The sequence below is a fragment of the Serinus canaria genome, chromosome 3, assembly GCF_022539315.1.
Source record: "Serinus canaria isolate serCan28SL12 chromosome 3, serCan2020, whole genome shotgun sequence".
In the NCBI taxonomy this organism is placed as follows: domain Eukaryota; kingdom Metazoa; phylum Chordata; class Aves; order Passeriformes; family Fringillidae; genus Serinus; species Serinus canaria.
This window is the reverse complement of record NC_066316.1, coordinates 52571953-52700033: the sequence shown is the minus strand read 5'-3', so window position 1 is coordinate 52700033 and position 128081 is coordinate 52571953. Positions and strand designations below refer to the sequence as shown.

At 40.5% G+C, this 128081-nt stretch overlaps 4 protein-coding genes across 9 annotated transcripts; 2 read left to right on the top strand and 2 right to left on the bottom strand.

Annotated features, from left to right (window-relative positions):
• The first annotated feature begins 7229 nt into the window (after nucleotides 1-7229).
• On the top strand, nucleotides 7230-34115 carry TMEM181 (transmembrane protein 181). 2 transcript variants are annotated; one of them, XM_050972928.1, is made up of 18 exons: nucleotides 7252-7288; nucleotides 7829-7926; nucleotides 11969-12072; nucleotides 15985-16040; nucleotides 17291-17381; nucleotides 17928-18046; nucleotides 19115-19234; nucleotides 21166-21246; nucleotides 22202-22301; nucleotides 23040-23170; nucleotides 23755-23846; nucleotides 24900-24957; nucleotides 25600-25702; nucleotides 25799-25850; nucleotides 26440-26522; nucleotides 27603-27692; nucleotides 29295-29361; nucleotides 30255-34115. In XM_050972928.1, the coding sequence occupies exons 2-18, from the start codon at nucleotides 7913-7915 to the stop codon at nucleotides 30331-30333; spliced, it is 1440 nt and encodes a 479-aa protein (XP_050828885.1). In that variant the 5' UTR covers nucleotides 7252-7288; nucleotides 7829-7912; the 3' UTR covers nucleotides 30334-34115. The 2 variants fall into 2 exon arrangements, with proteins under 2 accessions (XP_050828886.1, XP_050828885.1); XM_050972929.1 differs by lacking the exon at nucleotides 7829-7926 and having other exon boundaries at nucleotides 7230-7288.
• A 2829-nt stretch (nucleotides 34116-36944) lies between these two features.
• Nucleotides 36945-42113, bottom strand: DYNLT1 (dynein light chain Tctex-type 1). Its single transcript, XM_009095300.3, has 5 exons — nucleotides 41966-42113; nucleotides 39238-39279; nucleotides 37950-38073; nucleotides 37652-37729; nucleotides 36945-37354 (listed from the first exon to the last, which is right to left on the bottom strand). Exons 1-5 carry the CDS (start codon nucleotides 41990-41992, stop codon nucleotides 37284-37286), a joined length of 342 nt encoding a protein of 113 aa, XP_009093548.1. The 5' UTR covers nucleotides 41993-42113; the 3' UTR covers nucleotides 36945-37283.
• Nucleotides 42114-44389: 2276 nt separating this feature from the next.
• On the top strand, nucleotides 44390-79861 carry SYTL3 (synaptotagmin like 3). 4 transcript variants are annotated; one of them, XR_007777108.1, is made up of 17 exons: nucleotides 44390-44717; nucleotides 47985-48530; nucleotides 49979-50194; nucleotides 53245-53309; nucleotides 55872-55923; nucleotides 57320-57392; nucleotides 58262-58334; nucleotides 61669-61793; nucleotides 65258-65401; nucleotides 68131-68309; nucleotides 70457-70559; nucleotides 72741-72908; nucleotides 73126-73222; nucleotides 74486-74594; nucleotides 75426-75631; nucleotides 76826-77038; nucleotides 79719-79861. XR_007777108.1 is itself a non-coding variant. In XM_009095302.4 (16 exons), the coding sequence occupies exons 2-16, from the start codon at nucleotides 48421-48423 to the stop codon at nucleotides 76954-76956; spliced, it is 1851 nt and encodes a 616-aa protein (XP_009093550.3). In that variant the 5' UTR covers nucleotides 44390-44717; nucleotides 48290-48420; the 3' UTR covers nucleotides 76957-78467. The 4 variants fall into 4 exon arrangements, 3 of the variants coding, with proteins under 3 accessions (XP_009093550.3, XP_050828276.1, XP_050828277.1); XM_009095302.4 differs by lacking the exon at nucleotides 79719-79861 and having other exon boundaries at nucleotides 48290-48530; nucleotides 76826-78467; XM_050972319.1 differs by lacking the exon at nucleotides 79719-79861 and having other exon boundaries at nucleotides 76826-78467.
• EZR (ezrin) lies at nucleotides 77989-114877 on the bottom strand. Of its 2 annotated transcripts, XM_009095305.4 has the most exons (13): nucleotides 114708-114877; nucleotides 97258-97341; nucleotides 92569-92664; nucleotides 91513-91787; nucleotides 90654-90737; nucleotides 89870-90016; nucleotides 86419-86515; nucleotides 83256-83419; nucleotides 82205-82335; nucleotides 81369-81529; nucleotides 81004-81096; nucleotides 79841-80092; nucleotides 77989-79506 (listed from the first exon to the last, which is right to left on the bottom strand). In XM_009095305.4, the coding sequence occupies exons 1-13, from the start codon at nucleotides 114717-114719 to the stop codon at nucleotides 79342-79344; spliced, it is 1761 nt and encodes a 586-aa protein (XP_009093553.1). In that variant the 5' UTR covers nucleotides 114720-114877; the 3' UTR covers nucleotides 77989-79341. The 2 variants fall into 2 exon arrangements, with proteins under 2 accessions (XP_009093553.1, XP_009093554.2); XM_009095306.4 differs by lacking the exons at nucleotides 91513-91787; nucleotides 92569-92664; nucleotides 114708-114877 and having other exon boundaries at nucleotides 97258-97316.
• Between the last annotated feature and the right edge of the window lie 13204 nt (nucleotides 114878-128081).

The window sequence follows — 128081 nt, the reverse complement described above, 5'->3', positions numbered from 1 at the left end:
CATTCCTGCATCCTTCGTCCCTCTATCTCCCGACCCTGCATCGGTAGCTCCTGCATTCGGCCCCTTCCCTGCATCCCTCTTCCCTGCATCCCCCGCTTCTGCATCCGCTCCCCCCCGCATCCGCCGCCGCCGCTGCGGCTCCTGTGCCGCCCCCGCCCCGCGGCCGCGCAGCGCCGGGCGGGCTCCGGCGGGGCTCCATGGCGGAGCCCGGGGCCTGAGGCAGCGGCGTGGGCGGCATGGAGGCGGATTTCGCCGCCTTCGGGAGCCCGCTGTGCGGCGAGGTCAAGCGCTTCTGCCGGCGGGTGCGGGAGACGTACCGGGAGATCCAGGAGGACCTCACGCCCTACAAGGATGATCGCTACTACCGGTACTGCCGGGCGCGGCTCCGGCCGGCATCGGGGGCCGAGCGGGGGGCGAGCGGGGGGTTGGGTGCCGGGCATCACACGAGGAGCCCCCGGCTGAGCGTCCGGGAGCGGCCGCCCGGCCCCGGGGCTGCTCCAGGCGAGCTCCCGGATCCCTCAGCCCGGCGGCGGAGGGGCCGCTGCTCCGCCCGGGAGATGTGCTCTGGCAGCGCCCCCCGATCTGACAGCCCCACGCCTCTCTTCCTACCCTCACCTGTTAACAGCCATATACAGGCAATTTCCATCTGCGTCCCTCCGTGCTATGACTTTTCCACTGTCGTAGCAAGCATGGATGTGTTGTTGAGGCAGCCGCGAAACAATCCTGGAACGGGGTAAGAACAGATTAGGAAAATGAGAGTGGTTGGCAAAGGTTGAGGTCAGAAGGGACAGGTACACTGCGTGGGCTACACCCACATTTCTTCAGAGCCTTGCCTTGTCTGCTGTTTCCGTGACTGACCAGTGATGGCTGGAGATTATGGGTGGTTTGAGATTACACAAGGGTAGGAAGGGCTCCAAGGGTTGGATGCCTTGGTTATAAATGAAATGAATTTTTGAATTGGAGGAAGTTTCCAAAAAGTAGAATGAACATCAGGAGAAACAGGTGCCAATAACTATGCAGAGAATTGATGCTGTTCAGCTACACAAATACAAGTTGGGGAACAGTTATATGACATTATTGTCTTAAAAGGGTATAGAAATTGTAATCTTTTATAAAATAGTCACTTTCAACAATGACATTGTCTTATACACATGAGGAAAGTAAATGTACAGCAGAAGCATAAGATGTGAGAGTTACACCACCTACTTTAGTCAACACTCCAGACCCTATTGCAGCCTGTGTCCAATTCTGAACACCACATTTCAAGGGCCTGTCAGTGGAAGAGAAGATAAGACAGGGATCTGGATAATCAAAAGTCTTGAAAGCATAGCTTTGAGGAAAATTTGAGATTACTCCCCCAAAAGAACAAACATTGAAGTTGGAGGGATAGGAATTTCTGTAAAGAGAAGCTTCATATTCATCTTGGACAAAACAGTACAGAGTAATATTAACTGAAGCAATAAAAGTTCTTGTTAGACATCAAGAAAAAAAATCTGAATGGGAAGGATGGCAAAACACTACAAGAAAGGATTATCCAGAGAGACTCCAGCATCTCCATCATTGTAGGGTTTTAAAAACTTTTGATAAACACAACCCAGGAAAGTCTTAGATCTGGCAGATGCTGTCCTAAGACAGAGGGAAAGATGAGGTACCTTGTAAGGTCTCTTTCAGGTCTATTTTACTGTGCATCTGGGCAGTCTGCTTCTGCACAGTACCCCAGCTGTTCTGCTTAAGTCATTTGACTTCAGAATGTGGTTTTTCCCAGTGAAGGTGGTCCATTAGATTGAGTTTGTCTAATTATTCACAACATCAAAGACTACAGAGTCACAGAGCTTGGAAACACTGACAGCTTAGCAGAGTCTAATAAAACCATGGTCCTTCCTGGCAAAACAGTGTCTCCTTACTTGAGCATGGTGTGAGAAGCCATGGGAGGTGATAAAGAGTGATGCGATGTACCTGTGTGCATTTGGCAGCGCAATGAGGTATATTGGCACTAGAATGGAGAAAGAGGGGAGGCATTAACTTGCTGAATTAACAAATAAGAGGTCTTGGGAGAGGCATTTGTTCAGCTTTATTTCTAGAAGAATCCTGAGCTCTCCAAGATAAACTATTATTAATTCATTTTTATGATCTTAAGAGTGTATGGAGGGACTTTCTGCATTGAAAAGAAAAGTTGCTACCTCAGTGAATCAAATGAGCTTGCAGAGTTAGTGCTAGATTGCCCTTTCTGCAGTGACAATACCCCCAAGAGGTATCAGCTGCTGGTCATCTAGAATGAAATGGAGTAATACTGGATCTTAACATGGAAATAATTCCTGACTTACAAGTCATGCTCATAATTCTCTGCATTCCCAAGATCTTAACCTAAGTGACCTGGTGTAAAGTGAGTTTCTGTTACTGCCACTGCCTTCCTGCTGTTCTGGTGAGTGCTTCCCTTCAGCACTGTGGGTGGATGTAGCAATGGCACCTTGCTTTTTAGATTCCTGTTGTGGAGGTGGGTTCCTTGATGCTACTGTGCATTCTTCTTACAGGCAACTCTCACTTACGGGAAGGAGAATTCAATTTTTGATCCTCTTGTCCCTCTGTTTTACTCAGGATGTTTGGCCAGGTTATAAATGAACACACTCTGGGAGGTAATGTAGAGACTTCTGCTCTGACAGCAGATAACAACTCCTCTGCTTCTCTAAACCATTTTGAGTACACTATTGGTATGAAAAGAGCTTAGTACCAATTTTACTAAAACATATTTTTATCTGTTTGACATGCTAGCAGTGAGATACCAAAGCTTACCAGAAGACACCAGGCTTCCCAATCAGCTGACAGGTATTTTTCAGTGGGAATTTCATAACTCTATCACCTAGCTGGTGTTGAAGAGTTCATCTTGCTGGAAACATTTTGATAGAAATTGAAGTGTCTCTCTGATAGACAGGAGAGAGCAGGAGGATGGCCAAATTGTGGTCTGACATCAGAGTTGCATAACTGCAACATGGCATTCCTAAAAAATCAATTTCTAGGTTAATGAACATGTCCCACTGGCCAATCAGCTTATAAAGGGAAGCACAGTGTTGATGCTGAATTTAGTAATAAAACCCAGAGACTGAGATAAATGTCCTTCAATCTGCCCTGCTTTTCACAAGGAATAAACTTTAAACTCCTATCATGTAATAATACGAAATTTTGTACATCAAAAGGAAAAGACTGTATATAGGACATCACAAAAAAAAATTAACTTGCAGCTTTAATTAATGTTGGATGTTACATAGACAATCTTCAAATCATGTGGGAAAATTTCATTGACTGTGGTTCTGCTCCTCTGGCAAAAAGACCTGAGAATACTACATCATTTGACTCAGAAATAAAGAGAAGATGTTCATTTTTCCTTAGAGAACTGGTACCTGTGTGCTTCTGAGGAGAAACCTGAAGTTGCTAGAGAAGGCAGTTATGATAAAATATACATTTCTTCACACCAATATGCATCTTCTACCCAGGTCAAAGTGCAAGTCTGTGAGAGCCGTGGGGTCAACAAGACCTTGCTGGACATCTGCAGTCAAATTCCTGGAAGGTTCATGCTGCCTTCAGCCTTGACCCAGGCAGGATCTTCAGGCTGCTTTGATCATAGCTGGTACCCTTCTCTTGTTATTTCAGGGTCCTGGCAATTGGAAGAACCTGAATGCCCCCAATGGGAAGTATATAGCTAGGGCCAGAAGGCTTGAAACAGAGAGAGGAGGATGAGACTAATACTGTAGCTTCGTGATTGCTTTAAGCTACCATAAGCTGGCTCTGTGGCTGGAAAAAACCATCCTAGCTCTCATTTCCCTGGTCACACATTTCTGCTCTTTCCTGATCTGCCCACAATTAATCCTTTTTGTGCACACTGACTGAGCAACTAGTTCCTAAGTGACCTTTAACTCAGATGATCTCCATTATTCCATTCACCAGTCCACTGCACTAACATGAGTGCTGGCAAAATTGGAAGAGCTCCAGCTAGAGAGAGGCTGGATTTCACCTGTTGTCACTGAAGCTGACTCTGTAGCTGTGAGCCGTGAAAGTGTAAACTGGCCATGAAAGTACAGCTTTAGTGCTAAGGTGTTCAGTTTAAGTAGTATCCCAGCTGAGTGAGCATTCAGCCTCCTATTGATAGCTCAGTCTGCCTTCTCTTGCAAGCCTTATTCATCACACACTGCCCAGCTCCTACAACCAATGAGGCAGACAGCAGCTTCTTGCACTATTTCATCCCAGAGCAGGTCGGACAAGGCACTCAGTAGCATCTTCTTGGAAGAAGCAGAGTGAGACTGACTGACTCTGTGAAGAGAGAGGAGTTTCACAGTGTCTTCCCTCCAAGTGTTTAGTTTGTGAACTCAGTGCCAAAATTTTCACAAAAAATAGCACAAAATGTACATGTTTGCAGTGTATTCACAACCCTTTGTAAGTTGGTAGATAGCAAAGAGAAATGTGGCCCCATGGCTTATTGAAGTGAGCTGTATTTCAAGCTCTGCCACCCACACAGTTCTCCAAGTGACTTTTGGCAAGGTTCAGTCTCTCTGTGCTTCAAGTTTCCGACCTACTCAATGAGAAGAACACAGTTTTGGTTTGAGGATAATAAATTCACATCAGTGAGACACCTGAGTGCCAGAGGGATTGGAGCAGTCCTTGGAACAGCTCAGTTGTGTGCACATAAATACAGAGAGTCATAACTACACAACCACACTTGCCAGAACACTGGGAATGGTCACAGATGCTATAAGCACCATTCCATCATTTTCTGGCCAGGGAGAACTTGGAGAAGCCAGAAGTGTGCTGGAAGCAACACAACTCATGTCATAGTCATCCATGACCTAATAGCCAATTGTGGCTTGGCAGTGATAACTTGTTCTGAGCAGATACACTTTGTTAAGTTGTCCTGATTACTCAAAGCTTTATTTTCTTTCCCCCAATTGGTTCTTGTCTACAGTTTAAACTCTCATTGATTTAAAAGGTGTGGACACCTTTTCTTCATCAATTGGTACTTTGTATTTCCCAAGGCAACTATTTTTATGAGATTACCAAGTGATCATCAGTGCTGTAAATCACTGATGGGATAAATACCAGTATCAATTACTAAATTAATTCCCGGCATGTTTTTAGGTTCAGTGGTGTTATACAAGACTGGTATACTGGGTCCCACAGGTCACAAGTAATGACATAACTGCCCCCAGAGTAATAGAATAAAATAAATAATATTATTAATCCTAAGTACTTTTAAAAAGGAAATGCAATAAGACCATTGTATCATTGAAGTAAGCTCTTAATGAAATTATTTAACTGTTGAAGAGATAATTTTTAAATTATTTGTTGACTGATCTATCCAAGCATTTCTTTGGGGGTCATCCCAAACTGGCTCCACCTTCTGTATATGACAAACAACAAAGCCAGCCAGTTACTCTGAATTTCCTTCAAGACTACACATCAGGTATTCCCACGTTTTAGTAACTGCAGTGCTGACTTTCTATGAGCAGGTGTTAGAGCTATCAAAAATGAGTACAAAACATAGTTTGGCTAACCCCTATACCTTCCTACTCTTTACCATCACTACCCAGGTTGACAATCTTTGTTGCCCAGTCTTAGGACATTTAACAGAAATTCAGAACAGAAACCCAACTTTATCTTAACATTGTGCAAGAACAGAACACTGTTGGGTGTGAACTAGACATTTTTATTACATAGTGTGTTTAAAGTAGTCGCTTACTCCTAGGATTTAATTTCTGTTACTCGTGAGCTGACTGAATTCTCTGCAAACATGATACATCAATCACATCCCTTGAATACCACAAAGCTTCGTGCAGATGACTGCAGTGACAGCATCTTAATTCCACTGAAAGAGGTGGTAAACAAATCGTTTACCACTCAGGTGGCGCTAAACACGTACGTGTTCAGCATGGATACGTCACACTGGACCTTTTGCCTAAAATGGATGGGTTTCGATTGGATTCAGAACCACTTTTCTGTCCTAAGTATTTTCTGTTTATACCATTAAATTTCCCTCTGCTACCTGTGGTTGCTACTACTACAGCACAAGCTGGTAAAACACACTAGAAATGTGGAAAATACTGCTGTTATCCTGGCACAATGACACTTTTGGCCTCATAACCAACAGTATGAGGTTCAACTAGACCAAACGCTGGGCTCTACACTTTGGTCACAACCCCATGCACGGCTACAGGCTGGGGAAGGGCAGCTGGAAAGTGGCCTGGCAGAAAAGGACCTGGGGGTGCTGGTCAACAGCAGCTGAGCATGACCCAGCTGTGCCCAGGTGGCCAAGAAGGCCGATGGCATCCTGGCCTGGATCAGCAATGGTGTGGCCAGCAGGAGCAGGGCCGGGATTGTCCCCCTGCTCTCAGCACAGGTGAGGCTGCACCTCAAATCCTGTGATGAGTTCTGGGTCCCTCACTGCAGGGAGGACACTGAGGGGCTGGAGCGTGTCCAGAGAAGGGCAACAGAGCTGGGGAAGGGTCTGGAGCACAAGTCCTGTGAGAAGCAGCTGAGGGAGCTGGGAGTGTTTAGTGTGGAGAAAAGGAGGCTCGGGGAGACCTCATAACTCTCGACAGCCACCAGAAAGGAGGCTGGAGCCAGTGGGGGCTGGTCTCTCCTCCCAAGAAACCAGACACAGGACAAGAGGAAAGGCTTCACGCTGCACCCTGCACCTCACGCTGAGGTTCAGGTTGGACATTAGGAGGAATATTGTCAAAGAAAGGGTGATTAGGCATTGGAACGGGCTGTCCAGGTGGTGAAGTCACCATCTTTAAGGGTGTTTAAGGAAAGACTGAGTGTCATTGACGTGGCACTCCGTGCTATGGCGTAAGCAGACACGGTGGTGCTAGGTCATAGGTTGGACTCGGTGATCTTTGGGATCTTTTCAGCTTGTTCCCTGATTCTGTGTTACGGGGATTTTGAACCCGCAGCGCTAGACAGGCCAGGACCAGCCGTGTGCTGGCGCTGCAAGCCGCCTCACCAAAGATAAGCTGTACCGCACTCCCTCCCGAGGGGTCTCTCCCGCTCCTCCTCCCGGCGCTGGCGCGTGTCCCCTCGGGCTCGCCGTAGCTCCCCCGCCCCCCCTCCCTCGCAGCTCCCCCGCCCCCCCTCCCTCGCAGCTCCCCCGCGGCCGGGGCGCGGCGGGGCCCGTGACGTGTGTGGGGCCGCGTGGCGGCCGCGCGGTGACGCACGCGGAAGGCGCCGCGCGGCGCCGGCTGTGCCACGGCGGCGGCGCGCGGAGGAGGTGCCGGCAGCGCGCGCGCGGCGCGGCGATGGAGCCGTGAGTGGGGGCGGGGGGCGCGGGGGGTGCGCGAGCCTGAGGGGCTCCCGGTTCGCTCGGGTCCGGGAGAACAAACCCCTCTTTGTGAGGGAGGAGCTGGGTGTTGTCATTGACAGAATCACAGAACGGGCAAGCGATGAAGTGGACCGCGGTCACTGGGCGCCTGGTCCAGGCTGCGTGCTCCGGCAGGATCAATCCTAGAGCGCGTGGCACGGGATTGTGTCCTGACGGGTCTGGAGTGTCTCCAGGGAGGGAGACCCCTCAATCTTTCTGGGTCTAATCTCTGAGTCTAATTCAGTTTGTACGCGTTTATCCTCGTTAAGGAAATCAGCTCGCCGAGGGTTAAATGAATGTTTCTGAGGTTGTGGTTCGCCACTCAGAGCCCCGAGGGTGACTGTCCTTTTATTTAGGTGAACGCTATGAGTTTGCCTTTTATATGGCCAATAAAACCTCCCCCCACCCCCGGTATCTTTATTCTCAGATTGTTTGTTAAAGGAAAAAATAAAACTTGTTTTCCCGGATATTTCTTGGCATGCACAGAGCCATAGTCGTGTTTAATTATTCAGACTTAAACGAATACAACGAACAACAACTAAAAAACCGAAAAAGCCAAGCCCATCCCGTATGCACATACAAAGGTAAAGCATAGCCATGTTTATCTGTCAGTTGTCATGTAGAAGTTCTATATAGTAATAACAATGTTAGCTTTATGCCTCTTTTTATGTAGTCATGTGCTTCCTCATTAGCTATTAACCCTTGTGGAATACATTTGCAAGAAAAAATTCAAGGTCTTCTGAGGGACACGAAGCACACAATGTATTTAAACCATGAGCAAGTGCAGGGTGTATGGATAGCCCCAGTACTTTCAGCATAGGTAGAATATATAATTATTCAAATCAAAGTGGGTTTGATGGTTCTATTTGGGAGTGAGCCTAAAATAGAGAAGAGCAGTTGGAGGCAGAGATGTTGAGGCTAGGATTTCAGAAAAGCTGCTGTGCATAAAAGTGAGCTATTTCTTTAGTATCGACTCTGTGCCTACATACTGCTTAGTCTCAGTTTCACCAGAGCTTTCCCTTCTTTAAAGTCAGTCTTTAGTGAAAACTGCTATATAATAGGCTCTGTTTTTTGTGATGGTCTTCCTTTAAGACTTGGTTGTGCAGTCATGAGAAGTGATTTGAAGATGAGGAATATCCTGAGGAACATTTTGCTGACCCTTTGGAGACAAAATTTTACGCCAAAAGCAAAACGTAACCCACCTTTACATCTCACGTATGAATGGCTACTGAAAAATTGCAGTAGTTATGAGTGTGTGTTTCCAAAGTTAACTCTGTCACAGGCTGCACTAGAGCAGTTTAGTTTTACTGACTGCTATTTGAGATGTGTAAGTATACTATTTCTCTGTTTGTATCTCAGGATTTTTCTCCTCTGCTGTCAGTTTCAGACATAAGTTAATTATAAACCACTCTGAATTAGGGTAAAGCTGAGTGTAGGTGGTAAAAGCTGCCTGAAAGATCTGCAGACAGCTGGATGCATAGTCTTGAGCTTTGGACTACTGTGGTTGGGCTGATGAAAGTATCTTCCACTTTGTTTGGTAGAGGAAAGCACAGTTCTTGACTTGTTTGAACAGGTGCATCCAGAGGGAGTAATCTTTTTTGCTTTTCCTATAAATGTGCTTCCAACATTTCATTCTTTCTTGGGCCTTTCAAATGTAAGATAGAGGCTGTCAGTGGGGCATCACCAACTTGCACTTACGTGTATTTATAAACTTTATGTATTCCAAAAGGCAGGTGTTAAACAATGAACTCAGGGGAAGGTGATTTTACCTGCTTTGTATGTCAGCTGGTGGTAGGTGCAACAAGACACTTAAATCTACACAAGGAAGTTCTGCAGCTGTGGCGAGGGGCAGTGGAGCATGCATCACCTGATAGGAATGCTGTAAATTGTGGTTTGCCCTCATGAGAAATGTAGTTAAGATTTGGCTGAGTTCTTAGATTTGCTGTGAGTAAAAATGTCCATGTTGCCTTACTGACCTCTACAGCAGCACGTTCAGTCAGTGGCTTAAATGAGACTTGAGGAGTACAGCTGTGAATGAAGGGAAAACACCAAGTGTGTCCCTGCTCTCTGTGTCTCCACTCTTGGATGGGTACAGCATCCCTGTTGGTAGGTAGTTGTACACCTACCCATTCCAACTACTAGGTGTTGCACCATCTGGAGAGCAGCTGGAATAAAGAATGAGCCAATGTCTGGAATGTGTTCTTCAAAAGCTCACAAGCACATCTACTCTGGCTTATGTGTAAACCAAGGTGCTAATTGCCAGTGGTTGTAACATTCTTGGCTGGGTGAGGAGCCGGTGGCTTTCCTGTAAGGAGTGTGGGGAAGGAGCCGCTTTTTGTGTCCACATCATGCATTTTGCAATGTTTGCAAAAACTTTGAAATTAGGAAACTTATCAAAAGAACCAAGAACATGCACAGCAAGTCAGAATTATCCTGCATGAGCCTGTAGCTGTGAAGTGGATGCCCAGATGTGAGCTGTTCAGACAGCACAAGTATATGTTATGCTTTACTGCAAGCATGATACCCTTCCAGTTGTCAGCTCTGCTCAAGCCATGGACTTTCCTGTTTTGAGACATCCTCAGTATGTGCTCTGCCATGAAGTATTTGGTATCCACTTGAAATCTTACAGTTAATTTAGGCATCTCCACATTTTATGTACTGTTTTTATATGTCAAGGATTTTCTTGTTATGATTAATACTTTGGTATCTCAGGATAATATCCTATTCTTGGTGTACTCAGGTAGACGTGGAATACCAGGTCATCTCTGGAGCTGATGTAAAAATGCACCTTAGTTAGTTGTTTTAGAACTAGTACAGATTTAATAGCTTTAACATGGTTTAAGTGCATGAATGCTGAGGTTTTAAAACATTGATATAAGAAAAATACTGCAGTTAACATCCCTGAAAAAGTTGAGCAGACAAGTTCTGGTTTGAAATGCTTCTATTAATTGGCATTTTTAAAAGTCAGCTTAAACCCTCTTTGTCTGTGAGGCTTCTGTGTGATGGTCTGATTATTATATGGTAATGACTTGGTCATTTCATGTATGGCTTGCCTTTTTTGGCTGTGCAGTCAGCTGTTCTGACCTCTAGACTGATGCAGAGTTTCTGCTGTGTGTAAAGGTGTGTGGCAAGTGTTTTGCAGGTCCTGTGCCTGGAGTCCTGCACAGCCAGTTTGTGCAGGCTCATAACATTTGCAGCTACTTGCTTGAAGTTCTCATTACTTCTGTGGGGTTTTCCTCCCTTCCCCACCTCCTTTCCATGTTAATAAATTAAGATTTGGATCTCTCAAACTTTGCAGTAAAGAAATAATTCAAATTTGTTTTGGTAGTGCTTCACTTGGCAAAAATGCAGTGATTCTCAAAGAAAATAGAGGTTGTTATTATTAAATCGTTGTACTGGTTTAAAGTGAATTGTTTGCCTTGCTTTAAGGGCTGCCATGCATGCAGCACATGGTACCTGGTCCCAAAGTTCAGGCAGGGCTTATGGGGAGGATTTCACCACCTCTTCTGCAATCCTGTGTTAATGTGGTGAACCAGTGAGAGCACCATTCAGCTGGTGAAAAGAAGAAAGAAGTTTTATTCCAAGCTAAAAGGGAGTGCTGTAATTAAAGTCTTAAAGTTTCATTTCTTTCCGTGATGATGCTCCTACAAATTTATTGAAAAACACCGCCACCAGCCCATCAGCCCCCCAGTCCTGCAGCTTTCCCATATAAACTGTACAGATTCCTATGATCATACCCCCTGGAACAGCAGTAGAAAGTCAGGTGTGTGGTGGCTCAGTTCTGGTGTATCTCAAGAGGAAATGTTTGCTGTATTTTGAAACGTGGTGGATTTGTCCACCTTATGTAAGATTAGTTATTTGCTCATATTTCCCTTAGGCTAACAGAACTGGAAGTTACCTGTTTTCCAGGGAATGCAGTTGGTATTTTCAATGCACACCCACACCCCTGCCTCTGTTTTGTTTTTAACCTAATGGTAACCGCCAGTGCATAGTGCAGGAGATGTCATTGCTTATATGTGTATTTTTATTTAGGAGTCCAATAGCAAACTTGAGTTCAGGTTTTTATTTCCCAAGCTTTGGTGGAGCTCAGACAAGAGTTCAAAGCCTGAGCATGTGCATCTAGCAGATCTGGAGTTCTGCCCTACTCCTTGTTAGGGATGATCCTGCTAGGTTGAAATATACTTTTGGTGTACAGACAACTCATCAAGATCCTGTGCGGGTAACTGAGTTGTTAGTGATGTCTGTCCCTTTTGATGAAGCTCTCATTGCAGGAGACATAAGATCTTGGATGTTTAAGTTATTAATGTATGAAATAACACAAACAACCTTTTCTCCCTTTAAGAAATTCTTTCTGTTGCACAAGTTTTAGGGCAATAGAAAACCCTAACATTAAAAAATGGGCAAAATTCGTACATTTTGGAGCACAAATGTGTGTGTACATAGATGTGTTTAATAATTCCTGTTATCTTTGCTCTATGAAGCAGCATTAATATCTTTTTTCTTAGTGTTACATGTTACCTCAGCGTTTGGTTTAATTTTCTTTGTTGAAGAATGAATGGGGTTTATTTTCTGCCCCTTTAGAAATATGACAGACACTAATTCTGCGGTTTCTTTTGCTTCCTGTAGGCTGGCCCCAATGCGATTGTATACACTGTCCAAAAGGCATTTTGTTCTGGTCTTTGTAGTATTCTTTATTTGTTTTGGGCTGACAGTCTTCATAGGAATAGCAGGTAAGGATGTTCTCTTTTTAAAAGATTACAGTTCTCATATACTTTGTCTAAACCTGTTGATATTTACAGATGTATTTAAATGCTAATGAGCTTACTGCTCCTGAGATGTCTGAAGAAGCCTTTGTCTTGACAGGAACAGGGAAGTTTTTCTTCCATCTCACTTTTTCATAGAAGTACTACCTACAAAGACTTGGTATTTGCAACTGCTTTGCAGGGAAGAGTTGATAAAATGAAACAAGCAGCTTCATTGCAACATAATTTTTCAGCAGACTGCTGCATTTTTTAATTTTTTTTTTTTTTTATTTCTATATGCATAATGGTAGTGCTAATACTTGATTTCCTGTGAGGAAACTCATAGCTGTGTGCAAAGCCTTCTAAATGTTTGGGTGATAGATGCCACATAAATACAAAATATTTTAGTGTAAAAATATGAACTTCAAAGTCAAACGCATATGAGCTTACATCTCTGGTTTCAGAGATCTTTGTGAGAGTCCTGACATGACCTGGGAGGCTAAGCACATAAAGCCTGTGTACTCATCCTGGAGATCAGAGAGATTTGTGGTCGTCTGGTCAACAAAGATGCAGTGTCCCTAGGGAGTTAAAAAGCATGGGATCCTTCTTTATTTCATGCCAGAGGACTTTTCCAGGGCTAAAACATACTTGAAAAATAAGTCGGTGTGCTCTCCTAGCAGTGTGAAATATACTGATACTCTGCTGTCAGAAGAGCTTTATCAATACAGAAGTCAAGTGACAGGGAGAAGGAAAGTGGCTGGTACTCATTAAGCAACCCACCCCCTATGTAATTACTTAGGTTGTTACCATCTTCCTCTGCTTTACTGCTGACTTCCACATCACTCAGCACGTCCAGTGTGTTCTCCTGTGTCCCTCTCTGACACTTTTTGACATGTTGGGTTGTCTCTAACCCTGCCCTGTCTTTCACCTCCTCTACAGTGAAAAGGGCTCCCAGACCTCAGAGCCATCCAGTCCTGCCTGACTTGGAAAGAAGGGTGGGTTAATTGGAGGCAGCTGTTCTGGCTTTTTATGCCCATCTGTGCCTTGTAGGCAGTACATTTTTCATAATAGCCTTCAATAATAAAATTTGTCTGTGAAATAAAACCTTCTTTCCTGCCGTTTGATTTATTATAGCAGCCAAAGGTCTAAACTGGCTTTGAGTTCATAAAGGTTAACCACTGATATTCCTGTGACTTGGTGAAGGATGCTGAAGGGCATTATTTGGCCACTAAAATACTGCATCAACAAAAATGCATTTTGTGATAAAGGGGGAAAAAATGAATTATTTAATTTAGTGTAATTGGGCTATTTGGCTTTAAAATTGAACTATATTTGTAGTTGTGTACTTATACTGCCAGGCTGCAAGAACTGAAAGAAAGTTGTTTTATGTAAGACTAGGCAAAGCTCCTGGAAGAGAAAACTGAGTGTATTGTTTCTAATCAGTATCAGAACCTGAGAGGGAGCTGTGGCGGTATATTGTGTCTGCATACAGAATAATTTGGTGGTATGGTTGCCTTTGGCCCATGGGACTTGGCTGCTGTAAGTAGCGCTTGGTCATCTGTACCATGCTGTGGTCCCAGGCCATGCCTGTGATCCCCTTCAGGAACTGGCATGGCTGTGGGATTCTTGTCCTTGTAAGACTAGTTTGCTGGATAGTTTGGCTGACAGTGTTCATTATTATAACTGAAATGTTTTTAAAAGAATGCTGTTTACCTTGGGAGGAGATCCACTGAACAATTACTGTGATATTCCTCACTTTTGTTGACAGCTGCTTGCTTCCTGTGAATAGAAGGAGGGGCCCTAACAACAGAATGCTCTCTCGTTAAAGGGTGCAGTCTGAGAAAAGCTCACCAAACCCACTAAGTAAATGAAAGTGTGGGAGATGCATCCGTATTTTCTGTGCTACTTAAATGTGCTATTGCCCACACTCAACATCTATACCTGCAGTTTGGGAAGCCTGGCAGAACTCTTGATTTTCATCTGAAAAATCAATACAGTTTGATCAGAGATGGATGCTGCTCTTACAGTTCCTGTAACCCAAACAGACACAGACTTTTTTGGACGTTTTTCCAAGTTGCACTCACTTTCTCTTTTCACAATGGGTCTGTTATCTTTGGTGTGAGACACTTTCAAAGAAAATCCAAGGTGCAGAACTCAATTTCAGTAGCTGTGCAGTTCATCAACTCAGGGTAGTTCTCTGCCTTTATCTGTTATTATGTTCAGTGAGCAAGACTAGAAGAAAAACAATAACTATTTAAATTAGTCTCCATTTGTTATTAATGCAGCCACAGCATCATTTTCTTTCAAAAGCTTTTATATATCACTTGCTAGAGAACAAGCAGTTATAGCACTAGAGATTCATTATTTGGTTGATTGCTGTTCTTAAAAACTTTGACTGTGATTTCTCTGTCCCAATATTGGTTCATATCTTCCAATTAAAAAAATAAAAACCCTTTAAAAAGGCTAATTCTATTTGTTTTGTCAAGACTTAATTACTGATATATGATGACTTACCAACTTTGAACACCTACTGAAACTCAATTTTGCTTTTTAAAACAAAAAATGTCTTTAAAAATCTGGTTTATATGTACTTGAGAGCTGAAAAGTTCAGTGATGCAGAACTGACTTTATAGTGGGTGGCTGTTAGTGATGTTGCACTGCAATTCTGATATGAAATTCTGGCTGTGATGGCTGAAATTCTTAATTTTTCCTTGTAAGTTTAGGTGGGATGGATAGGGTAGGTGTAGGAGCCCAAGCAGTGCTGCATGTTTAGAGCTGTCATGACAGCTAACCTATCTTGGACAGAGTGATCCCTTGCTGCCCATTTATAAACTTCTTTTCCATTCTTCCTTTGTAGTAACTTTGGAATGTTCGGTCTGTGTGAGAAACTGCTTTTCTTGCATAATTTTTATAGTACTGTGTTTGCGATTGAAAGAGCATATTTTGAGGGTTAAAAAATTCCATTAAATTGCCAGACCAAATACATACAAGGAGGGACCATTTGGACAGAGGGATCTTCCTGGTCCAAATACAGATGTATATGTCTTGCTCATATTCCTACCTGCTATACATCTTCTCTGTGTGTGTTCACAACCTGCTGTGTAGACACAGATGTTTTCCTACTCTTCCCTGTCACTTTCCTGGTTTAGTCCTTTTGTGTTTCGTGTGCATAAAAACACAAACACATGTGCATTCCTCTTGTCCTCAGTACCCTGTGCTCTTGCCTGTCTCAAGGGAAATTGTACTGCTGTCTGGAACCACCTTATCAAGGGTTATACAGAAGATGGGGCTTTTCTCAGAGGTGCAACACAAGCTGGAGGAGAAGAAATTCCTGTTAGATATTAGGAATTTTTTCTTACTGTAATGGTGGTTAAATACTGGAACAGGTTTCCCAGACAGGTTGTGGGAGTCTCTGTCCTTAAAGATGTTAGACTTAACTGGACATGCCCCTCAGCAGACTCATCGAATTAAACAAGGGGGTTCTGTAGCCGAGTGCTTTCATGACTGCATTCCCATAAAATCCTGGGAGATATATATACATATATAGATAGATAAAGATAGAGATATAGATGAATAAAAAACTACTACTAAAATTGTAATAGTTTAGAGTACACATTCAGGGCTTTTGATGTGGAGTTCTTGATTTATAATTTACTTTATTTAATGATGCGTAGAAATACCATGGCAGAGATGCTTAAAGGAACATGCAGGTCAGATTTGTTAATTATATTGAGATATCCGAGTGCTTTATCCTTTATCTGAAACATCTGAAAAGTGGAATACTATTTACCTGCTTTGCAGAGGGTATTTTGTACAATATTTTGAAAACCTATATTTGCATCATCACTTATATGTATACTTCAATATTATTTTCTTTCTTCCTTTGTATTTATTGTGTAGGTCCTAATGTAATTGAAACTTCTGTAGCAAGAACTGACTTAAATAACAGCCTAAAGGTAGGAGTTAATAAATATTGTTGGATTATGTGAATGGTTTTATTTGAAATTAGTAATGTTAAACATTTCTCTCCTTCCCCCCAGTTATTTTAAATATTTAAACTTTTATTGCAGAATGTCTTAGTGGTGCTTTCCAATTTGAAGCTGAATGTGCAGTATTGTACTACCACTTCATGAATAGCCAGCAGCAATTTCTGGTCTCTTGCTGTTGTGAGCAGGTCAGGTGGAGATTTCTAGGGTGTTTCTGCACAGTGGTTTCTGATAAAGAAGCACTTGAGTTTTTCCCTGGTGAATTAATGTTGGAGATTCTTGTAGGGGGTTCAGAAATAGAAATTGAGAACATGCATTGAAAAACAATGCACTCAGTGGGAACTAATGCTATCCCTCTTCTGATTTCCCTTTCTATCATCTCTAAAGAAATATTTCTTGTGAATTGTTCACTATCATGTGACCAAGACATGGGATCTGGCTTCCTAAGAGGAACATTCACATATTCTCAAGTGCTTTCATATTTTGGTTCTTGGTTCTTGCATTTTTGTTTGTCTAGCTCTTCATTGTCAACCTAATATCCAAAGTATTTTTTGTGAAAGGGCTAAAAAGGTTTTGTTGCGGTTTTTTTCTTAGAGTGCATTTCCTTTAAATACACTGGGACTTTTTTTTTTTTTTCCTACCAGTCACCTATATATGTTTGGATTGATACAGTACTGTGGGTGGGTTTTATTGTTTTTCAAGCACATCTTGATTTCAAATTAGAGAAGTCTTTCCTGCATGTAGGTTTTATCTGTTAATGATACCTTTCATTCTTTTGAACTAAATGTGGAATTTTTAGAAAAAAGTGGAAAATAGGGCTTTTTTTGTAATTATAGTTTAACAAGCTTTAAACAGTTTAGCAGATGAAGGCCTACAAATCTGACTTTTGGTGTAAAGTGCTAAAAGTTATTTCTTATATTCACACCTTGCCTCAGGATTTTGTTTTTCACGTCTGAACTTCTCTGTTTTATTGCTGGTGCTTTTATAAGGTTTAGGTAATTGTACCTTTCCTTACTTCAGTGCTTTGCAAAACACACGTGCTGTTTAGGCTACTTCTGTGGAAGACTTCTATGTGAGCTGCTGTCCACAGAGTAGCACATACAAATCTCTTCTCAAAAACATTGTCCCAAATATAATTATCATGCCTTTCATCGTTGTAACTACAGATATGTCATGTAACTGTGTAAAGGCTGGTGCTAACCTTGTGGGGTTTTTTACAGCTGAAGCCATTTAATTTAAGTTCGCCACCACTGTCAACTTATAACCAGCAGCTGTGGCTGACCTGTGTGGTTGAGTTGGATCAGCACGATGGTGAGAATCTGACCTAATTCTCAGGAAACTGCTATAGCAACCTGTCTATTGTACCTTTAATTCCATCTGTCACACACACGATCCTGTTGCTTTCTGGCTGTGGGTTTTATCTCTGATGAGCTTTTTTTCCACCTCACTCCCCTCCCTTGGTAAAGACATGGACAGCACTTATTGAATTGTAAGCAACAGGAGTAGGGGACAAGTTGTTTGTTATTCTGTGAAAACAATAGTATCTAGATAATCTGTGTATTCCCTTCTTCATTTGGGGGGGAATTAGATGTGTAGGTTGTAATGATATTGATTTATCAATACAGCTTCCCTGCATATGTGAGAAATACTATATTAGTAATTATTAATCTGTCAAGATTCAGTACAGGGCTTGTGACTTACTACCTATGTATAAAAATACTGTACCCTACTCCAGTAATGTATACCTGGGTAAGTCTGAGTAGTATTTGGATAGCATATGTGTTTTAAATGATTTTGGAACTCTATTTGAGATTTCTGCATGTAGCACTAGATTAACGCTTTCTGTTTTAATTTCAGTATCCCTCAAGAAGAATGTGACTATGACAGTCAAAGTGCTGGGAGTGGTGAAGGATGGAAGCACACCATACGTTAACAATCAAGTTCACAATCGGACGAGGTTACTCAGTTGTGCACAAGTATGCACTTGCTTAAACAAAACTCTGATGTAGTGCATATTCTTTAAATCTGTGTGCATGCTACTTTACATTGCAAATAAGAATGTACCTGTTAAACATGCCTCAGGAAAGACTGTACAGGATAGTTTTATTTATAATGGCAATGTAGGCAGCAATGCTGACAAGACACCTTCCTGTCCATCATTTTTCTGTTTAGTTCTGTGACTTGTGTCTCTTGCCTGTTAAAGACCCCTCTTGTTCGAGTTGCTCTTTGTCAGGAAAGCTGTGGGTCCTGTTCAGTCACCTAAACAGGTTTAGCAGTACTGAAGAAAGGGATGTTGTAGTAGAAGATTTGATATGGGGTTCCAAAGGAGATAAAAATTCTTCTCCAACACCTTGCAGAATCTGCTTGAAATCAGCTGGCAACTGTTGTGAAAAAGCCACATTTTTTTCCAGTGTGAAGAAACGTTTGGAGATTCTAATTTAATTTTCACTGAAATTTTTAAGCTTGAAGACATTCAAGACATTCATTCTCCAGATGCAAATCCTTTAGGAAGGACATAGCTGAAGTTTTTTATGATAAGCATATATAATAAATCAAGTGTTTTCTTTTTATATAGATATATGTACATATCTATGAAATTTGCAGAAATTAATTAATACTGCTCCATTAGATTTAATTACACAGCCAAGAGAGAAGAGAGCAATATACTTGGCTTTTCTCTTTTCTCCTGTTAACTTTTTAAATGAGTTAGTATAAGGAAGCCCCATCTCACCAGCTTGAGTTAGTGACAGAGTTATTTGACTCCATCCTGGTGCTGCAAGCAGTTGCTGTCACTGGCTTAAGTGAAAAGCTGGCACTGTTTATTGTTCAGCCACTGATACACCTGACTGACTTTATCAGTTTCTTCTGCTCTCTCTGGTACCTTTCAAGAAAGTCTTGATTAGACTGACTGGGATTGGTGAGATATATAATAAATATAATCAATATTGGGCCATTTAGGAGCAAATTATCCAACCTATACTAGCAGTGCATATTCTGGAATAATTTGAAGACTTCTATGTTCTGTTCTCTGTGTGTGTTCACAGAAATGCAGTGAAATCATTGTTGCTCACCTGGGCTACCTGAACTACACTCAGTACAACATATTTGTTAGCTTTGAAAATCTGAACAAGTTAACATATACCATCCAGAATATTACTTTCACAGTAAGTATAAAGGTTTAGTTTCTTAAAAGAAGTCTCTTTAAGGCTGTATTAAAGTGTGCTTTAACCGTATCAAAAAAGTATCAGATTTTTGAAGATAAATTTAAAAATGCATCATAATTATTTTGTCTGTCACTGCTGATGTCAGAGCTATTATAGCATTTACTGTTGATAAGGGTCAAGACTAATTTTTTTAACTCTAAAAGGAAAAAAAAATCTCTTAGAAGTACTGCTTCTGTATTCTGTAATAGATAAATTTAGTCTGAGTGCTGGGAGGTATTTTTTACAATAGGCAAGCTAGATTAGAACATCCAGTTTTCTGCATTTTCGTATAGAGATGCTGCCTGTCTGCAGGATGGTATTTTTTTTTTTAACTTCTCCAGGAGGTGTATTTGAATTAGCAAAATTTTCCAGACTGCATAAAAGTGTGAACTGGAAAGGTTTAACTAACTGAAAGGAAAATTAAGAGATTTTTTTTTGAGGGGCACTGTGCTTATGAGGAAGAGAATTAGTTTTTTTCAGCTAACACAAGCAGGTTACTTAAATAATTCACTCAAATGATCTCCAGTGGAATAACTATCTCAGTTAATAGTGCTAAAGATTGCTTATAAAGCAATTATATAATGTGTATTGACTCCAGAAAGAAATTTAGAAACATTTGCATTGGGAGAAAAGGGAACTAAACCAAGTTTATAATACAGGTTACTCTGGTATATTTACCTGTATACATCATTCACTGTGTCAGAGCAGGTAGCAACCAAAAATCTTACTGTAAATGAAAAATATATTTAATATACCAAATTAGCTTTATAAATATTAATATTTTTAATATTCCAGTGCCTAAAGCATATAATTAAAAATAAGCTCCAAGGAGCAAAAACCCCTAGGCTTGCAAACCCTTTATTTAGTTCCAGATTTTAATCAGAACATAGTATTGGGGCATTTATAGTTGTACAGTTTTTTATCTTCCTTTGCAGGCTGCCTTTAAGGCAGACCTGTATGCAATCCCAAAACAACTTCAACCCAAACTTTCCTGCAGCATCTGAAATTGTCACATTATTTCATTATTACAATTGTTTATGGTGATCTCAATTGAAATCAATGGATTGCCTTTTGTATAATAGGTTTCTCTACATATAATTTTCGTTCTACATTTACAGTTTAAAAAGACAAGACAGAGGTTGACAGATTTAATACATTGAAAGGTAAAGCTTGTTCAGATGAGCAGAGCATGTGTTGTGCCAGGGAGTTTACATTTCAAAAATGGCTTCAGAAGCATGCCAGGTATGAGATAAATTGTCAACAGAGCAGGTTTATGTAAATTGACATGTTATAATTAATATTTATGCCTTCTAATGATTAGAGTAGAAGAAGGAGGCTTTCCCCCTTAACCTATGTAAAGATTTCTGTGTTTCTGGTAAGGTACTTATCCTTCCTTTACATGATTTTCTTTTTTAACTTCTGAGACAAGTGAGCAAGCTTTAAGAAAAGAAAGTAGACTCCTGACAGGAAGTACCTCTGTACCTTTCTGACTTCTTCATAATCAATTTATGCATCTGATCCTGGTAGTACAGAACAACACACTGGATTTACTAATTTATTGGCATTCAAACTTTGATTGAAAGTGCAGTTGAGATCAATGAAAACTATCCTATTTGTCCTGAGAGTGCTTTAACATACGACAGCAGTATGTTAGGAAGAGGCAGGATAAAAGAGAAGCAAGGGTATTAGGCTGCTTTTCTTATCTTTTTATCAGATAGTCCTGTGATTTCAAATTTGTCTTTAGTTTTCCATCGTAACACAGTGGAATTTGGTTATACCTTTAAATTTTGAAAAGCTACAAACTTTTCAGTATCTGCAGTAAAGTGCTAATTATTGATGTCATACGTAGATTGTCAAAATATTACTCATTGGGCTCTTCTGTTTTCTTGTAGTGGAAGACCTATAATCCAACCTTTTCACAAGTGGAGATATGGTTCCGATTTGTCTTTGTAGTTCTCACTTTTATGGTCACGGTAAGGTTTTTTTGCAGCTTTTCTGGAGTTTATTATGTAGGCAGCTGATAACAGTGCTCTGTAATGCTGTGTTTAGGAATTTAACCCCAGGCACCAAAGTTGACATGTCACTGAATGGGTTTAGAAATGTTTCTGAAATACTTATGTAGTTGCTGCTTGTATGTTTTTACAAGTGGTATTGAAGGGACAGTAAGAAAATAGGATAAATGGGAAAACTTGTTTTTCTAAACTCTGGGTTTGGATTGATTAAACAGAAAAAAATTTGCTTAGACAAAGGAAATTGTGATAAGATGCTAAAGAAAAGTATTATTTTGCAGTGTAGGTAGGCTCAGGAAGAGGATGGCCAGAGTGTGGGCTGTTTGACCTTGATCTAACATTAAAGATAATCACTGCCTTGCATGTGAGCATGGGCCAGATGACCTCCAGAGTTCCCTTATAACCTAAATTATGCTATGATTTAGGTGATGTCTCCTCCCTAACCTGTATTGGCTCCTAGAAAAGAAGCGTATGGAAAAAAAGACAACATAAACTCTAAAATCCTGAATTTTCAGAGTAGGGACACCAAAGTACTACATGCTTCCATAGCATTTTTCTTGCAGATGATGTTGCTCAGGTAATTATGAATATAAAATGCAATCTGTTTTTTAAAGAAATGAGTTCAAGTGGAAGTCATTGATAGTGTGTGACCAGTAACGAGGCAACGTTGTTTTTTTCACACGTTGTTGATTTTCAGGTACTGACTGGTTTACTTCCCAGTTTGCTTGAGAAATTAAGTAATTTGCATTGGGGTCAGCAAGCAAACTTGAAATAGAAACTAGGAGATCTGGTGCCCATTTTACAGTGTCCTCAGTGGCAAAGGCCTCGTGAAGTAGCCTTGGCAGTGTGCTGTGCTCTCTCTGGTTAAACCATTGAAGGCTGTATTCCTTCCTTACAAATTGTTGTTGTTGTTTTATAGTGTCTGTTTGCACATTCCCTGCGGAAATTCTCCATGAGAGACTGGGGTATTGAACAGAAATGGATGTCCATCCTACTTCCTCTCTTGCTGCTTTACAATGGTACTTGTATCCTTGAATTTTTGGAAAGGCACCTTTTTAAAATGGAAGTAGGAAAAGACAAAAAGAGAAGTCAAATGGAATTTCTCCTTGAACTTATAAGCAGATGTTTATAAAGCTTCAGAAAACTAAATTTGAAAAAAAAAAACCCAGCCCTTTCCAAGTATAGCAAATTCAAGGGCATAATGAGTGGGTGGATTTTGTTCTTCTCAGTCACATGGATGTCAACTATTTATTTAAAGCTCTGATTGGAATAGATGCCTGCCATACTTAACCTTTCAATTTCTGTTTGTCTGTTGTCTTCATTTTTAAGATATTCACTCTTTAGTTAAAAATGGAGGCTACTTTTAGTCCAGTAAAACACAGCAAATTCTAGCACTTTCTAGCAGTACCAAAATAATATTTGCATCTTAGTCATGATAAGATAATTTTTTAGGTTGTCACCATTAACAGTGGTTTAGTAGAAAGTCCAATAAAACCTGAAATCCTCTAGAAATGTTAGCAACCATTCAAGATTATTCCTACAGCAGAGTGGATTGCTGCTGGAGGCACTGGTTACTTTGTTAATTTATTTAAAATAAAGGAAGGTCCAGTTTCATTTGCTGGGGTAATTTGAAAAAATCTAGGTTTTTTTGTTGTTGTTGTTGTTGTTGTTCTGCTAAAGTTAGATTCTGCTTTACTTTTCATACCGAAAGGTTTTTTTTCTCTGTGTAACTTTTTTTTTCCCTTGTTTTGTTACAGATCCATTTTTCCCCCTTTCTTTTCTGGTGAACAGCTGGTTTCCTGGAATGCTGGATGATCTATTCCAGTCACTGTTTCTGTGTGCATTGTTGTTGTTCTGGCTTTGTGTTTACCATGGTATAAGAGTACAGGTAAGAGATGCAACAGTATCTTCTACTTACTGAGGAGACAGGACTTGTTTTGTTCAGTTCTCTCAAAAGGTGGCAAAAATGAAATCAAATTCTTACAAAACAAACATTTATTTTATTCATAAAGTACATTGTGACATATGAAGCTTTGGAGTTAGAATAATTTATGGTGAAGTAGATTATCTTGAGTCAACCAAGCCTAAATGCAATATATGGGACATTCGTCAGAATTATGATGCCATTATGCTTCATTCTTGCTTGAAGGGTTTTGATGTGGTAGTTGATTGGTTTTTTAAACTACTTTAAAATACTACATAAGAGAAATAGGAATTCTGGAGCCTATGTCTGTATTTGCATCATCAGTGAAATATGTGGGCCCTTATAAATAGGAGGCTCCACTTCATCTTATTAACACAAAATGATGATACAATATAATGTCACTTGTGCAGGATAAAAATACAAAAGCTGAGTCTCTTAATCCGGTTCAGTTGAGTGAAACAAAGATGACAGTTATCTTAATATGTCAAGAATGAATAAAATCTCAAATGTGGGTTCACTCTTTCACCACACTATTGTTTTCTTAACAGGGGGAAAGGAAGTGCTTGACTTTCTATCTGCCCAAATTCTTTATTGTTGGACTCTTGTGGCTGGCCTCTGTTACACTGGGAATATGGCAAACGTAAGTAATTTAAAATGTATTTACAAATATGAGCTGAGAGAGTTTAAGAATGAGAATACTGTACCTGGTGGTATCTATTTCTTAATGCTCGGATTGTGATACAGGAATGGAGTTCAAATTCTTCATCTTTTTGTTCTGCAAATTGTGACTGATTTGAAAACAGTTCTCCATGGACAACCTAGTAGTAAATAATTTCATAAATCTGAGTGTGATCTAGAAATCATTCTAGTTTGTCAGTATGTTTTGGCTCCCTACAAGAATCACTCTAGTGCTGTGGCTCAATTAGCATTTAGTAGCTGAAGCCACAGTTTCTCTGTGGCTAATTATGACATAGTTTGACCAGACTTTCTTGACTATTAAACGTACACAACTGGTACTGACATGGTGTAGTCAAGCTATGTTGTTTTTACTTAGAACTCTATTATTTTGCTTGGTTTAGTGATTCTCCCTTTTTTCCAAATGATTGTGTTAACATAAAGGTGTCACTCTTCTCCACCCAGAAAACTTCATCCATTTTAGTGCATTTGTAGTTTTATACTGTTTTAGTCTCAAGTCTTTGTCCCTTATTTTATCTCTCAGAAGGAAGATACCTTCTAACCTTCTCCTTGCCGTTGTACATTTTTGAAAGCAGTGCAGTTGCAGGAAATGCTCATGCTATTAGTAAAATTGCTATGAGGGAAGGCCTCATGCCACGGTTTTCTAAGGATAAAATGTAGACACTGAATCATGAAGACTTGTAGGAATCCTGAAGGCTTGTAGGAAATTACATGATACACATTTTCTAAAAAACAAGTGGGGAGATTAGACATGATCCAAATTTAATTCCTCCATATTTCTTCAAATTTAGTTTGCTATATATGGTAAATTGTCATGACTCCATTGGAATTAATGGCATTGCACCAACTTACACAGCCAAACCCTTTTGTTATAAGCTGTACATAGTAATCCTTAAACCTTTTCTTTGTGAGTGGGTTTCTTGGTCAGCATGTCTTTATAACCTTGTCTGGAATTGTGCATTTTTAATACCACTTTTTAATTTTGAATCTTTTCTAGCGTGAATGAAGTACATGACCCTACGTATCAATACAGGGTTGACACAGGTAATTTCCAGGTAAGTCAAATATTACTTCTTGCTGTCCAGTTGTCAGGTACAGTTAGGCAATATAAGGAGATACAGGCCTGTTCTTTTATAAAAATGTGTAATACAGTTTAGAAAACGGAAAATGCTAGTCAGACATTCTGACTAGAGTACTTTTGTTTTTGCTTTAGATCATGAATAGACCATATTGATATCAGTCCCATTGTGAAAAGTAAATTGTCTTGCATATCTGGAGACTAAACAGCACGAGTTTGTTGGGATTGAAAGAAAAAATTTTTAGTCTGTTGTTCAGTTTTGTGCGTCTTAACTCTCGCCAAGGTCCCCTACCCTAGTACATTTCAGACTTTCTTGTTGTAAAGGAAGATTTGATATACATGAGTCCTTGTATTGTTCTTGGGAGCTGTGTTTTTAGAGAATTACTGAGATTCAGCCAACTCTGAACTCTGTTAACGAAATCCTGGTTTCTATTAAGCATCCTTTCTTTACATTCCCCAAAAACCTCCCTGAATGTATCACCATCCTTGTTTCATGAGCCTACTTCCCCTGCATAAATGGACCATTCTGTGTTGTACTTTTGGGAACTAATTATTTCTATTGACAGAAGAAGGAATAGATGAAATCTATTAAATAATAAAACCAACACTTTCCTTATAGGGAATGAAAATCTTCTTCCTTGTGGTGGCAACCACATACATTCTCTACCTTTTGTTCCTGATAGTGAGGGCATGCTCAGAACTTCGAAACATGCCTTATGTTGGTAAGGAATACTTCTTTTGATTCTTCCCAAACAGGCTTGCTTCTCCTAGATGTAGCTGTAAATTCACTGATAACAACTTTTCTTAATCTTTTTCAGATCTCAGGTTAAAATTCTTGACTGCATTAACCTTTGTAGTGCTTGTCATTAGGTAAGGCTTTTCAAAGTACATTTATCACTACTCCAACTTTTCTAACCTTTTTTTCAGGGCTTTGAGTACATTTTGTTGTAATAAGTTGGTCAATGAAACTGAAGAATGCCTTTTAATATTATTGTGATGGCAAGCATTTCTTAATTTTTTAACCCTTCTTGAGACTTTTTGAGATAACTTTATATTGTTTCAATTACCTGGCAATACACAAGATTTAGAAGTCCACTTGGCAGAGCTCTTCTGGAGCTTTGTAGGCTTCACTTAGTCAAAGCAGAAGTTTACTGTTAATTTCTTATATTACTATTAATATCTGTTTCCCTACACCAAGCTGTTATTTCAAAGAGCTGTTGACTATTGGATTGTCTGTAGTGGATGAAATCTGAGGATTTCTGCTTTTCTCAGCTGAGTGCTAACTTCTAATCACAAAAGAATCATTCTTAATTTAGAGCTAGCTAAGTAAATGAATCTTAAAATAAATGGTCTGCATGTTAACATAATACCCTCTCATATACTCTTTTATCAACCTACTCTTGCAATTTTGCAGCCTAAGGACACAGTACACCTATATGCTTTATTTTTTTCCCCACAGCATTGTTATACTCTACCTACGCTTTGGAGCACAAGTTCTACAGGACAACTTTGTTGCTGAGCTGTCAACTCATTATCAGAACTATATCCTTGTGTTGTGATAGGGCTCAAGTAGGAATGTTAATCTCTTTTCATGCAGAAGGTGCTTTAAAATGATGTACCTAAGACTGAGACCTTTGACTTCTAGGTGGACTCTTGTAGTTGAGTCTGTTTTGTTTGGGATTTCCTGTTAGCATTTTGCCATGGCTCTTTGTAAAAGGTGTCTCAGTCTAGTGTGTCCACATCACAGGCTTCACAACTGCTTGTGATACTCTCCAAGAGGAATGCATACCTTATGCATACCTTATGCATATCTAACTAATTTTAATGAGATATTATGGCAAAATTGGCTGTATTTGCTGCTTCAGTTGTTTGCTCTATACTTACCAGTTGTCATGGGGCATATTAAAATATGAGAAATTAATAGTTTTAATGTCAGTGAAAATGCATTTATTTATTGCTCCAAGTCTACATGTGATACAGGTCACAGCAGAGAATTCAAGTGGCTTGGGAGAGTCTGTTTCTGATGTCTGTTGCCAGAAGTACTGTGACCTGTACTCCTGGCCCTTAACCATAAGGTCCTTGCTCTGTGTGACTGCAGCTGCTCTGATTGCTGATTAGCTTAGATATGAGTTGGGAGGTAGGAGAAAACAATATGTAAAACCTTTAGTATTCACCTAAAAAAATGGCAAGAAACCATCTTCAGAGTTCTCTCCACATGTAGGCCTTTCTCCTTCCTTCTTCATCACTGTGCCAAGGAAGAACTTTTTAAAAAATAAACCAAACTAAACCCACCTGAACACCTGACTTACTCTGCTTTCTTTCAGCATTCAAGGCAGAACTATTTGATTGACCATACGCTCCACTGCTCAAGAGCAGACTGTGCCTCAGCAAATGTTATTTGTGTTAAAGCTCTGTTTCCAGTGGGAGCTTTACCTCAAAATAGGTTGAGTACATTAGTTGTCATTGAATTTAAAACATGCAGTTTTGTTTAGCCACTCATGCTCACAAACTTGAGTAAGGTAAACATTCTTTCCATTGAAACAGCCTGTGTATGGGTTGGGTCTTGTTTCCAAAGTTAATGTGTATGGAACTCTATTGAGCAATATCCTTAACACTTAGTACCAGCAGAATTCTTATCGTTCTATGGGTTATTGAACTTTTATCTCTACACATTAGCCTTTGTGTATTCCCCCTCGAAGAATGCGCTGTATGGTGAGTGTGAGCCATTGTCTGGCAACATGCATGACAGGAGCTGCCATATTAGCAGATGCTGTGCAATGTCTTTGTGTTCTGGTTGTCTCATTACTGTTCTGGTTTGCTTTGAGTTAACATAAGCAGAAGCTGCACTTTCTGCTCCTGAGCAAATTAGTGTTGGAAATATGAAGGAACACATAAAATGTTATTTGCTGATTAGCTGGGCTTGAATTCTTGTGCACTTAGATCACATTTACAGTCAGTATGATGTTTGCATGTAATGCACCAACCTTTGAAGTGACTCACAGACAGCTCTTAAGGAACAACATCACTTCATTTGTACTTCGTTCTGACAAAAGTTAATACATCAGCATGCTGTCAAACTGGACTCTGAAATCCAAGTGCTGTTGGAAAAATAGGAGTGAAACTGATCTCTAATATGGGAGAAATTTTGGAGAACTTGCTATGGGGAGGGCTGCACAGGGCCCATGTAAGGAGGGACAAAGGCTTGAGTCAGTGGCAATTCTGGTTTTGCATTGTGATATAAAGGATACAGTCTGACTTACATGATAATTATAAAGCATTGGCCTCACTAAAAGATAAATATCATGAAAATAAATATTTTTACTGAGTAAATTCTCTGCTTTAAGCATTCTGTTCAAGGTACAGAACCATAGAAGAGCCCAGGTTGGAAAAGACCTGGAAAGATGATGTGGCCCAACCTTTCATGGGAGAGGAGGCCTAGCTGAGATTATCTAGCAACCTTTCCAGTCATATTGTGTATGCTGAGAGCATGCAGGGCGAAGGCACTAAATAGTGGAGCTTGTTCTTACTCTAATTTAGAGTTGAGATGGACAAAACTGTTCCAGAAAAATGCTGGTTTTCCATCCAGAATGAAAAAAAGAACTGGCTGGATGCAGATAAAGTTGGAAGGCTTCTGCTGGGTTGCAGAAGTATTTGTTTGTAGACAGCAGAAGGTAAAATGCTGCCAGGAAAAAGTTGCTATAGCAAATTGCTAGATTGAATTTTACTTGGATATAATTATGAACTTGCAGCTAAGCAGCACAGATTATGCAAGAAATTAAGCCCTTAAAACAAGCTAGAGGGACTTGTCATAAATAGCAATTGGAAAGTATGTGTTTCTTTTCATCTCACCATAAAGGTACAAGCTGTTCCTTCATCTCTTTCAAGGATGAGAATAACTGGATAATCACAGTCAAGGGATTCCAACTTTGGTCTACTATATTTTTAGCTTAGAAATAATCAAGAAGTCTGTGCTTTTTAAATACATACGAAATTTTGATTAAGAATAATCAATTTATGTGCAGGTTGAAATACAACACAGGAAATTACACAGGGGAGGAAATGAACTCAGACAACATTGAGAATATTTATCTAAAAATGAGATAATTATGTTGTCTCCTTAACTCTTAAGAACATTATAATTATGTGGCTGAAGGGTAGTGAATTTAAAGGAGAGAATTCCTGTTTAGCTATAGTTTTGTTGAACTGTGGCTGTGACTACCTTGGAAGTTGTTATGTCTGTTGCTACAATGTTGAGTTAGCACTACAATCACATTTATTTAACACACTAATTTAACCCTTTTTTGTGTTTTTTAGAATCACAGTTGAAAGACAATCCTGCTTTTTCTATGCTGAATGATTCAGATGACGATGTGATTTATGGGTAAGATTAAAAAATACGTATGGAGAATTACTTCTGGTGTGTTATTTTTGTAATATTCTTTTACATATTAAGTGAAGGGTTTGTTAGTGAAAGTTTTGTGCCTAAAGAATAGAAGTATAGCCTTTTCTGAAACAGAAATACAATGAGAATGCATGTTTTTTTCTTTTTTTTTTTGGTTTCTAAAAGGGATTGCCATGGCACTGAAACAAACAGGTAAAGTATTATTATGCTGGTAGCTCATGGAGTGAAGGCAGTGAGAACTGTGAAGGGAAAGGGCTTCCTTTTCACATTGGGAAGGACTGCAGGAGTCAGATGGAATTAGAAAGAGCCATCTCATATGTAAATGCTTCAGGCAAGGAGAGTGGCCCATTTTAAGTCTCCAGCACTTACTGAACGAAGAATAATCAAGTCTTGCAAAACTTCCTTGACTTGGATGAATTTATGTAATATGAGAATTACAGTAGCACTTGAGACCCCATCCCAATCACACGTCCCTGTGCTGGACACTGAAATACACCTCTGATGTTTTCACCTCTTACCAAAGACGCTGAAGTGGCTGGAACAGTGAGAATGGGACCAACACTGCAGTAACCTGAACAAGTTCATGCTGGGATAGCTTGCCTTTGGTTAGTTAGATGAGTAGTGGTAGTGTCAGCTTGCTTCTTGCTATTCTGTGTGAAAAATGGCTTTCACTGGAATAACTTTTATTATGCATCATCCTCTGGAGGAAAATCATGTGCTGTTCATAGCTCCCACAAGGAAGAGAAACAGATACCAGCTTCTTACCCAAGTAACAATTTGATGCTTCAATGTAGTTTAGAACTTTCCTCTTTATTTTCAACCTCCTATCTGAACACCATGTTGAGAAGTTACAACACGTGTCTGTTTCACAGGAGTGACTATGAAGAGATGCCTCTTCAGAACGGCCAAGCTATTAGAGCCAAGTATAAAGAAGAGTCGGACAGTGATTAATTGACTGGTTTCAGTGCAGACAGACTTGTGCATCTGGAGTTCAGCCAGTTCTGAAGTTTTCCTAGTTGGACAACTTCTTTGAGTTCCTACAGTCTGCTATCATCTGAACACCAATTCCCAGGAAGGACATCCTGCTTCTGTTTCTGTTTACAAGGATAAAACTGAGAAAACAAATGATGGAAATGGTTGTGGTGAAAACTGAAGAAACCAAAATTTTTACATGTCTTTTAAAATACCTAATAGCAAGATGTCTGTGGACTAAAATCTTCATCTATTTCTGTTTTAAAGTCTCACAGATTGTATGCTGAGTTTCAAATTGCTTCCTTGCTGCTTGGCTTTGGTTTGTTTGTTTTTGGGGTTTTTTGTTGCTGTGTTTTTTGTTTGTTTGTTTGTCTGTTTTTGGTTTTTTCTCTTTAGGATGATGTACAGCCTACTGCCATTCATCTGTTGCATTTTGCATTAGCTGTTTTGTATACTGTCCACCGTGGTATGAAGTGCCTCATTTCCCTTTCAATTTTCTACCTTAGCCTTTTCAGCTGGAGGCAGTGAATTAAGTGGTTTTTTTAATCAGTGCAAGAAGACACAAGCTTCCTATTTTTCCTTCAGATAAGTGATATAGACTTAAGGCCATTTTTAAAATACATTTCAGTAAGTTTACCAGATTATAAGTGCAAGATACGGGCAAATAGGCAAGTTGTAGTGAGCCAAAATAATCTCAGTGTTGCAAAATTATTTGTATAATTATGTGTTTCCTGACATGCTTTACTGCCACAGCAGAAGTGTCTGTGTTGTTTTTTTTCTAAACAGCTCTTCCAAATGGAATTATTTCAGCCACAGCAAAGCTCAGAAGGAAGCCAGTACTGCCTTTTTACTGGTCCTCCTGTATGCTGGAGGAGATTGTTACTTGCAGAGAATAGAGTATGAAAGTTTTCTAAGGAATTACATTTTCAAATTTCCAAACATTTCATTTTTAGAGGGTTTTTTCCTACATCAATTTTCCCTTAAGTTGTATTAATAGATAGTTACTCTATATGCTAGGAACAGTTGTGGTTGCTCATGTATTGAGCGTGCCTGAGAGTCAGCTTGTGAGCATGTTCTGTGCACAGTTCAGCTTCTTTGTCATACCAGTCGCCACCTGTCTGATGGGAACTTTTACTAGCACATGTTGTGATTATCTGTATTCCAGTCTGTGCTGGAACAAAGTTATATGGGAATTAAGTATTCCTTGTACAATGCTGCTGCTTCTCTATTTAGAAGTTGGTTTTCTCCTACACCATTGTTCAGTTCTTTATTTAAGATGTTTGTTTGTAACTACTTTTGTTTTCAGATACTTGACCTGTCTATAAGTATCTCCTTTTTTCATGTACTTACAACAGAGATTTACTCTTGTAAAATTTCTCTGCCCTGCTGCTTTAGAAGATTCCCAAAAGCACTGTTAATCTACTACATAATGGTGCTGGGTTGCACTAGGGAATTGTGTTCATCATTATAGTAATTTAAGCAGAATAGTGCAATGAAGTCCTGCTAGACTTGCTGAGTCATAGTGGGGAAAAAGGAGATTTGTTCTGCTTTAATGCAACAACTGCTCTAGACCATGCCCATTGCAGTGACCTTCTGGTAGCTGTTCAGGATCATGAAGGGGAGGCTGCACAAGGCAGCAACTCGCTTAGAGAGGACCAAAGGAACTCCAGCTTCATGTGGTTGCCCCCTTGCTGTCAAAGAATAGTTCAGATTCAATCAGTGCTCTGCTAAAGATGTGTCATGAGACATTGTGTGTGATTGTGTGAGAGAGAGGGAAAACTTTCTAAAATTATATTGAGCTGTGAAATTTTTGGAGAGTACCTGAAATTAAAACCTTTTTGTGCCAGGGATCATTTCTTTGTTAGAAGCCAAAGCACTGTTGTATGGCTAAAGCAAGGAAATTGCTGGGGAGGAAGAGCAGGTTTTTTCCTTTAACTTCTTAGTCGGTATTACTTTAGAAGAACATACAGGAAAACACTAAAGAAATAATTCAAGTTAGTGCTGGTTTTCTTTCCAGAAAGTAAAATGTACTTTCAGCACTTCTTTTTAGACTATTTTGAAAGGGTATGGGAGATGCTCTGTATCCTTGTAGAGTCCATTCTCATTTTTACTATTCTGAGATAACTCTCCCTATTTGAATGTGCAGAATCAGACTTGGCAACCAATTTGGCATTGTTTACCAAATAAGCCAAATCCTTTCAGGTTCCATTGAGTAACAGTGGGTACAGGAAGTAGGTTTTCAAAAACTGATATTTACATGATTCTTACACAGTCAGATATTTTTCCTCTGATATTGTTTAATTCTCTCCTAAATTGTTATGAAAGATACAATTTGACCAATGTGCAAAGTACACCAGTGTTTCTTATCACAGTCTGAACTGGTTGTTACAGTTAACTCTCAAATAGTGTCATGGCTTGAGATTTCATGAACTAAAAACATATTTTAATCTAACTTGGAGATTATTTTTTCTAAGCTGTTTTCAACCCATTTCTCTTGCTGTTTTTGTTTGAATAAACTTCACTACATTACTGCATTCAAAGTGGAAATAGAAAAGCTAAGAATGGGAAATGTGTACTTGAAGTATCTCACTATGAAAATAGTGAGAAAATAATTTCTGTGGTCATTATTAGAGATTATATTTAAGCAATGTTTGCCATGCAAAATAGCTTTCTGTTTTGGAAGTGCTACAGTGTTATGGTAGCTATGGTTGAATCACTGTTGCATCAAATTCAATACACAGTAAGATGCCAGAAGCAGTGAAGCAGATGAGGAACTAGTTTTGCTAGCAAGACTTCTCTTATTTCCATGATTGGAGAGCAGAGACAGTATTTGAAGAATATTCCAATATGGGTTGTTAACAGCTTGGGAGTAGGTGGCATAAATTCACCTCTGAGTAAAGTATTGAAGTCTAAAGGTCAAACAGAAGAAATCTTGTTAAGAAGCTAGCCTGGCTTTCTTTTGTTACTGCTAAAGTAGTTCCTTGCATCACTACTGCAACTGTACAAAACAAGAAATGTACACAGGAAGGCCCCACAGCACACAGCAATCCTGGCTCTAAAGGAGACACCAGCCATTAATAACTGCAAGACTTCCACGTACACAGTGATTACAATGGACTTCTAAGAAATCAATAACTGAGTGCAAGCCAGTCATACCAACTACTTTCTGTATATTTGCTTTACAAATACAGTTGGTGTTGAAATTGGTGGAAACTTTCCTAGGACTGGCAGAGAGGTAGCCTAAGGCTTAACACCAGTGAGAAACAGCTTGTGCATTGGATCTGTGGTACCAATATTGGGGAGAACAGTTCCAGTTAGGAAAGACTTCGATTGGTAGTCTTTCTCTGAGCCAAACATTTCATCCATAGTCACCTAATTTCCCCATGCATTTCCTTTTGCTTAAGCCAGTAATAACTTTTGCATTACTGTAAAACATTTTTTAGGAGTTTGTAAATATGTAAAATGAAAATATGGAAAAAATGTATACCAAAATGGTATAAAAATGTGTAAGATAAATGCTCTGTTTAATGAGAAGCTGTAATTAAATGCTGCTTTGAGAAAGTGTGCATGAGGACATGTTAAATATTCTGTGTATCTGTAAGTTGTGCTAATAACAGCAAATTATCCATTTCTGTTGTAAAACTTCATGCTAATGTGGAATATGAAGGAAAACTGAATATTTTACTTCAAGGAAGTTTCTTGGAAGACTTTATGTGCATAATCATTGTTAAATATGTTCATAATAAAGTTTTATATCTTTATATTGTATCCTAGGTTTATTTTCCTTCTACTGAATTTTAGTTTCCTTCTCATAAACTGTTGTCATGACTTACACATATTTTCAGTTTACATACATTTTTATGCATATTTAAGCTTGGTTAATTGCTTAAGGATGGGATCCAAGAAGCTGTGTCATCGTGGATGTTTTGTATTCTTTTTGGGGTGGGGGGGTTTATTACCTTGCCCAGACTTGAAGATGGAAGGACCAGCTGCTAAGATTTTTAAATACGCCACCAAGTTTACATAAGGGATCTAGCATTTTCAAATGGCTTCTCAGTAGCTTTGTAAAGTCTGCTATGGCAATGGTGGCAGTGAGAATTCTCCTGGTGAATGTTAATACCAGTAATAAAAAACAGGTTTACAGAGAGTGAAGATGCTGATGTCATTCATCAACTTCTTACAACTCTTGCTGGTAGACTGCAAAAGTGATCAGCACATCACGTGCTGTTTGGGGTGATGCCAGTTCTTTTATCAACTCTAGGGGAGACTGATATCTGTGCTGTACTAAATGGCCACAAACTTCCCTGTACATATGGATATGCAGTCTACTCCTGGCTGTAGTATCAGATAGGGTGGTGCTCTTTTAGCAGCAGCAGTTAATCCTGGAGCCATTTCCTTAGGTTTTAGTTAATGCAGGTCAGACTCCTCTGTGGCAGTAAAAGGCCTCCCCGTTCCTCCTCCTCCTCCCCTGCAGACTGGTGCTGCCATGCCCCCCATTTCTGTAGCTGTAATCATATGAAGAGCCACAGCAATGAGCAAGAGACAGCAGAGACAGACTGTATAATTACCTTGAATGCTCCATCTACAGTTTGGGTTTATTTTTTTAAGGCAAATTAATTACCTAGAGCCAGCACTCTGCCAGCTCATCACCCAAATGCTTTACTTTGGCTGGAAAAAGTGCTTAAAACTAAGATAATGAAAATTTAAAAATCAGTTACTGTAGAACACTAAAACAGTAATTGCTATGCAATTTTAAAGAAGAGCACTGTTTGAATCATGGGAGTGGGAAACCAAAACCCAAAAATCCACAGCCTCTAAACGCCTTTCTGTAGTCCTAGAACTTACATTGGAAGTACTGGTTATTGCTCACATTTAAAACCATCTATAAAACTATCTGCCTTTCTGTAATGCAACTCCTGTTTTAATGCAACAGGGGTTTCTCCTCCCATGCAGCCTTTACACTGACAAGCATCTCAAACATTTGTTGGGGTTTTTTTTGCAGCTCAGCATATGCATGAACCAAAAAACACCAAAAGATCAAGGGATTTGCTATTATTAACATGAACAAAGGCCAACAGATGGCTTGACCAAGAAGCAAATAAAGACTCAAAGTGTACAAAACTATTTCTTTTAAGTGTAGAGAAATAGTTCAGTAGGTATTACACTGCCAGCATCATTCTGGCATGCTGGAAAGAAGAAAAAGTATCTAAGCATCCAGATGAAAAACTTCCTTAGCAACTCAAGAGAGAAAAATATTTATTCTTTTCATGACAAGTTTCTCTCTGACCCTGATGACTGTTTTAGGCACGTTATTCAATCTGCTTTTTATATTTTCTTTTTACAGGTGTTGTATCATTTCTGACTGAAGACTGGATCTGTACTAAAGCTCTCTTACAGCAATGTAAGTGATGTGCTTCTCAGGATAAGGCATGTACACACTGTGTATAGCCTGTAGCACTTACTAGGACATATGTGAAAAGAATGAAGTGGCTTGTCATGAAGGAGATGCATTTACATAGCTGTCAGCAGAATGAAATGTCAGCAGAAATATGGAAGCCTTACAGCTCTATTAGAAGTCTCAAATGCACCAAGCCCAAAGCTGCTGATACATACACCTGTTTTGCTCTTCTGATATGACCAATCCATATCTGCTCTTCACAGCAGATATGGATTGGTCAAAACCTTGCCTAGCACAGGGCTTTCCACAGTCTGACTATACTGAGCAGAGTTAGCATAGAGCACATAACACCATGGCAAACAAGTCCTCTCCTGCCATTTGAATCTGTAGTATTACATCTCTCCAGATTGTGGAATCATACTGTTGTATTAGCAATCATCTCTCTCTTAAACAGCTCTAGCTGAGAGCCAGATTCTGAACACATTAGACAGGGCTTCCTACAAAGAAGCAAATCACAGATTGCTCAAACTGACTCCAGCCCAGGGATGATCTCCCACATGGCTCTGTAACTCTTCCAGCTTCATTAGCAGTGAGCCACTGCTTGCAGAAGCAGCACAGCTGTTGATAGAGGTTTTCTGAAGTTCATAGTATGCTCCCATTTCCAAGACTATGCTGAAAACTTATTTACTTGTTATTCTTCTGCAACTTTAGAAGGCAGGAGACTTACTCAATGTTATTTAGTCACATTGCCTCAAGGCAGGTTTTTCCCCTTTCAGAAAGGATCACATTTCATCAGCTACCAGAACTCATCACCCTCACTATTAGCAAAATTAACAAGGCCTGTAGCAAGTTCAAGACCTACATAACACATGTAACTGACTGCAGAAGTGAATGATTACCCAGGGATAGCTTGCTGAGCGCTTCCAGAATGTGAAAAATTTCTTACCTGTCTTTGTTCATTGAGAGTAGTTACTGTTCCATGCTCTAAATACCATACAAAAAGATTAAACAGGTCCCAAAAATGCCAAGTTACTTTTTAATAAACATAATGCAACTTTGTAGTGATTTGGCAAAATTATGAAAGTGCTTTGCACTGTGGTATGTACCTTGACTTAACTTGAAGAGAACTGAAAAAACTGAAACTCTCCCCCCAATAACAAAAGATTTAAGTTTAAATGAATCACACCAATGGTTATGAATTTCAATAATTTAATGCTAACAAAAAGTACAAAGTGTGAAAGTCAGTGTCTCATTTATATTGGTCTAAGAAAAGAAATCTAGAGAAAGTGTTTACACTGCAGCAGATTTCAGTATTAGCACCTTGAAGAGAAGTTTTTAAGTGATAAAAAAGTATAGAAAACACTGGTATGGTACTAGGTACAAACATAAAACAGGTAACAGCATGTTTTCAAATTTCTACCTTTGAAGAAAAGTTACTAAAAAATGCATTAAAAACAAGTTCAGGTATTCACAGTTTGAGTGGAGATGGAATCAAGTGCTGGAATAGAAAAGAGAAGAATGACCAAGGCAATTATAATGCAAGTCCAAAGGCACTGACAATACAGTACATGGTCTTATTCTCCCATCTCACAGTGCAGGTTCCTGCAAATACAAAAACAAGGGTTTCAGAAACAGAAGGAAGTTAAAGTGATTACATGCATGCTCCTATATGCATTTTTATGCTTGTTTCCTTTAAGAATCTTAATAATGAAGCTTTCACAACTGTCAAGCATTTCATATACAGCCCAGTTAGCATCACAGCCAAATGGAAAAAATGCCTAACAGTATGCTCTTACCCCAAAACTACAGACTTGGGGTGGGGGGGAAAGTATGCTGCCTAGTCTTAAAGAGACTAGCATTAAGCTGCTAGTTGGGAAATCCAAGAGTTGTTTTTCTTACCATCACTGGAGTTGTCCCAGAAGCAAGAGCTTGCTGTATGCAGCCCAGCACCATTCTTTTGCATAATCACACAGGTCACTGTTAGTCAGTAGAGAAGCTTTGATTAATTTCTCACAACATTAATTAACATTTAGCTCCATTTCTGCTCACCTTAGCACACCCAAACACATACATAAGCAAACATGCATGCTTGTGAGCAGTTTACAGACAAGGCTCTTCCTAAGATCTTCCCCCATCCCCTGCCTACTGGTGCACTTGACTGTGCCAGCTTTCAGAGAAAAGAGGAAGCTGAGCTCACCAATGTACTTGAAGGGCTTCCCCAGCTTTGTGAGCTGGCTCAGGGTTTGTTCCACCACACTTGTTGTCCACTGGTTCACTTTGCTGTGCTGGTAGGCATTGCCACCGATAGCACCCTCTATGGCCTGCGGGGGACAAACAGGTTAAGCAGCAGCACTGCTGTCAACTGCAAGGCACACATTAACCCTTTCCAACATGGACCCCATACCCACAGAAAAATCCCAAATACTGCTGGTCCACACTGGCTGTTGGAAGTGTTTTCAATTATTAAAAAAATGCAGGTCAGAGTCCTAGCCAGGCATAGGAAAAGTCATCATAGATCCCACCCTCTGTTCATTTTGTGATATTTAAGATTATTTGTAAAGTCCCACAGCCATAGTTATGAAAACAGCCCTACATTTAAACAGTCCTCAAGAGAATTTAAAAAGGCACAGTAGTACAACAACTCATTCACATATATTCTTCTATGGAAATTAAATTCTAGTTTTAGAGCAGAATCATTTTTGGGAAACAAACTCCCAGACTAAAACAGAAGACCCAGGTAGTTTCTGATTACTAACAGAGCATAAGCCTCCAGCCAAAAAATCCATTTTACTTATAAGGATAGGTTTCCTTTTAAGATATAAATAAAAGTACACTATACCTACATGTTTTTCATTGGCACATTTTTTCATCACAGAAATTATTTTAAAAATAATCATAAAATTGAGTTCAGAAGAGACAGGAGTATGTATTAAAGAATGTGTATTCAATTTACAGAGTTTGACCAAAACAGTTATTTTGCAACAACAAAAAGACTGCACTAGCCTACAAGAGGAATTTCAAATCCTGCTAGGCATTTTCCAGAGAGAAAATTCATGTTTCTTAGCAACAAGAATGTTCAATCATTCCAAACAAACAAGAATTCACTTTGGAGAAAAGCATCTTGAAAGAACATAGTAACATGCATATGCAGACAGTCTACAAAAAACTCCTGTATTTTACTAAAACATAAAATCTATTTCTACAGTGTTTAACACAAAACATCCCCCTAGAAATTCTAACAGGGATGCACTTCAACCAGAGGAGTGTATGAAATTACTTGGATTTGTAAGATATATCACAGCTAAAGCTTGGTATCATTTCCACTGAAGCCCATACACTGGTTAAACCCACAGTTACCTGTACTTTAACAGCAACCTATCTAGGAATCTATTACATATCAGTTTTCACATTTTACTGAATGCCTTTTAGTACATCATACAACATATTAAACTTCCACACCAACAAAGTGAAAATGTTTAAATTACCTCTTTAATGATGCTGCTGACTTCATCAACAAGAAAGGAAGCCTACAAAAGCAAAAGAATTTTAAATAATGAGGGGACACATTCTTCTGTTCATGATGTTCGAGCTCTGTTAAGAACATGCACTAGAACTTGAATTTATCCTTGTCAGATTTCTGGCAAGTCAAAAGATACCAAGTCTGCCTTTATTTGCATATATATGTACTCTAGCTCCTTCAGCCCTGTCAAGTTAACCTTCTTAGAAAAACAATGAAAAGTAAGAGATGAACTAATATTGGCAGGCCTTTTGAGTCAAGACAACGTTCACGTTTTAACTTGGAAGCATTTTAAAATAACAAGTATGGCACTTGTGTTCCCATATATTCCCCTTTCCCAACAAGCACCAATGTCGCCCATCACAGTGGGCTCACGGAGATAACCTCAGCTGGCAGTTAAATGGAACGGACATCTCCAGGGCACCGATGTGGACAAGATATCAGTTCAGAGCTGAAGGAAAAACTGTCCTGACAGTCTCAGCCTAGGATAGGAAAGCTGCCCCTTGGAAACCAAAAGGGAAATGTAGCTCACTGGACCTTCAGAGAGCAGAGATGAAGCCCGTGGAATCAGAGAGTGAAGGCCCCAGCATTTTACTGATCTTAAAACTACCACCCATTTACATGTATGGTTAGTAGTTTATGTTTTCTTGGTTTATTCTCTCTGCTCCAGCTACCTCCCATGTCAGGAGGGTAGAACAAGTTGCCCTCTCTGCTGGAGCAGCCACTCTCAGGGCCAGGGAGCACTGACTGGGGGGACCCCACACTGCAGCAGCGACTCACACCCCACCCTGTCACTGCTGGTGTCTCACAGCCTCACCTCACCAACCAGGACAAAAGAAGAGCACGTAAAGACAAACTGATTGATTCCAAACACCGAGTAAGAATGTAAAGATGAACCTAACCAGCTGTTAACTGCTGACTGGATTTTCACTGGGAGGTCAGTCAGCTTCCCCAGCTGACAGAAATAAACAACAGCGTAATTGAGGTGTGCAGGCAGGACACAGCTACACCAGTCTAGCCAGCTTCAATGACATGTGACATTCAGAAAGATGAGAGAAGTTGATCATTCCCCATGACAGAAGGAACAGCACATCCTGGGAGACAAGCTGGGCAGTTCCTTTTCTTAATCTATCTAGAGGTACAATTCAACATTTTTAAAAGCTTTTATGTGCTGTGGCAAATTGCTTTTTATTTTCAGCATCTTGACTTGCCTTTAATTTTAACATGCCTCATTTATTTTCACAGTACTGCATTTTACAAGTGCTTACATTTTAAGGTGCACCAGTGTATTTAACCAAGTAAGAGCTACAATTATCGAAAAACACTCTCTCCCACAGAGCTTAATATGCATGGCAGACATGCTATGCTGGCAGACGTGAAGACTGCCGTCAATCAAGATGGTAAACCACATACAGTTTTCTTCTTCACAAAATCTGCTCAGAAATGCCAGAGTGAGTACAAACATGGTTCACACCAAAGTAAAATGACTTAAATCCAACCCAAGTTCTCAAAGGTATTTTGAAATCTAATTTGTACTGAAACAATAGAGAGATCTGAGAATTCACTTCTAGGGCTGATGCTACTTTTCAACCATCTTCCTTTTTTAAAATGACACAAATGAATATAAATTTCTGATATCCAGATTTGGGATATATGTGCTATAACTGGACTATGAAATAACACAACACTACCTGTTTTATCATTATGTCATCTTTTAATAAGATGACATAAAAACTTTTTTGTATTAAAAAATAAAGGAGGAAAGAATCGGTTACTTTGCAGTTTCCCTGCCCTACCTCTCTGGCACAAAGCAAGCAGATAATGTTTCCAACACTTTGTTTAAAAAGGGTGCTCCCAAGCAACACATGCAAACTGCAGAGCAGTACTACAGCCTTTAATAGTTCTGAAGACGTTTTTGAAAACAGCTGCAAGAATTATGTTCAAGTATGTTAATTATATATTTTTAAAAAACCCCAGTCTGTGACTTTAACACAGGCCAGCCCCTGAACGAGGCTTTTAGAAAAGGACAAACCTGACACACCTTCGCCCCCCTCGCTGCTTCGCTATTGTGTCACATCACGGCTTTTTAATAGTGTCACAGCTCAGTGACACCGTCCCTCTGCAAAAGCAGCACTGGCTGCTTCCTCCTCCTTAGCGGGGGGACATCAGGGGCTCATTTGGCACAATAACAGATTGAGACCCTTGATTTATCCCACTCAGTATCTTGTGAATGGGGTGTGACACCCCACCACCGTGCCTGTAAGACGCAGACGAGAGGCTTGGACTCCTCTTTCCGCACAGAAACAGCTTGGCCGAGTTTTGCCCTGGCCCAAACAACACCGGCCACCCTCCCACCGCAGCACTCGGCTGCTCCTGCGGGGCCAGCCCGAAGCCACCACACGCCTCACGCCTTTCCCCCGAGGGACTGCAGAGGCAGGGGAAGAAGCCAGAGTCGAGGAGCCCAGTGAACACCCAGACAGGGGCCGGCTCCCGGGGGCGGCAGAACAAAGGCTGGGCCCGTCTGCCGCCGGTGCGGGGACAAGCGGCTCCACCCCAGGGCAGGGCGACAGGGATGGCGGCAGGGGACGCCGAGGGGTGGGATCCAGGGTGGACGGGCACCGCCTGAGACCCTCCGCTGGCCCTGAAAGGAGACGCCAGGGGGGAGGCTGTGCTCCGCCTGTTCCCCATCCCGTTACCTCCTCTGCCGCCTGGAACTCCTCCATCTTCCCGCCGGAGGCCCTCACGCCGCCACCGACCCCGGCACCGCCCCCGCGCCGCTGCGCCCCTCGCCGGCCGCCGCCCGCACTGCGCCTGCGCGACAGCGCCCGCGCGGCTGGGCTCGGCCCGGCGCCCGCCAAGATGGCGCCGTTGCCACAGCGACAGCGGCCGGGAGTCAGGCGGGAGATGGCGCTCGGCGCGCTGGTGTGGTGCTGTCACACGTCCCGAAGCCTGTGGCTGAGAAAGGCTGGGGGGCCGCTTGTCACGGCTGGGCTTTTCCTCCCGATAGCTTGGCATTCGTGTTAAGCCATCCAAGAGGTCCTTCCCTGGGATGTCCTTCCCTGAGTGACCCTCATCTGCACCCCAAGGAGGGAAGGAGGATCTGCTTCTTGTTTCTGGAAACAGCTTAAAAAGAAGGCCTAGGTCACAAACTGAAAAAACTAAAAAGTAGAAAAACTCCCTATGTCTTTTCATTATATTCCATTATATTCCATTTCCCCGCCCAGCCGGAGGGAAATGACAGGGCAGCTTTGGTGGACATCTGACATCCAGACAGGGTCAGCCCACCAGAGAAGAATATCTGAATTGTTAGAGTGCTGAGCAGATCATATGATTTTTAGCAGACACAGGAAGAACCAGGAGAATGAGATTAAAGGGCACCCTTGTCACAGTTCCTGGATGTTGTGTGTGTGTGGTGTTTAGAGGTTGTCCAGATCACTGATGCTCCCAGCCCCTAAGAGCTGCTCCAGGCGGTGGGAGATGCTGGTCAGGCTCAGAGGGGCCTGGATGAACTGCAGAAAGAGTCTGCATGGAGGAAGAAATAACATACTGGGGACAAGTGCAAAGGGCTGTATGGAGGCAGGAATAACCAGCTCTACAAGCACAGCACCAGCTCACTCAGTAGCTGTTCCATAGACATGTGGAGTAGGGAGGTGTTTAGGTACAATCTATCTCAGTTTCTCATATGGTGCTGTTTTTAAAAAAATGGGAAAAAAACTTAAAAAGTGGACACAGAGCCTGGAAGCAGTTTGCCCTCTCTGCAGTGAGGCTGCACAAGGAATACCATATCCAGTTTTAGGCATTGCATTTCAAGAAGGTTGAGGAAGTTACAGCTCCTGAGTGTTCTGACTGAGCAGTTTTGGTTCTGTCTCCAGTCCTTTGTCAGGCTCTGCCTCCTGTTTTTCCTGAAAAAGGAGACCCTGACCAGCCACCTGACTCTGGGGCTCTGTGGTCCCCCTGTGGGCAGCACCAGCTCCGCTCGCTCCAGAGGGATAGAGTGGGACTGCAGCTAGGTGCTGAGCACATCCTCAGCCCCATTCCAAGTCTTGAGCTTGCTGCTTCCAAAAAACAGAGACAAAAAGTGAGGACTATGGGAAGAGTGAACAAGTGGTGCTTGTTTGAACAAAAGCATAAACGGCTGTATATTTGGTTATGTTCTTAGCATGTATAAAATACTGCAGCAGTTTTCCAGGTCCAGGAATGAGAGGCAAAAATACAATGAGTTAAATATGTGGCAATTAAGGCTTTGATTAAATATTGGGGGAAGTTGGTAGTAGGGCTAATGTTCCACAGCCTGGATTTGGGATACAATTAATCTGTCACTGTGGGTAGTTAGAATCCTCAGGTTACTTTTGTCACCTCATTCAGTTCAAGTTTTGCCTAAAATCAAAGCCCAAATTATCGAAATATGGTGCATACATGCATAGCTCTATGCCCCACTAACAGCTGCTTTCTCTTCCATGATGCAGTAGAAGAAGGTAATTAAACTTGACATACACAGGTGGAAATGTTTGAACCTATTTAGCTTGAAGAGGTTATAAAAAGGCAGGCTCTTCAACTTTGCCATGTGAGTAGAATTGCTGTGCTTTGTTTCATTTTAACTAGAAGTCATGACTCTTAAAACACCTGAAGCAGTTAAGAAGGGCTTCTGTGTCATACACACAGTTTGGTAGAGCCAGGAATAAGAAAGGAGCTTAAGCTGTAAGAATAACCTCTTTTTTTTTTCTCCAGAATTAGAAATAATTGGGTTGTAATTTTTAACTTCTTTGCCCGCACTTAATTCTGTGATAGACTTGACTTAAGCTGTCCAATCTCAATAATGTTTTAACTTTCAATTGTTACCTGAGATCAGATTTCCAGTTGTGAGGTAAAATAATTTTCTTCTTCTTGCAAATGCATAAAAACTGAATTCTCTTGAATTTTTATCTATGCTAATTGCTTTATTTCATAGACCTAAGTAGAAAACTGGTTTGTTTCCAGGAAAGAACTGTTTATGATACAAACCAAGCTTTCTGTGCAAGTCCTGGAGGCATTGAGGTTAGAAGCATTTTCACATTTACGGTGTCAGAAAAAGAGATACTTATAACTCAAAGCCACTTCTCTTCCTGTGTGTGGCTTGAACACTGAGCATATTTTGGTGTATCAGTCAGCTCTTGTAGTCTCTTGTGCTGAGTCTCCTTTCAATGTTAGAAAAACCAATATCTTTTCTTGTTGCAAACACTGGCAAAAGCTGTTGTAACACTGGAACTCTTTGTTGAGTGTGTTTGCTTTCAGCTGTTTTGGGGTGCTCCTCTGAACATCCATCAGTGGTTTCAGTGCACAAAGGAAGGAAAGGGGGTGGAGAACAGCCCCCAGTTTTCTTTAAGGAGAGATAATTAAATAGTAAGACTGCTTCTCATCTTTTATAAGCAGTTTACTTCCTGGTGTCTCTCTTTGATGGCTGCTGAAGAGGTAAGGACATCATTTTACTCTGTTCTGTATGACATAGTACAGGGGCTTCCATTTTTATTTGCTGGCATGTTTTTTTTTTCAAATTGGAAAAGGTTTAATGGAAAAACCACACCTGCAACTTAATTGTTTGTGTTGGGTTTAGTTATTTGGTTTTATTTTTACTCTGAATTCTGGGGTGGTATGTTATTAATATTACAGACTTAATTTTGGTAAAGCATTATCAAAGAACTTAATAATTTTCACATGCATGTGTAGGAATGTGGAAGCTAAACTGTTGCAGCCAGGTAGTACAAAATAACACTTGCAATTTTCTTAACTAAGAACGAATTTATGTGATTGGTGTCAGCAGAATAGAAAATAGCAACAAATTGCAGTAGCTTTTGAGATTAGTTTTACTCTAAACCTTCTTAATCTTTTCCTCACTACTGATGTGTCACCACCATTTCTGGGTTAATAGGTAAAGTAATCCAATTATCTCAAGTAAATGAAGACTGTGACTTTAGAAGATATGTTAATTTATAATTATTTAATTGCCATTGTTTTGCTAATGCTTAAGGATCGGAAAGGAGATCAAGCAATACATAACTTGTAAAATTGCTTTGAAGAAAAGCTTGCTAAGCCAGTCATTTTTAAGTTTAAAAGCTTAGGAAAGAAGCTGGTTTTGCTAACCTAATCTAGTGTAAGGTAGGTTTTTCCTTAATCTTCAGTAACAGAACTACATACTATTTTATCCTGATAGGAAAAAAACATGTTTTTTTGATGTTTTACTCTGTGCATGCATGAATTTCTCTCAAAAAGTGTAGGCACATTTGTCATCCCTTCTCCCTTACAATGGCTTTGTGATTTCTTATGGTATTTTCAGCAAGTTACTGATCCATCTGCAAGGTGCCTGACCCTGCATTAATTTAAATACAAAATGTAATAATAAATATTGATAAATAAATAATTTAAGAAATACTTGAACAGAATCTTTTTGTGAACATTGAGCTGAAAAGGAAGAAGTGCTGTGGTATTTACTAAAGAGGTTGCTGCTACTTTTGGTTTTATGTAGAAGATGCTCAGCTTTGAGGTTAGCTGACTGTGTAAAGCAGGTAGCTAGCTGGGTTCGATGGGTGAACATGAAAGGAGGGCATTTCTGAAGGTTTATGAGGTTTTTCCTGTCAAAGAGGGTCTTTACTGAAAACACTTCTTTATTGCTGCCAAAAAACTACTCTAGTGCAGCCAGCTTTGGGGTAAGAGAAACGTTCTTATTTCACAATGGTAGAGAACTTTTCAGTCGAATTTGAACACCTCAGTGAAATAATTACAAGTTCAAGTTAGTTGTGGGGCCAAGAACTATCTCTTATTTTGGGGGTTGTAATAGTTTTATAATACTATATTTATTCCTAAAGCTACCTCATAATTCAGCTTGATTTTTTTGAAGAATTTGAAGGAGATATCAGAGAGCAACTCTTTCTGTGCTTGCTTAACTGCAGGTATTGCTCTTTGTAACTGTTTTACTGTGGCACATTATTAATAGCTCTATAAGACATTAATATATTTTCTATAAGATCACCAGAGCAGTTTTATTGGATCCACTTAGTATTGTCTGTCATGCAGTCAATTGCTGCTTTACTGGGATTTTCTGGTGGTGTTCTGGATACACCCAAAATCTTACAAGTTTATGGCAAATGTAGCTTACCCTGAAATGGATATTTTGGTGTCCTGTGTAGGGCAGAGACACCAGAGTTTTACTGACTCCTCTTTAGATTATGGTGACTTAAACTGAGTTGATGGTTTTAAACATGCTCCTCAATCCCAGGAGGTATTCATAAGGTAAAAGATGAAAGCAAGTGAAGGATGCAGGGGCCTTTGAAAATGACCTATATTGTGTGGAAAAAAAAAAAATTGCTCAGGCTTTTTATGTTTCAAATGAGTAATTTCCTGTGAAATTGCAGTTGGTAAGGAAATAAAACATGATTATGCCTATCTCTGTCTCTTTTGTTTCCACAGGAAACCAATCTTTTTTTTTTCTTGAACACAAACTTCTGTGAAATGCTTTGTCCTTTTGGTGTCTGTTGAAAGATTTCATGAAAAAATCCCCATAGACAAATGGAATGCAACCTGTTTATGTATACATTTTATCACCCTCTGCTTTTTCTGGTAGAAAATTAAGTAACTTAATTGGGGCAAACTGCATGTAAAGTAATTTCCTGCACTGACAGAAATGCATTCTCACTATATATCTGAAGTTTTAGTGGGTTCTTTTGGTAGTTTAGCTGTTTATTTTCCAATACTAAGTTTTAAATTTAAAACAATGATCCAGTAATGCAGATAGTTGGTCAGATCCTCAGCTGAGGTCCATCAGTAAAGCGTCAGTAACTGCTTTGGGAAAGCTTTGCCCTTCTATCCCAGTGTCTACACCTGCCTAGAGCCTGACCTTGTGTATCCACTTCAGATTAAGTCTGAAACACTTAAACCAGTTTTTATATACACATCTTTAATACTGGTGTACCATAAGTGAACTTGCTTTACATTTCTAGTAATATGCACTAAATGTTAGACTGTAATATCAAAAATTAATGTGATGGGTAAGCTGGTTTAGGTTGAATAATCATGTTCTTTCTCAACTTTGCTGCAAAGTATGATACATTTATTTTATATTTCAGTGGAGTTTTGCAAAAGTGAAGGTCACAGAATATACACAAACTACAGTTGTGATTCTGTTTTCGACTTAATGCTTGCATATATTTATATGTTAACTTTATCAGTTTGGGACCAAAATCATTAGTGCACTGAGCTGGAAGTAGTATATATCTTTTTAGTGTCTCTTATCTATTAGCAAAGATAATAGCATTATTTGGTATCAAACTGTTTATCTAGACTTAACAGACACAGGTAATTGATGGAAGTGACTTAGAGGTCTTTTCTTTTTTACTCTTAGTCTTGTGATATCTTTTCAACAAAATGAGATTATAAAGGGACATTTTCGCTCAAAAATTTTGTCTCAAGCAGTATGCCAGTCATGGGGCCTGTAGGCCTGTATTCAAAACTAACTTAAGCTTTTTTATTGGTTGTTTTATGTTTACTGTACAAAAAATGTGAAGGTATGTGCCTGGGTGCTATGGACAATATGGTGAGCTTCTCAGAAGAACAGGACTGTCTTAAAATTTCTCCTGTGTCTGAATTACTGCATGAAAGGTTTGAGTGTAATAAATGTGTCCTTCACATTATTTGAAGTGTCTTGAAGAGGTGAGAAGAGATAATGTTTGGGGTTTTTTTCCTTAGGCCCAGAAACCCCAAATTCTGAAAAGCAAATAAAGAAACCCAAACCATTTCTGCCACTCCTTTACACCATCTCTTGACAAATTGTCCTTCCATCTGGTGCCAGTTCAAGCTGTATCTGGAACATTGCTGCAAGATCTCATCTTTTTTGGAGCTGCTTTCAGTGGAAAAAAGAAAAGAAAAGGGAGTTAAAGGACATATGAAAAAGTCAAGACTGCTGTGACCTTGATAATTCTTCATATTCCCTGTGTAGCAGAGATACTTAAATGATCTGTGTGAAGACAGACAAAGTTATTTTTCTTTTCAAGGGTATGGCACAGTGAAACTCATCAAGAAAGAGTACAGGCATTTAGGAAACACCCAGACCAGCACTCTGGATGTAGTGGAAGCCATAGGACAGGAGTCTACAAAACAAGTGAAATAGTGAACTTTGGCAAAAATGGCGTGTGAATTTAATCTGAACTTCCTTAAGGAATTAGAAAGAGAGGCTGTTCTGGAAGTCCTATACCGTGACCAGATGGTGAGAAAAACAGAGGAGGAAAGAATAAGGTAATGCTGTTCCCCTATTCCTGTTTTCTGTTGTTTTTTGTTTTGTTTTCTTCCTTCTAAATTACTCTTCTTCTACTTGTTGTCCTAAATGCACTCCTCTTATAACTTCTTGTTAGCTAATGTCTTTGTATTCTCTGTAAAATCTGAGATTATCCAGAGTCTCTTGGTTTTGCCATTCTATTGGCTCTACATTAAAGATCAGCAAATCCTGTTCACTGAATAATGTACTTAGTGGATTTTATTTCCAGCTTTCATAGAAAGTTCAGTTGCTGGCTGAGTTTTTTCTTTGAAGGCTTTGTGGCATTTTCATCATGTTCCTATGTATGCATATGTGTAGTCTTGGTAACATGTTCAGATCTTAGGCTGACTTGTTTAGCTTACGTTGTGCCAAGACTGGAGTTTAGAATCATTGGATACCTGCTCATTGTGCAGAATCCATCCCTGCTCCTCCTCACACACAACAGGCAGCAAGCACAGCACTCTGCCTTCGAGGTTGTTACTTGTGTCAATAGGTGTCATTGGTTAGGAAAGGATTTTATTTACTGATTTCACACTCGGCCAGTATCTCACCTGGCGAGGATAAAGGATAATTCTTCAACACTTTATTTGCATAATGTCTTGGCTAGGAACAAGATTTCCCTAATAACCAAGACATAGAGGAAATAAAGTGCTGGAGAATTATCTCTTGTATCCTGCTTTGTGATATTGCATCCCCCTGTAAAACTAGGTAGGTATTGGTGTAGGTGAGATATAAATTTTTAGTCCTTTAAATGTGGAAATTTAAACTTTGTTTACACCAAACATTTATGTAAGTATTATGAGACATATTTAACATAAAACAATATTAAAACAATAGTAATTATGTGAAAGGCTATGTAGAAAGTCTGAATTGGTTAGAAAATCCTTTTCAACTGCTCATGACGTTACTATCAATTAAAAACATAGATCTTGATTATTGGTACATGCAATGGAAGCAAAGTTAATGACAAAGAAAGGTTTTGATATTTTGGTCTGTGTGCTGTTTTGGTTTGGTTTTTTAGCTTACAGATGATGCATTTGTTATGATTATTTTTTTTTCAGTAGAATATTTAATTCTTGGATAAATATTGTTTAAAGAAATAAATGGAAGGGAGCACCATCTAGTCTCATTTTTGGAGGTGAATGCATAATCTCTTGCATACAATGATTTCAGTGTGGAAAGCAGGCCTGAAGTGAACAAAACCCCATTTACGTTAACTATTTCTCTGTTACTATGCACAGTTCTGGTTACACTGCAGAAATGCTGTGTATGCACCTTTTTAAACAGTGCTCAACAGAGGTCACACTGGAGGGCATCTCTCCCACTAGAAATGGTATTACCCAACCACGGTATTATTAATTTGTGCTTTAAATGAGGATTTTGTCAGCTGTAATTTTTTTCTTTTTTTCCTTTTTACCTGTGGAATTAGGAAAATGAAACTGCAGCTGCAGCAGCTTCGGTGGAAGGGGGCAAAAAATGCAGGGCGTGAGTACCAGGAGAGGTCTTGTGCTCGCTGTCAGAAGTCGCTGGGGCTGCTGGTGAACAGAGGCGCCGTGTGCAATGGCTGCAGCCACCGCGTGTGCTCGGAGTGCCGCGTCTGCCTGAACCCCTGCCTTTGGAAATGCACCATTTGTTATGCTCATGGGTAAGGAGTTTTGCTTTGCTGTAAAGCCACTGGTGTAGTGAAAATGTTGGCTGAGGTCCTGGTAGTGATGAAATGGATGGAAACTTTGTGTTGTTCTTCACATAGCTGATATTTCCTTTCCTGTGTTTAGCAAAATGGAGCCTCAGAGTAGGCCAAAGGTACTGTGAGTGTGACTAAGATGATAATAGCAAATCATAGAAACAGTCGTGAGTTTCTGAGCCACAGAGAGAGCTCCTTCCCCTACTCAGTATTGAACCACTGCATCCTCACAACCTGCTGAAGGTGCCATGCTTTGATGTAGTATAGCAAATTTCTTGAATATTTCCTCATCATTATTTTCTGCCTCTAACCACTGGAGAAAGAAATCTGATTGACAAATAATTTGAAGTCATGCTTTATAAAATTTTAAAGGGCAAAACCAATTAATAATATTACTAGGATTTGTTTGAATGGTCAGAAACACAAATTTGTTTACTTTGAATTAGTTGATTTTTTTCTTTTATTACATCACATTTTTGTATGTCAGGATGCAGGAAACAATCTTTCTTTTAATGTATTGATACCTTTTTTTAAATATCAAAATATTCCTTCATAGTCCATTCTATTTATTGCAATCTTTCTAAGCAAAATGCTTTAGATATATTTCTACATTTGATGAAAAATAATATGTAGGTGAAGAATTATAGTTTGGGAAATTATTCAAAAGCTCTGCTGGATAAATATCCCTGTAGAAAGGGTGAGGATTTGGATGAAAATTTACTTTATGCCAACACAAGATGAATTCACCACTCCACTCCCTCTGCAGGTGCTAAGATGGATTCACCACTCCACTCCCTCTGCCAGTGCCAAAATGAGATTAAAACAGAGGGAAATACAAGGCAAAGTATTGGTCTCAAGTTAAACAAATTTGTACTAGTTTGAAGTAATTTTTCATAGTTTGGAAGAGAGTTGTAAACCATTGCAAACAAGATATTCTCTGAATCTTCAGTTTAGTTAGCAACTAATATGCAAAATAGGTAGTTCAGCTATATTTATACTTGATACAAAATAGTTACTAGATTTTGGTTTGTGTGTTTTGCTGGGTTTCAAGCTTTAGGCACTAAACTGAAAATTCAAAAGTTAACTTTCCTTATCCTTGTCTAGGTAACCCTCCCCACTTCCTCTTTGAATTAGTTTCCAGCTATTTGGTGGCCACTGTGGAAACCCCCTATAGAGAGTCCTTGGTTGTTAGGCTGCTTTGTGTAGTGATGCACGCTCTTAATTATTTAATTAGCTTGTCCAGCTCTTTAATGGTAAAACCAAGAAAATGTTGTTTAGATTAATTAACAGACCTTTTTACTTTTCCTTCAGGAAATTACCTTTTTTTTTTAATCCTGCTAATACAGATGGGTATGCCAGCTGTCATTGAATTTCTCTTTATGTGAAGAGAGTTCATTTGGTCTTTAGTCATGATGTAAAATCAATTAAATTCAGTCAGACTTCTTCCATTACCTTCAGTGAGCTTTACATCAAAGCTGCAAATCTCTAGAAGGGTAGGGAGTGAAGCATTGTGGTAAATGGTACTCAGCCCCTTCTGTTCATCCTGGTGAGGGAAAAACAGGATGGCTAAAAAAGGTAAGAGCTAATTTCCAAGTCCCAAGTAACTGTAATTTTGGGTCTTGCTTATCACTAGAATAATTATTTCCTGAACCAAACAGCAGCAGCACTATGGAGGTTCTGCCCTAGACACTGGGATCATGTTTGTAAGGAATGCTTAAACACCTCAGTGAAAGAGCATGTAGGGATAGGCAAATTTTGTATTTCTTACAAAATAAGAAATTCTGAAAACCTTGTGAACAGAAAAAGTTTCGCCTGGAAGAGGCATCTTTTATGTGAATGGAGTGGGTATAGCATTTTCAGAGTCGTGTTTTCAGTTATGCACAGGGGTCTACGGTTAGGTATGAAAATGTGCAGTCTATGTGGGTGCTGATTTTTTTTAATAGTCTGCATTGCTGCTTACGAAGATGTCATTAAAATGCCTAAAAGGCTTTAAAATCAAGTGACAGAACCAAAAGTATCCTACCTATAGTTTGTTTTGATGCAGAATAAGGTGAGGTGAAATAGCAGACCCACAGGTTTTGTTGCCTTGCCCATTTGTGGATATCACGTTAGCTCTTGTATTTAGAGATTTTGCTTTCTTAGGAAGATAAGCCCTACATGAATTTACTGTTTGTATGCTGTTGCCAGTTTCAAGCAATTTTGGCAGAGGAAATGGTAATAAAAAGATTAATTTTATAGAAGGAAAATCAACAACTGGGTAGAGAAAAAGTTTAGCAGTGCCTGCACTAAGGAAATCTTTGCAGTGAGACTTCATCTTATAGTAAGCACCACAAAATTGACAAGGAAGGGAGATATTATATATGCCCTAAAAATTAGTAAGTCATTTGGATGAGAATTTGGAACCTGAAGGATCCAGATAATCCTATCCTCAGTTAATGATTTTTTTGTTTCTTTAATAATGGGTGAGTTTAAATTGCAGGCTTCAGGAAGAGTAAGATTTGTTGAAAATCTGATCATGACAGAACTGTTTAATCTGATATAATCTTGTACTTGCTAATCATTACTTTTCTGTTCCTTAGATCCTGGTGCCTTTATAAGTCATTGATGTAGCTGATGGTAGCCTCCAGAAAATGGAGAGATGGGCCACGAAGCCCCTGTGCTGCCAGGGCTGTGGAGTTCAGTGCTCCCTGGTAGCCATCCTGAGTTCTGCTTGGGAGCAATGGCCAGAGCAGCATGTATCACTTTCCATGGCCAGTCCTACACTGCAAAATGGAAAACAAGCTACCAAACACCCCCCCCCCCCCCAACCAAAACAAATGTCCCCAAATGATTCCTCCCCTTCATGTTGTTTTCAGACCCACAGCAAGACCAGTCAATAGATTGAGTAGTCATGAAATCTTAGTTTTACAGTAGGATTTATAAAGGATGTTTGATTGTTACATGGTAACTGAACATTTGAAGGAATGCACTTGTAAACATTTTGATTTGACTCTCTTTAAATTGTTTTTCAGAGATGTGAAAGTGAAGGCTGGTGAATGGTTCTTTGAGGAACGAGCAAAGAAATATCCAGGTGAAGGTAATCACTGGAACAGATCATAAACTGCTATGTAATGTGAAGTTGTCATCTAAGTCAAATGCAGAATGTAGTCTGACACTGTATCCAATGTTTCTTCCATTGTCTGTGAAAACAAGTCTCACAGTCCATCTGTCTGTGCAGTAAATAAAACATGAACACAAGTTAGCAGAATGCATTTAAAAGTATAACTTATTTTATTGGAGTAATAAAAATAAGAATATTTTGTCCATGTAAATTTAAATTAATGAGCGTGTAAAACTTCTAAGAAATATAATGATGTGAAATAATATAGAAATGTTATATGTACAGGAAGAAAATGATCTTGCATTCATCATTTGTCAAAGTTTAAACTTCAGTTTCTTTCATTGAGGAGGTTCTAAAGCCTAAAGAAATGATAGAATAGAATAAAATCCCCCATGTGTAGCCATAAATCAGCAGAGAGCTAAGCACTGTTTCGTTACCTTCAGCCAGCTGGCTGTGCCATTGCCTTATGCTGGGTCTTTTCAGTGCCATTAAAAGTACAAAGTTCTGAAAGAAATTATAGAGGATATGGATGGAATGCTCTATGGAGAATGTGTTTTGCCAGCAAAGGAGCTGTTAGTGTTTGTTTTTACCTACAATAACTAGCAAGGTGGAGAAGATTTGTTTCCTCTTTCCCTTAAAGTACCACTTCAGGTAGGCATCTACTTAATTTTGTGCCTGACTGCAGTTAAATGATACAGTTTCACTTCCAGTATCTGCATCTATGTTTGAGAGTACTTGGTAAAAAGGAAAAGGCTAGGCCTTAAATCTCTATTGGAAAGCTTGAATAGGAAGAATTTTATAAAAGGAAGAGAGTGATCAGGCAAATTTTGGGTGGTAGGTGTTTGTGAAAGGCAGCAGCATATTAAGAAACTAAACTGAAGTTTAGTTTCCCGTTAAAGTTTTGTTTTCCAGTTAAAACAATTCATTTAAAATTTGAAAGATTTCACTAAAGTCCATTCTAGCCAACACAATTTCTGATTTTAAAGTGTTAGTTGACTGATGTTTTTAAAGCACAATTTCATGAGTATGAAGCTGGTAGTTTTATCAATCTATTAATAATATTTTATTATTTGAAAATGTTGTTCTTGGATATCGAATCTCATAATGCAAGCTACTGATTGTCCCTTTTTTCAGCAAAATAAATCAGTTCTCACTTTGAATTATGAAGGCTTTGTGGATTCTTGAAGCATTTTACTTAGTTGGTCTAGTGGTAATGCTGTTGACATTACAAAGATCTAAAGACCTGCAGAAGATAAACCTGCAGGGATAAATATGTTTTTTTAGTTCCTTTGATTAGACCAACTGATGTATTTAAAGGAGTTGAAAAAGTGACAAATTTTGAAACACAACAGTCTATGCAATCTTCAATCCTGGAGGGACAGTGCCCTCTTTTGGTTTGAAAATATAACTGAAGTAATCACTAGAAAGTAAGTTGAACTGAAAAAAAAATATTTTACAGTGACATTTTCTCATGTTGTGTAGTAAAAAAACCCCAGAACATTGTTATGCTTTTTATTAATTTTTTTTTTGTATCTTCTGCCTAAAGAATGAGATTAATGCTTTCATTAAAGTGTTAGATTACTTTTCATGACCAATCAATTTAAAATCTAAGATAGCAAATGTTATTTATCAATAAGAGAGAATTCCGGAGTTCCGATGAAAATTCTAACATCCATGAGCTGATTATTGTTTCTACCACTGCTAAGGTCTATTAATTTCATGTAAGTAATGTTATAATTAATGACATCTTCAGCAAAACATGATCACATGTTGCTTTCTGTATCAGGAATTACTAGTGCCTAAAGTCACTCCAGATAATTTCAGTTCACCATTTGTTATATTTGTGATTCCCCCAGGAACAAACAATGATTTTATGAGTCTTCATTGTTCATGCCTGATGGAGCTTTTGTTCCTTGGTGTATTCACATCCTGAGGCTGCTCAGCTCAGGGGTGTGCTGTGATTGCTGTTTCCCTGCAGGGATGCTCTTAGCAAAGGCTCTCACTCACATTTGTGAGCTAGTCAAGCATTTTCGTCATTGCTCAGGTCTCCCGTAGGAAGAGTGAAAAAAATTTCCATGAGGTGCAAGAGTTGACCATGTGCCTGTTCTTGTAGACGTTTTCAAGCTTCCCTTAGTGTTTGAGTTTTGTGGCTGAAGTGTGCTTTAGCGCAGTGGGCCCATGCACCGCCTGCCTCCTGGACCCTGGGAGGCTGACAGCCTTTAGCAACCTAGGAATGGGCATGTTGGCATCTCTGTGTGATTGTCCTTAGCATTTGTGAGGAGTTCATCTGAGTGTGTCACCTGCAACAGGGGAGGGTGAAATCATGGTACAGTGTGAGGTGCAGGAGAGACTTGTGTGTTCCTTGGCACATGTGCTGATACATTAGTTGGGAATTGACTTCATTCCTGACTTGCATGTGCATGAGCTCCTGTAAACACAGGCCAGTTCCTGAAAGGCACTGATTTTAAAAACTGTTCTACAGGCATAACTGATGTTGCTACTAAATGATCTCTGGACTCTTCTTTCCCTCCTTCACAGGCAGACATGAAACAGTTGGTGCAAAGCTCTTGGAATCTTACCAGAATCTGAGGTAAGACTCATAAAAGGACAAACAGTCCTGGGACACTGCAAATTTGTATGGGTGATGTATTTTATGTTATAAACCAACCAGTAATTTTTATTCCTTTATTATGGAAAAGAATCAATGCTTTTGGAGTTCAAATGATAAAAGCATAGGAAAAGTTTCACTTTTAGCTGTCAGCAATCTGCAGAATAGATCTCACATGCAACAGAGAGAAAGTACTATATTTGGAGTAATGGTATCTTACTTGAAATGGAGGGATGTGCATTCTCTTTGTTTTATCTGCTTATAATTTTTACATAACTGTTCATACAATTATCTGTTAAATTTGCAAAATACTTTTAAATGATTGTAAATGAAAGTTATTTACTAGGTGTCATAACAGCATCATTATTTGTTCAATGGGAGATATTGCTGATATGGTAGTTTTACAATAAATAGGAGACAAGAAGTTAGGCACTTCCACTTCCCAAACTTTAAAAAAAAAAATTAAAATCTAGTTTACAGTGAATAAATACTTTGACTGGAGGGCAATACATGACCATACTTAAGTTATTACCAGTGATATATTATCAAGTAAAAGTCTGCTTGTTATGTTATTTAAGGAGGCCTCTACCTTAAAATAAACCAAACAAAAAAAATACAATACCAAACAACAACAACAACTCCTACCAAAATCCAAACCAACCAAAAAAATCTCAAAAGCCCTGTGTAAAATAGGATATGAAGAGGTGGTTTCAATTTATTGTAATTGTCTGACAAGGCACAGCTGCATAAGAAAAACTTATATTCAGCTGCATAAGATCCTAACCAAGACTTGCTCTTACCTGGATGTGGTGAAAATTAAAAAAGAATCAAGAAGGAAGTTCACCAGATATCTTAGGATCTGTGATTGTGCTGAGATAATAGAATCAGTCTGGGTTTTTTTTTCCCACTGACCAGGACTATTTACCACAGATGGAATGGCAGGAATGTTTAAAGGGTCTTTAACAGCTCTGAACTCAGGCAAGGAAGGATCCTTTTAGTATTGTAAATAAAGATGACTGCCTTATGAAAACATCTCTGAACAAGATATGGGGTGTGTTTTACAGCAATTGTGTTTTAGAATTCAGGACAAGGACTGTGGTACTCCCAGCCATGTAGAGATCTAGGAAGTTTTTCCTAAATTTGGTCTTCCTGATAGTTCTATTTTAATAATTTTACCTGGAGCACCCCAAGATTGAGAAGGTAGAAAGAACAGGGAATAAACCTGTGCTGCAACTCTTACAGACACAGGATGTTGACCCAGAACTTTATAGAGTGCAGGAAACATGGGTAATAAATAAATAAACCATGTCCCTGCACAATATCTCATCTGTTGGCATCATATATTAATTATTGCACTGTTTATCTCTTAAATTTCTAGCAAAATTTCTGTCGTACCTCCAACTCCACCTCCTTTCACAGAATCACCAGCAGGAACCAATGTGATGGGTAATGTATGTATCTGCAAAATATACATATTAGTGCACCCCTTAGAGTGTCATTCTTATGAAAAGATCAGCCACAGAAATGTGGTAAATGACTGCTGAAACATCCCTCTGCAATAGAAAAGCAGCCTTTTGCTACTTGGTCATTATTTTTATGCTGCATGGGTACTGGGAGAGAGAGAGTTTAGGGGCTACTGTTTTCAATTATTTTTCAGTTTTTGAGGGAAGTGGTTAACCAGTCTACTTGAGATGAGGATGTTGCATCTGGTTTTAGTGCCTCATCACAGGAGGACTGGCCTGAGATCTGAGTTCCACTCAAACCTGAAGGATCCCGTGTTCCTGTGACATTCAGTCGTCATGTGTCACTTTCATTACTAAGTGAGAAGCAGTGAATTTGATGGCTGCCTTTGCATTGCAGTTTCTAGTGGGTAGAATAGTAGAACATGGCTTGAAACTGACAGAAATTGCACTATTTCGTTTAATTTCGGACTGGATCCTCAGGCCCTGGTTTTGAAGACCATTGCAGTTCCGTAAACATTCTTATGTACTTACCTAGAGTTTGATGAAAACTCTTTGTTCTGTAATAGATAAAAGTATTAAATACCTTACCACAAATCAGTGATGTAATTAGCTGTATTTATGAACTTATGATGTGATCTTTCTGTGAGGAGTTCTGCTTATATGTGAAAGACCATGGAACTTAAAAGATGACTTTCCATGCATCAATGTATGTCCTCAGATGTATTTGTCTACAGAAGTGAGCAAAGGGCTGCAGCTTTACCATCTGATTGTTATGTGGTCTGTAGATATGTAATCATGGGAACTTTAAAATTACAAATCTTTTGTGTTTTCTTACTCTTTTCATCTCCCATTTTCAGGAACTTGGAGAGTCTAAAAGGTTTAATAAATCTGTGGAAAACTTGTTTTTGTCTCTCACAACACATATAAAAAGTAAGTAGCTTTCACTGTCTTGTCATTCCAGGATAATACAGTCAAATGTTTTGATTTTTTGGCCACAATGTTGGCCAAGAAGTTGTTATAAAAAAAGGCTGTCAAGTAATGGCTGAAACTATTAATGCCAAGGCTGTGCCAACATGAACAGTAATACAGGAAATCTAATTCTACTAAAGTATTCTGCCAGTTGTTAAAACAACCTGATTATATCAAACCAGAACACCTTTCTTGTAAAGATGTGAAAGGACTGCATAATTTTTCATTTACCAGGTGTTCAGATGCAGTATATTTAATTCATGCTAGAGTAATAACCAATTTCTGATCGTCATGTTATCTGGCCAAACCCCAGCTGACCCAGTTAAAGAGTCTGTCATTTAACAGGAGTTTAATATTTTCATTCCCTGACAGTATTTAAGAGAACTTCCTTCCTCTTTCTCAGTCTAGTTGTGTGGAATTTTTCAGTGCACCTTTCTAAGTGCATTCCAGTCCTAACAACTCCTGTTCCCTTCTGATGCTTTTGGTTCCCTCCATTCTCTTACACTGTCTGCTGTTCCTAGGGATGCAGACTGTGTGTGCACCTCTAAGGCTTACTACACTGAGGACAGTCAACCTTTGTGAAAAACAAATTAAAGGCATCAGTGACCAGAGGAAAACAAACTTCTGAGCCTTAAGAAGATTACAGGGGCTTGCAAATTTGCATGGATTTGAACAAACCATAGTATTTTCTTACTAGCTTCAATTTACACAATCCCACATATGAGATTAGACCTGAAGAAATCTGGCTTCAGTGCCTTTCTGCCTTTCCCCCTAAGTCTTGTTTTATTTCTTGTTTGAACTTTCCTTTAGCTTCTTCCACCCATCTTAAAGACCTATTCTCCTTGAACTATGCAAATTTAATGTTGTGTCTGTGAGAACACATATTAAAGCTATGCAGAGATGTTGTCATCTGCTCCTAAAGAGAAGTATAGAGTGGTGTGAGACCCTGGAATCAGTAATAGTGGCAGCACAGAACTGGATGCAAAGTAATTTATTCAGCTTTCTGTTGGTTTTAAGCCTGGCTGTACTCCAGAGTTACTGGTAAAAACTGCCAGGACTGCAGCAAGCTAATTTATTATTTCCCTGCTACCAAAAGGAAGGTCCTACTCCACTCACATCTTTTCTCTCTGTTTTGAGCATTATGCTGCTTAATTAGCATCTGGAACCTTCTGGAAACTGGTTTAGCTCTTTTTAAGGGCAGAAAATTAACCTAGACAAAACACATAGGTACTTTTCTGCTGTTTTAGTGAGTTAAATGGGATCAAGATAAGATATATGTCGGAACATCTACAACAGAGGGTGCTGGTCCATGTGATCAGGAGCCATATCAGGGATGGAGAAGAGCAGAGCAGGCATTCCAGAGGGAGATGGGAGCAAGTTGTTGGTTCAGTTCAGCTACAGGTGAAACCCCACTCAGGTGTTCTCATCCTCAGTTAATGTGGAGCAGTTTAATTTGAGAGAAAATAACAGGCTGTTGCAGTCATTGAAGTCAGTAATTCAAAAGTGTAGGAAGTGTTACAGAGAGAAAGACTTGGGTTTCTTGACTTAAGAGAGCAGCTTTTTCAGACTGTATGGCTTCTCAATGAAACCTGGTACTGTGCTGATAAATGTTTTTGATCAGAAGTGTCTAAAGTTAGTACTCTGTCTCTTATCTAGATACAAGTGTCCTGGTTTGCAGAGGTATTTAATACACCCAGCTCTTGTGTGCTGCAGTAAATAAACCTGGAGAAGCTCTTTGTGCCTCTGGCTCTCTCACTGGAGGCAGTGTGTGTGCATCTGAGAGCAGCAGGAGCGAGGGATCAGCGCGTGCAGCACAAAGCTGCCATTGTACACTCTGCTCCTTTATGCTGCTACCTCCTGCTCCAGTGGGGCTTGGCAGCAAGAGGAGATTGTAATCCCATGGTGGCCTTTCAGTGAATGTATGAATTACTGGTTGTAGTTTTATTTGCAGTGAAAAATTGCCCTTGGCACTAAAGAGAGTGTCAGTCTTAATGATATTTGGGTAGAGAAGCCAAAAGAGGAATAGATATGAAAACGGAACATTTGTGTTTTCTCACACAATAACCTGTTCCTTGTAAGAGAGTCTGAGGCAAGGCTGGTGTTTCTGCCTCTACTGCTGGTCAAGCTTCTCAGATTGTATCTATTCCATTAGAACTCTCAATTCCAGTCTCTTTTATGATCTCTGATTTCATTGTGTATGTTAAAAACCTGGTTTCGTTTACAGAGATGGCTTAATTGAGCCTGCCTTTGAATGGGTCACGTGGTGCCTTAATGGTGTACACAGAGTACAGTAAACATCTGAGGACTGATTGCTGCTAAGAACAAAACTAACCCAGAGTGTCTTTAAAAATCACACTGGAGTGCCATTGTTTTTGAATATTATAATGTTGTATTGTCTGCTGTCTGAGGTTCCTCCACGGAGGTTCATGTTGTGAGAGAAGTGTTTATTTCTTCTGTATGAATTAAACATATGATAGCTATTTCATGTGCTACTTATAAATTTTTAATTCTTCAGAGAGTCTATCTGGGATTGACAACAAAGTATCTGCAGTTAAGCCTGCTCATATTCAACTTCAGAAATCATGGATTAGTGCTGCCCTTCCCTTTAAGCAAAATTCTGAGTGTACACTAAGGAATATGAAGTGAAAAGTGGGGCATCAGATGTTCAATAGTTCTGAAGATTTATTTGCCAATAAACTAAATGTTACTGAAGTGCTAATTCAATGAGATGCTTAAGTATGGACATAAGCTTATCCATATGGATAATGTTATTGAAGTCAATGAGGGCTATTCATGTTCTTAAAATTATATGTGGTTTGGGATCAGAGTATGTAACATCCTTTCTCTCATCCATATTTTGGGATACATTTCTAAATATTTTCCAATATGATCTTCTTTCTACTTCTCATTGTCATGGTGCTTTATGCTGTTGTAATGATTTTGCTTTTATCCTGAACCAAACCAAACTGCTTTACAAATCAAACTATACATAGGAGCTGTAGTAGCTGCTTCTGAGAGGAAACTGTATTTGATGGCTCACCATTCCTTGTAGCAGCTATAATGACAGGCAGCAAGGAGTATAATTTCCAGTTGAAACAGCAGGAAAGATTTGGGCAGCAAAAATATAATTATATACAATATGACAACCACTTGTCTTCCCAGCTGTTTCTTACTCTTAGGAGATCAATTCTAAAGGTACAGGATGACAGTTTGAAAGCTACAGAATTAGCCTATAAATCTATAGGATTGCTTGCGAAGTTTGTTATAGTGACTTTTCTCTTTATTCTCTCTGCAGAAATATCAAAGTCCCAGAATGATATGGCTGACAGATGTGTCCTAATCACAGATTGTGGGAAGAACGTGGAAAGAAGAAAGCAAAGAAGGAGCCAGTCTGACACTGCAATCAACGTTACAAGCAGGGTATCCATATTATTATACACAGTCTCCAACTGTAAGAGCTGTCTCAGAGTGAAATACATTTGTGAGAGCAATCATGTGCACAGTGGAATTTTTCTTTTATTTTGTGAACAGGACATAGCTGATGTTCACTGACTGTGGTCAGAATTCTGATTCTTCACAAGGTTTTTCACATTTTCTGTGCAACTGATGTCAGCCCAGAGTTGAAGTGTTAGGCTCGGATTTTTAACAAGGGAAGGAAGGATGGCGAGGTTGGGACGTTTTGCTGTCAGGTGGTCACAGATTCTCTTGAGGCTGAATTGATACCTGCTATATGTGATTGTAAGACTGCAGGGAGGTGCTCTGCCTTGTCTTCTTCCTGCCCCTTTTGCTGCTGAACAGGACAAGCTATGACCATCCCAGACCCATCCTGATGTTTTCTGAGCATTTTTTAATTTGTCAGGGAGAAAGCATTGCTGTTAGTTGCTATGCAACCTCCCTTTCCCTTTTGCTTTGGTTACAGTCTCTAATTTTTAGTGTTTTCTTTAGAAGTTTGAGAATAATCCAGTCAAATGTTTTCCTATAAATTGTGCAGGGCTGAAGATGATCTCACATTTCTGTTTTAGAGTTACACTGAAGATTTTGTTTTGTACACTTTCAGCTCTCAAGTGACTGAACTTTGTCCAGTTTTTTGTACTCAGTTTTCCACATTGTGGTTACTTACTGAATTGCCTTGTTAGTCTGAGTGAGGTCAGAGTGGTTTGCTAAGTGCCTGGATTAGATGCTGAGAAAAGCCTCTGCTTTGAGCCAGATCTTGTGGCACACATTGCTCACAGCTCCCTTGTGCACTTTTTCGTTTTCCTCAGAAGTGTTAGGTGCTAATAAATGGAAGAGACAGGATGTTAAATTGCCTGGACTGGGCAGTTTGAATTGGCCCAACAACATCTGAGAACTCTGTGAAATTAGTTCTGGTATTTGTAAATGCAATTAAATTATCAATAGAATTGGCAACAGTTATTGGTTACCTGAGTGCTGCTTTCATTGTGGCAAGCCACGCTTTGGTATTAGCTTTATTCCACAGGCAGAGAACTGCCCCTCTAATGCATTGAAAAACATCACAGTTGGAGGCAATGTGAGTTCAGACTATGCTTCGCTGCATGCTGATCACAATCAATCTGCCACATCTAAAAGATGGATATGGATTTTTTTGGCTGAAGAAATTAATTAGTAGGAGAATCCAAATTATTTGTGTGGGTTTTTAATTGCCCGTTGAAAAATTTAGAACTTCAGTCCACACTTTTCATTGCAGGTTTTGAAAAATATGTTTCAGTGTTTCTGTGCCAGAGTGCTATTTCTGAGTCATTTGATCTCTAGACTATATTTAAGCTAAAATTTTAGTTTTGTGAGAAGTAACATTGATTTTTTTTTTTTTTTTATTGTGAATGTCCTTCAGCTTTGTTTTCCTTTAGAAAGGGTAGCTGTTTACATCCTTACTGGAACTATGGCTTAAGTTATGGGACAGAACTTGTTTTAAATTACACTGGCCAAACAACTAATTATATTTATAAGAAAATACCATGTTGAAATCTTACTTGTTATGATTTCCACCCCAGAAGAACTTTTGTTTTCAGAGCATGAATCAGAAGAGTGGCTTTTCCCTCTAGAAATTGTATTTTTCTCTAAGGAGTGACTGTGAAGTAGTAACTGTAACCACAAGTTTGAATGTGCAGTGTTGAAGACTGGGGCACTATTTAAGCCTCAAGGACACTGTCTGTTTGTTAAGTTTGTTTTCTAAATTTGTGATGTGTGCAGAGCTTGATTCCTTTGGATTAAATTTGAAAGAGATTATACTTAAACTCAGTATTAGTGAAAAAACCAAATCCAATGGCAAGAAGTACGAGCCAGTGTAAAATCTGGATTTTGAGGGCCTCTTATCTTTAGAATCCCTAAGTTTACTAAGGGAAGTGCAGTTATCCCTGCCTCACTGGGGAAACAAGCAGGCATGTGCCACATTTGGGAGCTGTTTGTGGTGTGTTGGTAGCTGTGGGATACCTCTCCTGTGGTAACAGCAGCAGACATTAGAGCTGGGCTGGGCTTGTGTGACCTGCTGCTGAGTTCAGCACTGGAAGCTTTGTTGCCTTGTCAGCCTCTTATGTTCTGTACTGCACAATAGCAAAGTCTTTCTGATCAAGCAGAAGCCAAAATTCAGTGTATTCAACTTGTTTTGGTTAGCAAGTGAAAATTGCTTGTGTTTCAGGTTTTATAAAGCAGAAGACAGTTTCTCTGCTAGGAAATACTATTTTGGGTTTACTTGGGGTTTTTTGAGACTGTATTCTGCATGCATTTTCTGTCTGTTTCCCTCTCACAAGGTAACTTAATTCTTGCATCTGTTCTTAAGGCAGGGCACTTAATAGACACCACAATTTCTGTGTGTTATAATAACAGCAGACTGGTTAAGATTTTGCACAACCTGTATTATCTCACCTCTTGTCCTCATTCTCTAGTGCTGTCTGCTGCTGTGCAGGAGGGATTCTTACACATTTCCTGTTTCCTTTGTGCAAATAAGTCCTAATCCTTGCTATTAATTCAGTCACACTATATTCTTTTTAGTATTTCAGGGAATCTGTTACACATTTTTTAAAAATAAGTTATTTCTTAGATCCTAACTATGTCAAATTTCTTACTTTGCTTTTTTCCTATCCATTGAGGTGTCAACATACTTTTCATAGATTATATTATCCCCAGGAAGTGGTGTGCCACAAACACCAATATTTTGAGCATGTTTCCAGCCCTAAGTATTTGTATTTCAGCACTTCATTCTATTAGCTGCTCTTCTTGGTAACAGAGGTGGCTGAAGATAAATCTCAAGGAATTTTGATTTAGATATGTATCAGAAGTTATCAGGGTTTTCATGGGAAAATTGGAAAGATGAATGGACTTAGTCAAAGCAAAGTCAAGAACACCTTGGAATTTTAAACTTTTTCTACAAACAAAGAGAAGGGAACTTGTCAGTCTGTTTCTATTTTCAAATCTCTTTCAACTTATGTTCATTCTTGCATAGGTAAATATGGGCATGTGTCATTCATATTGCAAAATACAGTTTTTAATTTCCTGGAGGCAACATTATATTTTCTTCCAAAATTACTGTTTTGTTAAGGTCTAATAAGGACTTTTATTAATATATTGCTACTTTTGGTGTGTTATTAGTAGACTGCTGTTAGTAATTGCTGTGGTTGTGACCCTTAGATTAGCTGGTGGTATGCTGATTTTAAAAAATTATTAATATAATGAGTGTACCACTAACTGGGTTGAGGGAGTTATAAATCAACATTTAAATTAGGTTGCTACATTATCTTTGAAGGTGTGCCATCTTCATGACCTTAATCAGAGTCGCTTGTAAATATTTACTGAGTTTTCTTGATAATATTCTTGAATCAGGACATTTTTCTTAAATTTTTTAAAAAAAATACTTTCTGAATTTCTTTCAGATGCAAAGTACACCCAGTCTGCAACAGCTCATCACTGGGGCCCAAAATGACAGTGAAAGTCAGGGCAAAAGTAGTTGCAAGGAAGAAGAAGACATAACAACCAGTCCCACAAGTGATACAGTTTTCTGTGATGGCAAAAAACATGTAAGTTAAAGGTGAAACACAACAGAAGAGGTGTTTAAAGGGAACTGATATAAAAGCTTTTGCAGAATATTGGTGTATTTTGGATTATGTTACAAAATGAAGGAAGAATTGCACTTGAGTTTGTATCTGATGAAAGACTGATGCTTTTGGCACAGTCCTCATAGTAACACTGTGAACCTTTTGAAGCATAAGGCAAATTAATAATGGATAATTGATGTATATATCATCCACTGGTAATGAATAATTGATAGAATAACTTCTGAATTTTGCAAATGCAGCTAACATTCTTCCCATTTGGTTATTAGGATTGGGATTATGAATCTGCTACTTTCTCACCCAGTATCTGGCTTTTTCTCTTCAAGCTTCATTTACCAGAAGGGTTTTGTCAGTCTGCAAGAACTGTGGTATTGGAAATGTCAGTGGAAATTCAAATGTCAGAATGCCAGTGAATGAAGAGGAAACTGACAGTGGTGGAAGCCAGGGAAGCAGTTCATAGGCATAGGGGATGGCATTGAATCATACTCTGCTGGATGGCATTTTGAATGCTGCAAATGAGAGAGAAGGAAGCTGATTATAAATGAATTCAGCACAGTGCTTTAAAGCCTCTGTGATTAACTGTGGAAGCTAATTTCTATCTATTAGTGATGAGGTTAAGCAAGGTGAAGTATCCAAAGAATTCCTGACTGATCTTGTAAAGAAGGGAACTCAAATAACTTGGGGAGTCAAAATTAAATCAGGCTGCTCACCTGACAGAGAAGCGGAAACACACACAGGGACCTAGGTGCTCTCTTGCAGTTCATTGCACTGGGGAGTCTGAGGTGTTAAGCTGACAAATGGATAACAGTTTTGTGTTACATTTGTGATTCCAATGGACAACCATTTGAGGTGGGCTACAGAAAGCTCAGTTTTAAAACTGAAATATTTTCTGCTATTCTATAAAGGTGGAGGTCAAAATCCATTAAACTTCTCTTTATGGATAATTGTTGAATGTTGAAGGCCACTCCATAAAAAAATGTATCTTCCAGAACATCAGATGGCATCAGCAGAAGTACAATATGTTAAGTCATTGCTAAATCCCTGCTCACTGAACCAAAAGTGGTGGCATAAAATGTATGGGATGCCTGATCAGGTGGGAGACATATGTAGTGATATTCAGTCCAAACATCATTAATCATAACACCTATCCAGCCTTCCTAAATATAGGGTGTTCTGTGGAATACATGTGAGGTACTTTCACAGAATTTTGTTTTGGGACATATGAGTTTAGGATAAAACTCTGTTTGCATTCCATTGCCAGAATAGATTTTGGTGGAAAATAAACACTTTCTGGTCTGGTGCATAAAAATATGTTAGTGAATGACAGCGCAGAGCTGAACAGAGCTGCAAGTTAGACTGATTACACTGATACACTTCTTGTGAAGTGAGCAAGATTATCTGCAAGCATCAGGTCAAAACAGCCCTTACCCTTCTTTTGACTTCCTCATAAGCACTCTGACCCTTCTTTTGACACATGTGTGTGTGTTGCTTAGAGCTGAAAAGAGAGAGCAGGTAGCCTCTTTAATCTAATAAATCCCTTGGTGTGAAATGAGTATTTGGCATGCTGCACAAAGGAAGAAAAGCATCTCCACTGAAGAGAGATATGATCTTGCAAACACTGCTTTGCACTTGTAGCTGCTAGGTTGTGCAATGCAGAGCTCCTTGGACAACCAGTCCTGTGCGGGTTGGTGTTTATTTTCGGGGGGAGGAGTGATCTAACACAGATATCTTAGCAATCTAGGGCGGTGTTGCTGAGAGACTGATCACAACAGTGGTGCCTTCGTGACAAATGCTGTGTAAAAAGTTTCTAGGGTTCACCTTAAAGAATATCATTATAAATGGATGGAGATCAAACTGTTCTGAGTGGATAATTTGTTACAGTGAAGGCAAGATGGCACCCTAGAGTTCTGTGTCTGGTCTAGGCCACCCAAAGGATTGCTCTCTTCCTGCTTTGCAGTGTCCTGCCTTCTGTCAATGCTAGACACAAGTGCTCTTTTCATATGGTCCATCCACACATATAAAGCATCCAAACCTTTGACCCAAAGGTGGAAGTGAGTGAAAGGAGAACAAAGTGGCTGAGCTCAGCTAGGGAACATCTTTATGCACCTACATACAACAGCTGAAAGTATTCATGTTTTAATCTCTCCTGAATGGCCTGCAATACAGAATACATAATTTTTATATGGAATTGGGACATCTTGTAAAGCATTTACTAGATGTACAGGCCACTTTGGTGATTACTCTAATATGTGGTAGAACCAAATGTCTTGGTAGTGTACCCTACTATGAGCTATGTATTAAAAACAGCCTAATTCAATGTGGTTTTTTCATGTTTTTAGATTTCAGAGGGTTTTTTTTACTTTCTTTCAGGTACTTAGCCCATTTTTCTCATGGGAAGCAACACAGCAGTTTTATTCAGAAACAATTTCTAGATCCAGAAGTTACTTAAAGCATTTTCTCAGCCCAGGAAGTTTACTGAAGAGAAGAGGGCAAAGCAGTAGAATTGCAATTGCAGTTGTGATTTTTTGGGAATGTTATGGAAGCAATGGAATGTTTTATACAGATTACCCTAAATTTCATGATTTGCAGTAGCTTTACAATGATATCTGTAAAAATAATGATTACTGAGGGAAATAAATGTTTTGTCCTGTTTGGTCTGAAGCTGCTTTTACCAAACATTTGTCTTTTTTTAGGGGAGCTTGTATAGTCTTAGCAGCACTTGCACTGAGTCTGGCAATTTTGGCAAGGCTAACATCACAGGAGAAATAAAGTTTGCCCTAAAGTACAACTTCAGAGCTTGCATCTTGGAAATCTGCATCAAGGGATGCAAGAACCTGGCTTATGGAGAGGAGAAGAAGAAAAAGTGTAACCCGTAAGTATATCTGTAGAGAAGAAGGAACATAAGGAAAACATTCTGGTTTTTACAATACTCATACCTGTTCTGAGTGAAATGGGTTGATATATGTTTGTATGCAATACTGGCACCTTCAGAACATCCAACATACACACCAACCCTTTGTGCAGATACACACTGCAAGACAAATGGATTTGTACCAGTTCTCGTTCCATTATGACCACTTTCTGCTAGGAGTTCTTTCCCTGCCTGTGAGCAGGCAGCTGGGGATGTGTGTTGCTGATGAGTACCTTTGGGCCTCAGGCATAGCTGTTCAGTTTTTAATTCTTATGTTGTGACTGATACATGAGATGTCCTGTTTCTAATTCATCTGCTGACCCATTGTGGGTCACTGGGTGGCTGCTATACTACTAGGGTGCTTCCATCTTCTCTGATAAAATTTCTTCCATCTTCTGTAAACATTTCAGATGCTACAACATTTTAAAATCAAAAGCTGTTTAATAATTATGCACCATTGTAAGAGGAAGAAGTAAATATTTCTGTGCATAAAACATGCCAGATAAAATCTTGGTGATTTCTCTGTTTATCACTAAAGAGTGCTCTCTGACCATGAAGTCACCACTGACAGAAAATCACCGGGTAGGCTCCATGACTGGCTGTTCTTGCCCCTGCTGTCTCACTGTGTTTGAGCATTTGAGGGCCTGCATTGGAATCGTGGACTTGCAGTCACCTTCACCTAGAAGGATGATGGGTTTTGTGCAGGTCTTGCAGAGAATATTCGTAAAGACAAGCTTGGAGATGAGCAGTGCCTTGCTGGAAGAGCAGCCTGTGGAGAAGGGCTGTTTGGAGCACTTCAGAAGTGGGTCAAGGTTCTCAAAGTCCCCTGGTAATTAAGCCTGTCAGACAGTTGCAGGAAGCCTGAAAGGCAATGTGGGAAGTGCTGTGTAGTAAACATTATGTTCTCTATGGGTACATATTTATATACTTCTGTTAGTTTCCAAGCCAGATGAAAAAGTACAGCACACTTATTTGGCATGCTTGCTGAAAAGCAGGCTTTTAACTGATGTTTAAAACCTGATTAATTATTTAGCTTACTTGCTGGTTTGAAGTCTGGCTGGCTATGTTTTAATTAAAATTATCTGGGCTCATAGAACAAGAGGCTAAATCTTCTAGTACTTGTGTATTTTAAAAACTGGGTTTACCAATGGATCAATTCAGAAAAAATAGGGAATATGTGTAAGTTCTGCATTGATGATATGAGATACAGCTGATTTTATTTGCTCAGTAAGTTAATCAAGAGGCTCTTTTAAAATTCATTTAAAACATAATGTCTGAAATATGTTTAAGTACAGTTTAAAAATGCCTTGTATTGTGTAAACAGCTGCTCCTTTCCCTGACAGGCTAGAAGCACTCTCTGTTGCTGAAGTTCTTTAGTTTTGAAGCCATAACACAAGTACAATCCAGTGAACTGATATTAAGGAAATATTTAAATCTTAGTGTTCACTTGACCTACACTTGTGAAACTTTGGGTATGAATCATTGGTGCTTGATATTGGTCCAACTCAGCTTCCAGATTTTTTTTGGCTGTTTTTTCTTGAATCAATGTTAGAGCAATTTTGAACCCTTGAGGCAATTTCCCATTTTTATTCTAGTGGCTGTCAGAATAATTAGCATTTGTAAGACCTCTGAGTTATTCTGTATTATTTACCTGATGTTGTGAAGATGAGATTTTCTTCATGAATGTTGGGGCACAAGTAGCTGTGATTCTAAAGGTGATTGAGTTTATGTATTTTTTTTCTTTGAGCACATAATATGCTGTTTATTTTTATCATAAAGCTGTCACTACAACTCACAAGGTGACTTCTTTAGGGGGCTGTTTTATCAGAGGCCAAGAGTATGACAACAGGATTCCTATTCATATCTTAATCCCTCCCCAACTACAATGGAATTGAAACTCATTAGCTGAATGGTACACAAAGATAGCTGAATATCCACAAGGATATTGAGAAAATATATAAATAATATTTTGCCAATTTATTGCTTGGGAACTTAGAAAGTCAATAAAGTTCTTTAAGAATTAAGAAAAATCTCCTCTCATCTAATTGTTTTTTCATTTGATCCTCCCTGCTCTGTCTGATCACTTTCCCTGTATCTTTATCTCCAAGGTATGTGAAGGTTTATTTACTTCCTGATAAATCTCCTCGGAGTAAGAGGAAGACAGCTGTCAAAAAGAGCACAGTGGATCCAGAGTTTGATGAGACTTTGAAGGTATGGTTTGCAATCCCATGCTGCTAAGTGTGCACTTCCATGGTACAATCCTGCAGGTTCTGAACTGATCTGATGGGACAAATTTAGGAATCACTGAAAATAATAAGTTTAAAAATTAGGGGTTTTCAGTCTAAATAAGAGAGAGTTGCTTTTGGAGCTGTAACAGTAAATTGCAAAACATTAGAGAAGTCTGCCTCTGTCCCAGAAAGTACTTTTAGTGAATACCAGTATTGGTCTGATTTACCATGTCTCAAAAGCAAAGTGTCTTCCATAGATGCTTTTTCTTGTACATTCAGAAACTGGGTGCATTTGAGAACAAATATCCCTTTCAAGTGGCACCCTTTGGTCAGTGCCCCTGGAAGTGTCTCTCTAGAGTGAAGTGTGTGCCAGCTGAAATCCACCATCTCCAAAACATTGTCTCCTTCCTTTTCCCTCTGCAACTGAAGCCAGGCTGTTTCTTTGTACTGTCTAATTTCACACATTAATAATCCCAGCAGAGAAGAGTAGTTATGATTTCAACTCCTCAATGCCCTTCAGTATTGCTTCTTGCATCCTTGTTAGAATTGTGCATAGGAAGCAGGAATCATTATTCTCACTTCCCAGACACTTCATTAAATATGAAGCTGAGTACTGTCAGCCAGGAGAGCCTGCCTTAGTTTGGTTGTTTCCAGCTTTCCCAGCTCCAGTTCTGTACTCAGATCACTGTATACCATTTTTTATGTGTGTGCTTTGGCAAGCTGCAGTAGGACATAAGATGATCAGTTCTTCAGTAATGTGTTGTCTTGGAAGAGATATGACACAAAGTTAATGGAGAGGCAAACTTGGGTTGCTTCCTGAGCTACACAAAAGTTACAGTGTTATCCCCAGCTCTTGGTGTGTGTGAACATCAAGAATCAATAGTGAGTGAAACAAGCAAAATGTTTGTAAAGATAATAGTTTAAGTTTGATAATAACATAAAAGGATTTTTGTAATGTATGTGATTTTTATACAGCACAAAGCCTGTCTTTAGGGTTTAAACTGGCAGAAAAAATGGCCAAAGTTAAAATCACTGGTCCTAATTTTATAGTTGTTTTTCAATGCCAGTCCTGCAGAAGTGATTAAGCAGAGTGAGAGCCAAGCCTGAGCTGGCTGCATAAACTCTAAAGGTGTTCACATAGAAATATTTTAAAATAGTTTAATTATTAGTTTATCCAAAGTAGCAGAAATGGTCAAGAGTGCATAGTACTACTGCAGGTGAGCTCCATCATGACACTGACATCCAACTGGGTGGGATTCAGCTGCAGGTTAAGGCACCTGCATTTGGAGGTAGCTGCATGTGTGAGGGCTGTGTGAGTGCTCTTGGGAGTCACTGGAGCCCAGGGTGACTCAGGGTGATGAGCCACAGAGCCCACACCCAGCTTGTGATTCAGCAGCCTAAATATGGGTACTGATTTCCTTGCCTGTGCCATTGGCCCCAGCTTTCCATGCAGGTCACCTGTGGGCTGGGTTTGGCAGTCTCAGGGGGTGTATTAGATACCCAGCAATGTCTCAAAGGGCTCTAACTATGTTTGGAGAGTGGATCAAGGCTTTCATTAGTCATCAGCTGAATTACTTCCTTGCCCCTGCTGACTGTATTAAGTAGATGTCCACTGACCAGAATGGGAATTTAAGAACCATCATTAGGTGTCTTCTTCTTGAACTGGCTTCCAGAGGAGCCACATTCTGCTGGGAGTGTAAACAGAAATATATGTATATATAAACATATATATGTATATAAATGAAACACACAAACAAAAAACCCCAAAAAACCAAACAAAAAAACCAAAAAAACCCCAAACCTAAACAAACCCAAAGCCCACCCCCCAAGACCCTCCCAAATCAAAAAAGGAAAAAAAAAATCAAAACCCCAGCAAAAATGGTCAAGAGTTATTTAAAGTTCTGAATTTATAATCAAAAACTTTAGCAAGACAGGCCGAGGTATTCCTGGAATGTTGTTTCCTATTTGAATGAGCATTATTCAGCATGTATAATATATGGGTAGTTGGGTTTTTTCAGATTGCAAAACACAGTCAGACAACATGGTTCTGTCTGCATCCAGAGGCCTTCAGTCATGCTGTGGCTGGGCTTCCTGGGAGCAGGTCATGAGTGTGGGCCTGCATTCATCCTGTACATTGCTCTGTAAATGCTGTTTGTCTTTCTAGTACAAGATTGAATACTCCCAGCTGAGAAGTCGGCAGCTTCAGATGTCTGTGTGGCATGCGGGAGCTCTCAAGTACAGGGTGTTTTTGGGGGAAGTGGTGATTCCCCTGGCAGCATGGAATTTTGAGGAGGACTCGATGCAGTTTGACTGGTATCCACTCAAATCCAAGGTGATTCTAAGTTTTTGTGCTTAATTGTACCTTTAGAGCAAGATGTGGTGAAAGCTGTGAGAAAGATCACTCCTATGAGATCATTGAGGGGAGAGTGCTGTCAATCCAGACCATTAGCAAGATGTGTTGGGAACAGAAATAAGCTGTGAGAAGGATGTGAGAATAAGCTGTGAGCATGATTGCAGTAATGCAGGCTTCTGTATGTCCCTTTCTTCAGCTTGAGAAGCCTGAGGATCTTATCCAGTACAGCGCTGAACTCCTCGTGTCTGCAAGGCTGTTGGTACCAGCCCAGTATCAAAACCTCCAGTCTGAAGGTATAAAATATTTTGCCATGCACAACTGCTTAACAGTTGCTCTATGATCCTAATGATTTAGTTGCTCAAGATCCTAATTAGCAGATCCTCTAATGATCTTAGTGGTCTATTCCAACATAAATGCTTCTGTGAATTCCTTGTCTAGAAAAGAATTGACATCAATGAAGGACTGGCAAAGTGTCCATGTGATGATCCTGTATGGGTTTTTAACAGCTACAGCAATTGATGCTTTGTGGTGCTTAGATTATTTAAAATCAAAACATTTTCAAGCTTTGTATATTTGTTCTTTTTAATACCAACAAAAGTTGTACATTATAATGGCAGCAGTATGTTGCATCCAGCTGTTTTCCAAACCTGTACCTGTCATGGTGTTACCAGCAGAAGTTATTCTGGAGGTGAAACAGCAGTTCTGCTGTTCAAGGCAGAGACTGCCAATTTGGGGGAAGTTTGGAAGGGAAGTATCTGCAAGGATAGCAGACCAGCACCCTTGGTTCCTCTAGTGGTCTCATCTTAGGGAGATTGTTTCACGTGAAAGGTGTTAGGTTCAAAATGTATAGTCAGGGTTCAGTTTCTAGTAATGAAAACTTGTAAGGTACACTAAGTATTGCTGTAGTATGTCAGAGCAAGCACTTGCTGCTGGAGGGAAATAAACACTTTGGGAGGGAGGGATAGGAAAACCTCCTTTTCCTTACCTCCCTAGACCTTAGTGAGGTGCACAGACATTCAGACCTCCAGTAGTGCTCTCTGTGTCAGAACCACAGCAACAGGGAGAGACCAATGGGAATCTCTAATTAACTGTTTTGTTATTTCTGTTCCCTTTTCTTTCCAAATGACCCCAAAGTTACCAACTTTGCATCTTCTGGTTTTCCTCCCTGTGCAGGCCTGTGTTTTGGGTCTGCTCTGTGCCTGGAGCTGTGAGTGAAACAGTAACACACCATGGCTTTGGCTCTCTCCTCTGCTTCTGACTGTTCCAGAGAAATGCTTCTGTGTGTACTGCCCTGTATTTGCTTTTCACAAACACAACAGAAAGCTTTGTCTTTGGAACAGGGATCACAAAGCAGCTTGCTACTCACTGCTTGGTTTGCTTTGTGTGTGAATCATTCACTGTACAAACATTCAAATTTTTGAAATGTTCCTAGTCCAGCCTTATGACTCCTTATCTCAGTAGTGCCACTTAGGCATTCCCCTGCTTACTTTTAGCAGCATCTTAAGCTATGAGCTGAGCTAACTGGGCATTTCATGTGATAAGTGCTCCTTTTTCAGGAAACAAAGACCAAGGAGTTCTCAACTGCCAGCTTCAGGTTATGATATTTGGGGCCAAGAACTTGCCCATGCTGAGATCTGCTGGAATGCTGAACCCCTTTGTTAAAGGGTATGTCTGAGACCTAGCACTTCAAATAGAGACTGTCACACGTGTTCCATGCAAATGTACATATTAACTTGTTTTCAGCAGGAGACTGGCATGGGAAAGTGGCATTGCCCACACTCTTAATCAGACTTCCTAGAAATAGTGACACTTGGGTGTCTGCAGAGCAGCAGCAGTTTGCAGGGTAGTAATGGGAAAAAAGGTGTAAATAAAGAGGCTGTTGTCACAGTTTCCGCTGTGCCTTTGCAGAATTAAGTATTGTTCTGGATACATTGAAAACTTTTATCCTCTTCTTGGCATTTCCAAAGCAAAGGAACTGAATTTTTCTTTAGTGTGCTGGGTAGCTTGTATGTGGGATTGTTTTATTTCCCTGCTGTCAGGCATCAGATGCCACTGGAAAGATGATACTGGGGTAAACTTACATCTCATAAAGCCATTTCACCTGTTGTGGCCCCCACCTTTGGTGAGATGGGTGGGCATTTAATCTCCCAAAGTTGGGTTTGAGGCACTATTGGGTAGCAGCACGTGGAGCAAAGGCTCCTTCAGCAGTCAGTGACAGCAGATTCAAAGCAGACTACAAGAGCCTATTTGCATCCGCACTCAAGGCTGGCAAGAAAAGGTGCAGGTCCCAAAATCAACACTAGAGCACCATGTTCTGCCTTTCACTAAGGCTGAACTTTTTTGCTATTTAGGGCAAACCAACAGGCCCTAGTTAAGCTCTCTAACCTCTATTTGGTTATCAAAAAGTTCTGTTTTCTGGTTGAGAAACCAGTAACCTTGCTGAATTTTTTTTTTTTTTTTTTTTTTTTTTTTTTTTTTTTTTTTGGGGGGGGGAAGTTGTCTTATCCTTCCAGACCAAGCAGAGGTAAAGCAAAAGTCTCCTGTCCTGAAGGAAGAAGCCTGTCCACAGTGGAAACACTTGTTTGTCTTTGATGGTGTGACCCCAGCTCAGCTACAGCAATCATGTCTACACCTGACTGTCTGGCACAAGTCAATTTTCAGCTCAAGTGATCAATTCCTAGGAGGAGCCAAGCTTGGTGCAAGTAAGTTCTCTATCACTGAAAGTTGAATGTAACCTGGGGAAAAGTGCATTTAGTTTACATCCCAATCAATAATAAATTATACTGTGCTATTTATTACCAGCTTTCATGTGCCTACACATGCAGTCCCAGCCTCTGTCCTAAGCAACTTTCAGTCTTGGGCTCATGCAAGAATTGATACAGGTGCTTCTGTTCAGGTCTGTGCAGAAGATCGAGGTTGTCAGTGGAAATTTTCAGGACAGCCGTTTGTTAGCATGATGATTTTTATGGGTCAGAGCCATGCTAAGACAAGCACAGAAATTGTGTGCTCTAACTCACACAGAGCTCTACACATTTTTAAAGACTTGTTCCTTTTGTTGTTTTCTATGAATTGGCTTATTTTAAGTAACTTCTCATCAAAAGGAAGCAGGGGAACTAATCATCTCATAGACTCCAACCTTGCTCATGTCTGTGCTTATTACTTTGTATCCACAAATCAATCCAATCAGTGAAATATGTGGGGTGACCCTTTCTCCAAAGGGGCTATTGGATGTTTGAGGATTTGGGCTCTGCTCTAACCTAAGAGTGAGCTTTCCTTCTCAGGGCTGAGCAATGTCTGAGAAACCCTGTGCTCACTAAATAGGCCCTGTTTCACTGGTAGTTGAGCAGGCAAGCATTGTCCCTTGAAGGCTGCTCAGAATTGTTCTCCCAGTGAGTTAAGTGCCCTGGGTTTCAGTATTTGAGAGGAGATGGTCAAATGTTGTTTTGGTACCAGCATGCAGTTTACAGGAGTGTTATCACTAGTGGTAGCTCAATGTCATGCAGGCTTCCTCATGAAGTTGTTTTGCTTATCGTAGCCAGCATTTGCCTTTGTGCTAGAGCAGGGACTATCTGCTTGTAAGTGATCCAAGTCCTAAACATGGAATCAACTGAAGCAGGAGGCTTAGTGCCCTTCTGCTATTATGAGCTTGCACACTTGCTCTTCTGCTTTTAGTCATACAGCCAAAAACTTTTTCTTTGCTGCAGGTTTCACTTTTCATAAAGTGCTCCCAGTTTAACAGGATGTAAATAATTGTTCAAAACTATAAATCCCACTTATTGCAATTAGTGCCTCAAGAACTACAGAACAGCTGAAATTACTGAAGTGGGTGAAAGGGTTGGCAAGAAGTTGGATAAGGCCAAGTGAAAATTGAGATTTTTCCTTTTGCTTTTTTGCAGAGGAATTCTCTGGCTCTATGGACCTTGCTTCTCAGGTAGTGCTCCAATGGCAGGAAGTGCTCCACAACCCAAACACATGGATGGACTTCACACTTGTACTGCATTCAAATAAGGAAAACTTTAAATCATGAGAGCTTATCACACAACAACCTTTCCTTTCCCATGTCTGATGTTTTAAACTAAAGTGGTACATATGCTTCAGTTCTGGAAAAGGTACACTGCAATAGCACCTATTCCAGGTTTTTTGGGAATAGAATTATGTGTTTGAGCATTTCTGACATTCTGAATGTTTTATTCCTTCAGAAGTTAAGGCTTTAGCCTGTGTCTCTAGCTGGAGTGTAAGGATAATATTGTTTCTTCAGGAGTGACAGCCTCAGTTTGAGATGCATTATGCTGTCAAAGCAACAGGAGCTGGACAATGTGCAGCTTTCCATTTCCAGGCCTAGCAGAACTGTTACTATTTTATTTAAATCACAACCAGGACTCGTTCTGAGAAAATAACTGTTACAAACAGAAAAGTTACATTGTTTCACTCTTACATTGCTGGTTTAGCCACAGAATGCAAAAACAGCTTATCATTGTCTGCTTGCTGCAAATGGGTGATGCTAATGCCTCTGTGCTTCAGCATTAACTACACTGCTGCTTTATTTCATGTGATCCTAAAAAGCTTTGGCCTGTGGCCTCTCAAATGTGTGCTATAGCCTGGTGCTTAGAAAGTTAAATGTATAAATTCCCTGTCAGTAGCAGGGTGGGACTACAGCCAATGGAATAAGGGTGGGTGTAATAAGTCCCTTCTTATCAGCTGCCACTGTAAGACAGAATTAACAACTGTGATCTGTAGGGTGTACAGCACATGACAAAAGTTTAGCTAAGTTTATCATTTCTTCATGTGGACAAGCTTAGGGCCAAGCTCCTGTGTCAGTTTGCCTTGGATGTAGCTTTCCAGTCAGCAGAAACTTCTTGTGTACAGCTGTAACTTGTGTTGCTGTGTTATACTTTTAGTCCTTACTTTAAGTATTCCCCCTTCCTTTCTTGGTCAGTGTGGCTTTTAAGGATTTGAGATTTAAAACCACAGGGACTCGTAAACTAAGCTCAGGAACTAAAAGAGCAGAAGCACAACTTATTCAAAATACACCCACAGAAGAAACACTTCACTCCATCGCCTTTGTTACTTTGCAGATCTTTTATTTAGATGGTTGCTGCTGCAAATAAAAAAACCCCACACAAGATTCAACTCAAGTATAACGCAGCATAGATATTGTAAATGAAGAGGTGACAACATACTGTATCTCACTTTCTAACAGATTTTCAAGGAAAAAAGGGGAGAGTGGGGGAAGGATGGTCACAGAAATGCTCTCTACTAGAGAGAATACAACTGTGATATAAACAAGCAGTCCCTTCATCTTTGGAGTCTGAAACTTTAAATCAAACATTTAAAAAAATTAGAAAATTTGTTAGAAAAATAGGTGCAGTAAAATTGTATATATTGGATCATGTGTACATATAACAGTTTTCATTAAGTAAAAAAATGATCTTTACAAATAATGCTTTATAGTAAATAATCAGCTGCACTGTATCAGACTACAGTCTTGCTTAGGCATTTTTACAGATGCAAGTCTTATTAAATCTGAAAAGTAACAAAATATACAGAGCAAAACTATTTCCCTTTAGCTAGTACTGCAATTCACATATTGCATGTTTTATATATATATTTATAAATACTACACTACAACTGATCAGTAATAAAGCTGGAATGCAAACACAGTGGTGTTGTAGATTCCAGGAGTATTTGCTACTTGTTACATGAAGAGGGTACCAGCGTCCCTATGCCACTTCTGAGCCATCACTGCACCATTTCTCCAGTTGAGAACAGCAACTAGAAAATAATCTAATTTCTACACAAAGAAGTTCTGAGGTGTTTTCAGTTCTTTTGTGTGGGGGGGCAGGGAAGGGGGAACATGGGCATCAAGACCAAGGAACTAACAGGATCTACAAGCACCTGTGTGTGGATGTATGACACACATACAGGTGCTTGAAAATCCTGAGTTCCACAACCTGTCTTCTCATCTGTTACACTTTACACTGTAGCTAATAATACAAAGACATATGGCACAAAATTCACCCACAGATGCTTATCTTTTAGACCAGGCTGAATCCAGCACCTGCACAGGACACACATCTTTAAATAGAAGCACGGCCTGTGAAAATTTGTCTTGCTTAAAGAGAGATGTGACATAAGGCCTTTTGGCACTAAGTAAAGGCATGAGCAAGTTACCAGGATCTGTGGTACAATGAGTTTTAAACTATACCAAATTTCACAGAAGGTTCAGAATAAAGGGGAGATTCAAACACCTCTGGGTTTAGAGAACATTGGTTAAGTGTCATACAGTGACCCCTCCTCAGAGAAAAAAAAAAACAGACCAAAAAACCAATACAACAAAAACCCCAAAACAAGAACACAGCATTAAGATCTGCCTTTCCCACAGTCCTGTCTTCTTAAAGATGTATAAGCATCTTTACATTGCCTCAAACTCATCGATTCTCTGCTTGGTGTTGCCCTGCCTGATCTGCCGCAGCGTCTTGTACTTGTCCCGTCCCTGGCGCATGTTCTCCGAGTGGATGATGTCGTTTTGGGTCCTCTTGTCCTCGTGCCGAGCCTGGGCCAGCTCATCTGTCAGTGCCTGCAGTAGGCAGAACAATAAATACAGGTTATTGTGAGAAGCTCTCAGCTCCTGTCAGTCGTGTTCTCTGGGGAGAGCTGATAATTGTTAATGCTTGGACAGAGAAGTGACATGAACACGACCCAGCCTTTCCAAAAACATTATGGATGATTTAAGCAATCTCAAAGCCTGAGCACTGACAGTAATTTTTCTATACCTTGCCTTTATTTCAGACTTCCTATAGGAACTGTAAACAAAGAGAAACTGTCATGCTTTGTGTGTTTAACCAAGTGGTTAAATGACCCGTTGTCCAGGACACTTTCAATTCCTCTGCCTCCTCCCAGCAGTGCCTTACCCTCAGCTGGCTCTGCACGCGTGCGTTCTTCTCTGCCTCGGTGATGCGCTTCTCCTCGTTGCGGTCGTTCCTGATGCCCTCGCTGGAGAACTCGGCGCTGTAGGCAGAGTACTCAGAGCCCTCATCGTGCAGGTTGTCATGGACGTGGTAATTCACTGGCTCGTAGACAGGGGGTGGGGGTGGGGGTGGAGCCGTCATTACCAGGTGTAACTCCTCCTTGGTCTTTACCAGATCCTCCTGTGCTTCCCTGGCCTTTGGGAAAAGAGTGGAAAATATTTTAAATGCATTTCTTGCTTTAAATCAGCTTAATGAACACTTAAGTGCTTATCTTCCTAGTTTTTTCTATCTACTGGGAAAAGCAAGAGCGAATGAAATGTCTGCAGCTGATGGTACTCCCATTATTAGAAAACTTTTTTTTTTTTGCTAGGGATGCTATCATCATCAGCCACTGTGTAAGGTGCAGGGGGTCTGAACAATGTTCTTCCAATAAAACAACCCAGGAAAAAGTTCTATGGAAAGCTACATTTATCATCATTCTGTTCTCCATTTGAAGAGCTGTAGGCTGGAGACACACCAGTTCCACAGAGCAAGGATTTGGGAATCTAATTTGGCATTTTTGGTGCAATTACACACCAGGCAGTCACCTTCTTCCCTGCTGCTGCAGTGGTTCTGCCCTCCCATGTGTCTTACAGTGCACTGGGAGCACCAGCACTCTGAGCCTTGTGTGCTTTTAGTGCAGCAGTCTATTAAACTCTCCTGATCCAGGTACCAGGAAGCCACTGACAACAGCACATGCCCCTCAAAACAGGCGCCTGCAGTGTGGCTGCATTTGCAGCATCTCCTCTTGACTGATGTAATGTTTTCAGACATTTTATCATGGGTTACATGCATAATTCATTCATGTGCCCCTCTCTCTCCAAGGCTCCAAAACAATGATCACATTTTTAGGTTTTATACAGGTTTTCATTCTGACTTTTGACTGAAGGGTTGTTGGAAGAAAGGTGTTTTTGCAGACATATTGCACATTCATGACACATTTGGTCTTTTTCACTGCTGTACAGATATTTGCTTCCACATGTTTGAGAAGTCACTCCAGCCTAAGAACCACAGTATGCTCTGCTTAAGCACAGAATTTTAGAGCAACTGGTAAAGCAGATACTCACTCTGATTTGCCACTCTTCAACCTCACTCTCTTTACGCTTCCTTGCCTCTTCAAGAAGTGCAATCTTGGCTGTATACTCTGCAAGCTCTGTAGCCTGTTGAATAATAAAATGGGAATTAAAGAGACTCAGAAAAAACACCAACCCAACCAAAAACCAAACACAATAAAAAATACTGTTAACTCTCATAGAGACTGAAGAGGAAAACAAAGAACTAAAAATTAGATTGCTTATGATAGAAACCAGGGCCACAATGACGGCCCAGTACCTCACTGCACTATGTTTTTCCCTGGACATGATGGCTTTACCTTACTCAAGGCCCCAGTAATATGCCTGTGTATCTTGTTCTCAAAACAACTGAGTCTTACCAGCTGCTCCTGGCTCTTTATCTGGTCCATAGTTTGTCTCTCCAGCTCTTCCTTGGCCTGCAGAGCTGCCAAACGTTCCGCTTCCAGGCGTTCCGCCTCCTCCTGGGCCCGTTTCCTCTCCTCTTCCAGCTGAATGGCTCTTTGGATCTGATCTGACAGCTCTGCAAAGAGACAGATCAATGTGGTTAGTCCACAAGTCTGGTCAAAGCTAAGGAACTTCAGTCTCTTAGGTAACTGCAGAAGTCATGACAGGACTTTATTCCAGCTTGCAATACTCCCTTCACTGTGCTCCTCAAAGTAATTATTTGCATAATACACCAAGTAACTGGAATCAGAAGTAGTCAGATGCACATTGTAATTAAATCTTCTGCAAGATGTTTGCACTGAAGTCTGCAACACTGACATGACTGCTGCTGTTAATTGACAGTTTGCTGTGTGCACCAGTTGTTGCCTCCAATGTGTTCTTCTCTGCATTGAAACAGAAGCTTCTGTTTCACTGGAAAATTTGTTCCCAAAGTACTTTTTCTGTTAGGAGTGAGTAAAGAGTACTTGAGAGCTGAACTCTTACTCACTGCTGGAAGAGGCACTGCTACTTAAATCCGCCTGGCAACAGGGGAAAACAGAGTTCCTGCCCTTTAGTTTCCAAATAAAATCTGCAGATTTTATGCTACTGTCATGCTTTGGATGCACATTTAGCTGTATCAGCAGACAGACATTAGTAAGTCTTGCCAAGCAATCCCAGTGTCACCAGATTTAGGAAAGGCATGGGCAACGACCCACACAACCCCTCTGTGGAGCACAATAGGTGGTCTGCTCAGCCAGGACAAATACTTCACCTTTCTCTGCTTTCTGAGTCTTCACTTCATACTCTTGTAGCCTCACCAGCAGCTCCTCCTTCTCCCTCAGCATTTGTTCTTTCTCCCTCTCAATCGTCTCTCTCCTCTTCTTTTCATCTTCTAGTTGTTTCCTGTTAGAAACACATTTCATGCTGGAAGCTCACTTTCAGACCCAAGCTACTGCCAGACAAGAAAGCTGGCTGGGAATCTCTCCAGACAGCTCAATGGAAGTGGCTGCCACGAAACAGGAGCCAGAAGACAGAAATAGGCTGTTCCTTCATCTCTTTAGAATGTTTGCTCTGTTTAAGATACCCCATTTCATAAAAACATTTGTATTTTTGTTGGTTGCCACAGAAATTAAAATACCAAGTAGCTGCTAGACCCAGAGAGGAAAAAGAGGACTTGTAGTGCAAGGCAGAGGAGGTGTAACTTTGTTACTTCTGCAATATGGAAAGTTAAGGAGGTGTGAAAACAACAGCACTGAGAGACCGGAGATAAACAATTCACAAGTTCAGGAGAAAAGCAGCATGATTTCTTGAACCATAAGCAACCTGCAGCCAGTGGTAGAATTGCTACTCCTTTTTCCTTGCCTGTAAGAGATGTCCCAGTTCCTTCTGTCTTTACAGTGTACACATATGTGCTCCCTGTGAAGGCTTCTCCTTACTCCCAAACATCCCGTGGCCCAGTACATAAATCAGATGCCAACATTCCAGAGCCAGGAAAACCCTTCTCCAGGTGCACACCACCACACCAGAGCCTGCTGTGCCTTTACTTGCACATTTTCTTGCAGCTCCTGAGGCTGCAGCCAGGACAGCTGACTGTGTGGGCACAGGGCCAAGCAGGAAGGGTAAAACAGTCCCAAGGACACCCCAAGTCCCTGCCCATACTCCAGAGCTCCAGGGCCACACGTGCTCCTCCTGATCCTGGGATGGCTCAGAGCCTCGCCCACGCTACTGACCCCTGCCCAGGAATACAGCTGCTTGCTGAACCCTGGCACTTGGGTGTCATTTACTTCTGCCAAGCCACATCAGCTGCCTGTATCCAAGCCCACCTTTCCAGTTGTTTCTGGTGCTTCTCCTCCCGGGCCTGAGCTTTCATCTGCTGCACCTCAATGGTGTCGGGCTTCCTGCGCCGCATGTACAGCTCATGGTTGCCCATGCAGAGCTGCAGGATCCTCTTGTTAATTCTCAGACGAGGGGCATAAAACACAAAGTCCTAGGAGAGAGACTCCACCGTCAGTTTTTTCCAAACACTCTTTTTCCTCCCAGCTAACTGCAGACAGAACATCTTGTTGCTAATTTAATTCTAATCCAGACATAAATGCAAGACCATTTAAACACAGCAGCAGGGACTGCAAATATCATCTGAAGCCAAAACTATTGTGATTTATACTCTCCATTTAAAGTCTACATAGGATGTGCAAGTTACTCTTCTAGATAAAGCATCTTTTAGAGAAAATCCCAGATAGATGAATTCTCATTTAAATGGAGATTACTAGATGTTGCAGAAGGTTCTGGGTTGGCAGGTAAACATGCGGGCAACACACAGACCTCTAATGTTGAGTAGTTTTTCAGATTGTAGTTTTGTGACTGAAAGACAAAGCACAAACTACAAATTTGCAGAATTCCTCAATCTATCTGAATCAACATTCAAGACCCCACATGTTTTTTCACAGAAAAATGCTTTTCAATAGAATTCTTGTTCATTTCATGGCATTTCCTAGTTAAGCTGACCCAGGCTGTTAGAAGAGTATCAAATGAAAACTAATTTTTTAATCACCAACCACATGGGTTATTTGGAATATCAGGTTGCCAGCAGTGACAAAACAAATTATATTCTAAAATTTCTGGTTCAGTTGAAAGGACATTCCCAAATTTCTTATTACCAGTCCTATAATCAGACTTTTACAGAAATCATAAATTAGACTAGCTCTTCTAGAAGAAAACCAGCTAAGGAAGGGATACAAAGGGCCCAAGTTCACTACCTCCCTGATAATTTTTCTGAGTCCACAACCACCCACATCTACAACATCCTTGTGTCTAAACATCCTTGTGCTTTTTCTGTGTACTACATGGATAGTAGGCAAGCTGCCACATTACCACCATAAGTCAGTGCCCATTCCTTGGAATTACTCTACTATGGATTGCCTCACTGTTAGCAAGAGATGGAACCAGGTATGGAAGCAGTGACCATGTTTTTAATTGCCTGAGCTCAGAAGCACAACTGTGGCTATCTCTGGGAAAACTACAAGTCACACTAAGCAATTAAAAGCTCCCTAAGTGGCATTAAGATGAATATGCTGACAAAGACTGATTTTCTCCAATGCATTTTCCTAATGCACACTGGCTGCAGAAGAGGCAGTCAGGGCAGTGTGCTGTGCTCTCCCACTAAATCCTGCTGGAGCCATTCCGAGGCTCACAGGTCTGATCCTGATAATTGTGACTGTAAGCTGCTCATCCAACCTCCTACTTCTGACAGGTAATTGTAAAAACAGTTTGTGCACATTGTGATGAACAGGTTCTGTGCTGAGGCAAAGCTCACTTCCATGGAAGTAAATACTGAGGGTATGGACAGTGCTTGCGTTTGTCATTTAAGGCCATAATCAAGGGACACAACATTCAAATACAAATATAAAAAAATTCCTTTCTTTCCCCATCTCCAGCCTACCCCAGATCTCACACAACTGGGAGAAATGCACCCTGATATTTTAAAGATAATGTGCTGAAGATCTTGGAGTATAAGGGCAGACAAAGGCCAAAAATTAAAAAGTTTATCCCGGGCAAGGTGCCACAGGACTCAGACCTTTACATTACTGTAAATTTAAACACAGGCATACAGAATCCTCCAAATTAAAAGAGACCTTCCAACCTACAACTTGAGTGGACTGAGTATTTTGCTGTAGTTATGATGCCTGCCTTTTTAAAAGGAGGCACAAGCACCCAAAAAGACCCAGAAAACTTCCTGAATACTCAAAATTAGTGCCCAGGTAAATTCTTATTTTAGGCATAGCTTTAAACATACCATCAGCCAGGGAAATTAATAACTGACAGGGAAGGAGGAAACATAACTGAGGTTTTCAATGCTAACATGTTTCTGTACCAGCCTTTTGCAAGCCTTCCATTTCAAACTCAGATTTACTCTTTGGGGAGTGGGTGGAAAGCTGTGATGTGTGTTTTGTAATTATGTACAACACATGCAAGAGGCTCTTCTATTGAGAAAAGCATGCCTGACAGACCAGCTTTCTGTCTCTGGGGAGTTCTATTGTTTTCACTAACAGCATTACAGAAAAAAAGCTCCTCTCCCCCAGGTTCTTATCTGGAGGAAGGAAGAAATCCCTGCAGCACACAGTGCATTAGTATCCTTTAAATTACTGGGAGGATCTTTTGCTGTTAGAGATATTTATAAGCCATCATCCTTTGCCAAAGCCAGGCTGCTTATTATTTCTCTGGGCTGCACTTACCCACCAAGGCCAAGTACTGGGGTGGGGGAAGAGCAGAGGAGATCTTTCTCAACTGCTCCAATAATTTCACAAGACTGACCGAATGACATCCACCTACACCAGTTATTCCACCTTACATTCTCAACAGGTCAAAGTGAGTTTCTAATTCCTCACTAAAATAACTCTGAAAACATACTTTTAAGTATTGAAAAGCAACATTCACAGGTAGCTATATTTCAGCTCTCCACCAAAGTCATATCCCTGAAATTTACCTTGGTGTTCGAGAAAGTCAATGAACACATTTTTCTCTGTCAGTAGTGTGGGAGTGGGCAGTGATGGATGGGAAGCCATATGTATCCATGTGGTTTTGCAGTAGTATCTGAACTACTTCAGTAATTTTTTTAATGTTTGGGTGTTTTTAAATGAAAAAAATTAACCTATCAGCTTGCATGCACTGAAAGATATGCAGAGAGGACTCACAGAACTAGCAAACTAGAAAAGAGTCTCAAATTGAGCATGAAGTTGCCCAGTTTGCTACAAAAAAGGACTCTGCAGTTGTAAAATCCTTATCTTTTTCCACATTAGCTATCACTATCAGCCCTTCATTTGTGGTGCATAGAAAAACAGGATCTCTAAATACACTCTAAATACAAATGCTAATTTTGCATCTAGAATATCTGTGGCTTTTTCCTCTCCCAAGACCACTTTATTTTGAGCTGAAACAGTATCAGTTGTTCATATGCAGTATCCAGGAGTCCCTTCTAGATATACTTACTGGTGCCTTCTTGTCAATAGGCTTTATAACAAACTTCTTGTCATTGAAAGAGATGTTTCTGATTTCGCTCCAGGGGAACCCAATCTTTGGGGTTAATCTGGAAAGAAGAAAAACTTGTTTTAAGGGATGATGCAATAAACATTTTTCACCCATATTGCTTCCAACACACAGACTTGGTGAAATGCAATGCTTCACAAGCTTTCCCAAAAGAGAGAAGACAGTAATTGAACCAGAATACCACAGTTAGTAGGAAAAGAAGCCCAGTAACCTCTCTTACTTCTCATTTTCATCAGCCACCCTACTGACCTCTGGCTGTGTAAATAGGAATGGACTCTACTGAAGCCACATGCTCAGCTGCTTTTAAGCTTATTTCTTTTAACTCTGGTCCCAAAATCCACAGCATGCAGACTTTATGTGCAGTGGTTCCCTGTACAGGCCTCTCACAAATCATGGGAGGCATAACCCAAAGTAACTGAGCTGCTCCCCACACCTTACAGCACCCACAGGCAAACCTACCCTGCTGTGTTACAGCTAGCCCAGTCACCTCCATGCTGCCTTCACTCTGAAGTGCTGGACAGGCACCATTAGTAGGAGATTTATTTTCTGTTGTTTCCCAGAACGGGTTATGTTGGAAGGGACCACAGTGGATCATTTGGCCCAACCTCCCAGCTCTAGCAGGGTCATCCCAGAGCACATGGCACAGGAATGCATCCTGAATACCTCCAGTCAGGGAGACTCTACAGCCTCTCTGGGCAATCTGTTCCAGTGCATGGTCACCTGAACAGTAAAGAAGTTCTTCCTCACATTCAGGTGGAACTTCCTGTGTATCAGTGCCTGCTTCTTGCCCCATTGCTCAGCAGCACTGAGAGGAGCCTGGCTCCATCCTCTTGACACCCTCCCTTCAGATATCTCCTCCCCTAGATTGCAGGCAAGGTTAGTAACAAAGGCCCTGTTCTTTCCTTCCATACAAACTGCTCTTTGAGCCCATCCCATGAGTCACCAAGGGGAACTTTACTCGCTGGTCATGCAATGAGCTGTGCCACGTGGCTCCCCACTAGTGAAAAGCAAAGGACAAGATTCAGACTCCCAACTCTTCCTTGCTGCTGAGGAGTCCAGGTCTATTGCTTTGTTTGAAATTTTTCTATATGACTCACTAAACATTTGATATTTTCCTCTGCCTTAACTTCTCCAGAGTCTTGCATACAAAAACCATCCAGTTTGTCATGAGATCAAATGTTTCTAAGCCATTCCAATACTTCACCTTCTTACACCTGATCAGCTCTGCAGCAAGTTCTAACATCACAAGGCCTTGTGCATTTGACTATAATAAAGTTCTTTAAATAGCCCAATCAAATATTTTATTTTTATATTTAATATCACATTATTATTCTTTTATACTTCTCCTAACAAGGGAGGGTATATTCTCTAGAGATAGCTGTTAATGATTAAGAATTGTAATAATTGTGTCTCACATAAAAAATAATGACAATAAGTAATCTTCTTGTAATTCTCTAACTGCTCCAACATATGTGTCTCTGTCACAATTATTGCAAATTATTTGAAGACACAAGTATTTAATGTTTAGCACTTACAGAAATGTTTATCATCACAGTGGACCACTCAAATTCTGTAAGAATTCTATGGAGCACATTGATTAAAGAAAAAAAGAGCAATTTTGGGAAGAATTTCCGTCATTGTCAAAGAGATGGAAAGCTACTACATCAAAAGATTTTGCTGGGTCCAAGCACAAAAAACCCCTTGCTTCGTTTCAATTCAGACATCAAGAATAAAATTAACCCTCTTCAGAACTATCCACTCCCTAACCTCTAACTCAACTGCAAAATTATGCAACAGTGTGTGTGTGTGTGTGTGTGTGTGTGTGTGTGTAACATTAAGAACTGTAAAGAAAATGATTTGATTAGACTAAGAGTAACTAATTACTCCAGCCTCCATCACATTAGTACAAGTGCTTAAATCCTAGATAATACAGTATGACAGACAACTAAAATAATTCACTCATTAGTAAGTCCTACTGCAGATTCTTCCCTTCAATGCAGGGAAAAAAAAGCTTGAATATACCCAGAAAGAGGACACTGACATGCACTGCAGTACAGAGGCTCACACACCTACAGCACAGCCTCTTTTTCCTTGTGTTACACTCCAACAATGAAATCTCTGCTTCTTCCTCTTTGCCCTCAGTTCCCAAACTTAGCACCTACAGACCAGAGGTGCCATACACATTACTATTTTTCTAGTCCTCACATCTGTTGGAAAGACTTAATTATATAGTGGCAAGAGTTCCAGCAGAAATAAGCAGTTTATTCCAGCACTGTATTTGTTTTGCAAACGCTCTCGATAGGTCTTCACAGTCAATGGCTACACTCTGATTTCTGCAGCTCGAAAAACCTGTTTGTGTGACCATGGTTACATAGCAAGACCAGTCATTCAAGACTGAAGTATTACATGAGCGAAACTACTTTTCTTTCAAGTGACACTCCTTGTTTTCTGGGTGACAGCACATATTAGCATTGCAGAAAAACTGCCTTTCTCTTTGCCTTATCAACAGAAGATGCAGAGAGTTCCAATTAATATTTGGGTTGCAGTCAAACCTTTTTGGAGGCAAAGGCGTAGAACAGGTGAAATCCATTCTGTATTTCAATGATAGTCTGTTACAGATTAGTGACATGAAACAAAGATTTGAAACATTGGGGAGAGGAAAAGAAAGCAGTCTAGACAGCAATGCTCCATCTAAAAAATATCTATTTTAACTCCCTTCAATCCTTCAGTTGCAGAGTATTAGAAGAGACTAGCAGTCTTAGACACAGCTGTTCTCACCTTCTTATTATGTTTATTTATAGATGTAGTCTATCATTTCCCACCTACCATCCAATTAATAATGGCTCTGCCTTTACCAGAAGGGCTGATTAAAACTGTGTGTACTTCAGTAAGCCCTCATTTCATTCCTTGTTCACAGTAACTATATAGGTTAGCCTCTCCCTGGGTTCTGGGTGTCACCCAGCTTTGCTTTTGTGTCCACCCCATAATCTGCCTTTTTCAGAACCGGGCAGCAGCACACACATCCATCATTAACTTCAGGACAGGAGTTTCCTTAGGTGTCTGCAGATACTTTAGCCTAGCCAGGTTCTCATTGTGGCCACTGATGGCAAACCTGGTGACCTGACTCAAGGAAAAGCCTGGTAAAATCATCAGTTCAGGATTCAGCTCCACCACTGTGCACGATTATGAAGATGGCATTGTACAACTGACATCTCTCTGTACAGAGCAGGTAGTGTTAGCAGCTCAGGAAAGACATAAAAGCACAGGGGATGTGAAAGACCATTTCCTAGCTTCACCTACTGATCTAAAATTGGTACACAAGCATTCCTGTAAATGAGAAATGTCCCATACCAACCCTCTCTTGGAAGATCACAGGCAAAAACAAAAGCCTTACTTATCATCCTTTTCATAGATGTTGAGCCCCAAGGCATCGACTCCCAACCAAAGATCAGTTCCTTTCTTATTCTTGATTTCAAAGTAGTTGATTCCATACATCTCCAGGTCTTGGGCAATCTTCAGGTATTCCAGCATGGCATTCTCTCTGATTGAGACAATAAAAAAATCAGATAAATGAGAAACCAACGTCAGCTCTATCTCAGAAAACACAAACACATCAGAAGAAAAAAAAAATTTCCTAAACCTCAATTCAAACATAGAAGTTAAAACTGAACATTCACCATTTAGGATTTACTTTAGAAGTTATGATATCACGTCTACGAGCACACACAGAGAATATTTCCATATACCAATCCCTAGTACTTCCAGGCAGAATATCAGCAACATTCACCTCTCTCAGCACTCATCTTTGTCTCAGGGTACAGTGAGTAGGAAAGGTATAGGATCTGAGCTTTCTCCATCTGTCAGTGCAAATGCTTCAATGACTGTAAGGTTTGACAGCACCTTTACTCTTTCTCCCCACTCAAAGCTATCACTAATACAACGTGCACATGTCCAAGATCTTCAGGAAGCCACACTGTTCCAGCACAGCACAAAATATACTACTGTGCTTTACCATGTGATTCAATACTGAACTAAAAAATATACACCAGGAGTTGGCTGACACAGGCAACTCAGAGTCTAAACCACAGACTAACAAAACCATGTTGTAGAAATGCAAACTTAAGGTAATCAAACAAGCAGCAAGGTGATCAGCCCAAGGACCAACACAAAACACTCACTTGAGCATGCCACTGTGCTCAGCATGCCACACCTGGATCCGTTCTTCCCACTGCTCTCTGGAGAGTTTATGCTGGTCCATCACCCTACACGAGGAAACAGATACCAGCAAGATTAGAGGTTCTGCAATACCCACTGATGGTGATCTTTGCTATGGTCTTACTCTCATCCTGGTGGAAGCCTTACTGTAGCCAAAAGGAAAACCCTGCTCAGCCCAAAGTTGTTCTCGATGGAGAAGAGCAATTCAGAATGAGCAATAACCCTCTGCAAAGCCTTTCTGGTCACTGACCAGACATTTGTGCAACCAAAACTCTGAAAACAAATCACACACATACTGTAGACACCAGGGGATTACAGCAAAGCAAAAGTTGGTACAATCCCTGGAAATAGAAATTGCTGCAGTGTCATCAGGAAGGGTAAACAGAAGCCATTGGTCTGATAACATCCACTGATCCTGTGTGGGGATGGACTGTGAAGCCACAAGACATGCTTTCCACATACAAGCTTTTTAGGACTGTACATTAGGATTAAGGACACACAGCCCAACCTTCTTCAAGAATGACATATTCTTGACTTAATGCCGCTCTTTTCTTCTTCGAGAGGAAACATTCATACTGCCACAGTTACCAGCATGGCTGCAGTGTTTAAGAAATAAAATCTGAATACAAAACTATATTTCCTCTCTAACCAACCCAAGGAGAAGCAAAAATATACTCAAACACAACAGATAGAAATAAAATAAGGGAGAACCCCAATTATATGCAATTCAATTAAAAAAAACAAAAACCAAAGATGCTTTTAAATGACACTCTTTGCATTAAAAAAAAAAAAAAAAGAGACTGCATCAGCCAATTCCTTCACCTTTGGGGGATCAGACGCTCTGAATTGAGGTATCCAGGCTTGTGCACCTCTTTGTTGTAATCTCCAAATTTGGCTTGCACAGCATAGGAACCAAGAAGTACTGCTGTTTCAGGAGGACAGTAGATCTCATCACTGAGGATCCCTTCCTTCACCTGCAGGAAGAACAGCTTCTGCGTGATGTCCTGAATCAGCTCTTCAGACACATCCTCTGGGAAGAACTTGGCACGGAATCTGAACTGGAGGGGATTCTCCTTTCTGATTTCTTGAGCAGAAACCTGAGGACAGAGGCGACACCACAACTGAGCAGGTGTTTTTTTGCAAACAATAGATTGCTTTAAGACAGAAAAAAGAGTTTGGGGTGTTTGCCATAAGAGGTGAGTGACTGGCAACTCTTTAGTGGAATTCCTTAATTCTCGCTGCTTACTGATAGGAGAGAACATGGAGGAGATGCATTATGTTTTCCGACTAAGCCAGTTAAATCCTGTTTGTACAGCAAACATTGGTCACTGGAGAATGATTTACTGTGATGTATCAGATGGCAAACCCACCTGTGTACTGTGTGTGTTTGACAGAGAACAGCCCCCTGACATTAACAGGTGTGTCACTGACTGCCCCACCAAGAAAAGCAGTTCATGCCCTCATAAGAGCTGGGAACACAAAAACAGGAGCACATCAGAGGCATCAGCACTTGGCAGCCCAGCTTGGAAGTGCTTAATTAGGACACAACTGATCCTGCACAGGTAGGGCCTAAGTCCATCCTCAGCCAAGGTGCTCCTCCAGCCACAGAAAGTGCAGTTGCTTTTTCCCAACAAAGTATCCAGGTGCTGCTGTATGTGTGGCACGTTTCCTGCAACTCAGAGAGGGAAAGGGCTTCTACCATGTCAAACCTCACCCATGGAGATCACAGTGTTATCTCTAAAAACAATCCTGGAATTATGAAAAGTAGGGCACAATCAATCAACAGCAGGCACAAGGTGTATAAAGTTGCAGCCAATAACACATCAGGAAACATACAAGCTTTAACCTTTGGCCAGCAATTAGCCCAAAGTCTGTTACCTTTTTATCAAGCTTCAGCCAAGTTTGGAATCCTTTGTTGTCCACATACTGAAGACCAAAGTACCACACTTCTCGCAGACCTATGGTTTTAACCACCTGCAACAGAAAGGTAAAAAAGAAAAAGCTATTGCAGGAAAAACTTCACTTGAGGTCCAGGTATCCTTTTGAGTCCCACATCACCTGTGATTGGTGCAGGCAAGAGCCTAAACCTAGTCATCTCTTAATTTCACCTTGCAGACAAGGATGTACAGCTGCCATTGTAGATGATGATGACAGCACAGGTTAAGACACTTGTCCCACCCAGTTTCTAGAAGATGATGATCTTGGGGAAAGCAGGTGAGATAAACAGCAAGTGACAGGCCACCAACTGCTAGACTGATACACTGGCAGAGGGTGGGGCTTCTGCTTGCTTTTTATCTACTGACCCATCTTAAAATCGTACTTAGTGAAGCAGATGAGTTATGTCACCAAAGTTTTTGGTGGGATGGTCTCCAATGGCATTAGTACTAACTACAACTAGTTAGCAGTACTAATGGCTCAAGTGACCTTGTCTGCCAGTCACCAGAGACTATTCCTTCTAGAAGAAGCAATTGAGAGCTGCTTCATACCCCTGCTGTGAGGCTCTGAGAGTTAAAATAAGATGCAATATTCTCAGTCAAGGTTATTATTTTTTTAAATTCCCCAAAAGGCTGAGTTTATGAAGGACAAAAATACATTGATGCCCCCACACTAGGACAAGTTTCATTTCATATATTGTAAATACTAACCAGCTGAAAGACACAGAAACACCACCAACACTTACTAGAGAAGCAATCCTTTTTGGAAGTGTTCCACTTCCTCAGTGGAGGACAGAGCCAACAAGTCTCTGACCTTCACCTACTCTTGACAGCTTGTTCTTATAGCCAAGTGCTTGGCTGCCAGCTCATCTACCTGGAAAGCTGTGCTCTAGACACAGCCAAAATCTGCAAAGATCAACTACATACATAGCTGGATTACTTCCTTTATGTTATTTGCAGAGTAGCCCCTCAAAAAGGGATGTAGGCATCACTACAGGGAGCTCAACTGAGTGGAAGACAAGAAGAATTTAAAACCACTTAGTGAGTTAGGTAAGTGTGACTGACTTGGGAATGTGTAGTTACATGTGCTTTGACAAGTCTAAGACCTCAACCAAGGATTTGTTTCACCTTCACATTTATGGTATTGCTGGAGACACTCTGGCTGGAGAGCAGACTTGAGAGAAACAATGTCACATTAGCTAAGACTAACTAGAGTTTATCAAAAAGACAATAAAACACACCAATCCAAACAAACAAAAACCCAAACCCCGTCTCCTTTTAAAAGAAGAGCTGGGCTCTGTAAATAATTCAGCTTTTGCTTGACTAAAATTCCTTTTCCCTCCTCCCTCAAAGTGGCTTGTTTCATCATGGAAGAGACAAGTTTTCTGACAGCTATAGAAATGCTCTATAAACTTCCTCCATGGAAAAACAAGGAAGAAATAAGAAACGAGGCATTATATACAAGATGAGAGACACGTCCTCTGCTTCCTCCAATGCATGAAGCCGCAAATCTTGAGTCTTCCCATTCCATCCAGTTATGCATTCACTTCCAGAGAATGCCAGTGACACCCTCCTCCATCTGAATTTCTTTTAGGCATGGTCAGGAGGGCACATGACAACCTGGGAGATACTCCAGCCATCTGCAGAGCCCACTGGGTTGGTTCTTGGGATGCCTCAGACCTCACTGCAGCATAAACTCTGCACAGGACTGGCTTGAGTGGAGTGGAACTTAGTATTCACAGGTTTCCTTATTTTCCCTCTCCTGTAAAAGGAGCTATAGAACACCTTACATGCATGATGCAGACATGCTAGCAAAGCCTAGCTCTGGTTTCTGACAACCAGGCCAAGAAATCACCTTGTAGTTTTTAAAAATAGCTTGCTTCTTCAAAACCCCCACAGTGGTTCTGCAGTTCCAGTTGGGCCACTCCCCATACCTGTGAAAACCTGTTGCCTCCACAGGCTTTATCTGAGTGTAAACTCCACCCGAGATAAGGGCCTAGTGAAAGGCTTGCTCAACAGAACTGAAGAGAGAATGTATGGTCTTCACCTTTTCTGGTTTGTGCTGCTCAGTTCTACACCAGCCTTCCCTTGATATGCAGAAGTATCCCCCAACAAGGTATGAAATACGGATAAGAATTTCCAGTGACAGGTTTTAAACCCATGCCACTGGATGTAAGGAGTAGGTCTATCCCAACCATGCACTAAGCGCTGCAGTAAGCATTCTTCAGAAATCCCTAAGTATCCAGACAGCAAGCTAAAATAGAAGTATCTTGAATCTGAAACATCCTGCCTTTTCCATGTTCTCAGGATGTTCTCAGGATTTTGAACATCTCAGCTGAAAGCAGAGAAAGTAGTTTCCCTTCTGCCAGAGAGATGACCCTGACTCTGAACAGATGTAAGCATCAGTTAATATACATGGAGGAGGGAAGCACTCATTGAATGCTTGTCATAAGGACACACTTACAGTCTAATCTAAAAGCATTGCTTTTAAAAGCCTGGCTTTCAGTAATTTGGATTTTCATACTGATGGAGATAAAATCCAATTTCTCTGTTTTGGATCAACATGAAAGGGCCGGGGGAAGAAGTTACTCTGATGCCATGGTGATCAGCATGAGTGGAATCATAGAATTATACAATGGCCTGGGTTGGAAGGGACCTTAAAGATCATCTAGTTCCACCCCCCTGCCATGCACAGGGACACCTTCCACTAGACCAGATTGTTCAGAGTTCCATCCAAGCAGACCTTAAACACTTCCAGGATTAGGGCATCCACAGCTACTCTGGACAACCTGTTCCAGTGCTTCACCACCAACACAGTAAAGAATTTCTTCCTTATATCTAATCTAAAGATGCTTCTTTCAGTTTGAATCCATTCCCCCCTGCCCTGTCACTACATGCCCTTGTAAATAGTCTCTCTCTAACTTTTTTTTAGGGTTCCTTTTAGGTACTGGAAGGCTGCAGTTAGGTCACCCCAAAGCCTTCTCTTCTCCAGGCTGAATAATCCCAATTCTCAGCCTTTCCTCATAGGAGAGGTGATCCATCTCCCTAATCAACTTGGTGACTCTCCTCTGGAAGATCAAGCAGCAGGTACTGTTTCCATAAAAATGCAGGTTTCAAATGCACTTCAGCAAATCTCCAGTTACAGAATCTAGAATATTCTGAGGGAAGAGACAAACAAGGATCATCAAGCTCAACTCTAAAATGAATGAACCATATGGGGATTGAACCCTTGGCCTCTGTGTTCAATGAATACTTGATGTTTATCCCACATCAGTAGTAATGAAAAGGAATTTAAGTTAGATTTAATGCTAAACACAAGCTGGACTACTCAGTTTTGTACTGTGAAGTTCTGCAGTGATTAGTATTTGATTTCCTTCTTTCATTCCATTCAAGAACTCACTAAAAGCTTTTCCCTGTTTGTTTGCTGGGGGTTTGGAGTTTTGTTTATTTTTTATCTGATTTGTGGGTTGTTTGTTTGGGGGATTTTTTCTGGGTTTTCTTTTTAAGTACTTCTCAATGCACAATTGCCATAAGGCCTAGCAAGTTTAGTCAACTCACTGAAACAAGAATTGTACCAACAATACCCCAGAAGGAATGGGTGTTGTTCAGCCAATACTGCCTGCTTGAGTAGAAGTACAACCACCCTTAGCTATCAAGGTTAGTGGGTACAAGGGAAGAAGTACAAACAACAGTTTGTGAACATGTTAAAATGAGGGACTGAAGTCTGCACAGATCAATTCTTATTTTTCAGGTCTACAGCAGAAATGACTAGAAGCAACTATTTTTTTTTCCTTTGAGTTGCAGAGCAGTAAGTAAATTTTTTTTCTGCTAAAATCTAGGCCTTGCTTCAGTTTTATAACAGCAAGCTACTTTAATCAATAATAACAAAGTTTCACAAATAGCACACAGTTTGTTTTAGTTGTCTTTATCTGATCTTTGCAGGTCCATCCTCAAATAGACCTGAATATTGTTAAAGCAGTAGCAGGAAGAATAATAGTACAGGAGGACAGTCATGGCCACTCAAGCTCTCCACTTCCCTGGGAATCCCTGAAGGCAGGCTGCACTAATCTCTGCTCCATCCTGCTGCACAGGGGCTTCTAACAAGGCATGCTGTCTGTAAATGCTGCACAAAAATCACAAATACTCTCCTGATTTTCCAGTATTTTGACAAACTCAAACACCTGTGCTAACTCAAACCCAGCATTTGAATGAATGCAGCCATGCCAATGCCCTCATCAGCCACCTGAAGATCTGATTTGGAACAGTTTTATGCACAAGTGCAACATTTCAACCTTAGAAGTTAAGAACTATGTAAGAGCTAAGCAGTATTTCAAAGTAAGAGGTACATTTTTACATGCTAGCTATGCTGTCTAAATATTTTAGATCCCTTGTGACAGTTCATCATCCAACATGCTGGGAAGACAGGTTTCACTGGAACATAACATACCTGCAGGGGTTTTTGCTTTTTTCTTTCACTGTGATGGAATTTAGAGATCTTAGTTCAGACTGGGGCCATTTGATTAGGAGGTAGAGAGAAGAAAGATAGGCTTGGAATCCAGTCTAAAGAAAACACTATAGTCCAAAACATACTCCAAAATTAAACAACAAGAGCCCACACCAACCCTTCACTGACCTGGTCAAACAGCTGTTTGCCTGTAGTGTTTGGCTGGATGGCAAACTCCAGCTCTGCATCCATAGTAACAACTCGAACGTTGATCTAAGGAAAAAAACAAAAAGCATTGTTTAAGATGCACTGAAAGTTACTTCTAGGTGTTAACACAGTCCTTTGTGTACAAGAGTCTCCACGCTTTGATGCACTCCTGTAACCTCTATAATAAACACACTTAAGCCTCAATTAGAATCCTGTTATCACACCAGCAAACTTAATTGGGGCACTCATTCTGCTGTTTTAACCAAATTGCTCCACAGGTTTTCTTACTCAACACAGGATTGGACAGATCTTCTGGTTCAACAGGAGGGTATTTTAGACCTGACCCTTTCCAGGCCAAAACCCTCTTGGACTAAGAGCTACTGTGGGTACACATTATAGCTGCCTGCCAGCCATCCCTTGGATTACGAAAGGCCCTAATGACTAAATTAAATTTAAGACTTATAATTTAACTTCCATTTATATTAGAGCTGGAATTAATCTAAGGTTTTAAAGGCAAAAGGCTGCAGATTATTCTTACAAAGCAATCAGCATTAACCTGATAAATGTTCATTCTTTCCCTCATAAAAATATATTCAGCACATAAAAACAGCAGTAACAGGTACTGAATGATTCTACAGGGCAGGAGTTCAAAAAGCTCTTGCTGTCAGTGAAGAAACAACATAACTAGATTTACTGCAATGGCACTAGACTGCAAGAGAGAGGTTACTACTAAATGCAGAAGGCAAGAGTGTTTAATGACTAGAAAAAGTCTATTAGCAGTTAATCAGGATGCAAAAGCAATAACTAATCTTGGAGGGAATGACATAATAACCAGTAAAATGGCAAATCAGGAAATTATTATCTCCAACTGTTCTGAATACAGCTTGTAATATTATACTACTTCTCAAAAAACCCAACAGTCCCAAAACAAATCTAAAAATCCCAAACATGTATGATTGTGTAGTATAGTTATGCTACAAGGCCAGACAATATGTAAGGTACAGGCAGATGAGATTTCATGACAATTTCCCAACAATCTGTAAATGCCACATTACAGAAAGCCAAGAGGCCAGGAGAGCCTGGCCCACATCTGAAGAAATGAGAGGTAAAAGAGGTAGGAGAGGAATAGAATCGCTCACTACAAAGCTCTGGCCTTCAGCAGTTCCTAGCAACTTAATTAATGCATGATTAAACTCTAGGATAAATGTCAGGTGTAACAACGTTACAATTAACACAGAATTGTGAATTAAACAAGTTGCTTCAGCTAGTTTTAGTAAAATATATTACAAAGCTTTGCACTCCTTTTTCAGTGAGACACTGAATGTTGAACCAACCTTCCTCAGTTTAATAGTGGACCTGGCAATGTTAGGTTAGTGGCTGAACTTGATGTTAGAGATATTTTCCAAACTAAATGATTCTATGAAGGCATCAAGTATCTTTATAGAGTTGTTTCTTTTCTTCGGCTCCCACATGATAGAGTATCCTCCCAAAGAAAGAAGACTGAAGGCACTTTCCAAGTCACAGGACCCCAGAACTGAACCAGAGAAGATGACTTAGTGACACCACTTTCAAGATGTATTTTTAAAGCACTGTCCTTTAAATTAGGACCTTAAAAACTTTCTTTAACTGCAAGATGGAAGAACAAGCAAGAAGGTAAAAGGAGTTCTTGGAAAACCTAACAGCAGCATTTGAGATCATAACAGAACACGGGATTATGCTTAAGGTTTTCTTCCTGCACCTTAAGAATCAAAGGTTTCCCAAGCAAAGAACCAAAGGTTTCCCAAGAAATGTTTCCAGTGTAGGAGGGGAGGGGAAGTTCAGATACCAAATTCTCTGGAACAGCAAGTCTGCAATTCAAAGATGTGACCTTAAGAAACACCTGTTGCTTAATCCCTCTCAACAATAAATCCCTAATCATATTCTAATCCCTTTCTACCCACTTCAAGAAAACATATGCTCATTGTCTTAGTTTTGTGCTGAGCAAGTTATTTGTACTTCTGGCTGAAACACTATAGAAGTGTAAAATGAGTATTGCTTTACAAGCTAAAGAACTTAAAAGGAGGTGCTTCTTCCTCCTTACCAGAAAACCTGCAGAATGCTGGCTGAGTACAAAATTCCAGCTCATTCCAGTATGTATTTTCCTCTACCTCTCCTTAGTGGTTATCTGCTAGTAAAGAAAGTTAAACCCCCTAGTCTTGTTTTACTACAATCCTCAAAGACTGTAGGATCAGCTATAGAGTGAGCTATTTAGTGCATTTAGCTGCTACATATTTCATGAATTATTTTAGTATTAAGACCAAAAAAGCAGTAGTCATCTGCTTTTCCACTTCAATCATTTAAAGTTAGAAGCATGCAGGAACATGACTACTTGGTTATCCAAAAAGCTTCCAAGGACACTTGTGGCCTGCAGTAAAGGTTAATTTCTGTGTTCTTTAAGGGCTGCATAACCATCAGGACAAAGAGGAATTTCCCTGGTGCCCTCAGACAAACTGCCAGCCACATGACAGAGCAAGAAGAGACCTTCTGTCCCTTCAATGAGTTGATGACTGCCTGAGTCTCCTTCCTGCCCTATTAAGCTCTCCCAGTTCTCATCTCCAAACCTTAGCCTTGGCTTCAAGAACATAATGATTTTAACAGTGTTTCTAAAGGGATGTCCTACAACCACTCCATACAAGCTTTTAGCCACAGAGAAAAGAGAAACTCTTAGTAAAGCAGCAAACAGAGCTTAACCCACATGAACCCTGGTTTAGACAGCCTGAAGAAACCTCGATGCCTGCTACACTGGGAGTCGATCAGTTTGGCACTCAGCTCAGACCAGATGGAACTCCCCACGGTGCCAAGATGATTAAATCAACACCTGATGTGCTAACCAATTCAGGTTTTGTTGGGGAGGAAAACAACCAAGAACTCAAACTAATTTCCATGAGCAACAAAAAGAGGAAGACACAGTTAGGAGAACTTTCACAAGTGAAGTTCTGCTCACCCTGTCTAGGCAAGGCATGTCCTTTATAAGATCCTACCAAATCCTGGCAGCAATCCAAGACAATGTTGAAGCCATACCCAAAATGAAAACAGTTCTTCATTTTTAAGAGCACAAGGGTGTGGAGAGAACAGCACATGGCTGTTATACATTAAATAAGGGTTATATTAAAAAATATGTGCTTTTATGCACAAAACACACTAAAAATCCTGGACAGCAAAACGTAACTTCTTTCATGATAGGCCAATGTCATAACACTTTATTATTCTGGGGGTTGGAAATAGATTATATTTAAGGTCCTTCCCAACCTTAACTAATCAATAATTCTACTTTTATGTCTGAGGCTAACACACCTAAAATGACAAACCTTTAAGGTTTGCTTGTGCATACAAAAACATTACAGAACAAAAGTTTTTCTTATTCTCCTGTCTTAGGATGCATAAAATTTCTAACAAATTTGATCCAGAAGGAAAAAGCATGCTGTTGAGAAGGCAATGCCATTTACATTAAAAGGAAAAACTGTCCATGAAGCTGAAGAATTTAGTACACTGAAAGACTGAACACCAGTTCCATGACTTCATACTGGCCTGTAACGTGCTAGCTACCTTACCAACTCCAACAAGAGAATAGAAGATGAAGGCCAGAGGGAGAGAGAACTTCAGAGTACAGTTTAAAGGATTGTAACAGGATGGAAAGCAATGGTAGTTAGAATGGAATCTTCTGTGCTTTAGCAATGCCCTTAAGTCATGCATTTGTTTCTTTTGTTGCCGATAAAACAGCATCTTTTCTAATGCTAAGTCAGTAGATCAATCTGTGGGGCAGGTGCAGCCTTTCAGAGTCCATGCATATCAGTAGAGTAACTAGAAAAATTAAAGTGTCATTTGAAAAACATTCAGAGAACACTCTCTTAAGGAGGCAACACACTGCCAAGCAGCTGAGTGGCACCATGTCTGTGGAAGAATCCAGACCTAGATAGGAACCCAAGAAGACATTGCCTCTTCAACCCCATCCTCTCACAAACACCCAGTTTTCAGGTGCGTTGGACACTGAACATACAGCTGTGGGGTTTTTTTAAGTGCAGAACCAGTATCTGATTGCAGGCAACACTGTATCTTTGAAGTTAACCATCCCTTTGCTGATACTGCAGCTCCACCGAAAAACATCACACACTAAAGGGGAAAGGGCAGGGAGAACAGGATAAAAAACCCACAGCTCTCAGACACACTATGCTATTGTGGATATTTTGCACCCTGATGCATGTAATCGAAGAGTTCACTTGCATAATAAAATAGTTTAGTGAAACCACGAAGTTGTGCAAGTCATTTAAATATGACCATACAATTTAATTTTAGTAAATACATATGATAAAGGGCACTAAACACCAACTTTTACCCATTAACACAGGACAAACCGGCACTTAACTGTGTCACTTATCATTGTCATTAGGCAGGTCTAAATGCCTTAGACAATGCTCAGGAATGTTTCCTTCCCCTTTCCAAGGAGGAAGAAAGACCAGAGTCTCCTAAACAGCAGGTTTTCAAGTGCAGTGTCTTCCCAAGTGGTGGCAATTGGCAGTGGAGAAATCTAGACAGACATGCCTTGTTTTCTTCATTCACTGGACGTCTGGAAATCCCAGGAGTCACTGGTACCTTTAAGCAAATCAGCCACATTTTGAACTGCTGTACTGCAGAGCACAGCACAGTCTATGAAAAACAGCGTGCAGAGCTGTTAAGCCTTTTTGCACACACACTGACTGTATGGAAATGGACTTGCTTGTGCTGAAGGAACACAGAAGTTGTAACAAGGAGGATGCAGTGGCATTAATAATAGTATTAAAAAAGTAGTAGCATTAATCCTCACTTCTGCAGGTCTACTCCTTCACCAGGCAAGCAGCAACTACTAATGGAATAAACAACAGGCAAGCTTCTTGGCCTGGGCTGCAATGCATCTGCAAGGACAAAGTAATCTCATTTTGACCTTAGCAACCAGAGCTGTTCACAGATGCGTGGAGTGATTAAGTATCTGGTAATAGGAAAAACAACTTCATGCAGCAGCATCAGAAGAGTAATGAAACTGCTCTCTATTCTTCCACATTCCATTCAGCAGTGTTCACTGGTTCCAGGTCCAGCAACAAAGAAAGATATTGTCCTAACTGATGGAGTAACTGTTGTCCCAGCTCCTGGAAACTGTTATGGGAAAATTTTCAACTTTGAGGAGGGAAAAAAATCCTAGCAGCTTCAGAGCTTAGAGCTAATCTGCTAACACTTCAGTATCTGCATTCCTCTGTCCTCCACAAGTTACTTAAATCAACAGGTTCAGAGACTGTGCAGGGAAGACAACTCTGAGAAGGTAAGTAGCACAAATAACACAGAAGCAACTGCAGAAATATTAGTTCAATTTATGGTATACTTCTTAAGAATATACTTTATGAACACCAGCATATCACGAACACAACACATGGAGACAATTCTGTTTCTTCTCTGACAGAATAACCTGCCTGATGGATCAAATAAAATCTAATAACATATTTGATGTGGTGCCATTCAACACAGACTAGGCGTACAACAAATCTGAGCCATGTGAAATTACAACCAAATGACAAGATGTGTACCTACATTTTCCATAGCTTCTTTCAGAATAGGAGACAAATGTCATGAATATCAAGCAAATGATCAAGTCCATTCACTGCTGCAGGATTGCCAAAACACAGCTTCCCTCTCAGCTGGGCTCAGCACCTTCGTCTTGCTGGAACTACAGCAAGGACACATACTCTGACCTTTTCCTGTCAAGTCAAGGTCTTGAAAATGGGATGTGAGTGTGGTGGGAGTGAGGGAATAAGAAAACAAAGTTTTCTCACAATCCCTGGAAGATGGAGTGCACTTACAAGATCATGAACAGCACCTAGTCAAGAACAAATAAATCTTTTGGGAGGACAGTACTAGAATTCAAGGATGTTGGTAGGTCTGAAAAATAGCTACAAGTGTTACACTCAGAGAGGTGAGAATGGATAAGAGGCAAAGATGAACAAATTACAGGCTTGCAAACAATGGGCTACAGCAGAAGTGTAGACGAGGATGTGGTTTATTATAATCCCCAGAAAAACACCATATTTCCTGGTGTGATGCTATTACATAGAGGGGAAAATTACATTCTTGAGCGTATTTGTCACCGGAAGCCTTACAGCAGGTGACTATTCTGTTCTGCCTGCCTTGATGACTTGCTAGATGGAATGCTGTCACCCAAATCCAAATGCTTCTTTTGCAAGGGGGCAAGTTCATCAAAGGAAAGTCTACACTGATGTACAGTCAAGTGTTTCTGGGTTGGTTGCCAGTTGGGGTTTTTTTTAATCTGTGTGTGTTTGGGGCTTTTTATTTGTTTGTGGAGGTTTTCTGTTTGTTTCAAACTAGATTTTATTTTTAAACATGTCAGTGATCCCTTTCCAAATGGGAGTTGTCTGAAACATGACATGTTTTATATAGAAGACTATAAAAACTTCTAAACCCACATGAAGGAAACCAGCAAAAAGCCCTCTAATTGCAGGCTGGGTAACATGACAAGCAACAATAATTGCTGGAGTGGTAAGACATTATGATATTATGTAGCCACTTCCACACACCCTTCAGAAAACACAGGTCCAAGTCCTTCCCAGTGCTACATTTTTATGATTTAAAGCACGTCCAAGAACTTGAAATGAGAAGGCAAATGACAGACCCACCATTTCTCTTCTGGGGGAAAGAGAATCTGATTCCTATGAGAATGGGAAAGAACTGCACAGCCCAGCAATGAAGAAAGCCTTTCACATGCTCCTCCCCCACTCCCACGTTAGAACCTTTCATGCACTGCCTGCCTAACACAGAGCATTTCAGAGAGGGCAGTGGCAGCACAGCACAGCAGCCAGGAGCCTTCCCTTGCACACTGGGCAGCAGTTTGCCGACAAGGAAGAAAAGAGCCTCAGCAGCTCACAAAATGTGAATTGGAGACGGCCTCACTGGCATCCCCTTGGCTGACAAGGCAAGCTGGTTGCACCCATTTGACCGACCCAGTTTCCCAGCATACCATGCTAAATCAAAATACCCCTCTGTGAACTGAAGGACGTGTTCCATTTCAGATCTCATTGTGTTAAACATTGCTTCCTCATTGCAAATAAATGGGAACATTAAGTCACGTTCCAATGGAATTCCTCAGAGTCTATGAAGCAGTTAGGTATTGCTGCATTTGCAACAGGTAAAATTAGAGCCGAGTAGGCTGGTCTTTGTTCCTCAAAACCTTGCATACCTTCCCAGGAGACGGAGAAATACCACTGAGGTTAAATTGAGTTGTATATAATAATCTATAATCTAGTAGTTACTTTAAAATTGTCCAGTACTATTAACTACTAGTCAGCTTTATTGCAACAGCTTGCAGAATCATATTTTTGGGGGTACTAGTCCTCAGCATTTAAGGAGCAATACCTATATCAGTTATACTTAACTGAAACTTCTTAAGTTTAGTCAAGGCAATAGGAGCCCAGGTATTTGCTCTCATGTACGGTGAAAAACACAACTTCCTTTGTGGCAGTTTTTCGGAAGTGAAAAAAACAACTTTGAGGGGAAGCCAAGAAAAATTTTGGAGTGAAATCTGAAAGCCAGACTTCTGGATGAAGTGGAGGGAGGGGGGTTCACGTGAGCAGGAAAACCTTCGATACCCAGATGTGGGGAGTCATCCAGAAATTCCAGTTTTAACAAAGTGGGTAGAATTTTCAGAATGACCTTCCCCCTCCCTGCCTACACACACAAACAGGTCACAAGACAGCAAATACATGGAGTTCAATATTGCAGCCATGCCACTTAACTCTTCTTTGTAATATAGCATGAAACTGTCCTTATAATTAAACATGAACATAATCCTAGAATGCAAATTCAAACTTTTTTATGTTTAGATGTGCAGAAGATGCCAAACTAAATTACATGCCTATCTCAGTTCCCTTAATGAAGGCCTACTATCTCTTCTGTCAGCATGTAATAACTGCATAGTAGGCATCTGCGTGAAAAATCAAGAAGCAGCCATGGCTGCAATTCAGTTCTTTATCTTAGGTCAAGCAGTGACACTTTGCATGCCAAAAGATTATGAAGATTTCAGGCAGGTGTGGCAAGTGCAAGTGACAGTACATCTCTGATAGCCCTGGCTCCCAAATGCCTAGGCCCCAGACAGACTTCCAGCATTCTCCACCTCTGGTCAGCTCGGTACAGTTAACAACAACTGCTCAGTGAAACAGTAAAACCAAGCAAACACTCTTCCCAGGAAAAAAAAAAAAAAAAAAATTAAGAATCTTTCTCCGGTCACTGATCCCCCCCCCAGCTCTTTCCTGACAAGCAAACAGCATCATTCTGTCTCAAGCCAGGAACAAGTTGAAAAACTGAGAGACAGAGGCCTATCTAAAACTCTAAAATTAAATTTTTTTAAATGTGAAATTATCTAGGCACAGCTCTATGTTCTGGCAAGACATAAAGCAATGCAGAGTAAGTCTGAAAGGCCCCAGGATACTGCCCTTGAACAAAGCCCTGTACAGTCAAGGAGCCCAGGTGTTTTTCATGCAAAACACTTGCCCTCACTCCATGTGAGGGATGTAAGAAAGATTTACTTTGAACACAATATTATGAAGAAGCAGGAGGGTTTATGGTGTTTCATTGAAATACATTAATGTTCACTTTAAAGACTCTCTGATGCTGTATAATACTCCATTAGCATTTTTAGAATATCTGTGTACAAGCAGCAGTCTGCTCTTTAAAGGAGGAACACACAGCCAGTGACAACAGGCTCAACATAGCACCACTGCCTGGATGTGTCACTTGCCCTCAATGGATGCTAGGATGGATTTAGGAACACAGAGTGCAGCAACAATGGCTCCTTTGTACATAAAGAATAAATACAGAGGAAAGCTAGAGGCCACTGGATCAAACTCCTGCATACACAGACTGTTTTATCATGACAGCTGTTGCATCTAATTAAACATAATGAAGTTGTGAGACTAGGGCTTTACACATGAAGTTTACAGCAAGTCCCACAAACAATCCTCAAATAAGCTTTATCACAAGAAGTTGCTCAGAATCCAAAATGGATCAGATCTGCTGTCTTCCATCAGAAACATAAGACAAGTGCAGATAATAATGAGTTTATCAAGTTTCATCATAATTTCAGAGTCTTCTAAATAATTTAACATCTCCAATATTTACACTACATAAAGCAATATCAACCTTCTGCAATCCCCTTGAGAGAAAAGAAAAAAATAAATTAGTATCTTACAGTCTTGATCTGGAACACAAACATTGTTTTATGCCTCTGCTTGTTTTTTTCATTTGGAAGCAACAAACACACAACGATTTCTACAAAAGGTAAACTCCTCAGTACAAACAAGGGCAGGATCTGAAGCTGTGAATAATCTACATAAAAGCTACAATAGTCTTAGAGCTTCCCCTGAATCCGAGCACCAATATTGGTGCCTTTTATTCCAATGCTTAGGCAGAGATCTATTTTCTAGAGGGCAATGTGCATGGAAAACCCAGTGCCATTACAGAATCAGAAGTCTGACAGCAGCAACACAGCCTGACTGTATACAGCTCTCAACATTTTCAATAGACCCTGTGGTGGTTGTTCTTCTGGGGTGGAAGAGCAGCACATTACAATGGAACAGGGTGGGCTGAGAGGATACAAGGATCACCTGTGACTTACTATCTCACAGGACTATGACCTGGGAGTTAAGGGCATCCAAGAAACAACTACTGGAGAAATGTTCTCAGTAACTGTACTCTTCCCAGATAGAGACGTTACAGGATGCAAAGCTGTATTTTCATCAGATGTGAACTGGAAGAAGATCAAGGATGCTCAAATAATTACCATGCAAGGATCAACTAAGCTAGCTAGGACTTCTCAGTTTGGAGGGAAATTAACTGAGGCAAAGACATAAGAGCATATAAACTCCTGAGCTACATGAACAGACTAGACAAGGAACTCGTGTTCATGTAGCACTGTAGCAAGGAGGTTTGTAGATAACTTTCCAAACAATGTGAAGGTTATCTAGGACAGCCTTTGTTAAAGTATACTATGGATGCTGGAGTTCACAGGGTTTTGAAGCAAGACTGGACAAGTTCACAGAAATCCATTTAGTAACTCATTATATAGGACTTTTCAACCTCCAATACCTCAGAGGAAAGCAACAGTGCGTATCTTTGAAATACTCTTCCTCAGGCATCAGCTTTTGGCCAACATCAGAGGTGTACTATTAGGCTACAAGGGCATCTGCCTGACCTACAAGGCCAGCCATGTTCATATAGACATCAAAGTGCAGAAGGAAAATGAACTCCATTTACTTAGGGAGAAAGAGCAGTGCAACAAGTCACACAAGGCCCAGTAATGATGTTTGTTCATTCTGCATTCTAGATACAAATCCTTTTGTCAGAGAGATTTTTGTTTGATATTCCACCTTTCTGTTTTACCTGTTCCATATCAGCCTCCTTCATTTTACTCACAGACTTCAGTGGAACACACTTCATGGCATTTGTGAAATTTCTTAGTGGGGTTCTGTGATGTGATCACCTCTGACAGATTGATAATCTGATCTATGAGCAATACACTACAATGCTTCCACTTCTCAAGCAGGTACTTCAAACAGCATGCAACAGGTACTATTTGCTCCCAGATAAAGGTAGGTCATGGCAAGTCCTGGAATGTCACCTAAGCACAAAGGTATTGCTCTTGAGCAGTTACAAATCATCAAGGAAAAGTGATTGCAAGAACAGGCAAAGTACCAAAGTACCCCTTCGTAACCCGTAAAACAGCTTAAGGGCTTCTGAGATGAAACTCTTCCCACTCCCCTCACTATTGATGTGTAATGGCAAACAAATATGCTCCAGTGGTTCCCAAAGTGTACTTTGAGCACAGTGACAGCAGATAAAGTACCTTTCAAGAGTTTGTCTGCACAGCTGTGACAGTTGTTATGGAGGAAGATCTATCCGCCCCCACACTGGGATCACTGAGTATCAATTATGCAAATCACCCCACCACACACCACAGTTTGTGCAGCAGGAACTCTGTACAATCACTTATCTCTACAGAAACAAAAAGTTAGGCCAGCTAAGTGTACTCAGCTAGGTGTTGAAGAACAACTTTAGCTCCCACAAATAACTCTGAAGACCAGAACTTACAGTACAGGCTTGAAGTCAACTACTGGGCTACACAGGCTAAATTGAGGCACCTGGGTTCAAAAGTGAGATTTTTTTAGTCTCTGCTTCTTCAGGTATCAGACAGCTCACAGACCTGCTCTCTGCATCTACGCAGCAGTGGTCTCTTGGCAGAACTGAGCCACTCTAGAGTTTTGTAAGCCTGCTCAAGATTCAGCAACAGGACATCCATCCACTCATCCCCAGAGAATTCTCTCACACTCATTTCACACTGAGGTTAGAACAACTACAGCAAGCATGGACTTCTTCTAGCAAAAACAAGAAAAGAAGAGATGGTGATAGCAACGCCTCAGAGTTTTACACAATAGCTACAGCACTTGCTTGTGAAAGTGAGAGGGAGAAGTAAATGCACACAAACCAAACAGGGCAATCACACACTCCCCTCTCAAAGAAAGCAAAAGTCTACAGGCCTTGTGTAGGTGAGTTAGTATCTCTTCCACTAAGCCTACACAGCAGGCAGCCAAATACAAGTCCATGGTTATCAGCAAGAGTTTTTATTATTTACTCAGTTAGAAAGCAGAGTCCTGCATGTTAATTCTTAGAGTCAGGATTTTTCCTTAATGGACAGCTGTTACTATGAGGTGTCCATCAGCCTCAGCTGAGCACCTGAAAGATGAGAGCAGATGCAGAGAAGGCAAGTGAATTTCCCCACTATGAAGTAGGAACTAGAAAGAGAAACAAAATCTGGATCTGAACAGATGAGCAATATGGAGGCAGCATGGTTAGTAGTTACACTTAGCTATGCCTTGTTTCCAGCCTCATATAGGAACAGTTTTCCTCTCTCCTAGGTGCATACACTGCTGTTTTCCGTACTTCTCAGCTCACAGGGTAAATGTGATCTGTTGCAGAAACCAGGCTTCAAAGCAAGCACACAACACAGCTAAAGCACATTACTTAACAGTGTGCAGTGTGGTTCAGTGATCCTGCAGCACTGCCTTCCATCAAGGTCAATCGAGTGATTATGGGATTTACAGTGCATGTAAAGCTCTCTGGGCACAGGGTGCCAAACAAGAATGACACTGATGTGGGAATCTTCAGTGGTCATCAAGAAGTCTTATTCTCAAAAAGTCCTGACATATCACAGCTTTTTTTCATGGACAAAGGAAGATGTTCATGTGGGTGGAGGAAGAGAACAGAACAGGAAGGCTTATCTCCCTCCTTCTGACCTTTAAGAAGGTTAAGAAATTCTTTAATTAGTGACTAACATAACAGTTAACACCCTCGGTTTCTCTGTAGCAGCTAACATCCCACAACAACGTGCCCTCGGAAATGCTTACTCAGCTCACACAGTAAATAAGGGTTTTGGTAAACTGTGAACTCATTCTCTTATAACTTTATTCATCTCTTTAAATTTACTACTCATAGAATCCTCCACCTTTCTTTTGCAGCCGTGAGTGACACATTTGGCAAATGTAAGGGAGTTCTGGCATTTGGCAAATGGAAGCTTCCTTGGGTTTCCATTTTGCCCCAGAGTGAGTATACATCTCCTGGTGTCAAATATACCATACACTGTATCACCTGATGGAGTGCAATTGGTGCTTAAAAGGGTAATATTTTATTCTTGACTAAATCTACAGCCTTCCATAAGCTAAGAGTATTTTAATTGATTGTGAACACTTAAAGATATGAAAAAGTATTTTTATTTCAGTCCACTTACAGGAATCTGCTGTAAAGTGCTCTGAGATAAAACCACTCTGTGTAGTTAGAAGACGCATAGTCAAGAATAAATTGAGAAGATCTTGGAACAATTAATAATATTAATTGTTTATATTTAGAAATAAATTCCTGTCACTGCACTTGCATATTTTTTTGGCCAGCTTATCGAAAACTTGTTAAATTTTAATGCCATAGTCTGCTCACGGACAAATAAAGGTTTGGCAGAAGACCTGTATTCTGAAAAACAATTTGAAGACAGCACACATGTATATTCAACATCAAACAGGTATGGAGGACTTGTCTAACCACTTATTGCCTAGCTCACACCAGCCCATTATTAACAACACAAGGCTGGGAAAACCCTTTTGAGACATCAGTCCCAGCTCCCCACTCCTACAGGCAGCAGCATTAAATTGTGTACTGTCAAATTTTATCTTAAGGATGGTAGGTCTTGGAACAGTCTTCTAACAAGATCAACAAGGAAGGGAAAAAAAATCCTACCCACTCACAACCCCCTCCCCCCCATACATGCTTAATTGTTCTAAAAGTTTAAAGTCTTTTAAACCACAAATTGTGCTTAAAGCAATTCTTTCTCCTCTTTGGCATTTAAATTCCTTACATTTTACTACACAGGTAAAGGAAGAGATAGCTCCTTGAATTCTACCAGGCTGAAATAGCCAAGCACCCTCTTATCTTAAGGTGGAATTTTGTCTGTGGTCATCCCAAACCCACTCTCTAAGTTTTGCTTCGAATTTGTCTGTCCTGGGCACAGGTAAGTACCTACAATAAAGGAAAGTTCTCACTAGAACCTTCTATTAATGCCTTCTGTTAGAGAAGCCCTATGCATTGCAGACAACATGCACAACAGGACAGTTATACTACCACTGACTATCCATCTCCTTCTAACCTATTTAGTGAGGGACCTTCTTTCCCCACCCCTCCAAGTTTAACTATGTGCAAAGGGAATTTATTACCCCAGTCCTTCAATCCCCTTTACATGTTGGCCCTCTGCATCAATAATACTTCCCCCCAAGCAGAATAACATGAACAGATTTCATTACTACACTCAGCTTTCTGACCACAGGCCATTAATAAAGGCATTAAAAAAAGGTGCCTCTGGATATTATTCACTTCTATTTTCTCTCTAGGACCAAAAGCTGCTAGACTGCATTTACTGCTGTCCTCTCTTTACACAGTTTTATACACATTCACACAAGTATTAGACGTTCTTGTGTGACACCACATCAACCAAATGCGATGCTGCAAAGCTAACTTAATTTCTTGTGAAGATTTACATTTTGGTTTTTTCCCCCCCAAGAGGAAACAAAAAACCCCAAACCCAAACCAACCAAACAAAAAACCATCCACCCTCAATAAAGTAACCAAGAATGCTGGTAGATCAGATCAAATTAACAACTCTATAGACCCGAGATCACATTTCCTTCTCCTTCGGTAAGTACTGTTCATTAGCCCGCAGCCATGCTGTTCTAGCCACAATTTATTAGATTGGCTTGTTTTGCAAGAGGATATAATCCACCTAAAGGACCATCAGAAATAAACTAGAACCATGAATCTAGGAAAAATGCACAGAGCACACAGACACTCCAGTAATGAAATGAAGCAAGGCTGAGTAAGTAAGTTTATTTAGCATTTCACTCATTTCCAGATAACACAGCAAGACTTGGACAAGATGACACCTTTTGCATCCCCTTACAAAATAATTCAGTACCTGTAAAGCCTAATGAACCTCTGTACAGACTAGATAGAAATCATGCATCTGAACTGTTGATGAACTCCCAGCCATAAACCTCATGAACTGGGTATAGGTTATATATTTATAGCTTACCTTGGAGAGAGCTCATTACTTTGTAACTGTTACACATGGCAGAATGGCTGTGTTAAATTACATATTAACACGTGTCTATATTAACAAATATACTTATTTCAGTATTATTTTCTAGACTTTTACTAACATTTATTTTGAGCATGGTAAACATGCCTCAGATACAACTAATTGTGACCAAATGTTACCACAGACTCGGGAAGTCAGCTTTCTAGCACTTCACTTTGGTACTCAATTAAGACACAAAATTACTAATGTCCTGCTGTTAATGGATTCGCTAATTGTTTACTGTGAAATAATAAATTACAAACATGATCCGTAAGTTTTGTGGGCACATTAATAATTTTTGTTAAAACAACAGTTTCGTATAAAGGTTTAGCTTATTGTGTTGTGGGTGGAGTGGCCAGAGGGGAAGGTGTTGCCAAAATTTTGCTTTCTGTCACACACTGGTCATTAGTTATTTACTTGTAAATAACTGATGACCAGTGTGTGAGACTTCACACAGCAGCATGAAGTCTGCCAAGCAATACTGTATTTACTTATGCCATGTAGACAAGACACATGCAAACAAGCACAGGTAATAAATATTTAGCATCCATGCTAAATACCCAGCAGAAACACACTGCTTCCCTGTGCATCCCAAGAGGTCGTGCTATCATTCCTCACACATGCCAAAGGCTGTTGTCACATTCGTCCTGAGTACAGTTCTGCCTCTGGAGTGACAGCTTTACATCCTCTCTCCATGCAAACCGACACGAATCCTATTTAGCTGTATTAAGAATAATGAGCTGAGTTGGGAAGGATCCAAATCCAGTCTCAGTCTAAAGGAGACAGAGTGAACAGTGTGTTTTACTAAAACAGCCTCTGCAAAATTCCTCTCTTCCATTTACAATAAAATGGCAGTTAGCCCCACTGAACAGCAGATTAAATAAGGAAAAAGCTTATATTTACAAAGTATTGACACAGAGTCTTGTCCATAAATCCCAGCCAGTAGGTCACATCTCAGAAGTCTTTACAGTACTACTGTCCTTCTCCATCCACCTTTGTTATTCACTGGCTACTCAGCTAAGAAACAAAGAAAAATCACCATCTCTGAGGGAATACAAACCTAGCACTGCCAAGCAAAAGGATAAACACAGCTGTATTTTTTTAAGAGATTAAAGAGTTTTTGTACACCTATCCATGGCTTCCAGTGCAACTTAGTCCTAAACCAGGATTTGAGATTATTCTAACCAGGATATTTCAAGAAAGCACTCTGTAATTAGCAACAGCTAACAAGGCAGAAAGAGATTATTCACACACAACCTTTTATATCCATACTTTATAAATTATATATTTGCTTCCCGAGTTACAGAAGGGCCCTCTCAGTTAGATGTTATTATATGCAGCAATATATCACCTCCTACTGATGAAATACAACTAGAGAGACTGAAGATTTATCAGTTCTTAGGACTGAGAACAGTTTGGTTTTGGAGAGTTTTTGTCTTTTGTTGGGTTGGCTTTCTTTTTTTTTTTTTTTTGTTAGGTTTCTAGAAACTGTTATGTAAGTTAACCTAAATGCTTTAAAAAAAAAAAAAGTTCAACTAACTTTAACGTTATGGTGATAAAACATCAATTACTTATTACCACCCAGATAAGCTTGTTTGCTCTTATTTCACATTTCATTTAAGTGAGCTAATACTCACATAAGTCCTTCACTGCATTGCAATTTAAGAAATACCGCCTCTATTGAAAATAGATAGTAACAACAATCTGTTCTGATTATGCTCTTCAAAGTTCAAAAGTGCGTCTGCTCCAACGACTGCTCAAAGCTCCGCATTAGGCAGTTGGCTCCCCAAGGGAATTACCGTCTCTAACCGGCACAGTAGCAGCAGACTTTAAAATAAAATAAACAGACCCACTAGAAGGTCGGAGGAGGAGGCGGTGAGGAGGTGGTGGTGTCAAGAGAAAGGAGGGATAAAAAAGACCGTTCAACTGAAAAAAAAAAAAAAAAACAACCAAAAAAGGAAACAGGTCTTCGATAATGACTGGTAAAGACCAGTGTGGAGAACTTTTCTTAAGAGACCCTAGCATTTAGTTTTTAGATCGCAAAACAAGGAGGGAACAAGCTTTTTCCTATGTTTACAGATGCATACATGCTTCCTGTAGATAAATGCATAGGCCACAAGCATACTAAATGGCAGCCGGCGCAGTTGAATCATTTCATCATTTTAAGCGGGAGCGTGATGAAAGCTCTTCTTTCTAGAGTTACTCGGGAGCTCTGTGCATGTCTAGCACGGAAGCGCTGCAAGACCGAGCAATCCACCGCCTGATCTCTGGAGCACGGAGATCCGGGGCTCCGTGCTCCCCTTCCCGGCGGCGGGACGGCCAGGAGATCCTCCAGCCCACCCGAGGCGCCTCCGTCCTGCCCGCGGCCCTGCGCCCGTAGGCAGCCGCCCTAGCGATCCCTCCCGCTCCAAGCAGCCGCTGATGTGGCTCCCGAGCGGGGCGCCCGCCGCTCCCTCCCGGCGCCGCGCAGAACTTCCCCGGGCGCTGGAGTCGCAACGCCCCGTCCAGTCGCGGGAAGCAGGGACCGGGGCTCAGCCCTTCCAGCCCGGCAAAAGCCCGCGCCGCGACACCCGGAGGTGACCGCCCCGCCGAGCGCCCGGGCTCGGGCGAGCCCCCGACGCCCAGCGCCGGGCGGGCGGGCCCCGGTGCGGCCCCGCGGAGCGCCTCCCTCCCACCGCACCCCGCTCACCGGCTTCGGCATTTTGAGGGCTGCTGGTGCTTCTGCTGCTCCCGACACAAACGTTCATGCAGCGCCTGCCTCGCCTCTGCCGAGCGCCCCGTGCGGAGGAGGTGGAGGAGGAAGGAGCCGCTCCCGGCCACGGCGGCAGCGCAGCCCGCGAGTGCGGCGCCGGCCGCCCGGCGGCGGGTTAAGTACGGCAGGTGGGGCCCGGTGGTGACTCACCGCCGCCGGCCATTGCCCGCCGCTCCCCCCGGCGCCTGCCGAGCGCGGCACCGGCCTCGCCCAACCGCGGGGCACCCCCGCCGGCTTCGCTTCGACGTCCCCGGTGCGCAGGGGGCACCGCGGCCCTCAGCCTCCGGCAGCCCCCGAGCCGTGAGGGGCGGGCGGGAGAGACACAGGTGCGGGGGCGGCGCCGCCCCGACCCCCGGGCACGGCCGGGCCCCCCTGTGCGGCCCCTTCGCGCACGGCCCCGGCCCCGCTGGAGACCCCCGGCCCCGCCGCCCTGCCCTGCCCTGCCCTGCACCTGCCGGGGCCGCGCCGGGCTCGGCGCTTCCCAAGCCCGTGGAGGGCACGGGGAAAGCGTGCGTCCGGCACAGAGGTGATGCCTTAGGGATGGCCTGTAATAGTTGCTGTTTCTTGAAGTGTGAGGTCAGAAAATATGATTACTTAACAAAACACAGGCTTGCTTTGTGTAGTAAAGCATATTTTCAGCAATGTCAGCAAAAGAGAAAACTTTGATAATCCATCTAAGCTCAGAAACTCTAGAGTATACTTCAGATGGTTCTAACCTTTCATAAAGCCCAAAAAAGTTCATGCAAGTAGCTTAACAATTAGTAAACATACACAAATAAGAAAGTTTATGTCTCTGCCCCTTGTTCCTTCTCCCTCCTCACCCATGAGTGTAATGCACTTCTGCGGATAGTGTCTGCCAGGAGCTGCTGGCCTCCCTCTGCATCTCCTTGCTTGGCTGGTCACAAGAGCACATTGATTTACATAGTCATGGGCAACGACCGGCCTGTAGGACACAGCTCTTCCACTGTGCCAGCAATGGCACGTAGTTGAGCTGTGAGATTGAGGAAATTGTGCAGCCTGTCCCCAAGCTGCCATCTGCAACACCCCGCTTCAACCACTGTCTGTCTGTTTGGCATCGGACATAGGATGAGAACAGGGAGGCTCACAACAAGGAGAATAACACCCACTACATGGAAAATATATAGGGCAGGAGAGAGCCTGGGAAATATCAAGGGATGGTGACAAAAAGGATAGCCCAAACAATACAAGTCTTGCTTTGGCAGAGTTCCAAATGGTGTCTTCCCCCACAGAGTCCACCAAGCAGCACTTGGTTGTGCTACATTAAAATAAAAGAATCATTACTGTGTCAGGTCTGTGAAAGAAAGGGGAGGGGAACCCTGTTGGAGGCTGAGAGAATTCATGGTAATATTCCTTTCCTGTTGCATGATCCTTGGAGATTAGAGGCGGCTTTAGCATCAAAACAGAGCCATGGGGGTGGCAGCTTGCAACAGCAGGTGAGAAGAAATAGTCTAAGCTGAACAGCTTCCAAAAAAAGGGCCATGGGATCAAACATCCTTGGGAAACAGATATGGCCTCCTTTTTCAGTTGAAACAATTCCACAGAGATTTACTTGGGTCAGGTTAATTTAACAAAATAAGCTGACACTCAGTTGGAATGGGTCAATTTAACAAATGTATGATTTGTGAAGACACTTTCTATGCTCTTCTGTTAAGCAATAAATTTATGGTGGGATTCATGCTTTATTCAGCAGGATGACACTGGAAATGAACCAGACCAAATTATCACAGTGTTTTGGGTAGGTTGCCAAGCACAAGGAATAACTGTTCCAAGTAGCAAGTGCTGTAAGAACCCAGCTTCTGCAGCTCTCACTCAGAACCCTAAATGACATTCTTAGATTTTTTTTTTTGGGGGGGGGACTATTTTTGGGGGGGAAAGGATAGAGATGAGATATTTTCATGCCATAGTTTTAAAATCCAGATTTTGGCTGTGACTGGAAACTGAAAAGTCAAAACAAGTGTATGTGTGTCTGTGTCTGCATCCCCTTGAAACAAAGCATTGTACGGATTTAATGGGAAACTCATTTCCATTCTGGGTGATTTTCATTCCCAAAATCCTTTCCTGTCCATAGGTCAACAGGGGCTCAGAGGCCATCACCCTGGGGTTTCATGTTGATGAAACTCCATGTCAGAGAGATGTCTCATTTAATACATCATATTTAGTCAGGTAAGTATTTGTTTCCATATGTTAGTTACATATCCAAGCTTAAACCACTGTTTTTGTTGGGTTTTTGTTGTTTTGGTTTGTTTTTTCCCTAACACTTACCATTGCTTCTTAAACACACAAACCTAGGGGCAAAAGGAATTTAGGTGACTAATAATTAAGTGTGGCAACGTACAATCTCTAGGTTCCTGTTTGCCACAGCACATAAACTTGTGCCATTCTCCCACAGTCACCTGCAATACATGGGGAAAGGTAGATACCTCAATGGCATCCATAACTACCAGCTTGCCCAATACCACTCCACCCAAAACCAGCCACTGTGAACATACTGAGCTTGCACAGGAAGAATTGTCTTCAGTATAAGGAACCAGAACAATTGCTAGCTTGGAGTGTTTGTTAGACAGCCTTTGCTTCCTTCCTGGGCTTTTGCCTCGTGCTAGGTGTGTTTTCAAACCCTCTTGCCTGCAGAGCTCTGTACCTTATTGAAGACTTGGCTAGGTAGGTATCTTTGTGACAGTATGAAACTTTTCTGCAGCTGGGTCACTCAGCTCCTTCCTTTTTATTTCTCTCCCCACCTTATATGGGAACATATATAATGCAAACTCCTTCTTCCCTTTTATACAGAAGCCTTCTCATCCTTTCCAGACACAGACCAGTTTCCCTCTGCTCCAGAGTGGGGGTAAAAGCCCTCAGTTCTCTGAAATTCCTGAGAGTGCCCTGAAAATCAGTATATTGAATTTTGAGAGTATGGACATTGTGTATAATACTGATAAGCATTGTCTAAGAATGCTTAGAGACTGGATCCCCTTTGGAGTGTGTGTGTGAGGGAATACTGCAGAAGGCATGAAATGGGCACAAAAAAATCAACCCATGTCGAGACATCGTGGGGCAGAAGTACAAATATAGAAAAAACAGATGCAAATATGCAATCTGGGGAAAATTCCACCTTAAAACACTATGGAACTTGGTTACTTCTAGATTTAGGCATTAGCTAAGCAAGAGAGAGCTTTTACGGCCACCCTAACCACATCATCTTCGGTCAGACCTCACAATTAAGCATAAGACCCAAATCAAAATGAAGCCTTTAAGTCACAGGATTAAGATCTGCTCTGATCCACCACTTACTCTTAACCTGCTTTATTAAGAGGATAGCATTACCAACCATTTACAGGAATTAATAAGGCAGAGGAGGTGACGAAAGAATCCCGATTGCTCAGCAGGTCAGTAGCAGAACCTAGTTTCTGTCTTCTTCCCTGTAATAGTTCCTGTGACTTACTGACCCCTAACCAGACTGTGTCATCCTCATCACGTCTGCCTTCCCTGTTTTAGAGAGAAGACCAATTTGATTTTCCTCTTATACTTTAAGTAGTAATAACATTTAAACTTGATGTGGATCATTTATGAATTCCAAGTACTTGCCTGGGTTTGCTCAAGCAAGTCCCTATCCCTCTAATGTGGCATTTGCTTGACAGGCTTCGTGCCAGCCAATTTTTAGTCAACATAAAACTTCCTAAGTCAAATCATCCTGGAACTGGGAAACATGGAATCTTATGCCCTAAATCCATCCTTCTTTGTTGCTCATGCATAATCAATAGTCTCAAGAACAGACAGACCTAAACTCCCTGTTTCTCTGAATATAAAGCTTCATCCAGGTTAGACAAGGCATAGCTGGAAGAGTTTTGCAGATTCTCTGCTGGTTTGTTTGCAGATTCTTTACTAACAAAAACCTATAGTAGCTAACTCTGTCCTCTTGACAACTCATAGACTATGCATTTAGTATAGCAGCTAGAAGAAAGGACGTTCATCAGAGTAGTTAATGGAAAGGATGCCACATTCTGAGACATATATAGATTTAAGGAGATTTGCTGTCATGTAGGACAGTCAAGAGTCTTTGATTTTCTTTGTGAACTGGAAGAGCTGTAAAAGGAAAAAGAACCACATGGGATTACTGACAATGGTTTCTTTTTCATTGTGCATAACTGAATAAGCAGTTTATTACCCATTGCACATTCTGAAATTTTGGCATTATAATGCCTGAAATGTCAGACTTCAGGAAGAGTGACCAAGGACATGGTGAGTTGTAGTTCTGCACTGAGAGCTACTTCCCCACTACCCACACTGAGCTTACTGAAAACCTGACAGAATGAGGTCACAGTGGACCAGCATCTATTGGCAAAGCCTCTTGAGACATTCTCTGGGTTTTTTATAGGGGATAAATGGTGTAAAAGAGCACAAGGCTTGTGCCTCATTTTCGCTTGTTACTACGAGAAGCTGCTGCCAAGTTCAGTTGCTTGTTGTTCCTACATGAAAAGCTGCTGTTGCCAGGTTCAGTTGTTGGTTGTTTTGCTATTTTTTTTTTTTTTTTCAGTAAGCATAGACTGGGTTTTTTTTTTCCTGCACCAATGAGAAGTTAGGAGCATTCAGGCCTGGAAATAAACCTCATTCAATGATCTAGAGGTTACATGCTGGGAGACCCTTATTTTTGCCTTCCTAATTGATGATCCTAATCATCAATTTGTCTTCCAGCAGCACCCCCAAGTAGTCCTTGGGATTATTTGACTCTTTGATTGACTATCATGGAGCCCTATGAGGAGAATAGTATATATGATGAAATTTATGAAGGATTATTTTAAAATGTAAGAAGGAAAAATAATCAGACAAGACTTCAGGCTTTTATCTGTTGGTTATTACCCCTCATAAAAGGAGAAAAAAGCTTAAAGGGAGATTATGTTTCTTCTCAATAAGTTTTAAGAAGGCCCAAACACAGTTTGCTTTCAGTTCCCATGAGAGTAGTCTTAGTAGCCTCTCTAGTAACACATTCTTCTTCCATAGGAAAATTTCACAGGTAGTGATGCAAAGTACACAATAAAATCTTCTTTCCAACTGAAACAAAATATAATTTGGCATTTACATTTTGTGTACACTGAGACTGAGAAATTATTAACAATGGATGGGGAAGGCAAGACTTAGTGGTAGGCAAAATACAGATAAAATATTACTCAAAGTAAAGGCAGGTTTAAACATGAAAGTGACCAGGGAAGGAAAGTCTATGGTAATCATCTTTGTAACTGAAATCCACAATGAATTACTGATTTACCAACAAATAAACAAATAGAAAAAAGCACTGAGAGTTTTCTGAATCTATTGAATGAGAACAATTATGTCACAAACCATTGTTTAGAAATGTGTGAAATGACGAATGAAGTTCATGACATACTGAATTTGCAGAGATTATACCACATGTGTAAATCCAGCCATGTTTGTCCAAGGCTCAAAGCAAATGGAAACTAGGGCCAACACAGCTTTTACGTCTTAAAATGAAATTGTGATCTTAATGCTTATGATAAGAAAGGAAAGAGGAAGGGAGTTCCCCTGGTTAAGTAATCTCTATTTCACCTTGATATCTTCCTTTGTGCTTTCTATTTGAAATCTGATTAAAAGCAGAGCTGAGTGCCATGTACTGCAAATACCCCCTGCACATCCAAGCACCTTCTTTGGGACCAACTCTTTTAGTGGCTTTTTTCCCTTTTTCTTTTTTTTTTCTTTTTGTTTTTTTTTTCTGGTGGTTGGTTTTGTCGCATTTTTTTCGTTGGGTTGGTTTTGGTTTTTAACATAAAAGTAGAGCTATGGTGCTGACAAAAACTGCATGTCAAATAACATTAACTTACTTGGTTCATGTCCTTCATAGACAGAGCACAGATCCATGTTTAGAGCAGGTGAGAGTGGTAAGGAAGGTGGAGGCAAAACAAATGCCCATTGGTCGATAGAGGGAAGAATAGTTCATAGTCTATGTACAGTTGTTATTTTTATTACAAGTTGTTTTATAATTACATATATTGCTGACATTTGTATTGCTCTGACTGTGGGAATGAGGATGTAAGGGTTCAAAACCACAAGTAATAACCTATTTCAAATTAACTAAGAGTGCCCAAACTCAGAATTTCAGGGCTAAGAGTGCAAAGTTCAATGTACAATTTATAGACAGGGTACCTTTTCTTTTCCTGCGATATGATACTGACTCATACCTTTTAAGATCAGTTTTAAAGTCACATTGTTTGACTTTCAGCATAAACTAAGCTCTTGAGTTTCACCTAGTGATTCTCAAATCCAGTGTGTAACATTAGAAAGGCCTTAAACCCCAGTCTCAAGACTGAATGGCAGTGATTCTACCTCCTGATCAGTTCTCTCCAGAGCCAAATGCTCTTTCAGTGTAAGCTTTGAAAGTTGTTTGCATTGACTGGTACTTGTATTTCTCATTCAATTTCAGAAGCTGCATTATCTATAAGGCAATTCACAGTTAAATACTCAGCAAAAATAAAACATCTAGCATGGATCTTGCCTTTGTTAAGTCAGTAATATAAGCTGGGCATTACTGTGCAATTTGGTGCCAGACCATTTTCTCATATTTTTCTCTAATTGAAACAGAAAAAAAAAATTATGCAGAGGTTACTAGGTAAAGTTCAGAAGTCCCAAATATCACTCTAGCCTATTTTGCCATTCAGGACTAGCTCTCCAGATGAGATATCTTCTCACATTTTGCCTAGCCTGATTTAAGTGCTCTATGCAACAAGGCTCTCTCCCTTTGAACATTAGAGATCAGGTTTGTTTTGTAGTGTAAGACTAGTGAACTTCTTGTAGTGTAAGACTGGTGAAAGACTGCATCTAACAGCAAGAGAAACAGAAAATATGTAATATTGGGGATGCAGTTTATTACTGGTCCATGCATGATCTCTCCTGCTCTGCATCACTTGTGTCTGCTGCAGACATGACCATTTCCAAGTGCCATTAGGAGATGAAGTTGTTTGTCCTCTCCTCAGATCGCAGCTTCCCAACAGCAGTGCAGGCTGCACAGGGAGCTCTCAGCACTGAGTAAGAAGAGAATATACTAATGGAGATTCTTCACACAGATAAAGGAGAGTAGTTTTGACCTCAGTGTATCATGAGTAAGACACCAAGCTGGAGTCTGAAGTACAAGTATCCACCTGTCTCTTGGGAAATCCTCTGTTTGCTCTGTGATAACAATAATGCTGAAAACAGGTGGGCACTGATGAAGACGTAAGACCAAGTACAAGGGAGGTACAAGCAGGGTGACATTTCTAAACAAAGTAGAACACTGCCTAATTTCACCAGACCTGAATTTTTACTCTGATTGATAGTTTGCAAGGGCTTACCTGGAACTGTACCTCGATTAAATATTCATTCGTGAGGAAAAAATATTTGTGTTTCATAGCAAACAGCTCATATGCAATTTACAAATGGCTACATATATCCTTAATTGGTTTTCAAGCACCCTGCTAAACAGTGAGGGCAAACTAAATCCATTTTATGTCAAGACTGCAGATACACAGTCACCTTATCTAATCAGCCCCAGCTGCCTTAAAGGCAGCAACTCAGAAACAAAGAGGCTACCAAACCAAATAACTTCTGTGAGGCCTTGCTGGAGGAGAAGGGGATCAGGTTGATTACTGCTCACCTGCCACACTGAGGCATGCAGGTAACCTGAAACAAAGGGAGTTTTCAGCGCTTCCCAATGACACACCTACCCTGTGAAGTAATTACCTCTGACGCATGACACAAAAGATAAACAACAAGTCTTGTAGCATGTTGGCTAGCAACTCACCAAAACACTCTGGAAAATATCAGCGTGCCTCCTTTAAAATACTGAGTGAATTTCACCTGTTTACAGCAGGTAACTGCTGGTAAACTGCACCTGTTTACAGGCTGACATGCTGCCTGGGATGTAACCAGGATGTCAAACAGACTTGATTTGTTCCTAGGAAGAACACAGCTCAGCAGTTCATTTATTTAATAAGCTGGTTATCTTGTACGGGTGGCATGATGAATTCTTTGGTCTCTATTAATAAAAGAGAAATGTCAAGATGAGAGGGGAAGATCTGTCATATGTAACCTTATGAACACTTTCTGTGCTATGGTTTCATCTTTGTGATGTCTCAGCATTCACCAGCAGCACCTTTGGAGCCTTTTGGAGCTGTTTTTACCTTCAAGTGCTTCTAGTGTGGGAGGAGAAGGGTGAGGTGCTGCTGGACTCCAGAAGCAGGGTGTTGTGTCCCTCCTCCTGGTATCAGTTGAGCGTGAGGATTAGGTGACTCCAGAGCTGGTGCTTCATGAGCTAATTGTTCAGTGTGCTTAATTATCTTGGAACGGTAAAAACGTTGTTGCAGCAACCAGAAATGAAGTAGAGTTTCTGTATCCAAGAAGGCTGGCTGGTTTTCCTACCCATGCTGTTCGGCCTTACGGACCTTGCTTTTTGGCCTTATGGACTTTGCTTTGGGTAATTTAGTACAAACATATATCCATTAGAAATCTTCACAGTTGTACCTTGGATCATCTCCAAAGCCAGGCCCAGTTTGTTCCCCAGTGAGACCAGGAGCACAAGAGCTGGGAACACCTTGTAGTCCTGGATGAGCCATATTGTCCCTAAGGCACACTATGCTGTTAAGTGCAACATTTTCCTGTGAGAAAATGGGCTGTCCTTTGTCGCTCTCAGTGGCTGTGTTCTGCCTGCCTGGCAGATGTAGAGGGAGGGGGAAGTACAGCATCAAGCTACGGCCTCCTTTGGCAGCATTCCAATGTAGGGCCATGGCTGAGAGCACTGGGGCTGCTGTCACAGTAAGGGCCGTGCCAGGTATCAGAGCCTCTTTCTGACCCAGCATCTTGAAGTGCCCAGGGCAGACTCACTTCAGAGTGTCTGAGCGCTCTGGATCGAGGGATGCAAGTGGCTTCTTGCCTGCCACCCACAGGGAATGTGGTCTTTGAGCCCCGTTTGCAAAGCCTGCAAGAAGGGCTCAGCTGTCTCCGTGTCTACACGGCAGTGTTCAGTGGTTTCCCTGCCCTGTCCTGCACGGCTGCTCTGCCAGGCAGGACAGCAGCGCAGAATGGGAAAGCTGAGAGTTCTGGCCGCTGGCCTGGTTTCCCTTTACCTGTTTGACACGGTGAGGGAGGAAAACACCAAAAGGGCCTTAGAGATGACAGCAAAACAGGGTGTGCATGTACAGCTGATTCACAGGGTGGAGCAACAGCTGGACACACTTGCAGAGCAAGACACTGATCTCACAGGTGGAGACTCTCCGTAGAGAAGATGTGCCTGGGAGGGTTCAGAGACCTCCTGGAGAACTGCACCTAAGGTGCTCCCAGAAGGTCATCTGGACTAATGTAGTCACAAGACTAACGAAAGCACTTCACACACTTTATTTCTCTCCAAGTGCAATCACCTCTAACAGCACACAATTTTTTCCCATTGTGTTTGAAGTTATGGGAACTCTCCTGATCCCACAAGCAAGAAATCTAATAGCAAGGAATAATCTTCTAATGTATTATCTTTCCAGATATCTAAATGTACTCCTTCCCTGCATTCCTCCCAATGCCCTCCACCCCTGTCGCCTGAAATAACTGCTCACTCATCACTAAAGTTTAGCCATGCTGTGCTGTACAAATCCAGAGAGATAAGAAACAATATTCTTTAGATAACAGCACAGAGTATTGCACAATGTTCTTTCTTGTCTCAGAGTTCAGTCTGCACCCTTAGTTAAAAAAAAAAAAAAAAAAGGAATGTCAAAGCAGAAAACCAACCCCTCTTTACAGAAACTGCCTTAAAATGCAGTGTGCAACAGTTAGTGCAGTGCTAAAGACATTCAAAATAGTGGTGTTGTTTCAAGTATGGTTGTGGCCACCATTTTCCCCAAGGTTTCCAGTGTGTAGTGTTTGAAATGATGTCTTTTTCTGTGCTTCAAGTAGCAATTAAGTATTGTGTTTCAAATGCCACCACACATCAATGGTGAGTAAATAATGGCTTAAATAAGAACAAAAAAAGAGGTTTGTTTGCTTTTGCAGGTGTTAAATTTCAGCAGGACAATCTAACTCAAACAAAAAGTCCTAAACAAAAGTTACTGGAATTCCTGACAACCTGAGTTTCATGTTAGACAAGGCAGGTAATCAAAATAATCTCTGCTGCCTCTAAAATCTCTAACCACTGATTCTTATTGTGGCTGTAAATTTCTGAGATTGAGTTTTTTAACTTTAGTCAAAACTATTTTGTTTAAATTGCTATTGCATGGGAAAATGACTGCAGAAAGTGCACGAGGTTAAAAGATTTATTTTGTAATGACTATCCTTAAAAAAATCCAAGCAGTAAAACTCTCACTGAGAAGTACAAGCAATATTTAAATGTGGATTTAAGTTATTTTCTTATTGTTTTGGTAACTTGCTTATTTCTCCCTTGAGAAGAAATGCATCCAGTACCCCGATGGATTCAAACTTGCATCCTGTAAGCTATCACAGAACAGAATCAGGAAAAATATTAGGAAAAAGGTAATTTAATAATTTTAGACACAGTAATTAATTCTGTGTAACTCTTTTATGGTAAACTCAGCTGCAGAGAAACCCTGCTCGTGGAGAAGAGAATGAAAGCTGGAAGTTGTTTCATGCAAGCTAGTGATGCCTGTAAGTGAGCCCCTTCCCACAGAACTCAAGCTTGCAATCCTGCCAGAGCCCTTCAGTCAAGCCAGTGGGACCAGGCCTGTAACCAGGAGGTTTGGTGGAGAAAATTCCATGACTTCACTTTGATAGGCTTCCACGGTAATTCTTAATTGGTTACTTTAGATTAGCCTCTCAGCCAACCCTTGTTAATGTGAAATGATAACATTGAACTGTGTTCATGGTTTAAGTATAATCCAAAGACCTGCATGAAGTGCACAGGGACAAAGTCAGAAATTATTTTGCTTGTGTGAGGACAGAATCAGGCTGATTCTGTCAACTCAGCCACAGGATCACAGCAATCCAGCTGTTTATGGGCTTTATCAAACACCAGATTAAGACTCCATGTCTGTGCCAGTCATCTGTTACCAGCCTGATTCTGCTACTTTTAGCCATGGTGCTATTACCTGATTTCTTATGCAATCTTATTTAAACATGTAGAGGTGGAAGAGGTGAGTTCTATGTCTCTTAGAAAACTTGACATGACATGAATGGAACAAATTAGTTGTTCAGCAATTATAAAAATCTGAAGTAATCAGGGAAAATTGAAATGGCCCTGGTCAGTACAGTTTGTCTTCAACTCAAACTAAATGTCTATGTTTTTTGTCCCAGACAGGGACAGAAGAGAAAGTCTTTAAAATAATAGATTCCTTTTAATCTGATGCGTAATGGAACGATTCTCAGGCTGACTCCAGGTGCTCTGGACTAGAAACAGGCTGCTGTAGGTTGTGCCAGGGCCTTCACTAGAGCATGTGTGCAGGGCAGTACATGCAGGATGCAAAAGGGTGTGCTATAGCAGTCAGTAAACTTTAAATTATCCTAAAAGTATAACAAGTTGGTTTAACTATTCTTCATGTCTTTTTTCCCCATTAATATTCAGTTAATACAGCAGTGAGGAGAATGTACTCACAGTTCTATCCATAAAGGAAGTAATTTACAGTCTGCTTTACAACAGTGTTGTGTAAACACTTGAGATGCATTGAGTACTGCATTTCTGTGGGAGTAGTGGCACATTTGGGTGAGCAAACACAACGCTTTAGAGAAAACCAAGCACTTTCAGTCCTGCCCCAGACTACACTGCTACCAGCCTGCAACGGTGTAAAAATAAATCAATGTTTCTAATTAAAAAGACTGAGGAAGTGAAAATTACCCCAGCTCTTTAAAATTCAACGTTTGTCTTAGTTCCACAGCACTTTTGCTCGGTGCAGCTTGAATACAGCATTAGAGAGACCCTGGGTTTATCCCAAACACTCATGGATTTCATTCAGTCAGGGTCAGGCCCAGGATGGGTACTTGAACAGACGAGGTGAGGAAGAAAGCCCAAGGGACAATCATGACTTCCCATCATCAGGGTGGTTTCTTACAAATGCCTTAAAATACTCTTCAAAGTTACAAGTATTATTAAATAAATAATACAAGCCCAGTATTGTTCTGTTACAACTACCTCTGTATGAGAAGGTGATCTAGATTGCTCTGCTCTTGATCCCTCAAATCACAGTTCAGGTTTCAAATGTCATTATCCAATTGTTTCTTTCTTGACAGATGTAATGCTGTTTCTCACAGTGCAGCTTCAGTGCTGAACAGCGACTGGAACTGACTCACATGGAGGATCTACAGGATCCTCCTCGGATTTGCAGCATTCCATGCCTTAACGTGCAGATCTCAGCTGTCTCTGGGACCCAGTGGCAAGGTGTGTTGTACCTCACTGTGGGGCTACTGACTTCAGCCTTGCTGGCATTCTCCAGGATTCAGTGAAATGACTTGTTTAACCCTGTGCATGTCCTTTAAAAGTCTGGCAGAACTGGAGCCTGAGTAAAGCCCAGGCCCAGCAGGCATTCCTGTACATGCTCAAGGATAATAGTTGACTAATGAGTTCAGGGAGAGCTGATGGACAACTTATAGTGACTGTGATCTTCAGTACAGCTAATTTACATCCTTAACATTTTTAGAATTTCAGTATGGTGTCTGTACATCAGAAGTCACCGTGGCATACATACTGCCCTGTTTTCTTGCAGACATAGGAGCTTCAAATTCTTACTCTCAACCCTCCTACATTCCAATGCAATTCCTTTCCTTAATGAGCATGCACCCAAAATGACCTCGTGTTCCATTCTGCAAAATGGTGCACTGTTTCCCTGAACGCTGGAGCTCACACTTTCACCAAAAAAAGTTGCAATTATTTTTCTGTGCAGCAAGATTTGCAACAAGATAGGTTTTGCAAACATATTTTTGGCCTCTCATTAGGCTGACAAGAATTTGGTCAGCCTGGTAAGAAATCTTTTGCATATGGCAAATTAATTTTATTGAAGCACCCCTTTATATTAGTCTTCTTTTAAAAGAGCCTTCTGAATGCAAAGGCACATACTACTCCTCAGTCTGCCCTTCCCTGTGCTTTACAAATTTTTTATTAATGAGGCAGGTAGAATCTGACTTTGTGCAATTGATCATGACATTGTGTTAACAACTGTAATATAAAATTAGCTCCTTTCATGACTATAACATCATTTCCAAACTTCCCTCCATGCTGTACCTTATTTTTTACTGTTCATTCTTTGTCCTTTTGGAGTCTCAGAAAACTGTGTGCTGTGCACTACACTGCTGACCAAGGCACTGGCAAGGCAGAAACTGGATCCATCT

Coding starts and splice junctions, on each gene's coding strand:
- TMEM181 (XM_050972928.1), top strand. Junction 19,235..21,165: donor TCCAGAATATTACTTTCACA/GTAAGTATAAAG, acceptor GTTTTCTTGTAG/TGGAAGACCTATAATCCAAC. Junction 23,847..24,899: donor ACACTGGGAATATGGCAAAC/GTAAGTAATTTA, acceptor AATCTTTTCTAG/CGTGAATGAAGTACATGACC.
- DYNLT1 (XM_009095300.3), bottom strand. CDS start 41,992: ATGGAGGAGTTCCAGGCGGCAGAGGAG. Junction 39,280..41,965: donor AGTTCCAGGCGGCAGAGGAG/GTAACGGGATGG, acceptor TTGCTTTTGTAG/GCTTCCTTTCTTGTTGATGA. Junction 37,730..37,949: donor GAAGCCCTTCAAGTACATTG/GTGAGCTCAGCT, acceptor ACTGACTAACAG/TGACCTGTGTGATTATGCAA.
- SYTL3 (XM_009095302.4), top strand. CDS start 48,421: ATGGCGTGTGAATTTAATCTGAACTTCCTTAAGGAATTAGAAAGAGAG. Junction 57,393..58,261: donor GAACCAATGTGATGGGTAAT/GTATGTATCTGC, acceptor TCCCATTTTCAG/GAACTTGGAGAGTCTAAAAG. Junction 61,794..65,257: donor CAATCAACGTTACAAGCAGG/GTATCCATATTA, acceptor AATTTCTTTCAG/ATGCAAAGTACACCCAGTCT.
- EZR (XM_009095305.4), bottom strand. Junction 90,017..90,653: donor GAGCACAGTGGCATGCTCAA/GTGAGTGTTTTG, acceptor TGTCTCAATCAG/AGAGAATGCCATGCTGGAAT. Junction 83,420..86,418: donor CTATTGACAAGAAGGCACCA/GTAAGTATATCT, acceptor TCTCTCTCCTAG/GACTTTGTGTTTTATGCCCC.